General features: G+C 51.9%; 6 protein-coding genes and 2 pseudogenes across 16 annotated transcripts; 4 read left to right on the top strand and 4 right to left on the bottom strand.

The window, feature by feature from the left end:
- Positions 1-4,099: 4,099 nt before the first annotated feature.
- On the bottom strand, positions 4,100-4,809 carry LOC140711762 (large ribosomal subunit protein uL23 pseudogene; annotated as a pseudogene).
- A 1,247-nt stretch (positions 4,810-6,056) lies between these two features.
- LOC140711635 (histone-lysine N-methyltransferase PRDM9-like) lies at positions 6,057-19,882 on the top strand. Its single transcript, XM_073014946.1, is given in 10 exon segments — positions 6,057-6,144; positions 9,792-9,841; positions 12,902-13,058; positions 14,165-14,266; positions 14,472-14,743; positions 15,144-15,211; positions 16,190-16,383; positions 18,282-18,345; positions 18,347-18,672; positions 18,675-19,882. Coding segments are annotated over 10 exon segments (2,529 nt in total).
- Positions 19,883-32,678: 12,796 nt separating this feature from the next.
- LOC103233504 (uncharacterized) lies at positions 32,679-36,573 on the top strand (annotated as a pseudogene).
- On the bottom strand, positions 35,162-67,124 carry DRC4 (dynein regulatory complex subunit 4). 6 transcript variants are annotated; one of them, XM_038008072.2, is made up of 11 exons: positions 66,999-67,124; positions 56,750-56,836; positions 52,705-52,902; positions 50,889-51,095; positions 47,925-47,979; positions 47,039-47,244; positions 46,261-46,428; positions 45,830-45,916; positions 42,601-42,810; positions 37,602-37,667; positions 35,162-36,959 (listed from the first exon to the last, which is right to left on the bottom strand). In XM_038008072.2, exons 2-11 carry the CDS (start codon positions 56,762-56,764, stop codon positions 36,810-36,812), a joined length of 1,362 nt encoding a protein of 453 aa, XP_037864000.1. In that variant the 5' UTR covers positions 56,765-56,836; positions 66,999-67,124; the 3' UTR covers positions 35,162-36,809. The 6 variants fall into 6 exon arrangements, with proteins under 6 accessions (XP_037864000.1, XP_037863999.1, XP_037864003.1 ...); XM_038008071.2 differs by lacking the exon at positions 66,999-67,124 and adding an exon at positions 61,969-62,056; XM_038008075.2 differs by lacking the exon at positions 66,999-67,124 and adding an exon at positions 61,969-62,013 and having other exon boundaries at positions 52,705-53,025.
- On the top strand, positions 66,877-80,746 carry DBNDD1 (dysbindin domain containing 1). Of its 2 annotated transcripts, none has more exons than XM_038008078.2 (4): positions 66,877-67,039; positions 76,874-77,020; positions 77,380-77,520; positions 79,122-80,746. In XM_038008078.2, exons 3-4 carry the CDS (start codon positions 77,448-77,450, stop codon positions 79,277-79,279), a joined length of 231 nt encoding a protein of 76 aa, XP_037864006.1. In that variant the 5' UTR covers positions 66,877-67,039; positions 76,874-77,020; positions 77,380-77,447; the 3' UTR covers positions 79,280-80,746. The 2 variants fall into 2 exon arrangements, with proteins under 2 accessions (XP_037864006.1, XP_007992642.1); XM_007994451.3 differs by lacking the exon at positions 66,877-67,039 and adding an exon at positions 67,218-67,441.
- A 1,373-nt stretch (positions 80,747-82,119) lies between these two features.
- Positions 82,120-111,822, bottom strand: LOC103233501 (mitochondrial inner membrane m-AAA protease component AFG3L1-like). Its single transcript, XM_038008068.2, is given in 19 exon segments — positions 82,120-83,450; positions 83,452-83,584; positions 83,587-83,626; positions 83,764-83,958; positions 84,037-84,216; positions 84,729-84,844; positions 87,751-87,861; positions 90,321-90,446; positions 91,401-91,508; positions 92,904-93,057; positions 93,289-93,430; positions 98,988-99,112; positions 99,917-99,985; positions 102,673-102,701; positions 102,704-102,821; positions 104,590-104,684; positions 106,276-106,363; positions 108,243-108,336; positions 111,615-111,822. Coding segments are annotated over 19 exon segments (2,226 nt in total). The 5' UTR covers positions 111,788-111,822; the 3' UTR covers positions 82,120-83,320.
- A 640-nt stretch (positions 111,823-112,462) lies between these two features.
- On the top strand, positions 112,463-114,285 carry CENPBD1 (Putative CENPB DNA-binding domain-containing protein 1; the record flags this gene model as incomplete). Its single annotated transcript, XM_007994453.3, is given in 2 exon segments — positions 112,463-112,669; positions 112,671-114,285. Coding segments are annotated over 2 exon segments (579 nt in total), but the record flags the coding sequence as incomplete, so codon positions are not given.
- A 3,670-nt stretch (positions 114,286-117,955) lies between these two features.
- Positions 117,956-136,598, bottom strand: DEF8 (differentially expressed in FDCP 8 homolog). 5 transcript variants are annotated; one of them, XM_038008089.2, is made up of 13 exons: positions 136,134-136,590; positions 135,590-135,808; positions 130,896-131,032; positions 130,000-130,097; positions 127,611-127,760; positions 125,833-125,974; positions 123,982-124,146; positions 123,244-123,371; positions 122,982-123,095; positions 121,668-121,748; positions 120,819-120,959; positions 120,554-120,663; positions 117,956-118,952 (listed from the first exon to the last, which is right to left on the bottom strand). In XM_038008089.2, exons 1-13 carry the CDS (start codon positions 136,157-136,159, stop codon positions 118,850-118,852), a joined length of 1,614 nt encoding a protein of 537 aa, XP_037864017.1. In that variant the 5' UTR covers positions 136,160-136,590; the 3' UTR covers positions 117,956-118,849. The 5 variants fall into 5 exon arrangements, with proteins under 5 accessions (XP_037864017.1, XP_037864015.1, XP_037864013.1 ...); XM_038008087.2 differs by lacking the exon at positions 135,590-135,808 and having other exon boundaries at positions 120,819-120,908; positions 130,896-131,029; positions 136,134-136,564; XM_038008085.2 differs by lacking the exon at positions 135,590-135,808 and having other exon boundaries at positions 130,896-131,029; positions 136,134-136,563.
- Positions 136,599-140,303: the final 3,705 nt, after the last annotated feature.

Raw genomic sequence — 140,303 nt, 5'->3', positions numbered from 1 at the left:
TGTGGGACCTCCTCACTGTTAGATGAGGCACGTGTGTGGGGATCAATCCGAATCCACTCTGGCTCCGGGCTCCTTCCCACCATCCCAGGCAGACTGACAGTGGTCACATTTGGACCTACTGCGTCTATCTCTTTTCAATGTGCTTCTCTGCCCTAATCTGTACTTATGGTGCCAGGTTTCTTTTAATAATGTCCCCTTTGTCCTTATCAGCATGTAGCTACCAATATTGTGATATTATTACTGCAGACTGAATGATGACTGGGGCATCTTAAGAGGATTTCTAGGGTGTTTCTTTCTGCATAGGTACCTCTTCTCCCTCCTACCCACAATTGACAAGTGCCCATCCACTCCAGCATTACAGATGCCACTAAATGTGAATTTTTGGTGGTCCCTCTGGGTGAGCCTTCCCAGACTTTCCCTTTTTCAGGAGCTGCCCCTCCTGTTCATGTCTAGCCATCTATCTGCTGTAACAGCGCCCACTACCCTGTGTCTTTCCCAAAAATAGTGATTATTGGATTATTGGAAACCATAGGAAATGATATGCATGTAGATGAAAACTTTACAACTTACACAAATAATCACTCAAAATCATCCTTACACTAAAAATGCAAAACTGTACAATTTCTAGAAGAAACTATGAAAGAAAAGCTATGTGCCTTTGGGTTTGGTAATGAATTTTAACAAATGACACACAAGGTTGATATACACAGAAGAAATGACAATGTGGATTTCTTAATATTTACAGTTTATACTCTGGAAAAGACCTTGTTAAAGGAACAAAAAGACAAGCCACATATTGAAAAAAAAATTTGCAAAATACAGATCTGAGAATTTGTATTCAAAATATATACAAAATTCTTGAAACTAAACAATAAGTTAAACAGCTCAATTAGAAATGCACACAGTTCTCAACAGACACCTCACCAAAGACAATCTGCAGATGGCAAGTAAACATACAAAAAGATGCTCAACGTACTAGAGAACTCAAAACTACAGTGAGATACCACAGCTGGTCTATATCTATTAGAACTGCTAAACTCTAAAAAAATGACAAATTGCTGGAGGAAAAACAAGAACTCTTTTCATTGCTGGTGGAAGACAGTGTGTAAGACCAGAATATGCCACCCCAAAATATGATGCTAGAAAACCAGAATATGCCACCCCAAAATATGTCCTTTGGCATAAGAATTACTCTGAGCTGATTACTTTCAAAAAATGCTAAAAAAGGAAGTTCTCAAAACAGAGTAGAAGTTACCCTTGTGTAAGGAAAATTTACATCTATGAAAGAAATCCCCATTTAAAAGATCTCTCTCTCTCTCTCTCTCTCTCTCTCTCTCTCTCTCTCGGCACCAACCAAGAAGAGAAGGATGACTAAATCACTAAAGAGTCTTACCAACAGAGAACGCATGGAGTTAAGTGTGTATAAGAAAACTTACCCTCGTCTACTGTGCTTTTGCTTGTTACCTCCCCACTACTGAGCCTCAAATCTTTCTTTAAGTTGAAGATAGCATTTACGCTTCAATTGAGAGTCACCTGTTGGGGATTTACTCATTTTTCCCTGAGTATCTCCCATGCATCCATAAGCTATACATATTTTTAAACTTGTTTACTTTTTCCTCATTTTAATCTGTAATTTGTTACAGAGGGTCCCATCTAAGAATTCCGCAAAGGTAGAGAGAAAATTATTTTTCCTCCCCTATTACAAGTTGGGCAGTTTTTCCCAAAGTTAAACAAGTCTCACCTTACAATCCAAAAATCACATTCATAAGTATTTTGACAGCTACTTTGATATTATTTCCAAACAAAAGCTACCACGCAATTATGTACAGAAGCCCTATTCATAATGACCAAAGGAAAAAAAGGAAGGAGAAACTCTTACAACAGATGACAGTGTGGGAACCCACTCAGACATCAAGAGTTGTCATATGGACCAGGCACAGTAGCTCATGCCTGTAATCCCAGCACTTTGGGAGGCCGAGGCAGGTGGATCACGAGGTCAGGAGATCGAGACCATACTGGCTAACATGGTGAAACCTCATCTCTACTAAAAAAAAATACAAAAAAAATTAGCCGGGTACGGTGGTGAGCACCTGTAGTCCCAGCTACTCAGGAGGCTGAGGCAGGAGAATGGCATAAACCTGGGAGGTGGAGCTTGCAGTGAGCCAAGATTGTGCCACTGCACTCCAGCCTGGGCAACAGAGCAAGACTCTGTCTCAAAAAAAAAGAGTTGTTATAAAGATTATTTAAATGAAAACATTTGAGATACTGAAGATAAAGAAAGAAATCTTACCAGAACTTACTTAATCTAATTATAGCAGAGCTCCCAGAAAATACAGCTGTCATTAACCCCGTCCAAGGAGTTTCTTTCAAATTCAGCTGCCAGAAAGACAGCTTACTCATTCCCATTAGCACTGATAAATGAAAATGAAATCGTAAGCTCCCAAATGACTGAACAGACCCACTCTTGGCTGAGGGGATCCCAGAGTGACTTTCAAAACTCAGTTCTCGGATTTAAGAGGGTCCCACCTTAGAATTCCATAAAGGTACAGAGAAAATTATTTTTCCTCCCCTATTACAAGTTGGGCAGGATGGGATGACAGAGATCAGATACACCTCGTTATACCCCCTCCTTTGCTAACCATGATGAGGCTTTCTTCCCTAAGGCTTTAACAGAAACAAGCCTTTCAAAAGACTCCACCACTGATTTCAACCAACTGCCTGAAGCTGCCTCTCCTCTCTTGCCTGATAAGAGACCACCCATGATGGAGAGGTTCTGGACAGCGTACACAGGATGCACAGAGCGAATTTTCATATCCTGTGTTTCACCTTTTAATGTCAGAGGGCTGCAAACTCCACCCTGGGATCATGCTAACACTGCCATTTTTTTGTACATTGGACCCATGAAGGAGCAAGAAAATCAATTGTGCATGCATGCATTTCTCCTTTCAGAAATATGCATGACTCCTCCTAGAGCTTATTAAATATGTGTATTTGGCCACGCCACTCAGTATAAATTACTATTTCCTTTACCTCTCCCTTGAAGTGTCTGTTTCTGACTTCTGGCTGGAGGTTATGCTTCCTAGCCTGTCAGGACTATCCTGCAGACTGCAACCCTTTATAGGAAATAAATCTCTCACTGGGTGCAGTGGCTCATGCCTGTAATCAAAGCACTTTGGGAAGCCGAGGTGGGTGGATCACCTGAGACCAAGAGATCGAGACCATCCTGGCCAACATGGTGAAACCCCGTCTCTACTAAAAATACAAAAATTAGCTGGGCATGGTGGCGCATGCCTGTAGTCCCAGCTACTTGGGAGGATGAGGCAGGATAATCGCTTGAACCTAGGAGGTGCAGCCTGCAGTGAGCCAAGATCACTCCACTGCACTCCAGTTTGGCAACGAGAGTGAAACTCCAACTCAAAAAAACAAAAACATAATGAAATCTCTCCTTTCCGAATTTATGAAGCTCATCATTCTTCATTTGACAACTTTAAAAAGTTCAAAAAGACCTTCCATACTCTCCCACAGAAGCCCTAGAAATCTCCATTTTGTTAATCATTTGGGATGCCTGAGAACTTGTAATTCAATGAGTAGAAATGTAGCATTGCAAAATTCATTTATAAAATCCTCTAAAAGTGTTCTATTCTAACTTAGCTTGGAAAAAAATAATCATTTATAAATAAATATTCCCCAAACTCCTAGAAATATAGGAACTGATCCAAATGTTTTTCAAGTTAACGCAATTTGGATACAATTTAGTTACATAAGATAAATTTAATATTTTTTGTGTAATAAAACAACTATGTCTTCAGAGTTATCACTATTAAATAAAAAACAAACAAGTTTCTTTTCTTTTCTTTTTTTTTTTTTTTTTTTGAGATGTAGTCTCTCTCTGTCACCCAGGCTGGGGTGCAGTGGTGCGATCTCAGCTCACTGAAGGCTCCACCTCCTGGGTTCACGCCATTCTCCTGCCTCAGCCTCCCAAGTAACTGGGACTACAGGCGCCTGCCACCACGCCCAGTTAATTTTTTTTGTATTTTTAGTAGAGACAGGGTTCCACAGTGTTAGCCAGGATGGTCTTGATCTCCTGACCTCATGATCCGCCCACCTCGGCCTCCCAAAGTGCTGGGATTACAGGTGTGAACCACCGTGCCTGGCCAACAAACAAGTTTCTATTCTGCTTGAGTGCTTACAAGAAGCTAATATTATACTTACTAGATAATTAGAATCAAATCTATAAGCTTTAAGATTTTAAATCGTCATTTTTATGAAAAACGTATTTCCTCTTTTTTATGGTGAAAAGATATACATCTATTTAGAATCAGCCAGCAGGACTCAGTTTAGATGATCCCAAGTTTGTTGGCAACATCCAAAGCATCGTAATCAGGAGCCAGTCAAACATATGCCTTCTTCTCTCCATCAGGCTGAATCAGGATGTTGACCGTGGCCACATCCATGTCCCAGAGCTTCTTCACAGTCTGTTTGATCTGGTGCTTGTTGGCTTTAACATCAACAGTGAACACAAGCGTGTTATTGTCTTCTATCTTCTTCATGGCTGACTCAGTGGTCAGTGGAAACTTGATGATAGCATGGTGGTCAAGCTTGTTTCTCCGGGGGGCGCTCTTCCCAGGATATCTGGGCTGCCTCCGGAGTTGCAGTGTCTTGGGACGCTGGAAGGTGAGTGAGGTGCAAATCTTCTTTTTTTGGGAGTCTGTGGACACATTTCAACACTGCCTTCTTGGCCTTTAAAGCCTTTGGTTTGGCTTGGGCTTTAGGAGGGGCAGGAGCTTCCTTCTTCGCTTTTGGTGCCATGTTGTGAAAAGTGAAAACCATTATTTCAATAATAAGTTTTTTACAGTAAATCTGCCTAATAGTAGTTTCCAAAATACTTTTGGTAATTTTTAACCTTAAAGTTAAGCTAAGTAAAATATTTCCATTAAATATCTAGATCATTTATAAATAAGATACAATACTAAAACATTAATTACTGGACATAAGTAATTCAAGTTTATATACTTTTCGCTTCTTATTTTTACAGAGAAACTAGATATTTTGGCCTCTTAATAAACATGTTTTTGCCTACCACACTGTACTACGTACTATGAGAAACAACGACACTGTACTGTGTACTATGAGAAACATATGTACTATGAGAAAACACATCCTGATGTTGGGAGATGGTATACTCATACATTTTCTAATCTACTACAGAATGCTAACATATGACAGTTTAAAACGGTCTATGTCTTAGTTTTCTCTGGAAAATAAAAGTATTAAAATTATAATCAATATACGTAAATAAAACTACTAGAAACAAGCCAGGCACAGTGGTTCATGCCTACAATCCCAGCACTTTGGGAGGCCAAGATGGGTGGATCATGACTTCAGGAGATCGAGACCATCCTGGCTAACACGGTGAAACCATGTCTCCACTAAAAATACAAAAAATTAGCTGGGCACGGTGGCAGGCGAGTGTACTCCCAGCTACTCAGGAGACTTAGGCAGGAGAATGGCATGAACCCAGGAGGTAGAGCCTTCAGTGAGCTGAGATCATGCCACCACACTCCAGCCTGGGGGACAGAGCGAGACTCTGTCTCAAAAAACAAACAAAAAACACTACTAGAAATAATAGAATAACTAGAAACAACTGTATGCAAAGTATGTAAGAAAAGTAGGGCATGTTTTGCAAGAAAAATAGGATGTAATATTTTATAAGGAAAACCATACAAAATATACAAATAAAAAGAGATACCTAACCTTCCCTGTGTTATATTTGTATGGGTAAAATGTTATGTTTTCAGAAATTATATAAAATTCCTGGAAATTTGTCAATGTCCTCCTTACTCATGTTATGTTCTGGTATAGAGTTATGAGTCATAATTGCAGTTATTATTTTAAAGGTTGTATGCCACAGAAAAAAAATCAGATATCTTTGTCAGTTGTGGTATAATGAACTCTCATCAGATCTTTCATCACAGCCATTTCATACCTTTTGTCATTTAGATATTATTTCCCACTGATGCTTTCCTGAAAGCTCCTGCAATCAGCTACAGGTCAGAATGCTTGTCTCCAACACAGGACTCCCGCTGAGAGTCACCCGTCTGCTCACCGAGAGAAATGCGTATGTGAGTGCCTCATCAGGAGAGGGTAACCGGCAACTCAAAAGAATGAAAGCATTTGTCTCCGACGTACCTATGACCTGGAAGCTCCCGGTCTGGCCTTCTCTTCAAGTTGTCTCACCTTTCTGGACTGAACCAAGGTACATCTTTCACACATTGATCGATGTCTCATGTCTCCCTAAAGTGTGCTGGGCCCCGACCACCTTGGGCCCGTGTTGTCAGGACCTCCTGGGGAGGCATCATGGGCGCATCCTCAAACTTGGCAAAATAAACTTTCTAAAAAATCTGAGACCTGTCTCAGATTTTCAGGGTTCACACATGTAATGTAGGATGTCAATGTTTATAAAACAGACATTATTCTATCTACTATTTAAAATATGCTGCCAATTAACCTTTGACTTTCTCAACAAAATAAAAAACGTTGATGAGGTACAAATAATATATTGAAACTTAAATAATGTTGCAAGTTTTAATATGCCTACTTTTCAATTTTTCAATACTATTTTTACTAATTTAACACTGTAAGGAAAATGAGTAATGAAAACATGAATAAAAGTGTTTACAGGGGGTGCACATGTTTCCTCCAGCCTCTGCCCATCTCCAGCTTTCATCCCAACTGTCCTGACAGTGGCTCTAAGCATTTCTCCTTTCTCTATACCAAGATCTCCTGCTGAAGCAAACCCATATCTTACCACATGTTATGACACGCTGTGATGATGAGCAACCAAAGCCTCGAGGAAGGGATGCTTTCGTAAAACAAGACTTGCAGAATATAAAGTGTGAAGTAAAGCCCATGGTAGAGCTCCCTTTAGCACCCAGGAAGCAGACAGGAAGCTTTTGCCTCACCTTCCTCACTGGCCCGCAGCCACATCTCCCCAGGTCAGTCTTGAGGACAATGAAACTCTGGTCTTCACTGTGGACACACTGCCAGGTGCTCCAAAGCCATGGCCTCTTCTCAGGTGGGTCCTGAGGAGAACAAAGCTCTGGTTCTACTCCTAACCCCAATCCTGTCTCTAGAATTTGACCCTGACCCTAAACCCTACCCTGGTCCCTAATTCTGACCCTGACTTTGACCTTGACTCTGATCTTGACCCTGACCATGACCCCACCTCTAACCATACTTCCGGCCCTGACTCTGACGCAGACCCTAATCCTAACCCAAACCCTACTATCATCTTTACAATCTATCTCTAATCTTACCCCCTACTGCTAAATAGCCGTACCCAAAAGCACTTTTTAAATTATTTAACTTCGGCCGGGCGCGGTGGCTCAAGCCTGTAATCCCAGCACTTTGGGAGGCGGAGACGGGTGGATCACGAGGTCAGGAGATCGAGACCATCCTGGCTAACACGGTGAAACCCCGTCTCTACTAAATATTACAAAAAACTAGCCGGGCGAGGTGGCGGGTGCCTGTAGTCCCAGCTACTCGGGAGGCTGAGGCAGGAGAATGGCGTGAACCCGGGAGGCGGAGCTTGCAGTGAGCCGAGATCTGGCCACTGCACTCCAGCCTGGGCAACAGAGCAAGACTCCGTCTCAAAAAAAAAATAAATAAAATAAATAAAAAAAAAATAAATTATTTAACTTCTTTTCCTTGAATTCTCTAAGGACATCCTAAAAGAGATGTCATTATGTATTTTGCAGTCCCTCTGAGTGGTATGGCTTCAGATAGGAAGTTCTAATACTTTGCAAGACATAAAAAGTTTGGAGAGTAACAGCACGGGGTTGTTAGGGATGCATGTTGGCATTCACGATAGTCACTGGTGCTGTTCTCCAAATATTTTCAGTTCAGTTTTTATGAATGCATTCTGACTATTCCAACCCACCTGCTTAAATTTTTGTATGACCACATAGCCTTTTTTTTTTTTTTTTTTTGCCAATGGAGGTGAGAAGAAATAACATGTGACTTTTTCAGGAGAAATCTCTAAGAACAGAGTTCTATTCAGCATGCTTTTTTCTCTTTTCTATAGCAATAATTTTAGCAATATTAATGGCTTCAAAAACTAACTTAGCTATTAGGTTTTTTAAAATGTCTTTTGTCTTCCAGTTTGTAAGCCACACTGATCAGGACTACAGAGTTGAATTATTAGAAGTGATAAAGGAAAGATAATGCTTATCTTTTGAAAACATGAATTGCCTGTTTAATGGGCACAATCAAGTTTTGTTCTATTCATCAGGTGACAAACAAAACTCTACACAAAAAGTGAGGGTCAGGGAATGCAGAGAACATAAGAAAACAGAAATTACTCACTCCGTTGCATTCTAGGAAAGCAGCAGCAAACAGACTACGCTACCCGCCAACAATGAGCAAGTGTCCTAATTGTTGTCACCCAGGCTGGAGTGCAGTGGCATGATCTCGGCTCACTGCAACCTCTGCCTCCCAGATTCAAGTGATTCTCCTGCCTCAGTCTCCCGAGTAGCTGGGACTACAGGCTCCTGCCACCACGCCCAGCTAATGAATCTTTATAGTTTTCTGCATGTAAGATCATGTCATCTGCAAACAGAGATGATTTTACTTCTTCCTTTCAATTTGGATGCCTTTTATTTATTTTACTGGCCTAATTGTTCAGGCTATGACTTCCAGGACTATATTGAATAGCAGTAGCAAGACTGAAAATCCTTACCTTGTTTATGATCTTAGAAGAAAGGCTTTCAGTTTTTCATCGACTGTGAAGTTAAAAACAGGCTTTTCAGCCGGGCGCGGTGGCTCAGGCCTGTAATCCCAGCACTTTGGGAGGCCGAGGTGAGCGGATCACGAGGTCAGGAGATCAAGACCATCCTGGCTAACATGGTGAAACCCCATCTCTACTAAAAATACAAAAAATTAGCCAGGCGTGGTGGCAGGTGCCTGTAGTCCCAGCTACTCAGGAGACTGAGGCAGGAGAAGGGAGTGAACCCAGGAGGCGGAGCTTGCAGCAAGACGAGATTACGCCACCGCACTCCAGCCTGGCCGACAGAGAGAGACTCCATCTCAGGAAAAAAAAAAAAAAAAGGGCTTGTCTTATACAACCTTTTTATGTTGAGGTGATTTCCTTCTATTCCTAGTTTGTTCAGTGTGTTTGTCAGGAAAGATCAATTTACATTTAAAAACTTAATGTAATAGATACCTTATTAGGTATATCTTAATAGATATGATGAAACAAAGATGAAGTTTTATCTATTTTTTTAAATCTTAAGAAAATTAGCAATGCCCCTAATAGAAGCGTAGGCCTTAATGACACTTCAGAAAACATTTCCAAATAGCCCTTGGATAATACTTGGAATCATCACTCTCTGATCCAGAATTCTGTCTCTAATGAAAAACTCCAGAGTTAGACCGAGCGAGGTGGCTCACACCTCTAATCTCAGCACTTTGGAAGTCTGAGGCAGGTGGATCACCTGAGGTCAGGAGTTTGAGACCAGCATCGCCAACGTGGAGAAACTCTGTCTCTACTAAAAATACAAAAATTAGCCAGGTGTGGTGGTGCACACCCATAGTTCCCAACAACTCGCAAGGCTGAGCCAGGAGAATCGCTTGAGTCCAGGGGGTGGAGGTTGCAGAGAGCGGAGATTGTGCCACTGCACTCCAGCCTGGGCAACAGAGGGAGACTCCGTATCAAAAAAAAAAAAAAAAAAAGAGAATCTCTAGAGTTTGGAAATATTTACCAAGCAAACCACTGATTTCTCATCACCTTTTAGTCAAATCTCCTTGGATGGCCTTCAGAGTGGAACAGAGTAAACACCAGAAGGTAAGTATTTCCCAAATCCTATTGACAAGAAACTTTCCTCATAGATGCAAATACAGGTAAGAGAAGGAGAATGTACAGACTATCCTAGGAACTACTGCCTTCCTTTCCTGATCTCTTTAGCACAGTGTCTGATGTCATCATTATTTTAAGAGCTAATAAGAACAGCAACGACAATCGCTACCATGATGTTATTTTCTCAGTATTTTCAGACTTTATTTTCAGCATTTTACATGAATAAACTTTATGTATAGTACCTATTCAACTTTACATATAGGACCTATTAAGTAGATGCTATAACTATAGCCATTTTACAGATGAGAAAACTGAGGTATAAAAATGTTCAATTATATCCCTGGGCTCACATTAAGTGTTGGTGCAGTCTAATACAAAAATCCTTCTCCAAAGCACTTACAAGATCATTAAAAGTTTCATAGTTTTTTAAAGTTTATGCTCTCTTACCCACATGTCTTTACATCATTCGTCCAACTGATTTTTCAACCTCAGTTTGTCTCTGTTATGGTAAAGTGAGATTTGTACTAAAACACTCTGATTAAGGGAAGCTTCCAAGTAAATAGACAATTCATACTGTGGATGGTCCCAGAAGGAGATAGGGTCCCTACCCTCATAAGGGACCCATTCTGATCAGAAGAAGCAGCTTCCAGCCCTGAGGAGTTTCAGGTTTGAAGATTGAGAAACAACAAATAAGAAAATGGTTTAGGACTTCATATAGGTTATACCCTATTAAGTAAAAATATATTCTTCTGGAATCGATTTCAAATGCTCATTCCTGTAGAAGGCAGTAACAGCTCCTTCCTCTGGGCTCCAGTTAGGGAACTGCCATGTTGTTTGGAATTATTTGTTTAGCCTGCCTGCTGCTTCTTCATTGTGAGCTCTTCAGGAGTCTAGTCCATACCTGATTCTTCTCAGAACTCCCAAGCCCAGCTCAGGGCCTCTGACAGCCTCCTGAGTGTTTTCTGAATGACTGATTCCAAGTTTATGAATTAAACTATAAGTAACAGGGTCAAGAGATGCCGAAAATATCTTTGAGTTAGATTTCAACTGTAGAGATCATATCAGGACTATGAGATAATTTTCGTTTGTTATTTTTCTGTGGGAGCGGGCGATGGTTTGAGACAGGGTTTGGCTCTTTCGCCCAGGTTGGAGTGCAATGGCTCAATCTTGGCTTACTGCAGCCTCCATCTCCTAGGTTAGTGTGATCCTCCTGCCTCAGCCTCCTGAGTAGCTGGGACCACAGGCATGCACCACCATGCCCGGCTAATTTTTATGTGTTTTGTACAGACAGGGTTTTGCCATGTAGCTCAGGCTGGTCTTGAACTCCTGGGCTCAAGCCATCCTTCCACCTCGGCCTCCCAAAGTGCTGGGATTACAGATGTGAGCCACCACACCCAGTCTGTGAGAAAAATTTTTTATTTATTTTATTTTATTTTTGAGACAGAGTTTCACTCTTGTCACCCAGGCTGGAGTGCAGTGGCGCGATCTTGGCTCACTGCAGCCTCCACCTCCTGAGTTCAAGTTGTTCTCCTGCCTCAGCCCCCCAAGTAGCTGGGATTACAGGGGCCTGCCACCACACCCAGCTAGTTTTTTGTATTTTCTGTAGAGATGGGGTTGGCCAGACTGGTCTAAAACTCCTGACCTCAGGTGATCTGCCTTCCTCGGCCTCCCAAAGTGCTGGGATTACAGGTGTGAACCACTACACCCGGCTAGGAAAATTATTAATCTCACATTCATACTGTATTAAGTAGCTCAAAAAACACTTAGTGAACATTATTATCTTTCATGTTCACTACAATATTAAGAATTAGTGCCAGGGGTAGTGGCTCACACCTGTAATCCTAGCACTTTGAGAAGCGGAGGTGGGCAGATCACCTGAGGTCAGGAGTTTGAGACCACCCTGGCCAACATGGTAAAACCCCATCTCTACTAAAACTACAAAAATCAGTTGGGCATGGTAGTGGACACCTGTAATCCCAACTACTCAGGAGGCTGAAGCAGGAGAATCACCTGAACCTGGGAGATGGAGGCTGCAGTGACCTGAGATCGTGCCACTGCACTCCAGCTTAGGCAACAGTGAGACTCCCTCTCACACACAAAAAAAAAAAAATTAAAAAATTAGCATGGGCTGGGTGTGGGGGCTCTTGCCTATAATGCCAGCACTTTGGGATGCTGAGGTGGGTGGATCACTTGAGGTGAGGAGTTCGAGACCAGCCTGACCAACCTAGCGAAACCCTGTCTCTAATAAATACACAAAAATTAGCTGGGTATGGTGGTGCCTATAATCCTAGCTTCTCGGGAGGCTGAGGTAGGAGAATCTCTTGAATCTGGGAGGTGGAGGCTACAGTGAGCTGAAATCGTGCCACTGCATTCCAGCTTAGGCAACAGAGCAAGACTCCAAAAAAAAAAACAAGCATGCATGCCAATTTCTGGATCAGGAAACTAAAGAGAATTAGCTAACAATATACCCTTATTCAAGCAGACAAGCAGAATTGGTACAGGAATTAACTACTCTAATTCCAAAGCCAAATATTCTTTCCAGGATATGGCAACATGCAACTTTGACATCATTTTCTTAGTTGTCTAGATATATTTTTGCCAATCATCTCTTTGTTCTGTTCCCAACCTTACTGCCCTATTACCTCATTTTCTGGATGTGCTTTGTCCCTCTGCTTTTCTACATTTCCCTTTCCATCAAAAGTCTACTACTTTATGGAAGATTCCCTCCTTCTCTCTATAAGCCCTTATCCCCTTCTTTCACAGATCTCGTTGATTCTCCAGCTAGTCTTCCCAAGTATTCTTCCTCCTTCCCTTTAACTTATACAGAACATTTTGAGAGACAGTTGAAGGAAAGAGCCTTAAGACATGGGTTAGAGTCCCAGATTCACTACCCACTTAGACCTTTTCTTTTCCCTCTAGTATTTAGACACTCTAGGTATTTCCAAGGTTTGAACATTAACTAGAGTCATGCATATGAAAACATGTTGCAAGCCATAAAGAACTAAAGAAATGCATGTTATCTTTTAATATGTGACTCTCACATTAAAGGAAATGCCCAAGACATCATTCAATAATGAATCTAGTTGGAAAGAATTGTCAGGAACGCCAAATTTACTGAGTACAAGTGGCTCAGAGCAGGCTCAGAAACCAGCGTCCCCTCCTGGAGAAGCAAGTACCTCTGGACAGCACTCTAGACTAAAACTGGGTAAGAAAAAGCATGGGGGGACTTTAGTCCCTCTATGTCCTCTAGAAAGGTTGATGAGTATGGTCTACCTATATGGGGTGGACTTTGGATAGGCCTGGGTTTAAGCTGGACTCAACTGTGAGAGCAGAAGTTAGATGCAGTATTTTGTTAAAATTATTTATTTGTTCACTGAGACAGTCTTACTCTGTCACCCAGGCTGGAGTGCAGTGGCGTGATCTCGGTTTACTGCAACCTCTGCCTCCATGAAAATAGCGATTTTCATGCCTCAGTCACCCAAGTAGCTAGCATTATAGGCGTGCACCACCATGCCCAGCTGATTTTTGTATTTTTAATAGAGACAGGGTTTCACCATATTGACCAGGCTGGTCTCAAACTCCTGGCCTCAAGTGATCTGCTTACCTCAGCCTCCCAAAATTCTGGTATTACAGGCTTGAGCCACCATGCCCAGCCTTGGATACACTATTGAATAGCATGTAAGAACATTAACTTTGGTCACTCACTTGAGTTATAATCCACATAGAAGCACTGGGGCCCTGGGCAAATCTTATAAATTATCTGAGCTCCTGAATGTAATCTGTAAAATGAGACCAAGTATATACAGCTCATATATTGCTTGAAATCATTAAATTAAATATAAATGAATTGATACATGCAAGGCGTCCAATAAATACCTCTGATAATAGATCTTCTTTTGTGCAGTTCTACATTTCCTCTCCCATCACACGTCAACTAGTTTATAGAAGATCTCTGATAGAGATTATACTTTCTTGGTGTTATATGCCCAGGCCTTTTTTCAAGACCTAAGATGAAATGTGCCCTCAAGAAATATTTTATAAATGAATAAATGCATGAATGAACCATTTTGTAAGTAGAAAGGTTGGGAGGTTAATGGGATAATGAGAACAGCCAGAAACTAAAATTGAATAGGCATCTATAGTCAGTGTAGGTGTGGGGTCTAAGTCTCTCTGAAGCTGTAAAGAAGGGGAGACTAGAGTATGTAGAAAGGTAGATGCTAATTTGATGGTAGGAGATTTCACATTTTCTTATGAAACAAGGACGAACACTCCAGACTCCCAATTTTACCCATCTACTCTTCTCCAACCTAGAGCTCAGGAGGAAGGAGACTGAAGGAAAGATGTATAGCCTGAGAGAAAGAAAGGGTCATGCATACAAAGAGGTCAGCGAGCTGCAGGATGATGACTACCTCTGTCGGCCCTTTCGGCCACTCTCACAGCTTGCTGTTATGTCCTGGTACAATAATTTCATCATTTGGCCCACAAATCATTCCTTCACTCTAACGAATTAGAGTACAAGATTGGGGCTAAATAATGTGAGCACCGAACTCTTTCTGAAGCTCTTATATCGAGGAACATGCATTATAACTTTCCTAATCACTGCTTCCCTCACTTCCAGATTGTGAGACGTGTCAGAACTTCTTCATTGACAGCTGTGCTGCTCATGGGCCCCCTACATTTGTAAAGGACAATGCAGTGAACAAAGGGCATCCCAACCGTTCAGCCCTCAGTCTGCCCCCGGGGCTGAGAATTGGGCCATCAGGCATCCCTCAGGCTGGGCTTGGAGTATGGAACGAGGCATCTGATCTGCCGCTGGGTCTGCACTTTGGCCCCTATGAGGGCCGAATTACAGAAGACGAAGAGGCAGCCAACAATGGATACTCCTGGCTGGTAAGAAGAGCCTACTGTTTCCCTGTTCTGTCTTCCTACATCCCTTCTGTGCCTTTGGTGACACATCACCTTCTACATGTTAGGATATAGGTATGGATAACATGGTTAGCTCTGTGTACTCAAGGGTCCTTGCATGAACATGGAACTCCTATTTAGAGATCAGAGGGTACCTGGGAACAAAGTGGTACAAAGACAAAGAAGTGCATCCTCCCTTGTGGAGCTTCTGCGCTGACTAGACAAACCAACTGAGATGTGCAGATGATGACTAAGGTGCAGGCCATGTGGTCTCAGTTGGCATTTGAAGCTCTGCAGGCCCAAAGGCCATTGATGACAGTGGAGTAAAACAATTCTTCTGATTTTTACCCTCTAAAAAGCTTTACCTTATTTTTCTGAAACTCAGATCACCAAGGGGAGAAACTGCTATGAGTATGTGGATGGAAAAGATTTATTCTGGGCCAACTGGATGAGGTAAGGCCAGTAGCTCTCTGAGTTTCAGACAGAACCTTCATCTCTCACAAACCTGGATCTCCTTCTTTCTCATTATGCCTCCTTCAATGATTTTCACATCCCCTATTTCTATTTTTCTCCATACAATGCTGTTTTATGCTGTCAACATTTAGAAATAAATAACAAAAATATAGATATTATGATTTATTGATATCAAAACATAAATATGTATGTTAGACAAAATTGAGGCACCAAGATAAACCTTGAGAAGCCTAGATTCACGGGGGACACTGAATTCATGCTTTAATATATGTAATCCACATTTATTAAGCACTTAGTATATTCCAGGTTAGGAAGTGAAGTTCACTACTTGAACAGAAGCGAGCTTCAGGATGACCCAGCCCCTTTCCACAATGGGCTCTCGTTCTATCAGAGAATAGAGAAACGAATCAACTATTACTGTTCTATGTTATTGGGCCAAGAGAAGAAGACTTCTAAGTTTCCCTGGGAATCTGGCGAAGTCAGGTGAATGGCACCTGAGTGAACTGTAGGGTGATTAGAGGAACGCCTATCCAAGAAAGATGGACTTGGGCTGAGTGTAGAATGATGTGTGCTAATCTAGAAACAGAGCACATGATCCAGCACCAAGCTCTGTGTATAAAACAGAATTAATTTAGAGTTTAGAGAAGCTAGAGGTCAATGTGTTTTATGGCCAGTCAAGGTGGAGGTAGGTCTGGAGTTGGGCTTTGAAAAAATGGCTAATTAGGCACAGCAGAGAAGCATTCTAGGCAGGATGAGCAGTGTAGTCAGAAGTGCAAGTTCATATGACATTGTGGAAGAGATTTAGGAATGAGCAGAAGGTTCCCAGAGGAGTGGTGGGGGAGTGGTCAGCACTAGACCATGGAGGCCTAGACCAGCAGGTGATGGGTCAGACCTGGATCTGACAGATACTGGGAACTCACTGCCTCTTTTCTTTCCCTTTGCCTGTCTTGACCCCAGGTATGTGAACTGTGCCCGGGATGATGAAGAGCAGAACCTGGTGGCCTTCCAGTACCACAGGCAGATCTTCTATAGAACCTGCCGAGTCACTAATCCAGGCTGTGAACTGCTGGTCTGCTATGGGGATGAGTACGGCCAGGAACTGGGCATCAAGTGGGGCAGCAAGTGGAAGAAAGAGCTCATGGCCGGGAGAGGTAGGCATCACTACTACTCTTTTAAAAGAACAGGAAAGAAAGAATTATCCTAGAGAATTTTCATGGTTTAACTCTTAAGGAGAGTAAAATACCATCTAGAGTCAGTAAAATTTCACATCAGTGGCTTCCAAAATTAAATATTCATGTTATATGCCTTTGCCTCTTTGGAACAATTTTTATTGTTTTAAATCTTTGTTTTGATTTTATATTCTAAGTACTTCACGCACAAAGTATTTAACAGCATATAGTACTGAAAGACTTAAAGACAAAAATCAAGTTCTCAAACACCTACCAGCTCTCCCAATAAGGTAGTTTCTTCTGGCATTTCTGTGATGTTTATTAATGATATACATGTGCTGTTATTCATTCATTCATTATCTCAATTAGCTGTCATGTGAATTCCTACTCTCTGCCAGATGATGTTTCAGGAAGTGTAAATACAGATTGATCAAGACAATTGGAAAAACTGCTCTTGAACAGATGACATGTGAATTAGGGAACCATATGATGACATACAGACATATGTGTAATATCAGACAGTGATTACTGCTTTGAAGAAAATGAATCCAGAAAGAATAATTGGGGATCAGCATGAGACCTGGAGTCAGTGTGAGACCTGGGGCCAATGTGAGACCTGGGGTCAGTGTGAGACCTGGGGTCAGTGTGAGACCTGGGGGTCAGTGTGAGACCTGGGGTCAATGTGAGACCTGGGGTCAGTGTGAGACCTGGGGGTCAGTGTGTGACCTGGGGTCAGTGTGAGACCTGGGGGTCAGTGTGAGACCTGGGGTCAGTGTGAGGTGACAGTAGAGTGTTGCAGGGGATTGTCAGGGAAGGTTTCTCTTAGGAGACAGCATTTGAGAAGTGCAAGTGCCTGTGGGCCAAGAGTTCCAGGCACAGGGCGCAGCTAGTGCAATGGTCCTGAGGCCAGAAATAGTTCAGCTTTGGTTCATTCTTGGAAAACAGGCTGCGGTGGGTCATCCCCTCAGAGCTGCTCCAGTTTCTAGGTGAGAGAGAATGGTGGGCAGGATGAAGGTGGGGAGCACGGAGGTAAGCCTGAGCAGGGATATATTTTGAAACAAGACTTCCTATTGTTTTTGAAATGGGCTCAGACTGAATGAAATAACTCAAACATGAATACTTGATGTGCAGCCTGAGAAAGAGCATATTCTCATTTTATGATTTGTGGAATCTGAAATAGAAGCAGTTCATGCACCTAGTTGGGGCAGCAGGACCGAGTCTTTTAGTCAGTGGGACCTGGACCACTCTGTGTTGGCCAACCTGAATCCCACCTCGTGATGGACAACCAGGCACATAACAGTCCTCAATTAAATATGTCCTTTTGAATGAGGAGACTCAAATTCAGATTTGCTCACACATCTTCTCTTTAACCACATTTGTGGATCTCCAGGCTGAGTGCTCCTAATAGATCCTTTTCCCCTCTTAGGAAGTCACTAAGGACAATCTCACCTAAGTCACCAAGAGTGTTATTTCTCAGTAGAATAAAATAACTGAAGACCTCGTGTCAGCAAAAGTGCCCAGGGACCAGGGAGGGAGGATGTAGCAGAGGGTGATCAGGGAAGACTATAGGACTTGTGGGGAAGGTCACTGCAGTTCCATCTATGTAAGAAATGACGCTGCCCCTGGTGCTGCTTGAGGTTTTACCTCGTCTGGCTGATGTGTAGAAAAGGCCCAAGATGTGGGATTTCTGAATTTTTTAAGATGTAGTGAATAAAAGTAGAATGGAAAAATGGACTGTAAAGGTCCATCCAGCACTTGCTAGGAGAGAGTTTGCATTGTTAACATATGAAGAATGACTGGTTTTCATTTGATCTTCATACCTTTGTATGTGGTAAGGCCTGAACAAAACGTCTGCCCTGACCAAAAACTTCCTCTTTCAGAACCAAAGCCAGAGATCTATCCATGTCCCTCATGCTGTCTGGCCTTTTCAAGTCAGAAATTTCTGTCAACATGTGGAACGCAATCACTCCTCTCAGAACTTCCCAGGACCATCTGCAAGAAAACTCCTCCAATCAGAGAATCCCTGCCCAGGGGATCAGAATCAGGAGCAGCAATATTCTGATCCATCCAGCTGTAATGACAAAACCAAAGGTCAAGAGATCAAAGAAAGGTCCAAACTCTTGAATAAAAGGACATGGCAGAGGGAGATTCTAAGGGCTTTTACTAGCCCACCCAAAGGACAAATGGGGAGCTCTAGAGTGGGAGAAAGAATGATGGAAGAAGAGTCCAGAACAGGCCAGAAAGCGAATCCAGGGAACACAGGCAAATTATTTGTGGGGTAGAAATCTCAAGAATTGAAAAAGTCAAGTATGGGGAGTGTGGGCAAGGTTTCAGTGATAAGTCAGATGTTATTACACACCAGAGGACACACACAGAGGGGAAGCCCTACGTCTGCAGGGGGTGTGAGCGGTGCTTCAGCCGGAAGTCAAGCCTCCTCAGACACCAGAGGACACACACAGGGGAGAAGCCCTACGTCTGCCGGGGGTGTGGGCGGTGCTTTAGCCGGAAGTCAAGCCTCCTCAGACACCAGAGGACACACACAGGGGAGAAGTCCTACATCTGCCGGGGGTGTGGGCGGGGCTTTAGCCGGAAGTCAAGCCTCCTCAGACACCAGAGGACACACACAGGGGAGAAGTCCTACGTCTGCCGGGGGTGTGGGCGGGGCTTTAGCCGGAAGTCAAGCCTCCTCAGACACCAGAGGACACACACAGGGGAGAAGTCCTACGTCTGCGGGGGGTGTGGGCGGGGCTTTAGCATTAAGTCAAACCTCCTCAGACACCAGAGGACACACACAGGGGAGAAGCCCTACGTCTGCCGGGGGTGTGGGTGGTGCTTTAGCCGGAAGTCAAGCCTCCTCAGACACCAGAGGACACACACAGGGGAGAAGTCCTACATCTGCCGGGGGTGTGGGCGGGGCTTTAGCCGGAAGTCAAGCCTCCTCAGACACCAGAGGACACACACAGGGGAGAAGTCCTACGTCTGCCGGGGGTGTGGGCGGGGCTTTAGCCGGAAGTCAAGCCTCCTCAGACACCAGAGGACACACACAGGGGAGAAGTCCTACGTCTGCGGGGGGTGTGGGCGGGGCTTTAGCATTAAGTCAAACCTCCTCAGACACCAGAGGACACACACAGGGGAGAAGCCCTACGTCTGCCGGGGGTGTGGGCGGGGCTTTAGCCGGAAGTCAAGCCTCCTCAGACACCAGAGGACACACACAGGGGAGAAGTCCTACGTCTGCCGGGGGTGTGGGCGGGGCTTTAGCCGGAAGTCAAGCCTCCTCAGACACCAGAGGACACACACAGGGGAGAAGTCCTACGTCTGCAGGGGGTGTGGGCGGTGCTTTAGCTGGAAGTCAAGCCTCCTCAGACACCAGAGGACACACACAGGGGAGAAGCCCTACGTCTGCCGGGGGTGTGGGCGGGGCTTTAGCATTAAGTCAAACCTCCTCAGACACCAGAGGACACACACAGGGGAGAAGCCCTAGTCTGCAAGAAGAATGAGTAAGTCTTTAGTAATAAAACTTTATCTCAATAGCCACAAGAAGACAAATGTGGTCACCACACATTTGCACACCCCAGCTCTGAGGTGGCTTCAGCGGAAATCTGCTGACCCCTTACATTCTCCGAGAGTGTAAGGAGATCACAAATAACTAATTAAACAAACCCACCAGTTTCATGACTATAGATGAGGAAGAACAGGGGATAGTTCTGTAAGTGTTCGGGGGACGTCAACATGTATGGTTCTTTCCTGCACTGATCCCCTCCATTTTTTGTTTTTTGCCTCCCATTCTAATAAATTTCGTCTCCATACAAATCTGAACCCCGAGTGTATACCTCATTCTTCCCTTATTACTGAAGGCAAGAAGAGTCCAGAAGGGCCACAGAGAACTCATATGTTCAGCTCAAGTCTTCACAGGAATCCAACCCCCAGAAAGATCCATCTGAAACCAGAGACCATCTGGTTTCACTACTGGAGAATCGATTCCCAAGTCCAAGAAGATAAACATAGGATTTTAGAGAGTCGCAGCAGGAAAGGGAGCTCCCTGGTCTCCTGGGAAGTGTGGCCTCTTCTCCTAACGGACCCCTCTCCTCTGCTCGATACTCTCCTTTGGCTCCCCCTGTCTCCTCTCCTGATTTCCTCCAATCTCTGTAGCCCCAGAGGTGAAAGCCAGACAGGAACACACATGTGTATATATGTGTTCACATGTGCTACATGCCTGCATGCATGGGTGCCCTCCGTGTGTGTATCTGTGTGAGTGTAGGGGGTTTCAAGGGTGTGTGAGGAATAAAACTCAAAATCCTAAGGAAATTGAACACTCTGAGAGAAGAGAGACAGACCCTCTCATATTGTTTTATATTCAGAAAAGGAAAGAGAAGCAAAACTAAAGGCAGGTAGCCCGGCACCTACGAACCAGATCTGAAAGCAAGCAACCAGACCTGAAACCAGGCCTGGGCCTGCCTGACCTAAGCCTGGTAGTTAAAATTCGACCCCTGACCTAGCAACTGATGTTATCTGTAGATTATAGAAAGACATTGTGAAACTTCCCAGTCTGTTCTGTTTCATTCTGACCACCAGTCCATGCAGCCCCCAGTCACATACCCCCTGCTTGCTCAATCGATCACAACCCTCTCACATGGACCCCCTTAAAGCTGTGAGCCCTTAAAAGGGACAGGAATTGCTCACTTGGGGAGCTTGGCTCTTAAGACAGGAGTCTTGCCAATGCTGCTGGCCGAATAAACCTCTCCTTCTTTAACTCAGTGTCTGAGGAGTTTTGTCTGAGGCTTGTCTTGCTACAACTCGAACAACAGATTCTTAGCAAAGCAATTTTATTTCTGCACAGAACAGTGCCTCATTGGCCAGTCACCATGAGAGCACACCTGAACAAAGGGGCACGAGAGCCTTTATTCCTGACGCAAGTCCTGCCCCTGTACCTTTTCCCATTGGCCGGGGTCAGGTCATACAATCTAAACTAATCCCACTTGGCTAAACATTTGATTTTTTTAGATAAGGTGGGCAAGTAAAAGAAAGTGGAGGCTGGGCACGGTGGCTCACACCTGTAATCCCAGCACTTTGGGAGGCCGAGGCGGGCGGATGATGAGGTCAGGAGATCGAGACCATCCTGGCTAACACAGTGAAACCCCATCTCTACTAAAAATACGAAAAAATGGCCGGGCGTGGTGGCAGGCGCCTGTAGTCCCAGCTACTCGGGAGGCTGAGGCAGGAGAATGGCGTGAACCCGGGAGGCAGAGCTTGCAGTGAGCCGAGATTGCGCCACTGCACTCCAGCCTGGGCGACAGAGTGAGACTCTGTCTCAAAAAAAAAAAAAAAAAAAAAAAGAAAGTGGAGAGGAAGGGGAAGGGGTGTCTGTAATGAACTAGAAAGTTAGTCCTCTTTCCAAATAAGAAAAGGAATGTGAGCTGGTACTGATAACGCCTAGTACTGTGGCATGCCTGGGCATCTAACAAAGGCAAAAAGGAAAAAAGGAGAAAGGGGGTGTCAGGCCTCTGAGCCCAAGCTAAGCCATCATCTTCCCTGTGACATGCACTTACACATCCAGATGGCCTGAGGCAACTGAAGAATCACAAAAGAAGTGAAAATGGCCTGTTCCTGCCTTAACTGATGATGTTACCTTGTGAAATTCCTTTATCCTGGCTCAAAAAGTTCTCCCACTGAGCACCTTGTGACCCCCACCCCGGCCAGCCAGAGAACAATCCCCTTTCACTGTAATTTTCCACTGCCTACCCAAATCTTATAAAATGGCACCACCCCATCTCCCTTCACTGATGCTCTTTTCGGACTCAGCCCACCTGCACCCAGGTGAAATAAACAGCCTTGTTGCTCACACAAAAGCCTGTTTGGTGGTCTCTTCACACAGATGTGGGTTGGGTACTATGATTTAAAGAATAAAATATTGATCAGATTATTTGAAGAGAAACCTCATCATATCCCACAGGTGTGTGTGCATGTGTGTATCCACACACTTATGTGCATATACTCGTGTGTGCATGTGTCTGCACACATATGTGCATGTACTTGTGTGTGCATGTGTGTGTATCTGCACACATATGTGCATGTACTTGTGTGTGTGTATCTACACACATATTTGCATGTACTTTGTGTGTGTGTCTGCACATGTATGTGCATGTACTTGTGTGTATATGTGTGTGTCCACTTGAGGGCACCAATCATAGAAGGAATGCCCCTGCTTCCTCCAGGGGAATCCTAGATCCTCAGTCTCCTACAGAGAAACAAAAATTTAAAAACAAACACCTTACTCTTTTTTAAAAAAAGATTATGAAAAGGGATAGTTTTTTGTTTTTTTTTTAAATTAAGATCCACACTCTCTGTCAAGACCCAGCCAAGCTCGTGGAGGGCAGAGAGACCATCCCTGCAGGCCTAGGAAGAAGCCTTCCTGTCCTCCTGGAAGGGCTCAGAAATCAAGCCTCCTTGTACCTCCCAGCAGACACATGACTGAAATGTTCTGAAGTTTCCCCCAGAAGAAAGTTGAACAGGGGTGGTGTGGAGAAGAAGGAAGTGCCCCAGATGCATGGGCCATCAGCCTTGCTGCCACAAACAAGCTCAGTCTTTGGTTCTGAATCTGATTCTTGAAGTGAGAGAAGGGCTCTCAGACCAAAATGTCCCCAGGGCATGGAGAGTCAAGAGGGGAAATGGAGTGCTCAAAATCGAGTCAGTTCCCTGCTTTGAACAATCTAAGTCCCTTTTCTCATTCAGTTAAAGCCAGTGGAATCCCCAGTTGGGACTTGGTAGTAGAGGGTGTCTGCTAGATGGTACTAGCCATCAGGCATTTAATGAGGGGAATTTTCTATGAAAATAAACAAAAACGAAGGCTAATAGTTGGAAACTCAGTTTCTGAGTCCACAGGGCAGTTGGTGGAAAGGATTTCTAGATGCCTTTAAACGACTGCCCCCAGGCATAGGTGTAGAGAGCATGATTGAAGTCCCACACTTGTGTCACTGGGGGCCTGATAAAATTTGCACACCTCACATGGCTCAGACTGCTCTGAGCTATTTTTCTTTTATTATCTTCTTTTACAATCTAGAACATGTAAAGGATTGTCCTACATATCAGCCAGTTCAGAGACATTTCAAGTAAAGCAGCTTCAGATCTATATATAACTATCATTATAGTTAGCCTTTTCTGTTCCACTGCAGTGATCTAAGCCATGACTATGCTCCCAGACCAAAACGAGGGTCGGGCTGCTTGTTCTCATCACCTATAACAAGATGCGGACGAACTGGGAGAGGAAAGAATTTTTATTTTTGTAACCAGTTACAGGGAGAAGACCTGGAAATTATCACCAGACCAACTCAAAATTACAAGGTTTTCCAAAGCTTATATACCTTCTAAGCTCTATGTCTATGTGTAAGTGTGCATTCATGTAAAGACGTAAGTGGTTAACTTCTAATCTATTAACTAAGATCTGAGTCCTGAAAATCTTCTCTGGAGCCTCAGAAATGTATTTAAACTAAATGGGTCCAGGTGCTGGGGTGATTACCCTTATCTCCTGCTAAATCATGGAGGCTTGGGGAGTTCCTTTAGACCCTCAATAAACTTACTTGTGGTAGTGTGAGGAGTTTCTTCAGACCCCCCAAAAAACTTGTTTAATCCTAAAAGGGTCCTGTTAAGAATTCCTTCATTATCTTGTCATGTTTCAAGGCCCAGGAAAGGCCTAGGAGAAACTCTTAGTGGGCTCTTTGTTACATTCCAGGCTTTGTATGAGGGTAAGGGAGGAGACCACCCTTCATATTGCCTTATGTCCAATTTCTGCCTCCAAAGAAAGAAGAAGTAAAAACTAAAAGGCAGAAATGAAATCCACAAGCAGACAGCCCAGCGCCACACCCTGGGCCTGGTAGTTAAAGATCGACCCCTGACCTAATTGGTTCTGTTATCTATAGATTACAGACATCGTATGGAAAAGCACCGTGAAAATCCCTGTCCTGTTTTGTTCCAATCTAATCACCGGTGCGCGAAGCCCCCAGTCACGTACCTGCTGCTTGCTCAGTCAATCACGACCCTCTCATGCGCATCCCCTTAGAGTTGTGAGCCCTTAAAAGGGACAGGAATTGCTCACTCAGGGAGCTCGGCTCTTGAGACAGGATTCTTGCTGACGCTCCCGGCTGAATAAACCGCTTTCTTCTTTAACTCAGTGTCTGAGGGGTTTTGTCTGTGGCTTGTCCCACTACAAGGGCACTGGCTCAATTAGCTTTTAATATTTAACCTAACTACTCAGTCAGGGCTGAGACAGTTGTAACAGAAGCCTGTGTTAGTGAGACCTGGCCTGCCACAGCTACACTTAGCTCTTTTCTATTTTTTTTTCTTTTTCTGTGACGGGAGTCTCACTCTGTTGCCCAGGTTTGGAGTGCAGTGGTGTGATCTCAGCTCACTGCAACCTCTGTCTCCCATGCTCAAGCGATTCTCCTGCCTTAGCCTCCTGAGTAGCTGGGATTACAGGCACACGCCACCATGCCCTACTAATTTTTTGTATTTTTAGTAGAGATGGCATTTCACCATGTTGGCCAGGCTGGTCTCAAACTCCTTATCTTGTGATTCACCCATCTCAGCCTCCCAAAGTGCTGGCATTACAGGTGTGAGCCACCGCACTCGGCTCACTTAGCTCTTTTCTTCTACTAAAACATAATCTGAGAAGTAAATATAAAATCATAAGCCCTCTGTATTATTCCATTTTCACATTGTTATAGAGAAACACCTGAGACTGGGTAATTTATAAAGAAAAGAGGTTTAGTTGGCTCATGGTTTTGCAGGCTGTATAGGAAGCATAGTGGTTTCTGCCTGTAGGAAGGCCTTGGCAAGCTTCCAGTGATGGCATAAGGCAAAGGGCAGTGAGACATCTCACATGGTGGAAGCAGGAGCAAGAGAGAGGGAAGAGGGCTATGTCTCACCCTTCTGAATGACCAGGTCTCATGAAAACTCACTCACTGTCATGAAAGCACTACCAAGTGGGGATGGTGCTAAACTCTACGTAAGAAATCCACCCCCATGATCCAGTCACCTCCCACCACACCTCACCTCCAACACCAGGGATTACAATTCAACATGAGACTTGATGGGGACACAGATGTAAACTGTATCATTCCAACCCTTGCCCCCCAGATCTCATGTTCTTCTCCCATTGCAAAATACAGTCATGCCTTCCCAACAGTCCCTCAAAGTCTTAACGCATTTCAGTATTAACTCAAAAGTTGCATCTGACACAGGCAAATCCCTTCCACCTATGAGCCTGTAAAATCAAAAACAAGTTATGTACTTCCAAGACACAATGGGAGTACAAGCATTGGGTAAATATTCCCATTTCAAAATGGAGAAATCACCCAAAAGAAGGGAGCTACAGGCCTCATGCAAGCCCAAAAGCCAGCAGGGAAGTCACTAAATCTTTTTTTTTTTTTTTTTTTTTTTTTGATGGAGTCTCGCTCTGTCGCCCAGGCTGGAGTGCAGTGGCCGGATCTCAGCTCACTGCAAGCTCCGCCTCCCGGGTTTACGCCATTCTCCTGCCTCAGCCTCCCGAGTAGCTGGGACTACAGGCGCCCGCCACCTCGCCCGGCTAATTTTTTGTATTTTTTAGTAGAGACGGGGTTTCACCATGTTTGCCAGGTTGGTCTTGATCTCCTGACCTCGTGATCCGCCCGTCTTGGCCTCCCAAAGTGCTAGGATTACAGGCTTGAGCCACCGCGCCCAGCCAAACACTAAATCTTAAAGTTCCAAAATAATCTCCTTTGATTCCATGTCCCACATCCAAGCATGCTAGGGGTGGGCTCCCAAGGCCTTGGTCAGCTATGACCCTGTGGTTTTGCAGGGTTCAGCACCCCCATAGCCACTCTCATGGGCTGGCATTGAGAGCCTGAGGCTTTTCCAGGCACAGGGTGCAAGTTATTGGTGGGTCTGGAGGATGGTGGCCCCTTTCGCATAGCTCCAATAGGCAGTGTCCCAGTGGGGACTGTGTTGGGGCTCCAATCCCACATTTCCCCTCCTCTCCACTGCTGTAGTAGAGCTTCTCCATGAGGGCACTGCCCCTGCAGCAGGCTCCTTCCTGGATATCCAGGCTTTCCCATAGATCCTCTGAAATCTAGCCAGAGGTTCCCAAGACTCAACTCTTGCACTCTGCGCACCCACAGGCTTAACACCACATGGAAGCTGCCAAAGTTTATGGCTTGCACGCTCTGAAGCAGCCACCAGAGCTGTACTTGGGCCCCTTTGAGCCATGGCTGAAGCTGGAGTGGCAAGGATGCAGGGAGCAGCATCTCGAGGCTGCCAGGGGTCTGGGGCTGGCCCAAACCATTCAACCCTCCTAGGCCTCCAGGCCTGTAATGGGAAGAGCTGCCTTGAAGGTCTTTGAAATTACTTCAAGGCCTTCTCCCCATTGTTTTGGTTATTAGCACCTGACTCCTTTTAACTTATGCAAATGTATGCAGCTTGCTTGAATCCCTCCCCTAAAAATGGGCTTTTCTTATCTACCACATGGCCTAGCTGCAAACATTCTAAACTTTTACCCTCTGTGTACCCTTTAAATATACATTACAATTTTAAATCATTTATTTGCTCACACATATGGGCATAGGTTGTTAGAAGCAGCCAGGCTACATCTTGAATGCTTTGCTGCTTAGAAATTTATTCCACCAGTTACCCTAAATCATCATTCTCAAGTTCAAAATTTCACAGATCCCTAGAGCAGGAGCACAGTGCTGCCAAGTTCTTCGCTGAGGCATAACAAAAATGCCCTCTGCTCCAGTCCCAATAACTTCCTCATTTCCATCTGAGACCTTGTCAGCCTGCGTCACTACACACACCACTATCAGCATTTTGGTCACAATGATTTATCCAGTCTCTAGGAAGTTCCAAACATTCTCTCATCTTCCTGTCTTCTTCTGAGCCCTCCAAAGTCTTCCAACCTCTGCCTGTTACCCAGTTCCAAACTCACTTCCACATTTTCAGGTCTCTTTATAGCAATGCCCCACTCCTGGTACCAATTTTCTGTATTACTCTGTTCTCACATTGTTACAAAGAAATACTTGAGGCCAGGCGCAGTGGCTCATGCCTGTAGTCTCAGCACTTTGGGAGGGAGGCCGAGGTGAGTAGATCACTAGGTCAGGAGATCAAGACCATCCTGGATAACATGGTGAAACCCCATATCTAGTAAATATACAAAAAAAAAAAAAAAAATTAGCTGGGTGTGATGGTGGGCGCCTGTAGTCCCAGCTATTCGGGAGGCTGAGGCAGGAGAATGGCGTGAATCCAGGAGGCGGAGCTTGCAGTGAGCCGAGATTGCGCCACTGCCCTCTAGCCTGGGTAACAGAGCAAGACACCATCTCGAAAAAAAAAAAAGAAAAGAAAAGAAAAAATAAATACTTGAGGCTGGGTAATTTATAAAGAAAAGAAGCTTAATTGGCTCATGGTTCTGCAGGTTGTACAGAAAGCATTGCAGTCTCTGCTTGGCTTCTGCAGAGGCCTCAGAAAACTTATAATTATGGTAGAAGACAAAGAGGGAGCAGACATATCACATGGCCAGAGCAGGAGGAAGAGAGAGAGCGAGGCTGAAGGTGATACACCTTTTTTTTTTTAGATGGAGTCTCACTCTGCCACCAGGCTGGAGTGCAGTGGTGCAATCTCGGCTCCCTGCAATCTCCACCTCCTGGGTTCAAGCGATTCTCCTGCCTCAGCCTCCTGAGTAGCTGGGACTACAGGTGCATGCCACCACGCCAGCTAGTAGTGTTTCACCATGTTGGCAAGGGTGGTCTCGATCTCTTGACTTCATGATCTGCCTGCCTCGGGCTCCCAAAGTGCTGGGATTACAGGTGTGAGCCATTGCACCCAGCCAATACACACTTAAACAACCCCACAATTGATTGTGGCCAAGGGTACTCCAGAGAAAGCCTGAAAACTGAGTTCCCAGCCATGATTGGACAGGAGTTCAGACATACCTTGTTATACCCCCTTCCTCACTAACCACCATTAGGCTTTCTTCCCAAAGGGCTAAACAGCAATCGGCCCTTTGGGGAGACTCCACCACTGATATCAATCAAGTGCCAAACTATGGTCCTTCCATTTTTGCAGTTTCGACACAACTAACCAGCATTCCTCCCTGCTGAAAGACCATTGACCAGGCAGTGGTTCTGGCCGGACGACAGAGAATGACCAGGCAGTGGTTCCAGCCGGACGACAGACAATGACCAGGCAGTGGTTCCGGCCGGACGACAGAGAATGACCAGGCAGTGGTTCCGGCCGGACGACAGACAATGACCAGGCAGTGGTTCCGGCCGGACGACAGACAATGACCAGGCAGTGGTTCCGGACGGATGACAGACAATGACCAGGCAGTGGTTCCGGCCGGACGACAGACAATGACCAGGCAGTGGTTCCGGCCGGACGACAGACAATGACCAGGCAGTGGTTCCGGCCGGACGACAGACAATGACCAGGCAGTGGTTCTAGCCCGTCTACAGATAATGCATAGTGAGGGTCATTGAGTCTTCTACTTCACCTTGGAGGTCAGAGGCCCAAAAACTCCACCCTCAGGTCATGCTAACAGTGCCATTTTCTGAACACTGGACCCAGGGAGAGGCAGGAAGCTCAATCACGAATGCACACATTTCTCCTCTCATACATATTCATGACTTCTCGTATAGCTTATGGGGGTATGTATATTTGGCCAAGCCATTCAGTGAAATCCCCGTCTTAGTCTTCTGCTCCTTGAAGTGCCTATTTCTGGCTTCTGGCCGGAGGCTATGCTTTCCAGCCTGTCCAAATGACCAGGCTGCAACTCTTTACGAGAAATAAACCTTTTCTTTCCAAATTGGGAAACCTCATCATTCTTCAGTTGACAAAGCTAAAGAAGATATGTAGAAGTGCCCTTAGTGATTTTTCCTATGAGAATAAAAGGGATTACCTGAGATTGATTCAGTCAAGCTGTAACTTCCCAAAATACACGAGGCAGTAGAGAAAAATGGCTAAGCGAGGCAGTAGAGAAAAACGGCTAGAGGCAGTATGTGTGAAATGAAGCTAAAATTTAGTTTCCGCACTCAGAAACAATTATTAGGGACCAATGAAGTGGACAGGGACCCACGGAGAACTGCTGAACCCTCAGCATATGACAACTCATCCAAACCCTCACACTAGGAGACTTGACAGAAGTATCCAGCATGGCTTCCAGCAGCGTAAGACAGCACCCCCAGGATGGCCCAGCAGCACTTGCACCCTTGCTGCTTCCACTAAAACATTCGCCTGCAAAAGCTCAGTGCAGTGAGGAAATCTCACCATGCTCCAGCCCAGGTGTCCCCAAACTTTTTGGCATCAGGGACTGGATTCACAGAAGACAATTTTTCCACAGATGGGTTGAGGTGAGGGTTGGGATGATTCAAATGAACATTTACAGTGCATTTTGTTTCTGTTATTATCGCACTGCAATATATCATGAAATAATTGCACAACTCACCATAATGCAGAATCGGTGGGAGCCCTGAGCTCGTTTTCCTGCAATGAGACGGTCCCATCTGGGAGACAGTGACAGACCATCAGGCATTAGAGTCTCAAGGCGCACACAACCGCGATCCCTCACAGGCGCACTTCACAATAGGGTTCGTGCTCCTATCAGAATCGACGCTGCTGCTGATCTGACTGGAGGCTCAGGAGGCCTAATGCCACTGATGGGGAGCAGCTGGAAATAGAGATGAAGCTTCATTTGCTCGCTTGCCCATGCGCTCACCTCCTACTATGTGGCCCGTTTGGGGACCTCTGCTCTAGCCAACTTCTGATGATAGGCCCCGACCTCCCTTTCTTGGAGCGTTTACTAAAAAGCTTTCAGTTTGTAAGCATGTCTTGCGACTCAGAAGGGCCTCTCTCAAAGCCTGAGAGCCCTCCCTTTGAAAGGTGATCATCAGCAAGGGTGAGGCCTCTTGTCTCCCAGTCTCTGCAGGAGAACAGAAACCTGTCTGAAGACAAAACTACAACAAACTCAGTTTAAAGATCTCAATTGACCTCATTTGCAATTCTAGAATCAGGCAACACTTCATTCCACAAAATAAAATAAGTGTTCCAACGAGTCAGAGGGAGGAGGTTGGCTCTACAGACAGAAAAATGTGTTCAGGATGTACAGTGTGTCATTATTCCGTATCTCAGACATTATTCCATCACTGCAGACATCTTTATAATTTTGAAATGTTTTTGTATTTTATTATAACTTATTTAAAAACCAAAGATAGGCTACTTGGATATTTATTATGACAATTTTCTGGAAGATAAGAGTCTTGAAGATGACGCTTCTTTTTCAAATTTGCCTGAAGGTGCCATAAAGGCCCCAGGGTGTTCAGCCGGGCACGGTGGTTCACACCTGTAATCCCAGCACTTTGGGAGGACAAGGCAGGCAGATTACCTGAGGTCAGGAGTTCAAGACCATCCTGGCCAACATGGTGAAACTCTGTCTCTACTAAAAATACAAAAAGTAGCCGGGCGTGGTGACACACACCTGTAATCCCAGCTACTCAGGAGGCTGAGGCAGGAAAATTGCTTGAGCCCAGGAGGCAGAGGTTGCAGTGAGCTGAAATCGTGCCACTACACTCCAGCCTAGCTGACAGAGTGAGACACTGTCTCAAAAAAAAAAAAAAAAAAAAAGGCCTTGGGGTGTGGAGCCTGGTCATCTCATTAAGGAAGTTTCCAGAGCACAGCACATGACATCCCAGTGGTGACCCTGGTTTTCAGAGAGGGGCAGATGCCAGGAGGTCAGGCATAGCCGAGGGTCTCAGTTTCCCTGGGAAAGGGGACCCTGCAGTCCCTCTTGGTCTAGGTGGGTGCAAGATGGGGGATTTACCCTGGAGAGGCCAGGAGAGGAATTCTGACAACTCCTTGGTCTGCCATTCTCCCTCCTCAGGCCACTAGCTTCTCCTTCCCTGCAGGGAGAGTCTCAGGAGAGGGGGAAGGTTACATGGTAACCCCCAAAAGGACTGATCATTGTTTTGTCACTTTATTTATAACATTTGAGACTTCTGAAAAAGTGATACAAGCCCACTAGAATTTCTCAGAGTACAAAAGGTTAAACAGTAAAAATAAATATACTCCATCTGCAACTGCCTATCTCGAGAGGTGGTCACTGGGATGACTTTTGTGTCTCCTTTTATGAAATATTCCAATACATGGCCTCCCTGTGCCTCAGTTCCTGCTTTGTAAGGTAGGGACAACAATACAGCATGAGGTTGTTATGAGGATTAAATTAGCTAATCCTTGCAAGTCAGTGAAAGCGAGATACGAATTTACAAGCTTCCCCCCTTTTATACACTGTTTTGTCCTTTGTCACTAGTTGTTTTGCAGGAGAATTCTCATCTTACACACAACTGGGCCTCATGCTTTTTAAAGGGCTGCAGAGTACCCTGGTGTTTAGGTAATTTTTCCCCACTGGGGCCAGTCTGGTTGTCTCTGGTCTCTGGCACCCATGGGCATTTGCCATAACAGGTGTGAGCCTCTCTTTGGGATTATCTCCTATAAACAGAATCCACAACAAATGTCATGTGTGTTTGAATCCCAAATAAATGTTTCCTAACTAGTCCCAAAGTAGTTGTAAGCCAGAATACTCCGAACCTTTGCTGAGAGGGGTCTCCTCCCTTGACTTTGAGTGGCCTAATTTTTCATCTACAACTAACCCACGCTGACCACCCAAGAACTGGAAACGCAGTTTGACAAGAAGAAAGACGTTCCCGGCCAGGCGCGGTGGCTCACGCTTGTAATCCTCGCACTTTGGGAGGCCGAGGCAAGCCGATCACGAGGTTAGGAGTTCGAGACCAACCTGGCCAACACAGTGTAACCCCATCCCAACTAAAACCACAAAAATTATCTGGGCGTAGTGGCAGGCGCTTGTAATCCCAGCTACTCAGGAGGCTGAGGCAAGGAGGCGGAGGTTGCAGTGAGCCGAGATCGCGCCATTGTACTCCAGCCTAGACGACAGAGCAAGACTCCGTCTCAAAAAAAAAAAGTTCCCAGGTCCCAGAGCAGGACAGCACCGTCTCCCCGCCCCGCCCCCTCCCATTGCCCCGCCCCGGTCCCCGCCCCCTCTCGCCGCGGCCCCGCCCCCCGCCCCCTCTCACCGCGGCCCCGCCCCCGCCCCCTCTCACCGCGGCCCCGCCCCCCGCCCCCTCTCACCGCGGCCCCGCCCCCCGCCCCCTCTCACCGCGGCCCCGCCCCCCGCCCCCTCTCACCGCGGCCCCGCCTCCGCCCCCTCTCACCGCGGCCCCGCCCCCGCCCCCTCTCACCGCGGCCCCGCCCCCGGCCCCCATCCACCCCCGAGCAGGTCCTCGCGACCCCGCTTTCGGGCCCCAGGTCTGTTCGCTCTGATTCCCCACCAGCGCCCCCTTCCTGGGCAAAGCCCCGCCGGGGCCCTCCTGGTGGGCACAAGGTGGTCCGGGACAGGGTGACCGGCCCCGCCCTTCCCTTTGCCCGCGGGCGTCGCAGTCCGGCAGGGCAGGATGAGCTCCCGGGCCGCCCCGCGGCTGCTGAGGCTCCAGCGACACCTAGGTCCCCAGGAGGTTAGGGGGCCAGGCCTGGACCTGCAGGGCTCCTGTCCCCTCAGCTGCTTGCGGGGGGCTGAGCGTCGAGGGCCCAGGAATCGGGGCGCGGAGGAGAGCCCAGTTCCGGGAGAACCACCCCAGGGGCTGGAACTGAGGGCATGGGGGGAGATGGCCATTTCGTGGGGGCGTGGGTGGGAGAGTGGGTGTCCCCAGTGGGGCAGGGGAGCCAGAGGGATTGGTGGGGGAGGGTCGGGAGGCACAGATCGCGCTGTTTACGTTTGGTGCCTTATCAGCTGACTAGGCAGTTCCAGTCACCCTTGCCCCCTGTCCCCTGGGCAGCTGGGAGAACTTGTCCAGAGGGCTGTTTATGCCCCACAGCTGGTGTGGACGCAGGATTGGAGTGGCTGGGCGGGCACAGGGCTCCAGAGGCTCACCCTGGTCTCCTTCTCCTGGCCCAGGACAGCAGCATGGAGCCTACGGACAGCCCACTGACCACCCATGTGCTGGACACCGCCTCGGGGCTCCCAGCCAGAGGCCTCTGTCTCCGCTTGTCCTGGCTGGAGGACCACAGCCAGCAGTGGATGGAGCTGAGGACAAGGTAGGAGAGAGGCCCTGGGAGGGCGAGTCCCGCCCTGAGACAGATGACGGGGACTAAGGAGCCAGGCAGTGAGGCTGAGGGCGGAGCTCACCCGGCTGACTCTCCTCTCAGCCCGGGTTGGGGGTTAGGTTGGGAGCTCTCCCTTCTACTTCTCTCAGCCTCAGGAAATACAGGGATGAGGAGAGGAGCTGTTTCCTCCCTCCCTCCAGCCTCAGGCCCCTGTGACCCTCATGGGGCGGGAGTGAGTTTCTGCCTCGTCCTGGCAGCTGTGCCAGGGCGAGGGCGGGGGGTAGTGGTTAGGTGACGCCTGAGGTGGAATCAAAGACCTCACTGTCACTGAGATCACGGGTAACCTTGTGACAGGCGGTAGGCTGGACACTATTTCCACTCTTCATTCTCCATACACCCCGTGGGCCAGCACCATACTTACCCCTTCTTCACACATGGGAAGACTGAGGCAGCAAGCCCAGGTACATGCTGGGATTCCCAGCCAGGCTGAGGGGCAGTGTGTCCCTCAGCCTCCATGGGGTCTTGCCCACTGCCCCAGGCACAGGCTCTTCGGGGCACTTCCAGAGGCAGATGTCACCTACCCAGGCCTTATGGCCCCTGCATGAGAGGCAGGCCCCTCCCTTCCAGCCAGAAGGGCAGGGCTGGGCCCATAGGATCAGAGTGTGACCGTGCCGGTCCTCATTTGGTCCTTCACAAAAGCTGAGACATGAGGGGTCCAGGTCTCACGTGAGAAATTAGGACGGCACTGTGTGGGCTGGGTGTCCGTGGTGGGTCACAGAGACCCATTCCCCCCATGCACACACGCTATGTTTTGTTTTGTTTTTGAGACAGTTTCTCTTGTTGTCCAGGCTAGAGTGAAATGGTGTGATATCGGCTCACTGCAACCTCCACCTCCCGGGGTCAAGAGATTCTCCTGTCTCAGCCTCCCAAGTAGCTGGGATTACAGGCACCCGCCACCACCCCCGGCTAATTTTTATATTTTTAGTACAGACGGGGTTTCACCATCTTGGCCAGACTTACCTTGAACTCCTGACCTCGTGATCCACCCGCCTTGGCCTCCCAAAGTGCTGGGATTACAGGTGTGAGCCACCTTGTTTGGGCCTGCTCCTTCTAATCACAGTAGAGGCGCACACTTTAAACATCGGCTGGCAAGAACGATGTGAGGTTTTCCGGAGGTGACTATGGGCAAAGCCACAGTTGTTCAGAACCCTGATAAGGGACCAGGGCATGCAACACAAACGCTCCGTGGAGCTGGACAGGCCCATTCTGTGGGTGAGGGTTTGGCAGAAAGCCACACATTTTTCTTTTCCTTTTTTTTTCTTGAGACGGAGTCTCGCTCTGTCACCCAGGCTGGAGTGCAGTGGGGCGATCTCAGCTCACTGCAAGCTCCACCTCCCGGATTCCTGCCATTCTCCTGCCTCAGCCTCCCGAGTAGCTGGGACTACAGGAGCCCGCCGCCTCGCCCAGCTAATTTTTTGTATTTTTGGTAGAGACAGGGTTTCACGGTGTTAGCCAGGATGGTCTCGATCTCCTGACCTCGTGATCTGCCCGCCTCAGCCTCCCGAAGTGCTGGGATTACAGGCGTGAGCCACCGCGCCCAGCCACACACAATATTTTAAGTGAAAACCACAGGTTATAAAACAATACAAATAGTATAATCCACTTTGAGTTAAGTTTGTAAACAAATATACTTATGCATAGAGAAAATCTGGAAACATACGTGCCAGCTATAAAGTGGTTATTGCTCACGGGATAAACTGTGGGAGACTTTTTCCCTTTTTGCTTCTCTGTGTTGTGATTTCCTAGACACGGCAGTGGTGTCCCTGGACTGCTCTGCAACTGCAGGCCCTAACAGCCCCACTGTGTCTGCTCGCCTGAGTCTGACAGGTGGCAGGGCAGTGTCCGAGGCCCGCTGGGGTACAGATGCAGGAAAGCTGGGATGGGGGCTTCTCACCCCATCTCTGCAGCCTCATCCTCTCCCCAGCTACACAGACCCAGATGGCCGCTGCCCTGGACTCCTGATGCCGGACCAGATGAAGGCAGGCACCTACAAGCTCACCTTCGACACCGAGGGCTACTGGAGGAAGAGGGGGCAGGAAAGCTTCTACCCATACGTGGAGGTGAGAGGCCCGGTGGGCTGGAGGGCCTGAGGCCCATGACTCACTGGGATCTGCAGGCCAGGTCCTGCTGGTCGGGCATCATTTAGACAGTGGGCAGACTGGTCCTGGGCGGGGGCAGGTAGGTGAGCTCACTTGCTTTGAGCTCCCAAAAGAAAGGTGCCCAGGCAGCAATAGACTCTATGAGGACACACCCATCGCTGACCTGCTCAGGGTCAGGCTTTGTGGGGAGGCTGGGCCACTCATCCCCTCTTTGTTGACAGGTTTTCATCTGAGCCAACTCCAGCTCTCTGGGCCTAACCTCACTGCCTCACCCCACACCAGAGCCGCCACAGAAGCACCTGACTTATTAGGCTGCAGCTTCTGTGGAGTGTCCCTCTGGTGCAGAGGGTTCACCCCCTCCCAGACCCTCAGTCTGGGCTGCTGAATTCTCCCAGGTGTGTTGGGGCCAGACAGGTGGTTTGCTGCCATCCCCTTATGCTCTCTCCTGGCCCTCTCTCCGTCGCAGGTTGTGTTCACCATCACCAGCAATGCCCAGAAGTTCCACGTGCCCCTGCTGCTGAGCCCCTGGTCCTACACCACCTATCGAGGGAGCTAGAGCGAAGACTGGCAGCAGGAGGCTGCCTGCCCTTTCCCGCACGCTGGCTGCACCCACCCAGCCCTCAACAGAGTGGGCTTCGTGCTCAGCGGGGAGCACTGGTGTCACCAATTCCTGGGGAAGTCCTGGCCCCCTGGAGAATCCCACTGGGCGGCTGTGACTCAGGTGTCAATAAAGTCAGTGCCAGCACCTGCAAAGCTGTCCACTTGATGGGACGACAGTGGCATGAAGACAGGCAGCACAGTGCAGCACTGCCCCAGCCCCCAGGTGAGTGCGGGGCACTCTGAGAAGGTGCTGCTGACTGTGGTCAGAGGTGAGACCGGGGAGTAGGCCTGGACACAGCCTGGACATGCACCCAGGGAAGAAAGCGACAGGGATACCACGGGGGAGGGTCCTGCAGGTGGTTCTCCTCCACAGAGCGAGGAATGAGGATGGCAAGAACACGTGAAAAGCTTTCATTTGCTGATGATAAAATCTAAAAATCTTGCTGTCCTTGGTGTGAAAGGGGTTGTCATCCAGAGTGTTCCTAGGCTGGCTCTCTGGGCTGTGGCCCCCGAGTGGGGCGGCTACGTGGGGGTGCCAACTAGTCCCGCGGGGCCCTGGCCCAGTGTCTGCCCGATCACAGCTGTTTCCAAGGGCTTGAAGCCCACGTTGTCCAGAGGGATCCCGAAGGCCAGCAGCTTTGCCTCGTACGTGCGCAGCAGGTCGTTATGGGCCTGTGGAGACAGGGCGGTGTGAGGGAGCTGAGGATCCCCAGGCTCAGGACCACCAGAGCTGAGTGCAGCTCCGTGGAGGGGCAACGTGATCATCACGGTGTAGAAGGATAAAGCCAAAGGCTTATCAGTCATTTCCTGTGTGGGACACAGCACCAAGCACCTCCACTGCATTGGCTCAGGTAGCACGACAGGGAGAGGCTGTTCCTATTCCTGTTCCACAAATGAGGAGACAGAGGCAGAGGGCAGGGACACTCAGGGCAGAGCTGTGGTCTGGGAGGGCTCTGGGCCTTGGTTGGGTGTTTCCCACTCAGGTTCTTCACGCCCTCCCTGCCCCTGTTGAATGACGTCTGTTACCTTCCCTGGTGGGCACAGCACCTTCTGACTCCCTGCCCAGTGGAAGGGGCTGACCAGGGAAGGGTCCAGGTCCCCCCCTACACCCATCCCAGCAGAGATGTGGCCTAGACAACAGTGCTGTGCCCCACACCACACAGAATTCAGATGCTCTCAGCTGGGGACAGTGACAGCTGCCTTGTCAAACGAGGTACAATGTGGGAATGGGTGCGGTCCTCTGAGACCATCTGCATTTAGAACAGGCTGGGCACCGAGGGGGTGGCCCTGAGGGAGGGCAGGGCACATCCGTACCTTACAGACCCGGGCCAGCTCATACTGCAGGTCCTTGATGGTGCTGTTCTTCGATTCCAGAACATCCTGAGGAGAGAGAGGTGATGGAGTTTGAGACTCATCTTTTGGCCGAGGCAGTGGGGGTGGTCTGCGGGTTCCAGTGGGGGTCCTCAGAGATCCAGGGAACAGCAGCCCGGTTTGATGGATGCATCCATCCACACAAGGTCGTCAGCAGAAAAAGGTCTCCAAGGGTGGAGAGAAAACAACAAGAAACAAGAGAACTGGGAGCCTGTGCTCACACAACCTGCATCTCCATCAACAGTCCGAGCCGGGCACAGCCGCTCACGCCTGTGATCCCAGCAGTTTGGGAGGCCAAGGAAGGCAGATGACTTGAGGTCAGGAGTTTGAGACCAGCCTGGCCAACATTGCGAAACCCCATCTCTACTAAAAATACAAAAAGTAGCCGGGCACAGTGGCTTGCACCTATGTAATCCCAGCTACTCAGGAGGCTGAGGCACGAGAATCGCTTGAACCTGGGAAACAGAGGTCACAGTGAGCTGAGATTGAGCCACTGCACTCTAGTCTGGATGACAGAGCAAGACACCACCTCAAAAAAACCCCAAAAACGGTCCAGACACAAAAGAAATGCAGATGAGGCAAGGGCAGGCAGCGTGCAGCCACACCGTGGAGACGGGCCACTAAACACCACTCGCATATTGCTTACATTACATTTCTTAAGGCCTGTAAATGTACTGTCTCACTTTTTTTTTTTTGAGATGGAGTCTCGCCCTGTTGCCCAGGCTGGAGTGCAGTGGTGCAATCTAGGCTCACTGCAACCTCCGCCTCCCAGGTTCAAGGAATTCTCTGCCTCAGCCTCCCAAATAGCTGGGATTACAGGCACCTGCCACCACACCCAGCTAATTTTTGCATTTTTAGTAGAGACGGTTTCACCATCTTGGCCAGGCTGGTCTTGAACTCCTGACCTTGTGATCTGCCCGCCTTGGCCTCCCAAAGTGCTGGGATTACAGGCGTGAGCCACCGCGCCCGGCCATCCCACTTTTTTGTAACAGAAACAAATAGTCTATAGCAGCGTTGGCCCCACCCAGATGTGGGCAAGGGTTTCACCACGTGGTGAGGCAGGGGACTTCTTGGGCTCCTGCCTGTGGGGCACTGCTGGGCCCAGCCTGGCTTTTGAGCCGTCTCTGCTGCCCACTGACACAGCAGCCCCCTCACACCCCAACCTGCCCAGTCTGCAAACAGTGTCCCTGCGGGGGCCTCTGTCATTTCCCCAGAAGATTCCTCACTTAGAAGTCAAGGTAACAATGACCAGGAAAGAAGGAATTGACCCACATTTAGCTCCATCCTCACCCTGGTGCATGGGCGCAGCTGCAACAACTCTCACAGGCCACAACTGCTCTCTTCACCCTCATTGCGGTGGCTTAGCAGCAGGCCGGGTGCAGCCCTCAGCCAGGAGCTGGAAACACACCTCCCCCGCCTCCCAGCAGTGACCCCTCACCTGCCTGTGCTCACAGGGCCCAGTGCTGAGCAGACCAGCAAAGATGAGTCTTCAGTCTGGGGGCCACAGTGCCTCTGGCCCAGGTGAGGCCCCTCCTGTCCAGCCTTACTACCTCAGGCCCTGAGAGACAGGCCATCCCAGATGACCAGGGTCCCACAGGCACCACCCCCACTGGGCCAGGACCCACAGTTCCCCCATGTGCGAACACCAAGTCACCTCGGCCCCTCCCAGCCCCACCTGTGGACTCAGCCTCCTGGCAGTTCTTAAACCCTCTGCCTGTCCCCACTGTGTGCTGGCCCCACCCGGCCCCACCAGCCCTGTGCTCCCCATCAGCAGCAGAGCGGGCTCTGATCTGGTTCCCCCTGCCCAGCCCTTCCATAGTTCCCAACTGGCCCGAAACTCAAAGGCACAGCTGACGGGCCTTTCAGAACCAGCCTTTTCAGCCCAGTCCTGCATCTGTCCAACACCTGGGTGCCCCCAGGGCGGCTCAGCGAGGGGCTCACTACTATGACTGTGCCACTGCACTCCAGCCTGGGCGACACAGCGACTCGCAGAAAAAAAAAAAGATTAGGTGACTTGAATGAGGTTAACCCTTGGCCTGGTGTCAGCGATGAGCACATGGATTTGTGTTCAGCTGAACTGCATGTGGACCAATCACCTTAAAAACGCCATCTGTGGCCTTGCGGCTGGAACCACCATCTTCCAGTAATTCGCCCAAATGACAAACACAAAGGGAAAGAGGAGAGGCACCTGATACACATTCTCCGGCTTTTTAGAAAACACAGTTGTTCCTCTGGCCATGTATATGCAAATCTGTAAGAAAGCTGATACTGCAGACATCAAGGGAATGGGTACTGTTCAAAAAGGAAGCCCCACAAGTGCTGCCATGGCTGAACTGTGGAGTCTGCAGTGTTCCCCAGCACGCTGCTGGCGTTGTTGTAAACAAACAAGGGCAAGATTCTTGCTGAGAGAATTAAGGTGTGTACTGAGCACACTGAGCACTCTAAGAGCTGAGACAGCTTCCTGAAACGCGTGAAGGAAAATGATCAGAAGAAGAAAAAAGCTGAAGAGAAAGGTACGTGGGTTCAGCTGAAGCGCCAGCCTGCTCCACCCAGAGAAGCAGCTTTGTGAGAATCAACGGGAAGGAGCCCAAGCTGCTGGAACCTCTTCCCGATGAATTCATGGCATCATAGGTGTTAAAAAACACAAGACCTCTGGACTATAAAATGTTTCTCTTCATTGAGTAGAAGTGTGGCATCCTCTCCCCCAAAGAAATATTTAAAGCAAATTTTAATTGTGTCCTCATTCATTATGTAATGTCTTTACTACTCAAATGTAATGTATTTCTTGCTGAAAGACGTGAGGTAGCTTATTGTGCAACAAATTATTCAACTGGTTAGAAAATGGCCAGGTATCCAGGTGTGGTGGCTCACGCCTGTAATCCCAGCACTCTAGGAGGCCAAAGAGGGTGGATCACGAGGTGAGGAGTCCGAGATCCACCTGGCCAACATGGTGAAACCCCATCTCTACTAAAAAAAATACAAAAATTGCCAGGCGCAGTGGCTCACACCTGTAATTCTAGCACTTTGGGAGGCTGAGGTGGGCAGGTCATGAGGTCAGGAGTTTGAGACCAGCATGACCAACATGGTAAAACCCCGTCTCTACTAAAAACACAAAATTTGCCAGGCGTGGTGGTGCACGCCTGTAATCCCAGCTACTCAGGAGGCTGAGGCAGGAGAACTGCTTGAACCCAGAAGGCAGAGGTTGCAGTGAGCCAAGATCACGCCACTGCACTCCAGACTGGGTGACAGAGCAAGACTCCTGTCTCGGAAAAAAAAAAACAGAGAGAGAGAGAGATTTCGGAAGAAAATGGCCAGGTATTATGTATGAACTATTTGTACTGGTTTAAAGACAGTCCCTCTAAATCATCAAGGAAGAAATAAAATAATTTACAAAAAAAAAAAAAAAACGCCATCTGTGGCTGGGTACGGTGGCTCATGCCTGTAATCCTAGCACTTTGGGAGGCCGAGGCGGGCGAATCACTTGAGGTCAGGAGTTCAAGACCAGCTTAACCAACATGGTGAAACTCCGTCTCTACTAAAAATACAAAAATTAGCCGAGCGTGGTGGCACATGCCTGTAATCCCAGGTACTCAGGAGGCTGAGGCACAAGAACCACTGGAACCTGGGAGGGAAAGGCTGCAGTGAGCTAAGATCACGCCACTGCACTCCAGCCTGGGCAACAGAGCAACACTTAGTCTTGAAAACAAACAAACAAAAATGCCATCTGTGATAGTTCTCAGGATAAAAGATGCTTCCCCAGACAGTGAGGAAGCCTCAAGCCTATGTCCCAGGCATCTGTTTCACTGAAGGACGAGTCCAGCACAAAGACAGACGGGTACCCTGTGGCCCCGAAGGCTGCATCTCTGTGACAACCCAGCCTCCCTGTGCTGGGGCTGTTGGTAGAGGCTTCAAGACCAGCTGTTTCCAGCTCAGGGGCAGCAACTGGGCCAGGGGCACATGTCATCCAACTTGGAGGGCCCCGAGGAAGCCACAGGCCTGGCCTCACCTGGCCAGGATTCCAGGGTCAAAGACCCTTTGCCCTGTATCCTGTTCCTTCTGTGACTTCTCCCAACGAGGTCCAGGGAACAGAGGCAAGGCCCAGGTCCAGAAGCTGGACACAGGTAAGAGACCACCTGTGAGGCAGTTGCAGGCTCCAGCCTCCTCCTGATCCTCCAGCTGATGCTGTTTCTCCCTGTGGGGGGCCCAGGCCTCATCTGCTTTCTTTACTGCCCTCGCCCATGCCCGGGACACCCTAGCAGAGCAGCACCATAAATAACTGTGACACAGAATGAGGGAATGTTCTGGGCTCTGCTTAGACTTCATGTCCCCAGTACCTGCAAAGGTGGGGTCAGGCTCCCCAGGCTCCCACGGCCCTGCACTTACCGTATCCGTAACTGTCCATGTCCTAAACCAGCCCATCTCAGGGCCTCCCGGTACCATCTCTGTCCCAGGATGCGGTGCCCTGGGCTGAGAGCTCAGGAAGTACCACCATCCTCCAGGCCTGTGTCTGGGTCTGTTACCACCAACAGACGAGCTCAGGCCCACAGAGATTCCAAGAGTGGCTTTTCCACTCCCAAGGCCATCCTCAGGCTACACGCAGATGACTAGAGCCTTACGTGCTCAGATGAGCCAGACCCGAGAATTGGAGTGGGCAGAGGCTCAGAGGTTAGGAGTCACCATGAGGTCACACAGGGGCAAGGGAAGATCCAAGAGAGACTTGAGCAGAACTGTGAGAAGAGGCTGCTGGTGTAGACAGTGAGAGGCATCCATGCCTACAGCACCCCGCTCTGTTCTCAGGTCACAGGAAACCCATGAATGCCCCCTCCCCAGTGGTTAACCGAGGGGTCTCTGTGCCCATCCGAGGGGGAACAGCACAGAACTGAAGACCCTTGCCACATGGAAGAGGCTGCCCACTGGGGCCAGGAGCCTGTCTAGGGCCTACCTCAAGCTTGCGGGACACCAGCGTCAGGGCTGCGGGGTCCAGGTTAGAGGCAGCCAGGACCTCGTTGAACTGCACCTCCTTCTTCTCCACAGCAGCGCTCAGAGCCTGTAGCTTGCGCTCTAGCACCAGGTTCTTGAAGCCTGTCTTCTGCTGCACCTCCTGGATGGCTGCAGTGAACTTCCGGTAGAGCTCGTCCCGCTCCTGCTGCACCTGCAGGGACAGTGCTGGGGTGGGCGATGAGGCCCCTCACCTGGGGACATCTCGCTGGCAAGACGCTGCCTCCCACCTCTGCACCTGCCTGGAACACGCTGCTTCTATGGGAGGTAGTTTCCAATAGCGCCCACTCCCACAGCACCGGGGTGTGGTCCACACTGCCTGCGCCCTGGCCCTCTATATAGCCGCCACACAGTGGAAGGCAGGAGGAAAACGTCGGCACGAGCCCTCCTCTCAGGAAGGTGTCTCTGGAAGCTGTGAGTGTCCCGGCGAGAGCTGGAGCAGCCCCACCCTGAAAGCTGCTCCATGGGTGGCCGAGGCCAGTCCTGCCCTGCCCGAGTGAGGGCTGTGGGCTCAGGTGAGATGTGAGATCCAGGGCATCCAGCAGGCAGAGCTTGCCGGTGGAACCCCTTGGAGGATGTGCTCCCTTGGCCCACCCCAGATCCTGGCATCACAGGACAGGTGCTGTCCACCCCACAAATGGCGGATCTGGAGCACGGCCTTGGAGTCAGCTGCCTGCTGGCCAGTAAGACTCTTCTTTTTTACCTCCTAATTCTTCTACTTATTAATTGCACATTCTAAAAAAAATCTAGACCTGGTTGAAGACTATAAAAAAGTGAACACTCTGAGCAGGGTGCGGTGGCTCATGCCTGCAATCCCAGCACTTCGGGAGGGTGAGGTGGGTGGATCACCTGAGGTCAGGAGTTGGAGACCAACCTGGCCAACATAGTAAAACCCCATCTCTATCAAAAATACCAAACATTAGCTGGGCATGGTGGCAAGCGCCTGTAATACCAGCTACTCGGGAGGCTGAGGCAGGAGAATCGCTTGAATCCAGGAGGTGGAGGTTGCAGTGAGCCAAGATCACGCCATTGTACTCCAGCCTGAGCAACAAGAGCGAAACTCCATCTCAAAAAAAAAAAAAGGGAACACCCTTAACCCCAGTTCCCAGAGGCCACCCACCATTGTGAACACTTGGTGTGACCCCTTCCAGAATGTTCTCTATACACGTAAAAACATTTATGACTGTTTGGAAGAAAACAGGATGCTAAAATACTGCAGCTTTTTTCAAAGCACGACCTGTGATACCTGGAGCACCTCCAAGACAGCACCTGGCCCTGTATCCCTTCTAACTGCTGTTAGTTAGAATTCCCCAGATTTGCTTAAATCCAATTCCCTGTCCGCAGGCACGTGGATTATAAGTGCCTTTGGGCCGGGCGCAGTGGCTCACGCCTGTAATCCCAGCACTTTAGGGGGCTGAGGCGGGCGGATCGCAAGGTCAAGATATCGAGACCATCCTGGCCAAGACGGTGAAACCCCGTCTCTACTAAAAATACAAAAAATTAGCCGGGCGTGGTGGTGGACACCTGTAGTCCCAGCTACCCAGGAGGCTGAGGCAGGAGAATCACTTGAACCCGGAAGGCGGAGGTTGCAGTGAGCCGAGATCGCGCCACGGCACTCCAGCCTGGCGATAGAGTGAGACTCCATCTCAAAAAATAAAAATAAATAAGTAAGTGCCTTTGGTCTCTAAATTTTGCTGACAAATTTAAGCTCTCAGTTCTCTAGGAAGAGACACTGACTTTGACACTGTCAGGAACCACATTCAAATGGAAGAAAATATGGCAGGGAACAAGACTCCAACCCAGGCACGTCTCTGCTCTCCTCTTCCCAGTAATGTCCACCTCAAAACTCACAGGGAGGAGGAAGGGCCCCTAACACAGCAGTCCTCAGAGTCTCACTGGGGCACCCTTCCCTTAGGTGCCAAGAGTTGGCACAGTCTAGCAATGCACATCATGTAGGACCTGAGGTGTCTCTGAAGGTGGGGCTAGATCTGACAGACAGATGGGATGTTTCCAAGGGGCGAATCCTACTACAACCGTTTGTGTTCATGAATTTCAATTAGGCCAGAGAACACAAACAGCACACGTAACTGCAGCTCAAGATAAGATGATCTGGCCACGCACACCACAGACAAAGCCTTGAGGGCCCCATGGTGCAAGGATTGGTCCTTGGCCAGAACTTTGAAACTCAACAGAGGCAAGGAGTCTCTTTGAGGGACAAAGACAAGACCAAGCACCCCTACCACTCACTGGCAATCTCGGAAGGGCACACGAAATGAAATGTTTTCCCCCAGTCACTTCTGCAAAGGTTTAAACCTGTCAGATCTGGTGCAGCTGAGGATGGAGACGGCCCCTCCGCACCCTGGCAGGTGTGTGACTCAGAGCAGCCCTCTGGACAGATCAGAACCCTCAACACAGACCCCTCAGACCCAACAATCCCACTGCCAGGAACTGGCTTTCCTAAGAAGCAATCTCACACAAGTGCACAGAGACAAATTTAAAAGGATTGAGGCAGCAATGCTTATAACAGCAGAGGATTAGAAACAGAGGGGAGTCAGCTAAATGATCACACATTCATGAAATGCAGCACCACGTGGCTGTGAACAGGATGAAACGGCTTCCTGTGTGCAGCCTGATACATTGTGAGATTAAAAAGCAAGTTGTGCTTATGGCCTGATCCCGGGTTCAAAACACAGAAAGTCACATCCACACTAGAGCATGCAGGAAACCTGGAAGGGAGCTCATAAAACTCACCAGCGTGAGGAGCTGGAGGCTCATTTTCACTCACACTTAAGACCCCATGACTTCTTTACAGTGAGAAGGTTAGGGTTAGCACTTAGAAACATAAACCCATGGAAGAGAAGAGGTGCTGCAGGGGCCAGGCATCCCTCATGGGCTTTGAGAGGTGAGCGCTTAAGGGGCCGAAAGTCATGTGTGATCTGCTCCCCATGAGACCTCAGGCCTTCCGCAGGATATGCATGCGGAATAGGCCAAAGGCTTTCGCCTCTTAGAAGCTGTGGAATGAGTTACAGGGAATAGGGCCCCCAACTTCAGAACCTAAAAACCTGGCCAAGGTATCTGAAGCTGGTCCAGGGGCCAGGGCCACAAGGAGAGCCCCGTCCCTGGCTAGCAGGGGTGCCAAACCCCGCTGCAGGGCCAGCCTGGTGCCCACTCACCTTGGTGAACCGCTGCTCTAACACTTCATGCTCCCACTGCAGGTCTTTCAGCTCTTTCTCCGTGACTTTCAAACGGGCTTTTGTGCACTGGAGGAAAAACGGAGTAGGGGACAGAAAGTATTCAAGATTCACAGTCATCCAAGTAACACAGGCTCCTGGGAGATGGCAAGGCCAAAAATAATCGCCAGAAAGACATGGTTCCAGGACACAAGCAGCTGAGCCCCTTCAAGGCAGGTCAGTAGCACACGGTGGAAGATGAGGGCCTTGTCTCCAAAACACCCCCAGACTTTACTTTCCCCAGGAGAACACAAGGCAGAAAAAGGAGAAATGCAGGCCTCCCCCGTCTCCCTTCCTGCCCCTGTGATGCTCCTTCCTCCTGAGTCTAGGCTAACTCGTGCCAAGGAGGGAGAGGAATCCAGCAGGAAACTCACAAGCAGGATCTGCTTGTCCCTCTGGTAGTTGGCGAGCTGCTTCTGCATCTCGCTCATCTCCTCCCGAGCCTTCTGGAGAGGGTCTGCCAGGCGCTTGTTCTGCACAGACACCTCTGCCATCTCCCTCTCCAGGTGGTCCTCCTTCTTCCGCATGTCCTCCATCTGCTCCTGCAGGCACAAGCACAGGCCCAGCAGGGGCTCAGCAGGCAGAACCAAAGGGGCTGTGGCCTGCAGGGTGAGAGCTGGGTGCTCTCCTGCCCATCACCAGATCCTGCCAGCCTCAGGCATGCTAGCACCTAGACCTGTTCTATGTATAAACAGTATTTCTGCAGCTTCAACTTAATTCTGAGTTTTCTGGGAATGCAGCTTCCATGCACACTGAGGGACTACACTTTGTTCAAGATTCCACCAAGGGCCGTTGTCTACTGTAGAAAATCCTGTCACTGCCAGCATGTAGGGACAATGACACCTATCCACTCCAGCCACATCATGTCACTCACTGCAGTTCCACCCGAGCTTTTACAAATCAGAATACACTTGATTACTTCCCCCTCTGCACTAGGGTGAGGGCAATATCCTGACTGCTTTGAACAATAGGTAGCGATAGGTTACATTATTTAGGAATTTCAGTTAAGGATATGAGAAGGGCATTGTCAAATAATCCTATAAAAAGTATTGGGGGTGTTGGGGTGGACTGGGGTCCGGATCCCCAGGACTCTGCAGCCCACATTCTAGGACAGGCAGAGTGTGTCTCCCCAGCCCACCCCACGCACAGCACCTTGAGGGAGTTGATGAGGGCCAGGTTGTTGAGGGTGATGTCATTGTAGTAGTTCTTAATGTCGGTGAAGGCCTCCTCGTGGCGCTGCATCAGCGTGTTGATCTGGCTGTTCTTCCTCTCCTCCACTTCGTGGAGCTCAGTCTTTCTCCGCAGGTCGAGCTCGTCCCTCAGCATCTTCATCTTCTTATCATACTTGGCCTCAATTTCTGAAAGGCAGCAGGAAACAGCAGCTTGGCAGAGGAAGAAGTGGTGCCCCTATGGCTACAGAACATGCAGCCTGTAAACAGGGGCCCAAAATGCCCATTGTGGTCAGAACAGCTTTGCAAGCAAGCTCTGCAAGAGAACAGAGGGGTTTACACTGAGTGTTTTCTGCTGATGCTCGTACTCAGCACACACACCACTGTCGGCCTGCCTTTGCCAGCGACAGGCATTGCTAATCGCTCCCTGCACTGGGGGTGCCAACAGCTGCATGTCAGCTGACCCCAGTGAGCAGTAAGCAAGGCCTGTGTGGCCGTCCAGCTGGACTATCAGCCTTTGTGAGTAAAACAGCTGAAATTGGAGCCTTCTCAGACCAGGAGCCATGGAGAAGACTATTTTAAAAATGCTGCCCATGGCACTGAATAGCTACCACCTGCTGATAGCTACTGATTTTAGCTAGGAGTGGGAAAGTGTGTGGTAATCACAGCCTCCCAAACTCACATGGAAATAGGTTGTTCTGGGATTCTGAGTGGGTCTACTGGCCTTGGAAACTTCCACATTCTTTCTCTTGCATGCCTGGGCTGTTTTAATCTAGTTTTTGTTCCCTGAGTTAACAAGCTCTGGAGGTAAATCCTTTCGGATGGAGGAGGGCGGGGAGGGTGTCACAATGAGCACATGGGAAACTGACCTCGAACTTGCCTCTCAAAATCATTCCGCATCTTGGTGATCTCCTCGGTGTGTTTCTGCACAGGTGAAAAGAGGCTGTTACTGGACAGCCAGACATAGAGGCAAGCCCGCTCCCTTCAGGCTGACCCTGTTCCTCACCTCCATGAAAAACCCAGCCCAACAAACCCCATTTTGCTGCTGGCTACTGGGTTCCCCTCACCTCCAGGTTCATGAAATATGCCCAGAGTAACACGGTTTTGTTCACCTGCACATTTCCTAACTCACCTCCCTCAACGAAAGTCGCCTCTAAGTTTGAGAGAACATGAACAGACGTCATGAGCACTGAACCCAGCTTGGTTCCCTTACCAAACCATCCCACAGCCTGGAGAGCAGCAGCCACATCCACACAGAGCCGTGGGATCTCTCCAGGTGCCGTGTGTAGTTTCCAACCTGCTGCACTGCTGCCTAAAGCAGCATTTTCAAAATATTCACACCTGTCATCCCAGCACTTTGGGAGGCCGAGGTGGGCCGACCACCTGAGGTCGGGAGTTCAAGACCAGCCGGACCAACATAGAGAAACCCCATCTCTACTAAAAATACAAAATTAGCCGGGCGTGGTGGCACACGCCTGTAATCCCAGCTACTCGGGAGGCTGAGGCAGGAGAATCGCTTGAATCCAGGAGGCGGAGGTTGTGGTGAACTCAGATTACACCACTGCACTCCAGCCTGGGCAACAAGAGCAAAACTCCATCTCAAAAAAAAAAAAAGATTAGGTGGGTGTGGTGGCTCATATCTATGGTCCCAGCTACCTGGGAGGCTAAGGCAGAAGGATCACTTGAGACTAGGAGTTCGACGCTGCAGTGAGCTATGACTGTACCATTGCACTGCAGCCTGGGAGACAGAGTGAGACTTCATCTCTAAAAATAAATATATATTTTTTAAAATAAGCAATTATTATATATATTTAAATAAACATTATATATTAAAATTTTGCATAAAAAATTAAATTTTTTTTTTTTTTGAGACGGAATCTCGCTCTGTCGCCCAGGCTGGAGTGCAGTGGCGCCATCTCGGCTCACTGCAAGCTCCGCCTCCCAGGTTCACGCCATTCTCCTGCATCAGCCTCCCGATTAGCTGGAACTACAGGTGCCCGCCACCACGCCAAGCTAATTTTTTTGTATTTTTAGTAGAGACGGGGTTTCACCGTGTTAGCCAGGGTGGTCTCGATCTCCTGACCTTGTGATCTGCCCACCTCGGCCTCCCAAAGTGCTGGGATTACAGGCGTGAGCCATCGCGCCCGGCCAATTATTTTTAAAGCAGCAATCTTTCTTTTTTTTTTGAGACAGATTCTCACTCTGTTGCCCAGGCTGGAGTGCAGTGGCACGATCTCGGCTCACCACAACGTCCGTCTCCCAGGTTCAAGCGATTCTTCTGCCTCAGCGTTCCAAGTAGCTTGGATTACAGGCGCGTGCCACCATGCCTGGCCAATTTTTGTATTTTTAGTAGAGACAGGGTTTCACCAAGTTGGTCAGGCTGGTCTCAAACTCCCAACCTCGTGATCCGCCCGCCTCGGCCTCCCAAAGTGCTGGGATTACAGGCGTGAGCCACCACACCTGGCCTAAAGCCGTATTTTTACCCAACAGGAAACTCTGATTCTGTAACAATACCATATCCAGGACCTGGGTTAAGACCAGATAATTCTGGAGGGTTCAAGACTTCAGCACTCTTATGCTTTGCTGCAAAGTCAGCAATGTCACCAAGTTTCTTCCAGATTCAGTTGAGGCTGGACTGCTTCCAGGCGTGAGGCAAATGTGTTAAGAAAGTCTCCTCAACCCAGCAGCCAGGAAGAACCTTAGTCAGACACGACTCTCCTCTGCCCAGGTTCTCAGAGGGCAATCGACTCCCCCAGGGTCAAAGTCCTACTCCTCACCACAGCTTTCAAGGCGGACAAGCTCTGACCCCTCTCCCCCAGTGTTCTCCTCCTTGTTACTCTGGGCCTTCCCACTGGCCCATCCCCTCGCCCAGCTGGTCACCTACTTGTATAAAACTGCACCCCACCTCTCCCCACTTTGCTCCTTCTATAGCACTCTTCCCCACCAGATACTCTGTTGTATCTGACACATTTATTTTGTCTTCCAGCTCACCTGTTGTCTCTCCTTTCTAGACCATCAGACCCAGTCGGGCAGGCATTTTGTCCGAGATCAGATCAGGACCTAGCAGCTAATGGACACTCAGCCAGTAAGTTCTTTCCTTTTTGTTTTGTCTCACTCTGTCACCTAGGCTGGAGTGCAAAGGCGCGATCCTAGCTCACTACAGCCTTGACTTTCTGAGCTCTAGAGACCCTCCACCTCAGCCTCCCAAGTAGCTGAAACTATCAGCATGAGCCGCCACACCAGTTAATGGTTTTTTAATTTTTAGACATGGGGTTCAACTATTTCACCCAAGCTAGTCTCAAACTATTGGCCTCAACCAATTCTCCCACCTAACCCTCTCAAGTGCTGGGATTACGGGTATGAGTCACTCAACCAGGTGCACAGATGAATTTAGTGCTGCCCTGGAAACCCCCCGCCTCAAAAGTAAAAATCAGACCAGCTTGTGTGACAAACTGTCACAGCTGCCCAGGAGTCAACACACTGGATATTTTAATGGTTGGTTTGCATTCTACTAAATGCATTTGACGCTATTCCCTAGGAAAAGTCTCTGGGTGTCAGGTGTCAGCAGCACATGAAAGATCCTAAGCTGGATTTTTTTCTTCAGGGACGTCAATTTTTTGCTCAGATCTGAAACAGAATTGTGTACTTGGTCCCAAAATGGAGTTTGTTTGGATGCATGCTTTAAAAAAAAATTTCAACAAATTGCAAAAATGCAGAAGGTCTTACACAAAAACATGAATTCCCAGTTGCTGTTGAATAAACAGGAGTTCATGCAGCACTAGGCTCGCCGTCCCAACCACCTGTCAGCCTCCACGTGCCCCCGCCACACCTACCAGCCGTAGGTTCTTCACCACCACCTCGTTGGCCAGCTCCTGCTCCTTGAGCTCCACCTTCAGTGCCCGCATGTCCTTGCGCAGCACACCCTCCTGTGTGAGGTGCTCCTTCTGTGCCAGCTTCATGACTACGGTGCCCTCGGCCTTCATCTCAGTCAGGTTGTTCTGGTGCTCATACAGCAGGTGCTTCACTTTCTGCTTGTACACCTGCAGGGCAAAGGGAGTACCACCTGCTCACCTGCACCACACCTATACCACACCTCCTCACCTGTCCATACCTGTACACACCAGTCACCTGTACCACATCTGTACACCTCCTCACCTGCACATTCCTGTACACACCTGGTCACCTGAACCACATCTGTACCACACCTCCCCACCTGTACATACCTGTACACTCCCACTCACCTGCACTGCACCTGTACCACACCTCCTCACCTGTCCGTACCTGTACACACCTGGTCACCTCTACCACACCTCCTCACCTGCACATTCTTGTACACACCTGGTCACCTGTATCACACCTCACCTGTACATACCTGTACACTCCCACTCACCTGCACTGCACCGGTACCACACCTCCTCACCTGTCCATACCTGTACACACCTGTTCACCTCTACCACATCTGTACACCTCCTCACCTGTCCGTACCTGTACACACCTGGTCACCTCTACCACACCTCCTCACCTGCACATTCTTGTACACACCTGGTCACCTGCACCACACCTGTACCACACCTCCTCACCTGTACATACCTGTACACACCTGGTCACCTGCACCACACCTGTACCACACCTCCTCACCTGTCCGTACCTGTACACACCTGGTCACCTCTACCACACCTCCTCACCTGCACATTCCTGTACACACCTGGTCACCTGCACCACACCTGTACCACACCTCCTCACCTGTACATACCTGTACACACCTGGTCACCTGCACCACACCTGTACCACACCTCCTCACCTGTCCGTACCTGTACACACCTGGTCACTTCTACCACACCTCCTCACCTGCACATTCCTGTACACACCTGGTCACCTGCACCACACCTGTACCACACCTCCTCACCTGTCCGTACCTGTACACACCTGGTCACCTGCACCACACCTCTTCACCTGCACATTCTTGTACACACCTGGTCACCTGTATCACACCTCACCTGTACATACCTGTACACTCCTGCTCACCTGCACCACACCTGTACCACACCTCCTCACCTGTCCGTACCTGTACACACCTGGTCACCTGTACACCTCACCTGTACCTTCCTGTACACACCTGGTCCCCTGCACCATACCTGTACTATACCTCCTCACCTGTCATACCTGTAGACACCTGCTCACCTACACACACCTCATCTGCACATATCTGCCCCACCTCCTCATCTGCCCACGCCTCACCTGCACACACCTCATCACTTGCATCCACCTGCTCACTTGCATGCCTCCTCACCTGTACACAGCTACACATGCCTGTTCACCTATACAAACCTGTACACTTGAGGCACAGAGTAGGACACCGAGGCTGGGAGGTGAGGTGCATCCCCAGCTCATGGGGTGTTCAGTGGCAGAGCTGAGTTGCAAACAGGCCAGTCTGCCCCCAGAGCCCATACTCCTTCCAGGTTGTGGAAACTACATTTTAAACCCTCAGGACCTGCAGGTTACCTCCCTCAGCCTTTTATAAAAAACACTTTTAGGGCTGTGACTCCTAAAGCCAAGAACAGAAAATGTCCCACCTGCACCCTCACTGGGTCCAGCTCCTCTGCAGCTGTGTGGTGACCACGTGGCCACAGGCAGGCCAGCCCCACTCACCTTGATCTCCACCTGGTGCCTCTCCTCAGCTTCTTCCATCTCCCGGTCTTTGTTCCGCAGCTCAGCCTTCTTCTCCTCCAGCTGCCTCCGTGTGATCTCCCAGAAGGTGTGGATCTTGTCCCGCTCCAGCTGGAAGTAGTTTCGCTCCTCCCGCTCACGGTCCAGCTCCTCCCGGATGCGGCTGACATGCTCCTCCACCTGGCCAGGTGCAGTGGGTCAGGTGAGGCACTGAGCAGGGGCCCATGCACGGCAAAGGGGCGTGTGGCCGAAGAAAGGCAAGGAAGAAACAGGGAGGACTCAATTTCACCTAAAAATAAACAGCTGAACGTAAAAAGTTAAAATATAAGGCTAGGAAGCTCCAGAGACAGAATACATTCAGCAAATGGAAGAATTCTCTTCAATTTGACCAATAATCATAAAATAACTATATCCTTTCATCCATTCCTGAGAATTTATGCCTAAGAAATTTCTCAAAAGAAATATAAGAACATCTTGCTCCAAGATATTACCCACACCATTATTACAACAGCAAAAATATCGAAAAGGAAATAATCTAAGACCAGTTTAAACAGGGAAATGAGTGAGGCACAGTGGCTCTCGCCTGTAACCCCAGCACTCTGGGAGGCCGAGGTGGAAGGATCCCTTGAGCCCAGGAGTCTAAGACCAGCTTGGGCAACATAGCAAGTCCTCATCTCTGCAAAATTTTTTTTGAATTCACCAGGCATGATGGCACCTATAGTCTCAGCTACTGGGAAAGCTGAGGTGGGAGAGTCACTTAAACTCAGGAGGCTGAGGCTGCAGTTAATTACGATCATGCCACTACACTCAAGCCTGGGTGACAGAGTGAGATTCTGTCTCAAAAAATACACAAACAGCCAGGCATGGTGGCTCCCGCCACTCTGGGAGGCCAAAGTGGGAGGATCTTTTGAGCCCCAGAGTTGACCAGCCCAGGCAACATGGCAAAACCCCGTCACTACAAAAAAAAAAAAAAAATTAGCCAGCAGTGGTGGCATGTGCCTATAGTCCCAGCTACTCAGAAGACTGAGATAGGAGGATTGCTTGAACCTGGGAGGTCGAGGCTGCAGTGAGCCATGATCACATCACTGCACTCCACCTGGGTGACAGAGCAGGACCCTGTCTCTAAAAAAATAAATAAATAAATATGGAAATGGTTGGCAAATTAGAACATATCAACTAGGAGAAATATCACATTAACACAAAACATATACAGGCAAATGATGTAGCAGCATTTAAACAAATTCATATGATAATGCTAAATGAAAAAAATTCACCTCTAAAGATATACTGTTAAGCAAAAAACACACAAAACCAGCAGACTCCTGACCCTCAAGAGGGTTCAACTGCGAATCTGCAAATAGAAAAAAAAAAAAAGTAGGACAGGCTTCCAGCTTTCTTGGGAGCTCATTTCCCTTAAGAATCAGTTTACTGCCAGGCACCGTGGCTCACGCCTATAATCCCAGCACTTTGGGAGGCCAAGGCGGGCAGATCACGAGGTCAGGAGATCGAGACCATCCTGGCTAACACGGTGAAACCCCGTCTCTACTAAAAATATAAAAAAATTAGCCGGGCGTGGTGGCGGGTGCCTGTAGTCCCAGCTACCGGGCAGGCCGAGGCAGCAGAATGGTGTGAACCCGGAAGGCAGGTTCGCGCAGTGAGCTGAGATCACGCCACTGCACTCCAGCCTGAGCGACACAGCAAGACTCCGTCAGAATCAGTTACTTTTTGGGCACAGCCCCGGGTCACTTACTGTAAGCCTTTTTCTTTCTCAACACCACACTCCCCACAGGGAAACCACACTTCTCACCTCAAAAGAAGACAAGACAACGACCAATCAAGAAGGAGCAGCAGGAGGGGTTCTGAGCTGAGGATGCCGGGCGGGGGGCTAGGTCCACATGAGGGAGGCACAGCGCCCCCGAATCCAAGCAGCGCCTCAGCACAGTGACAAACGTCTCCACGTCACCGGCCTGTAGTGTCTCCTGTGCGGAGCCTGAGCCAGGGTTTCTGGCCGGTCTGTTTGGCTCACACGGTGTTGAGATTTTGCCATCACTCAATATTCAGATTTCTTAGAAATATCTAGATTTCCACCTTCTCTTGGAAAACCAGAAAAAAGCAGCACTGAAGTCCTAGGCCCACAGGGCAATCTGCAGTGAACTGACGAAAACTGTCGTCTGCTGCGGGGCAGGAGTCTCCAGGCCACCCCCATCCCTCCCCACCTGCCTGGACCCCTGAAGAAGCCCTCTGAGTCTGTGGCTCCATGTGCAATGTACAGTGCAAGGGCCTGCCCAGCAGACTGCATGGCCACTGCCCCACAAGGCCTGTCTCCACAGGAATGGGAAGCAAACAGGGAGACGGGCAGCAGCTCACACGATGGGACAACACAGTGTTCAATCCGTTCTCCACCCAGCAGCTCCACACATCTTTCCAGAACACAAACCTGACCCCATCACCTCTCCGCTTAGCCACTGGCTTAAACTGCCAATGGTTTCCTGCATGTCAAATAAAGCCATTCTTGCCGGGCGCGGTGGCTCAAGCCTGTAATCCCAGCACTTTGGGAGGCCGAGGTGGGTGGATCACGAGGTCAGGAGATCGAGACCATCCTGGCTAACACGGTGAAACCCCATCTCTACTAAAAATACAAAAAAATTAGCCGGGCGAGGTGGCGGGCGCCTATAGTCCCAGCTACTCGGGAGGCTGAGGCAGGAGAATGGCGTGAACCCAGGAGGCGGAGCTTGCCGTGAGCCGAGATTGCGCCACTGCACTCCAGCCTGGGCGACAGAGCAAGACTCCGCCTCAAAAAAAAAAAAAAAAAAAAAAAAAAAAAGGAAAGCCATTCTTTACCATTGTTCAAGGACCTCTACCCAGCTCCCACTTCGGGTCATGTGACTCTTTCAGTCTCCTTCGTATTGATTTTTTATCTTACAACTATCTAAAGAAGGTAAGATTAACAATAACACCGAGCTGACACAGTCTTCATGTCCCATGTCAGGTGCCCACGGGCAGTCGTCCATCAGGGCAGAGGCCGGAGGGCGCACCGTGCTTGCCAGACACTGCCGTCTTCAGGAGCCTCTTAGGTAAAATTGTAATTATATAATTATGTTCCGTAGCCCTTAACTACATCCAAATGAAGAAGGGACTTAAACTAACTCCTACAAAGAAACTATAAAAACATCACCTCCTCCCCAAAATAAGCAACAAGAAAAAGGCAGCCCTGATGCTGTGACTCCTTGTTGGGACTTTTATCAAAAACAACGAATGATTAATCAGATTCAGATGTGATTTTAAGTAAATCATCTTTCCTTTAGAAACTTCCTTTTTTGAGATAATGTTTAATGGCAAATAAAATAAAGGAGAATGCTAAGTATGTGTACTATGATAAGTCCATACACATCAGGTGCAAAAAAGGGTAAGACTGAAGGAGAATACATGAAATTAAAAATAGCTTTTAGATCAGAAAAACATGTCCTTCCACATTCCTACCGCCCTATTACAAAGGTCTTTTTTTTTTTTGAGATGGAGTCTCGCTCTGTCGCCCGGGCTGGAGTGCAGCGGTGCGATCACGGCTCACTGCAAGCTCCACCTCCCAGGTTCACACCATTCTCCTGCCTCAGCCTCCCGAGTAGCTGGGACTACAGGCACCCGCCACCGCGCCCGGCTAATTTTTTTGTATTTTTAGTAGAGACGGGGTTTCACCGTGTTAGCCAGGATGGTCTCAATCTTCTGACCCTGTGATCTGCCCGTCTCGGCCTCCCAGAGTGCTGCGATAACAGGCGTGAGCCACCGCGCCCGGCCTATTACAAAGTTCTTTAACGGCCTCATTGCCTTTTTGAAAAGACACAGTGTACCCGAAAGCTCTGCCGCTGATGGGAATCACGGGCCACAGGGGGCGGGTGTTCTGGCTTGGACAGAACGGAGGATCCACATGGCGAGATGGACAAATGGTGCAGCCACGAGAGGTTCATGCAGGTGCCCTGCGTGACGCCCACCCACGCGACCCAGGGACTGGGCCACAGCCCGCTCTGCTCACCTGCTCCTTGCTCATGTCCTCTGGAGCAAGCCCATCCACAATCAGGGTGCCTTTGGCTTTGCCTTTCTTCCCTTTCTTTTTGGGCGCCTTGGGTGGAGATCGTAGAGTCAGTAAGAGAGACCCTAACAGCTTCCCCTTCCGGGCTCTGATGTGCTCCAGGGACATGTGGTAGAAAAGGCTCTGGAACCGCTTGCCCTTCTGCTCGCCTGGAGCACATCACTGCCCTGAGTGTTCCCGCCCTTAACCACACACACATCCTGCTGTTGCATTTGGAGGAGCACAAAGGAGAAACCTTCCTTTCGAGAAGGAGAACATTCCTTCTAGAAAAGAGAGGAAACCTAGCCGGGCGTGGTGGCAGGTGCCTGTAGTCCCAGTTACTCGGGAGGCTGAGGCAGAAGACTCGCTTGAACCCGGGAGGCAGAGGTTGCAGTCAGCCAAGATCACACCATTGCACTCCAGCCTGGGCGACAAAGCGAGACTCCGTCTCAAAAAGAAAAAAAAAAGAAAGAAAGAAAGAAAAGAAAATTGTACCTTAAAAAAAAAAAGTAAAGAGAGGGAACCCACTCCAAACCCACTCATTCCTTGGTATATGGTGACCAGGCACAGTGGCTCACATGTATCATCCCAGCACTTTGGGAGGCCAAGGCAGGAGGATCACTTGAGCCTAGAAGTTTAAGGCTGCAGTGAGCTATGGTGGCGCCACTGCACTCCAGCCTGGGCAGTAGAACGAGACCCTGTCTCCAAAAACTAAGAGACGGGGAACCCATTCCAAACCCACTCACTTCTTGGTAATAGTAAAGACCTCTGCTGTGCATGTAAAACGTCCTTGGGCTCCGAGGGAAGAGCCTCAATACCACACTGCCAAACACTACCATGCTGGCAGCAATACTTGGTAACCACCATGGAAAAGACCTGCAAGACACCACTCAGTAAGCGCAGGGAGAAAAGCCTCCATAACCGCAAGTGGTTGTGACAACCAGAAGTTTCCTTCCTTCCAAAGAGAAAATTGCTTCAGAGAAGCCTGGTCAAGAAAGCCTGGGCGGACAGCACCCACCACGAGAGCTCTGTAATGGGCTGCCAGACGGAACTGCGCATGGCGTCGTGCGTGCTTTTAGCAACTTTGACAAGGTTGGGAGAGAACCTTCCAACCCCACCTCCTTGTGGAAGTTGCTGAAACCAGCGTAACACCAGGAGCAGTTCTGTCTGGCCACCCATTTACAGAGCACTCAAGCAGATACCAAATTTCCATATTCTATCCTGCTGACTTTGCTACTCCCAATAGTCTTCAGCCCATGCTTTTCTGTGTCTACATGTCTCGGTCACCCTTTTTTTGTTGTTTGTTTGAGACGGAGTCTCGCTCTGTCGCCCAGGCTGGAGTGCAGCGGCCAGATCTCAGCTCACTGCAAGATCCGCCTCCGGGGTTCATGCCATTCTCCTGCCTCAGCCTCCTGAGTAGCTGGGATTACAGGCACGCACCACCACGTCTGGCAAATTTTTTGTATTTTTAGTAGAGACGGGGTTTCACTATGTTGGCCAGACTGGTCCCACGCTCCTGACCTCGTGATCTGCCTGCCTCGGCCTCCCAAAGTGCTGGGATCACAAGTGTGAGCCACTGCAACTGGCCTACTTATTTTCATTTATGTTTCATTTAGTCTTGAGTAAAAATATTAGGTGGAGCCAGATGCCGTGGCTCACACCTGTAATCCCAGCACTTTGGGAGGCCGAGGTGGGCAGATCACTTAAGGTCAGGAGTTCAAGACCAGCCTGGCCAACATGGTGAAACCCCGTCTCTACTAAAATCACAAAAAAATTAGCCAGGCATGGTGGAGGGCACCTGCAGTCCCATCTTCTCGTGAGGCCGAGGCAGGAGAATGGCGTGAACCCAGCAGGCAGAGCTTGCAGTGAGCCAAGATTGCATCACTGCACTCCAGCCTGGGCGACAGAGCGAGACAAGAAAGAAGGAAAGAAGGAAGGAAGGAAGGAACGAAGGAAGGAAGGAAGGAAGGAAGGAACAAAGGAAGGAAGGAAGGAATGAAGGAAGGAAGGAGGGAAGGAAGGAAGGAAAGGGAAGGAAGGAAGGAAGGAAAGAAAGAGAGAGAGAGAGAAAGAAAAAGAAAATATTATGTGGAAATTTTAGAAAACACTGATGAGAAGAAAACAGAAAAAGTATCATCCATATTCCTTGGTCCAAGGATCCAACAGACCGAGGCCCATATTCCCACAACCTAATAGAAATAGAAGTAGTTTGGTAGTGGGTTTCTTTGTTTGTTTGTTTGTTTGTTTTGAGATAGAGTCTTGCTCTGTCACCCAGGTTGGAGTGCAGTGGCACAATCCTGGCTCACTGCAACTGGAACAGGAATTAAAAGAAATTAAAAAGTGTGTAAGCAGAAACTCAGTTGTATGTAAGAAAACCCAACTCCCCCTGAAAGAGAAAGAGCTGGAGTGCTTTAAAAAGTAACTGCCTGTCGGCCGGGCGCGGTGGCTCAAACCTGTAATCCCAGCACTTTGGGAGGCCGAGACGGGCAGATCACGAGGTCAGGAGATCGAGACCATCCTGGCTAACACGGTGAAACCCCATCTCTACCAAAAGATACAAAAAAATAGCCGGGCGAGGTGGCGGGCGCCTGTAGTCCCAGCTACTCAGGAGGCTGAGGCAGGAGAATGGCGTAAACCCAGGAGGCGGAGCTTGCAGTAAGCTGAGATCTGGCCACTGCACTCCAGCCCGGGCAACAGAGCGAGACCCCGTCTCAAAAAATAAATAAATTAATTAATTAAAAAAAAAAAAAAAAAAAGTAACTGCCTGTTTTTTGGTGGTAGTGAGCCTGATCTCTCCTCCCTTCCCAGGCATTGTGAAGACCCTGTTTCTCTAGCGCAGCTGCAAGGTCACTAGGCAGATAAACTCAAGCCGCAAAACATGTTTTTCCTTAAAAAGTAAGAAATGATGTAACGTACGTTTCAACTGAACAACTGTCTTTGCTTCTTGCGTCTGTAGTATGCTTCCCCCTGCACAGATCTCCCGTCTGCCACACGAAATGCTTAAAAGGTAACTTGGCCGAGTGCAGTGGCTCGTGCCTGTAATCCCAGCACTTTGGGAGGCCGAGGCAGGCGGATCACAAGGTCACGAGATCGAGACCATCCTGGCTAACATGGTGAAACCCCATCTCTACTAAAAAAATACAAAATGTTAGCCAGGCGTGGTGGTGTACGCCTGTAGTCCCAGCTACTCGGGAGGCTGAGGCAGGAGAATGGCGTGTGAACCCGGGAGGCGGAGCTTGCAGTGAGCCGAGATCGTGCCACTGCACTTCAGCCTGGGCAACAGAGCGAGACTCTGTCTCAAAAAAAAAAAAAAAAGGTAACTTGACTCTTTGTTCAGGGCTCAGTCCTTTGGATGTTAATCTGACTGGGCCAGTGCACCTAAATAATTAACAAATATCCTCCTGAACTGCATCAGTCTGATTCCTTAAAAATCCCACTACAAGGCCGGGCGCAGTGGCTCAAGCCTGTAATCCCAGCACTTTGGGAGGCCGAGACGGGTGGATCACAAGGTCAGGAGATCGAGACCATCCTGGCTAACACGGTGAAACCCTGTCTCTACTAAAAAATACAAAAACCCGGCCACTGCACTCCAGTCTGGGTGACAAAGCAAGACTCTGTCTCAAAAAAAAAAAAAAAAAAAAAAAAAATCCCACTACACAACCTCTACCTTCCAGGTTCAAGCAATTCTCCTGCCTCAGCCTCCCAAGTAGCTGGGACTACAGGTGCACACCACCACACTCAGGAAACTTTTTTTTTTTTTTTTGTATTTTTAGTAGAGACAGGGTTTCACCATGTTGGCCAGGCTAGTCTCCACCTCCTGACCTCAAGTGATCCACCCACCTTGGCCTCCCAACGTGCTGGGTTTACGGGTGTCAGCTACCATGCCCCGCCTTTGTTTTTGTTTTTGTTTTGTTAGAGACATAGTCTTGCTCTGTCGCCCAGGCTGGAGTGCACTGGTGCCATCTCAGCTCACTGCAAGCTCCGCCTCCCAGGTTCACGCCATTCTCCTGCCTCAGCCTCCCGAGTAGCTGGAACTACAGGCGCACACTACCACGCCCAGCTAATTTTTGTATTTTTACTAGATACAGAATTTCACCATGTTGGCCAGGATGGTCTCGATCTCTTGACCTCAAGATCCGCCTGCCTCGGCCTAGCAAAGAGCTGGGATTACAGCTGTGAGTCACGGCGCCCAGATTCCTGGCCTAGTTTGGTAGTTTCTTTCACAGTCTGTTTTCAGAAGACCATTCCTGGGCCAAAAAACTCATCCACTTAAATCTTAATTCGTAATGTACTGCTCTCTTTCTAATCCCTCCACTCCAAGAAGGCTACCTCATCACAAAGCCCTAAAGGCCGCAGAGGAAGGTTCAGCATCACTTAGCATTTGGGACCTTCACAGCCAGCTGCAGGGACCTGGTGGGGCTCCCAGAGCTTTCCTCCCCCACCAGCTGAAACCCACCCTGCCACACCTGCCCAGAAATTGAGTTACTGACAATTCCTGTATCACAAAGGGAGAGCCCTTTACACGAGAAAGACAGAGATGGCGCTGATGAGGCCACGAGCTCCGCCTTCCTCTTCTCGGTCTGGGCCTGACTCCTGCCAGGCTTTCCAAGGGAACAGTGGTTCCTGCATCCCAAGGTTGTGCCCTGGGCACTCCAAGGGCACTGGACCTGTCCAGGCCTCCTTGGTGTAGAGGGATCTCTAGCCACTCTGGTGTGCCCCAGGCTCTCCATTCCGGAGACCAAAGGGCTTAGGGTAATCCCTGCCCCCGGCTCTATTCAATGGGCACCCTTGTGCGCTGCAAAGCCCCTGTGAGGTGAAACCCTAGGTCCCAGGGATCCAACAGACCGAGTCTCCCATTCCAGGATGGGAGTCCCCTTGACGCATTTTCACTCTTCTGGGGACCATGCGCTGCGGACCCTGGGTCCTGGGCTTTCTATGACCACCCCAGGGAGCACAGGGCTCTGGACAGCCCAGGTCTCAGCTCCGAGTGCGGGCAGGCCCCGGGGCCAGCAGCATCCTGAGTTTGCCCCACGGAGACCCTCACAAGAGCACCGAGCTCTCAATTCCAGGAACCCAGCGCTCCAGTCCTCCCATTCCCAGGGTCTCTGTGTACCGAGGCCTCCCTGCCCCGAGGTCTCCAGGCCCCTGCTGAGGACCTCAGCCCCGCTCCAGCCCCTGCTCACCATGACGCCAGCGGACAGGCCCAGCCGCGACTCCCGGACCAACGCGCCCGCCCCCCGGAAGCCACGCCGTTTCCCGGCAACCGCTGGGCGCTACCGCGAGAAGTCGCCAGGTCCTCGCGAGACTCCGCCGGGCCCCAGCCCTGCCACCCGCGGGAGTGCGTCCCTAGAGACGGGCGTCAGGAAGGAACCCGGTAGTGAAAGTTGGGAAGATCTCGCCGGCAGCCCAGAAGCCCAGAAGCCTTTCGCTGCAGGACATGTTTTGCTTATTGCTGGAACCTAAGCTCCATGAGGAGAGACCCGTTCACTTCTATCCTTCAGCGCCTAGCACAGCACAGGGCACGTGCTCAGTAAAGATGTGCTGAGTGGCTGGATGAGTGAATGAAGGACCGTTGAATAAATGGTCATCTGCCACCCAGGGCTCTGAAACATCACCCAAATGAGACTCAAATCTGGGCAAAGACTCTACCCGCTGGGATTCACTCACCCCACCCGCCCCGCTTTGAGGGGTCCTCCCAGCTGCTGCGCTGGTGGCTTTACACACACCTCAAAAACGTACCAATAGGAAAGAAAAATAGGTTCCAGTTTAGTTCCAAATGTTTGAAATCAGGAAGTATCCCTTTCACAAAAGTAAACTGCTCTTCCTGAAAAGGCCTCCTCCCCAGTCCTCAGGGATGAAGAGAAACCAGAGACTTTCCGACAGGCCCTGAGAAAACACACAGTTGTCACTTTCCTTTTCTAACTAATCTCTTGTTCTGAAGACTGCTAGGCATTTTACAATTTCTAAAGTGAATTTGCCATCCCTGAAACCACCCTGTTACCTACATACAACTATCTATGTCACCCAGAAGGCTGAGTTTGTCATAAACAGGTGCTTCTTTCTTTTTTTCTTTTTTGGAGACAGGGTCTCCTTCTGTCGCCTAGGCTGTGATCACAACTCACTGCAGCCTCGACCTCCTGGACTTAAGCAATCCTCCCACCTCAGTCTCCTGAGAAGCTGGGACTACAGGTGTGAGACACCACACCCAGCTTTTTTAAAGAAGTTTTTTATAGAGATGGGGTCATGCTTTATGGCCCAGAATGGTCTCAAACTCCTGGTCTCAAGCGATCCTCCTGCCTCAGCCTCCCAAAGTGCTGGGAGCACAACGTGAGCCCCACACCTGGCCGTAAGCTGTCATCTTCAACATCATCTTTTTTTTTTTTTTTTTTTGAGACGGAGTCTCGCTCTGTCGCCCAGGCTGGAGTGCAGTGGTCGGATCTCAGCTCACTGCAAGCTCCGCCTCCCGGGTTCATGCCATTCTCCTGCCTCAGCCTCCCGAGTAGCTGGGACTACAGGCGCCCGCCACCTCACCCGGCTAGCTTTTTTGTAGTTTTTTTAGTAGAGACAGGGTTTCACCGTGTTAGCCAGGATGGTCTCGATCTTCTGACCTTGTGATCCGCCCGTCTCGGCCTCCCAAAGTGCTGGGATTACAGGCTTGAGCCACCGCGCCCGGCCAACATCTTCTTAAAAAGTGGTCATCGGCTGGGCACGGTGGCTCAAGCCTGTAATCCCAGCACTTTGGGAGGCCAAGACAGGCGGATCACGAGGTCAGGAGATCGAGACCATCCTGGCTAACACAGTGAAACCCCGTCTCTACTAAAAAAACAAACAAACAAACAAACAAAAACCTAGCCGGGCGAGGTGGCAGGCGCCTGTAATCCCAGCTACTCGGGAGGCTGAGGCAGGAGAATGGCGTAAACCCGAGAGGCGGAGCTTGCAGTGAGCTGAGATCCAGCCACTGCACTCCAGCCTGAGCAACAGAGCGAGACTCCATCTCAAAAAAAAAAAAAAAAAAGTGGTCATCTACTTGGGAGGTTGAGGTGGGATGATCGTTTGAGCCCTGGAGGTGGAGGTTGCAGTGAGCCAAGATCACACCACTGCACTCCAGCCTAGGTAACAGAGTGAGACCTGAGACCATGTCTCGAAAAAAAAAAAAAAAGGTCTTGCAGCAGATCTTGTTCTCCTGTGTGTCTTGGGATGAAGATTCCAGAATCTATGGTCATAGAAAGTTGTGCTGGGGGCAAAGGGTGAGAAATGAAAGGCTTGGTGGACTTAGGTCTTCCCGTCCAGCTCATGCTGCCACATGAGCTAGGCTTGCTCAGGCCTCGGGCACCCACACAGTGGTGGGAATCTGAGAACCATCATGATGAGAGACTTCCTGCTTGCCCACCCAAGTCCTGATTGTTCTTGGAGAAGAGCAGACAGTTGGAAGAACTGCACTGGCTCAGCTTGTACAAAGCCGTGATTTATTTATAGTAAGCCCTGAGGCCTTGGTGAAGTCTGGCTGGTCACTGTGCCAGACTCCCTTGGCCTGAGGGGGCCTCCTCCCCCTGGGATAAGGTGGTCAGACAGTGACACTGGAGAGCACAGTGGGGGTAATTATTATTATTATTTAACACTTACTTCACAAAACCAATATGCTAGCAGCTTCATGCTGATTGGCTTTTTGCTTCAGAAGTCTGGATGAGAGTCCTGAATTAAATAGCTGTATTAACAATAATTCCTTTCAGCAAAAAGGGCAAGAATAGGAGGGTTAGCTCAGGATAGCCTAGACAGGGTATTCATTTTTCACAAGCGAAGAGCACAGCTTGGTCTGTCGGTGTGGACTGCAGAGATGAATGAATCATTTAGGGAGTCCTGAATTGCAGCTCCCTGGGCTCCCGACAGGGCCCACTGCAACTTGTTCTTTTCATATTGAATTTGAGTTCAGATTTTTGGAAAAGAGCCTTTTCTTCACATATATGGCTTAAGATACTTTCATTCAGTGTCAAGCTGTGCAGCTCTGAGTTTCCTGAAAAATCTCAGAGCAAATGTTAATACAAACAAACCAACTGCCCTCTGTCTGATGTCTGATGCTTCCTGCCGCCCACTATCCACCAGGTAAACTGCCTCAGGCCACTGCATCAACTCAGCGAAGGCCTGGATGTTGGGATAACAAGAGTGTTTATGAAGACTAGACTTTCTCTTTTGTTTTCTTTTTGAGACATACAGTCATAGCTCACTGCAGCCTTGGACTCCTGGGCTCAAGCGATCCTCCCACCTCAGCCTCCAAGCCACTGTACCTGGCTTATGTTCTTATTTTTATTTTTTGAAGATATAGTGTCTTGCTTTGTTCCCCAGACTGGTCTCAAACTCCTGGGCTCAAGCTATCCTCCCACCTCGGCCTCCCAAAGGGCTGGGATTATAGGCATGACTCAATTCTCCAGCAAATGGACTTTCTTTGAGAGATAAATATTGAAGTATTTACAAATGCAGTGATCTAATGTGTATATAATTTGCTTCAAAATAACCCAGCAGTGGAGGGAAGTGAATGAGGACAGAGAAGCAACAGCACAGGCCAGGAGTTAGTAATCACTGAATCTGGGTGGTAGGTACATGTGGGTCAGTTGTGCCATTCTCTCTACTTTCGTGTTTGCTAATGTTATTAATAAAAAGTTAAAGACAAATAGACACTGTCCTCTGGAGTCAGACTGCCTATTGATTACCAGCAGGACAATCTTCGACAAGACCCCTCTGTATCATTTATTCCTCTCTCAAATGGGAATCATTCACACACAATGATGACTGTTACAGTTACCACAGCTGCGTAACAAGCAGCCCTAAAACACAGCAGCTTAATCCAATGACATTTGTTCTGCTCGTGAATCTGCAACTTGGCCATGACAAAGTGGGGACAGCTGGCCTCATCCCCACTCATCACCCCTCCCCAGGACAGCTCAAAGGCTCACTCGCTTCGGCAGCTGAGGCCAGCTGCTGTCGGGGAGCTCAGTGGGACCGCCAGCAGTAACACACACAGGTGTCCTCCCATGTGGCATGGGCTTCCTCACAACATGGAGGAAGTTCTAGTTCCAGGAGGAACCTTTCCACAGAGCTGAATGCTTCTCAAGACCCAGCCTTGGGAGTCACATGACATTGCTTCTGCCACCCTCTACTGGCCAGAGCAGTCCCAAGCCCCAATAATGTTGACGGAGAAGCAGCATGGGTGGGGGTGTCTTCATGGGAATGGAAGGTTCTGGAAGACACAGGGGATCAGAACTACTGCTGTGGTCATTTTGAGAAAAAACAACCTGCCACCCCAAACAACTCTGGGTGGTCTACGCCCACGCACTGTTCCCACTTCCCAGGGCAGCCACTAGCTTGCTCCACTGCCTCCCCGAGAGGCAAGGCTCTGCACCCCTCAGGGTGGCGAGGAGGCCAGTGGGTCATGAAATCATTTCAGAGGCTTTTAAACAGCAGTTTTTGTTTGTTTTGTAAACTAAAGAAACACGGAAACTAAAAGCCTGCCCCACTGACTTCCAGACTCAAAGACATGCCCCCGTAACCGGAGTTGGGGCAGGAGTCAGGCTGGGCCGGGCAGCCAGGGCCTTGAGGTCTGACTGTGGTTAGTGGAAGCTGAACGGACCACTGGCCTCTGAAACAGCCTTTCCTGCAATCTGGGCCGCCCGAGTCCATCTGTCAAGTTCATTGCCTTTTTCACTCCCAGCTGGGAACAAATTCTTCCTACCTGACACTTTGGTTTGGTTTGTTTTGTTTCAAGTGCAAAGCACGGGCCTGGAGTCAGAGCTTCTCAGCACCCGACTGCATCGCTGGACAGGTTACCTAAGGTCTCTGTGCTTCTTCACCTGAAAGGATACCTTCTTCTTAGGATCAGTGGGAGAAGCAGGGAGACACTGCACGAGAGCTCTGTGGGCTGAGAGAGTCCGCCCCACGCGGCGGGGGTTTGAGCGCCTGCTGGGAGGTGGGATTTCATCGAAACTGCCTGGGCGCTCTCTGCAGCCCGGGCCCCGCCGCCCTCTCCTTGCCTCCCATCCCCCACCCCGCCCCTTCCAGCCTCCCAGGTACACGTCCTCGCCCCCACCCACCCCCCGCGTTAATTCACACCATCCAGTGCGCTCTGCGATTCTGTCATTACCCGCCCGAGTCAGGCCCCTCCTGTGCCCCTCGCCAGCCCCGAGGGGCGCCCGCACGCAGTCGGCGCACCACACGCACGCACCTGAAAGAGAACAAGAGGACGCAAGCGGGCGCGGCTGCCGAGTGAGTGCGCAGGAGCCCCGGACGCCCGGCCGGGGTCGGGAGGTCGCAGCGGGGTCCCGGGGCGGGGCGCGGCCCACGAGGGAAGGGTCGGCGGGGGAGGCGTCCGCGGGGCCGGGGGCCGGCAGGGGGCGCGCGCGGGCCGGGGCGGGGCCGCACCTGTCCTGCGGCTGGGGGGGCGCTGGGAGGGGGCCGGGGCCCGGGAGCAGCTGCGCGCCCCGCCCCGCGGGCTCCTCCCTGCCGCCGCGGCCCCCCGGTTGCTGCCCCGATGCGCTGCGCCTGGAGCCGGGGCCGAGTAGCTGCCGCAGCTGTTGGGGCGCCCGGGCCAGGCGACACCGCCGTCGCCCGTGCCCCTCCCAGACCCCGCCGGCCGCATGGAGCCCCCGGAGGGCGCCGGCCCCGGAGGTGAGTTCAGCCCCAGCCCCCGAGACCCCCGAGCAGCGCTTTCCCGCAGCGAGCCGCAGCCCCTCCCCCCAGGGCTCACCCTTCGCGGCTCCCGGGAGACCCCTTTGGCAACTCGGGGGCGTCCGGCGGGCCAGGGGCACCTCCTGGGCGCGGTCCCCGCGCGGGGCTGGGGGCACACAGACCGAGTCTCCGCCCCCTTGTTCTCTGCGTTCCCGGCCCGGGAAGCCGTGCCAGGCATGCTCCTTGGTGGGTGGCCCGGAGTTTCGTCCTGAGCCCCCTCCCAGCAGAGTCAGCCGGTGACCCGGGGAGCGGGGGAGGGGCGTTCCGAGGCTGGAGTTTGGGGTCCCTGTCGGTGGGGCGTGGGGGCGACGCTGGTCGCTTGCAAGCGCGTCCGCTTTGTTCGCCCAGCCGCGAGTCCCCGGGGCGAGGGCCGTAGACCGTGGCAGGGATCCTGCCAGGGGCGAGGGGCTGAGATGCGTCTTGGTGGGGGCGTGGGGCATGCACGGGTGCGGCCTGCCGGGGGCTCCAGAGCTGCAAGCGTGGCTGGTCCGGGCGCGGCCCAGGCGCACGCTCACCAGGGAGGGTAGGTGCCCGTGGAGCGCTCCCTGCCCTGATGGTGGAGGCCCTACCGCAGGACCTTGGAGTTGGTAACGGGAAGAAAGCTCTCAGACTCTCCCCGCTTCCCAGAGCCTTTTCCAAAAGGGCTTTCGGGGTTCCATTGGCCTAGGTAGGAACTTGGATGCAAACTGCAGACACCTCCACCTGCCCAGCCAAGCCCACCACCTCCTGGTTTCCTAGAGGTCCCACTCCAGGGAGCCAGCAGGTACCTGAGGGCACAGGCCAGCCTGCCACTCTGTAACTACGTGGGAACCTCTCAGTCCCCCAGCCACACACAGCGGCGTCCCCAGGAGGAGCAGGTCCACCCACCCTGTGTATCTGCAGTCCAAGGTGGAGGGACGAATGCCCCAGGGCTGGTGGATTTGGGTTTTGTTTTGTCATTTGTGGGAGGGATCAGATTTCTTTCTTAACACTGATAGTCCCAGTCCCCTGGGTCTTCCCAATAGCAGCTTTGTGGACATAGGAAGCCTGGAAGTTGAGAGTGAGGGCTTGGGGGTCTCAGACCTGTTTACAGCTGTGAACTGTGGGCAGTCAAGCCCCTCTGAGCCTCAATTTCCATGTCTGTCAGTGGAGACAGCTCTGCAAGCCCAAGGCATTTGGGAGTGGAGGTTAATCTCTTTTCCCTCCTCCTTTGGGAAAAAAGGACTTCCCAGCAGCTTAAAAGGCAGAGAAAGCAGGTTCAGTTTCTGAGCCCATCACTTACTGGCTGGGAGCTTCAGATACCTGACTCAATCAGTGCACAGGTATTTACCCTCCCTGGGGTGGGGACTTAGTGGGAAGATAGGGCCCTGTCCTCTGAGGGCTCACACTCTTGACACCAATGCCTGTTTCCTTGTCTGCAAAGTGGCCAGTGATGCCTACTTTGTGGAACCTCATGAGATCACACGTTGGTGACTCTAACTGTCATTACTTATCACTTACTTTTGAAAACCTTACAAAAGTAGAGAGAACAGCAGGACAAAGGCCCATGTGTGATATCCCAGCCCCTAGGCCCACAGCCTCCTCTCCAGACTACCACCAACCTCCCTTCATTAGTGGTTTGAACCAAATCTAGACATATTATTTCACTGATAAATAATTCAGAAATATCTGTAAACTACGATTTTTATAAAGCATTATTAAAACACTATTTTTGCACCTAAAGGAATTATTTCTTAATATGAAATGCAGAACACGGAGGTGCATGTGTGCGCAGGAATGTGACGTGTGCCCTCGCTGAGGGCCCCACCTGGAAGCCAGGGCTGTAACCCGCCCCAACTCAGTCTGCCCGAGGGACCACAGGGAGAGAGAGAGGGATCCTCAGGAGGCTGAGAGTCTAGACAGGGCTACCCCAGCATCCCTGAAATGCTTTGGGGGTCCAAATCCAGAGAGGAAGGTGCTGGGGGATGGGGGGCAGATGGCCCCTGCCTCTGCGACCATCTTGCCTTCCCTGCAGCCATTTAGTTTATGACATTCATTCATTCACTTCATTAGCTCATTCATCCATACAGTGGTGTGTGCCAAGTGCCTTCTCGATGCTCTGGGCAGGGCCCTGGGCACACAACGGGGAACAGGATTTGGGCCAAGTTTTCCAGTCGAGAATGTGCTGGAAAATAGGTCAGCAGCAGAGCACAGGGCATCAGCCCTCAGGGAAGCCTGGGGGCTGGGCTGAGGTACCCCAACTCCTGGTTCCCTCACTGGGGTGCTGCTTCAGTGCCCACTCATCAGCCAGGGCACCAGCAGCCCCTGCAGGGGGGTTGGGTCCCTCTTGATAGGGGCTGTGCTGGGGTAAGGACCAGAACATTGTTGTGACCCCACACTCCGGGGTCCTTCCTGGGGCATCAGAAACACCTGCTTGCCTCTGCCCTGGCCCTGGAGACCCTGGGGGCTGCCAGCACCTGCCCCCATGCCTGCCTGGCATTGAGCCTCTGGTTCCCACCCTGGGAAAAGCAGCAGGTCTTGCCCGTGAAATTTTCTCCCCACAAGCTTGTTGAGAGGGTGTCAGACAGGCCTGGGTGATTCCGAGCACAGCTCCTTACTAACCATGGGCTAGTGGGCTCCTTGATTCACCCTCATTTGTTCACTGCGCACCTACTGTGTGCTCGGTCCTAGGAATGCAGCCAGGAACTAGATACAAGCTGCTTGGAGCTGATGCTTCTCGCTCTACCCAGTCCCAGCCTGCTCTGGGGCTGAGCCTGGGGGTCTGGTGCGTGCTGACTCACAGTGTATGCGAGTATCAACTCCAGCCAAGATCAACCTTTGTTTCCATTGAGGATTGTTTTTAAATTGAGATATTATTCACATATACAGTTCACCCTTTTGAAGTGTGCAACTCACTGTTTTAGTATATTCACAAAATTGTGAGGTCACCACCACTATCTAATTTTATAATATCTTCATTACCCCCCCCCAAAAAAACCCATACCCATTCTCCCCTTCTCCACTGCCCCCACCCCCCCCACCGCCTCTGACAATCACTGATCAGATTTCTATGCACTTGCCTATTCTGGACACTTCGTAAGAACGGTGTCATGCAGTATTAGTCCTTCTGGGCCTGGCTTTCACTCAAATGAGGTGATCAGGCTCATCCACGTGGTATCCTGTGTCGGTGCCGCGGTCCTTCTTGGGCTGAATCACATTTTGTTTATCCATTGAGCTACTGACATGCATTTGATTGCTTCCACTTTGGGCTCCTGCAAATCACGCTGTGGACATGCGTGTATAGCTGACTCATCAACAACATAAGGGTTAGGGGCGCCAACCTCCCTCAAAGTCAGAAATCCACATAGAACCTTTGACTCCCCAAAAACTTAACTGCTAATAGCCTGCTGTTGACCACAGCTTTACTGATATGGTTACAGAACACGTATTTGTATGCTGTATTACACGGTAGGTTCAGTCACTAGAGGAATCACGAGCATGCCTTACAGCAGCTGCACGCTCTTCATGCCAAGATCAATCTTGCCCCTCCTGGGTGCTCAGGTCTTGTGTGTCCCTGGCATCACATTCTTCTGGCCAAAAAATTAGTGTCCTGATGGGAAAAGCTGCATCTTCCAAATTTTCCTTCCCCAAAGCCTCAACACAGGCCAAGGCACCAGAGTTTACAGAATAAAGACCAGGCCACTGACAAAGGGAGGTGGGGAAGGATCAGACTAGATACCTGGTGGCTTCAAATGCTTACAGGACTGAATCCCATCAACGCTGACACCATTAGCTATAGATGCGTTGCTCTCAGGAATGTAGAAATATGAAAAGATGCTTTTTTTCTTTTTTTTTTTTTTTTTTTTTTTTTTTGAGACAGAGTCTCGTTCTGTCACCCAGGCTGGAGTGCAGTGGCATGATCTCTGCTCACTGCAAACTCCTCCTCCTAGGTTCAAGCGAGTCTCCTGCCTCAGCCTCCTGAGTAGCTGGGACTACAGGCACGCACCACCACACCGGCTAATTTTTGTATTTTTAGTAGAGATGGGGTTTTGCCATGTTGACCCAGACTGGTCTCGAACTCCTGGCCTCAAGTGATCCGCCTGCCTTGGCCTCCCAAAGTGCTGGGATTACAGGCGTGAGTCACCGCGCCTGGCTGAAAAGATGCTTCAATTATGATATTCACTGTCAATTATGATATTCATTCCACACAGGGCTGCTGTGTAGCTCCACTGGGCTAGAGCTTTGTCCCAGAAGCTGTCTGTGGTCCCTTGGGACCCCAGGATCTATAATGAGGACTGCTGGCGTTCCCATGCCCCTTCTCCAGTGCAAGATGGGGGAGGGGATTGCTGTTTGGTTGAGGTCCTGCTTGGGGTCCCTGTCCCAGCACAAGCAGAGGGCACCCAGCATACATGGAGGATGGTGGGAGCAGTGCCTGCAGACTTACCTCCTGCTGGACTGTGCCTTGCTGGCCTCATCGTAAAAATGCAGGTATTGGCCGGGCACGGTGGCTCACCCCTGTAATCCCAGCACTTTGGGAGGCCAAGGCAGGTAGATCACGAGATCAAGAGATCAAGACCAGCCTGGCCAACAGGGTGAAACCCCGTCTCTACTAAAAATACAAAAATTAGCCAGGCATGGTGGTGCACACCTGTAATCCCAGCTACTCGGGAGGCTGAGGCAAGAAAATCGCTTGAACCCAGGAAGTGGAGTTTGCAGCGAGCAGAGATTGCGCCATTGCCCTCCAGCCTGGCACCAGAGACTCCACCTCAAAAAAAAAAAAAAAAAAAAAAATTCAGGTAGATGCTGTCCCACTCAGCTCAAACCCTTCAGCAGCTTCTTCCAGCTCACTCGGCGTAGAAACCGAAGTCCTGACAAGGTCCACACAACCTGCAAACACCCACCCTTGCCCCGCCTCACAGCCCCTAGCTGTCCTCAGATGCGCTCTGCTCAGGGCCCTTATGCACATTCCCCCCAGTATCACACGGCTCCCTCCCACCTCCAGGCTGCTCCTCCAAGTCTTGGTAGAGCACCCTCCCCAGATCCTCCCTAAAATGGGAGCACAGCCCCACACTGGTCCCTGCACTGACTGCCCCTCAGAAGGGCAGGAATCATCTATTTTGTCTAGGCCATGTCCCCAGAACGGAGGGCGATTCAGAAGTCTTGGTTGGGTGAATGAATGAGAGCCTTCGTCTGGATGAGGGGCCCCGCCCAGCGAGAGGGGGGCTACAAGGGGAGACTCCACCTCTGTCCCACCTTCCTTCAGAGATCCACTTCCCCTGGGGTCAGGACCCAGGGAACCTAAGCCAGCAAGTGAGGGACTTTCTGCTGCCTCTGCTGGGCCCTGAACCAGGATCCTGTCTCCCATCCCCACGCCATGATCAGGAACAGGCTGACAGGTGATGGCTGAGAGCTCCAGCTGCGTCTGTGGCCAGCCCTGTGCTGCATGCTGGGGACAGATGCTGAGCTACTCTGTGCCTCAGCTTCTTCCTCTCAAGTACAAATCTCAGAGTCTTCCCCGTGTAGCTGGGAGTTAGGGTGAGGTGAGAATGGAGTTAGTCAATAAACACAGAATGCTGGGACTGTCCTAGAAAACCATAAGCCACTGCCTTTTTTTTTTTTTTTTTTTTAAGGCAGGGTTTTGCTCTGTTGCTCAGGCTGGAATGCAGTGGCACGATCATAGCTCACTGCATTCTTGACCTCCTGGGTTTCAGGCGGGTCCTCCTGCCTCAGCCTCCCGAGGAGCCGCCACACAGGTGTGCACCACCACACCCAGCTGTCATTACTAACCCAGAACCACCTGCCCCACCCTGCTTCTGAGGGTGCTGTCCCCACAGAGATTCTCTGCAGAACTGCTCTTGCCCCAGGTTTCCTTGATGTCAGGGGGCTGCCAGAGAGGAGGGGATGGGAGGCCAGGGTGGATGATCGCTTGAACCCAGGAGTTCGAGATCAGCCTGGGCAATATGGCAAGACCCTGTCTCTACCAGAAAACATTTTAATTAGCCAGGAGTGATGGTCCCAGCTACTCAGAAGGCTGAGGTGGGAGGATCGCTTGAGCCGAAGAAGTTGAGACTGCAGTGAGCTATGGTTTTACCACTGCACTCCAGCCTGGGCAACAGGGAGACCTTGTCTCTTAAAAAAGAGAGAGAGAGAGGCCAGGCGCGGTGGCTCAAGCCTATAATGCCAGCACTTTGGGAGGCTGAGGCGGGCGGATCACCTGAGGTCAGGAGTTTGAGACCAGCCTGACATTGCAGCCTGACCTCCAACATGGAGAAATCCCATCTCTACTAAAAATACAGAATTCGCTGGGCATGGTGGTGCATGCCTATAATCCCAGCTTCTCGGGAGGCTGAGGCAGGAAAATCGCTTGAACCCAGGAGGCGGAGGTTTCGGTGAGCCGAGATCGCGCCATTGCACTCCAGCCTGGACAAGAACAAAAATTCATCTCAAAAAAAAGAAAGAAAGAAAGAAAAAATAGGAGGGGGTGCACCTCAGGGCAGAAGGAGGGGCAGGGAGGGACAGAGGTGGAGCTGAGGGCTATCCCCCAGAGTCCTGCTCTGGGGTGAGGGTGCCCATGGGGGACATGCCTGGCCTATAAACCTGGGGAGGTAAGAGCCCCTGTAGCCTCCTCAGCTGGGGATCCTGAGAGCAGGGCCTCCTGGCCAGTGACTTACCCTGCACCTTGGTTCCCCACTCGTACCTGCTCTCAGGGTCTGGATCAGCTGTGCCAGAGGGACAGCCCCTGCTCTGTCCTGGACCTGGCAGGTCTGAGGCCCCTGCCACACCCTCAGGGCCAGCTGCAGCACCCTCCTGAGACTCAAGGCTGGGACAGAGCTACGCCCTCTGTAGCCATGGCCACCACTCTGAGTTGTGTGGAAGCATTTTGGAACGGTGACCACAGCACCGTCCAGCAGGACATGAGCACACTGTGGGCAGGGACCTGGGGCTGTGGGCTACACTGTCTCTCCTTGAGGAAGGGCCCAAGGGCCAGGCTGGGTCTCCTGGGAGCGTCCCCTCCCCTGGGCGCCCCCTCAGCGCTACGGACAGTGGTCAAGCAGCCTTCTTCCTGCTGATGTCCGGGAGGTCCCCCTGCTCACAGCCTTAGAACAGAGTCTACATCTCATCCCCTGTCCCCTGTGCCCTCTGGGCGGGCAGGTATCCCTGCTGGACTTGGGGGTGGGCCAAGACACCAGTAACTTGACCCTTTAGGATGCTCAGAAACCTCATTCCAGATGCCAGTGGAGAGGCAGAAACCAGATTCTGCGGGCCCCGTCCAGCCGGCCCAACCCCCAGGCCTGAAATGGGCCATGCGATGACACAGCACTCGGCTCCTCAGACAGGAGGCAGGTGGGCCACTGTCAGGCCACAGGGCTGCTGCCCAGGCAGAGCCTAACACTCGGCTCGCTGCCAGGTCACCTGCCTACAGCCACACTGCCCAGTTCTTAAGCCAATGGGGACCTCCCAGCCCTGCACTGGTGCTCCTCACTCAGGAGGCCGGGCACCTGCGGGCCTGCAGCTCCATCGGCTCCGCTGGGGAGGGGTGGGGGTGCGCTAGGACGGACGCTGCTGACCCACCAGGCTCACCTGGCAGTATCTAGGCTGCCAGCTAGTGCCATGGGGGAGGACAGGCCCACCCCTCCCAGGCAGCTGTTGGCACCGAATCCCGGCTGCTCCCCTCAGCTTCAAGCACATCCAGCTACGATCAGTGCTCACCACTGGGGGCTGCCAAAAATACCTCACAGGGTCCTCAGGGTGCTCCTGGCAGAAGCGGGAGGGCACCTGTCCATCTGACAAGCGTGTGCTGAGCACCCACTCAGGGGGGAAGTGCTGGTGTCCCCAGAAGGCCCCTGCCACGCAGGGTCCAGGAAGCAGCTGAGGGAAGGAGGGCCATCTGGAAACAGGTTCCTGCAGGGGCAATGGGTGGGGGCAAAAAGCAAGTGCTTTGTCTCTTCCCTAAGAGAGGGACCTGCAGGGCCTAGGGCCACAGGGGAGCATGCCCCCAGGGACAGGCCTGACTCTAGCTAACAGGACTCTCTGGCTGCCTGTGGCAAGTGAGGTGGCTGCTAGAATGATGTGGCCCTGGATGAGAGGGTGAGCAGCTGGGGAGGGCTGAGGGGATCTGTGGAGGGATGGACGTAAGAGTTGCCAATGTCTCTAGCTTTGGGTCAGCAGCCAAGGGGCCTCCTGCTCTCGTCTGACAAAACAATTAAGTATAAAAAAGAAACAGTTGGGCCAGGCGCGGTGGCTCACGCCTGTAATCCCAGTACTTTGGGAGGCCAAGGTGGGTGGATCACGAGTAAAAATACTAAAAAAAAAAAAAAAAAAAAATAGCTGGGTATGGTGGCGCACACCTGTAGTCTCAGCTATTCAGGAGGCTGAGGCAGGAGAACTGCTTGAACCCATGAGGTGGAGATTGCAGTGAGCCGAGATCATGCCACTGCACTCCAGCCTGGTGACAGAGCAAGACTCTGTCTTAAAAAAAAAAAAAAGGAACAGTTACGTTTGTGAAAAAATGAGGCCAGGCTCCGTGGCTCACACCTTGTAATCCTAGCACTTCGGGAGGCCGAGGCAGATGGGTCACCTGAGGTCAGAAGTCCAGCCTGGCCAATATGGTGAAACCCCGTCTCTACTAAAAATGCAAAAATTAGCCGGGCATGGTGGTGCACGCCTGTAATCCCATCTACTCAGGGGGATGAGGCAGGAGAATCGCTCAAACCCAGGGGGCAGAGGTTGCAGTGAGCTGAGACTGAGCCACTGCACTCCAGCCTGGGTGACAGAGAGAGACTCCATCTCCAAAAAAAAAAAAAAAAGGGAAAAACCTGGAAGAATATTTGCTCGACTGTGAGGCGTGGTTGGTGGCTAAGTGATCACAGAATGGCAGGCCTGCCTATTCCTCCTGGTTTCTAACTTTCATTTAATGAGAATGTGTTATTCTGAACTCAAATACAACATTGGTTTTTAAAAGGAACAGTGGAGAGGGGCTGTTCTGGTTTGAAGGGGACCAAGAGGCTGGGCATGGAAACTCACGGATGATCCTTCAGGGGACCCTGGGCTGAGCCAGAACTCAGAGGCCAGGACAGCACTGGGACGAGCCACGCGGGCCCTGGTGGAACTTCCAGGCCTGCATGGTGCTGCTTTCACGGGTGCTTGAGTACCAAGGGTGATCTGGATCTCAGAGCCCTTGTTCACTAGGGGAGGCCAGGGCCCAAGGGGAAGGGGCAGCCTCCTTGAAGCCCCCCAACCCCTTGTCTGGGGTCCAGGCATGAGGTCACAAGCCCAGCCATCCCATCACCTGCTGGTCACTGCCCAGAGTTTCAAAGGACTGGATGTGCCAAGTCCTCACACCCAGCCCCGCGTCCTGGGGGGATGTGGGAGCCCTGTGGGTCTCAAGGTAACACCCTGTGTCTTTGGATGCAGAGATCGTTAAGGAGGCTGAGGTGCTGCAGGCTGCGCTGGGCGTCCCAGCCCACGGGACAGGGGACAATGGCCACACGCCTGTGGAGGAGGAGGTGGGGGGCATCCCAGTACCAGCACCAGGGCTCCTGCAGGTCACGGAGAGGAGGCGTAAGTACTGCCCCCTGCCCAGTGCACTCTATGAGGACCCCGTGAGCTCTCCCAGGGGACAAGGCAGCAGGGTCCACCTCCTGTCCAAACACTCCTGGGGGCTCTGGGTCCAGCGCTGTGCGCTAGACTCTTGCAGCTTTGGTTCTCTGGGCCTCAGCTGCACCACCTGTCAAGTGAAAGCCTTCTAGTCATGAGTATACGCAACACCCATCAGATCCTGATGGTGCTGGGCTTTGCAGGAAGCTGTGGTTCACCCACGGCCTTGTGGGAGGACACAGCGCACACTCTCCTAGACCCCCAGGGCTCTAAGCAGCCTTGTGGGAGGGCCTGAGGGCTGACCGTACCCCCTCTGCCCTCAGAGCCTCTGAGCAGTGTCTCCTCTCTGGAGGTCCACTTCGACCTCCTGGACCTCACGGAGCTGACCGACATGTCCGACCAGGAGCTGGCCGAGGTCTTTGCTGACTCGGACGACGAGAACCTCAACACTGAGTCCCCAGCAGGTGAGGCCGGCATCGGGGCTGGGAGGTGTGCGTGGTGGGCTGAGGCCCCCTGGGAAGTCCTGGGAGGTGTGCATGTGTTTTAGCAAGAATCCGTCACCACTTCATTTCACCACGCTGCTATTTGCCCAACTTGAAGCAATTTCCCCATCACAGCTGCTTAAAACTTCACTTTTCAAGTGAACAACAGAAGGCTAAAGCCACTGTCCCCTCAAAAGCAGAATTTAATGAACGTGAATTTTCATCATAAATTGGGCCAAGAATGAAAGGTGGGGGTGATCACCAGCCCGGGCCCCTCCTCAGCTCACTTAACTTCCTCTGATTCCCATGGAGTGTTGCCATTGGCCTGAAGGCAGCTCCAGTGTCCTCGCTCTGCCTGCAAGCAGGGCCCCCGGCACGGCCACGTGCTCAGCTCCGGTGTCCTCACTCTGCCTGCGAGCAGGGCCCCCGGCACGGCCACGTGCTCAGCTCCGGTGTCCTCACTCTGCCTGCGAGCAGGGCCCCCGGCACGGCCACGTGCTCAGCTCCGGTGTCCTCACTCTGCCTGCGAGCAGGGCCCCCGGCACGGCCACGTGCTCAGCTCCGGTGTCCTCACTCTGCCTGCGAGCAGGGCCCCCGGCACGGCCACGTGCTCAGCTCCGGTGTCCTCACTCTGCCTGCGAGCAGGGCCCCCGGCACGGCCACGTGCTCAGCATGACCAGAGCACAGGACTCACCACTGAGGCTGCGACAGCGTGTCCTTAGTCTCTTCTGACAATGACCAGTGAAGGTCACTGACGTGACCTGTGTGAACTTCAGTGATAACTGTGAGAGCATCAGGGCCGAGCCTTCCCTGCGTGGGACAGTTTGGCCCGGCCTCTGCTTCCCCACCCCCCAGGCCACTCAGGACCTCATTAAAAGGACAAGGACCAGCCCCACTGTGAATCCTGCCAGCGGCCAGCTGCTCCCCTGGTTCCTGGAGGTGTCAGGAAGGGGTGTCGGCCTGTGTGTCCTGGGCTGCTGCAGCCCCAGGTGTCTGGGAGGGAATGGGGCCTGGTGAGTCAGCCCCCAGCTCACCTCCAGGACACGGCCATTGCCTGACCCTGGCCAGTTCCCACCATCTCCATGTTGGTGGCAACTCTTCCCACCCAGCCCATGAGCCCAGGCATGTGCTACTGTGGCTGGGGAGGTGGAGTGAGGGGCTCAGACTCCAGGCCGCCGGAATCCCCAGCCCCACAGAGCCTGCACCGCGGAGACACAAGGCCCCTGATGGGGCCTCCAAGAGGCCTACAGGGCTCACGGGAGTGGTTGGCTGAGCTGGGACACCTGCCAGGGGGTGGTTTGGGGAGGCCCCACCAGGGTCACTTGACCACGCAGGAGAGGCTCAGCCTGGGCTGTAGTGACTCTGGGGAGCAGTGCCCAGGCCCCACCCAGACCACAATGTCCACCACTCCGGTGGGGCCAGTGTGTGGTGGGGGCCTCCTGTTAGAGGTAGATGTGTGCATGCCAGGTGCAGGGGCCGGTGCAGAGCATTGGCAGGAGTGGCCCAGGAGGCCCGCGGGACCTGAAACCCTGCTGCATTCACCCAGGCCTCTCGGCCACGCTGAGCTGCCCGCACCCCCCTAGGTTTGCACCCGCTGCCCCGGGCTGGCTGCCTGCGCTCCCCTTCCTGGACGAGGGCAAGGGCTGAGCAGAACCGCGAGAAGCAGCCCCTAGGTGACCCTGAGCGGCAGGCCACAGTCCTGGACACATTTCTCACTGTGGAGAGGCCCCAGGAGGACTAAGCCATCTCCGCCTGCCCTCCAGCTCCTGCAGGGCTGGAGTCAGAACATCACGATGGCAGATCTGGGCGGTCCTGACCCAGCAGACACACTTCGCACCCCCACGAGGCTCCAGCCGTCACCTCCTGACACACACCCTGGGGGCAGCTCCCTGCCAGCCCGAAGGCCTGCCTTGTCTGTTGGGCACGGGTCTTAGCCTCACGTGGAGACCAGCTGGCTTTCCTGGGGGACACATGGGGCCCCTGGATGCCTCTGGGAGACCCAGCACAAGCACAGCCCAGTGGCCTTACGTCCAGCTTGTTCCTGGGCCCTGAGTCAGGAAGACAACGCCACAGAGTCACTGCCGGAAACGTGGTGAGGAGTGGAGTGGCCCATGGCGGCCCTGGGGTGAGGGGGACCCAGGCCTGTGACAGCCACTCCAGGAACTCCGGGGGCTGCTCCAACCTCCGCGCTTACCTGTGCTACCAAGCTCAGAAGCCAGAGGCAGGTTTGGTAGTGGCTAATGGGACAATGTGCTGTCCAGCAAAGCACATGGAGGAGCGGCCCCAAAATTCCCACTTTGATTTCCATCCTGCCCCTTCTACTCCACGAGGCACTGTCTCACTAGGGTCCCCTCCCCAAGGCTCAGCTCTAAGACCTGCACCTGCTTCTCTTGGTCCCTGCGTGACAGGCAAGTCCATTCCCTCCTTAGCTCAGAACACCAAATATCACCAGACTGCCTCAGAAACTTGGTGACACCTCCTGGAATGCTCTCGGGGAGGGGTTCACCGTCTCCCTGTCCTGCACCCACTATGAGGCCACATCCTCGTTTCTGCTCACATCCCATTGCCCGGTTACACGGCCTGCCCACAGCCCTTAAACTTGCTGGGCAGGTTTGGGGCCCATGGGACCCGTGGGTCTGTGTCCGGCAGCAGCAGAGGCGGCTGACAGGCCCTGCTCCCTCTGCTCTGGGGTGTCTGGGGGCCCAGCTCATGCCCTCCCGATGCTTATATGCTGAAGCTCACAGAATGGGCTTCCCGCCTGACAGCAAGTCAAAGAATGAGTTTAATACGAAAGTGTAAGCTTACTTTCCATCCGCAAGCCAACCTGCCCCAGCCCCATTTCCCATGAGCACACTTCTGGGGAAGGAAAACAGGCTCCTGGCCTTCACTGTCAGTAGAGCTTTGGAGATGCCCCAGGCATGCCTTGAGCTCCTTCTGTGTACAGGACTTTAGAGGCAGCACCTGCTCCCACTTCTGAGCCACCCGCTGCCTCTCAGCACTGCTGGTAAACCCAGTTCCTGCCTCGGCCAGGTCTCCTTGCCTGGTTTCCAGTCACACAGAGCCAGGCAGCTTTCTCTTTCAGTCCCATAAAGGCAGCCTGTGTCCCTGGCCACACCTCCACCTGCCAGGGTCTTCCTCCCCATCTTCCATCCTTCCTGCTGAGCTTCCACAGAGCTCGTTTGCAAACAGTGGGATTAAAGCATCACTGCGCATTCAAAGGCCTGGTTGCAGTCTCTTCCTTTCCAACACCAGAGTGCATGAGGTGCCTGCTGAGGGGTGCGGACTGAGCTGACCTGGGCTCCATGCCCTGATCATTCTCCAGCTGCAGCAGCCCAGGGGCTCTGCTGTGCTCACTTGGGTCCCATCTGGGGGATGAGTGTCCTGGATTTCTAGTCCCAAAGTTACACAACAGAAGGAATCATTAAGGAAGTGAAAGTCCTGCCCCACGTGTTCGTAAAGGTGGCCCAGGCCAGGGGAGGGAGTCACTCCCCAGCAAAGGAGTCGCTCTCAACACATTCCTGTCCCAGAGGCCACTGGCACTGGTCATGGGGAGGTCATGATGAGGCCTAAGCTCCTGTCCACTGTCACTACTCATGAAATAAGATGGCCACGGAGCCTGGCCAGGGCTGACCTCCCTTCTGCCAGACCCATGGGTCTCTGTGTTTCCGTGCTGGGCTCTGAGAGGAGAAGCCTGGGCTTCCCATACATAAACATTCTCAGTCAGGTGTCCTACGACCATGGACCCAAAAAACGGCCTCCGTCAGTGAGGTACCTTCTGGAAAGGATGCACAGCTACCGGCAGGTACACGCGATCCACCCCATTCCACCTTCCCTTCTGGCAGAGGGAGGGAGGCAGGCAGGCTGAGAAATACAGGGGCTGAAGGCTCGTGTCCCCACAGGGTGCACAGACCACCACAGCACAGACAGCAGCACCCGCAGGTGTCACTCCAGCCGATGGAGCTTCTCAGCAAAGGTGCAGCTGAGCCACCATCGACAGGCTGATGAGGCAAACTGCGGGTCACGCCCAGGACAGGGGGGAAAAGGCCGTGGAAAATGGTGTCTGATTCAGGGGGTGAGACGACTCCTGACTGACATAAGGAACAGCCTGTGAAGGACACACGCAGGAAGGCTGAGGGGAAGGCGCGTGACAGCCCTGAAGAGGTGAGGGTGAAGGCAGGAGCCGAGGAGACAGGTCTGGAGGGAACAGCCCAGTAGGGGAGGCACAAGGATCCCACACCCAGATCATCATAAAGGACCCCAGGCGCGTGCAGCCGGCTGGGAGGTGACGAAACGGACACCCAGGCTCTCCCGGGGGTGTTGGAGGGAACCACAGTGGGGCCGGAGCCATGAGCCCATGATCACCCTGCATCCCGGAGGCCACCAGATGCCACAATGTCACCGGGGCAGGGTGGGGCTGAGGAAGCGCCCCCACCTCCATCTGAGGGACCTGAGACCAGCCCCCAACCGGACCCCAAGTGGCTCAGTTACTCTGGGTCTGGTGGAGGCCATGACGAAGGTTGAGTGCTGGAGAGTTGTTGAGTCCGATGATATGCATTTTACAAACGGCAAAAGTTGAACGTGTTCACCCCCAGTTGGAAATTATATTTTTGAGGCTCTAAGGCCAACGTAACAAGCAATTTATAAAATGTACTACAAAGCCCCAGTGTCTGATCTGGCCTAGGTTGAGAGAGAGGCTGAGAACAAATAGTGCCCAGGGCAGCAAGCAGGGCCTCCTCCTACGGCCGCTCACCCAGGACATCTGCAAATGGGCATCCCCCAGGTCCCATCCCAGGTGACCTAGACACGCATCCCCCCACCCCAAGGCATGGTTGAGGCTGACCCTGCTGCTGACCCCAGTGAGTCCTGGAGGTAGGTCATGTGCTGGAGACAGCACAAGGGGCATCCTCACCGAGTCCCACACACCCCAGGTAAGAAAAAGCAAAGCCTCCCTAGTTCAAGGCACCAAAGGGCCTGGAGCTCAGAGCCCAGAAGGGGCCTCCCTAATAAAAATTAGGAGCTACCCAACCCCAGGAAAAGTGTTCATGAACAGGCACCAGGGTCAGAGGCAGCCGCGTGCTGAGGCTTCAGGACCACGGCCTCTCCACAAACACCCCTGAGCCGGCTGGGGCCCTGCAGAGCTTCCCTCTCTAGGACTCCAACAAAAAGGGATCACAGGAACCGAACCGATGACCCAGATACATCCTGCAGTGAGACCACCTCCACCCAAGGACAGGGGCCAGGTTTTTTAAGCCACTCAAGTCCCTCACACTCAGAGCAGTGCTGCCACGGAGCCAAGGTGCAGGCGGGGGTGGGGGGTGCCCGGATGAGGAACCCAGGTGTGAGGCCCCACAGCTCCTCCTCCCCCCTCAGCCACGCACCTGTGGGTGGTGTGGACTTTCCTTTTTAATCCTTTTTAAGGACAGAGCAACAGATCAGCTTCCACCAATCCAAACAGCTGCTTTAGAAACCTGACTCACCCTTGATACCTGGCTGGCGCCCTCCTTTTCTGAATTCTACCAAACCGTGAGGGTTTCTGTGCTGGGCCCAGGCTCCTCTGAGTGACTTTATGGCCACATCAACACGCCTCCACGGAAGGTGCCCCACACAAGTCCCTCTTGAAGTTACACTCATGCCAGCCTCAGCACCACAGGGCCAGAGCCCTGGGGCCTCTCCCATCTAACCCTGGACCCAGGGACTCAGGGTACCCCTCTGTCCACTCCCACTCCCTACATGTGGGCTCAGAGCACCCTGATCTAAAACGCCCGTTCACAGTTGTCGCGTTCTAATTTGTTTTGGGTGAGAGCCCACAGCTGCTTTGCAAAGGCCCCAGGTAAGTGGCAGTCACCTGAATTCCACCCAGCAGCAGGTGCAGGCACCGCCACAGGCTACGCAGAGCTCCCCTGCACAGGCTGCTCCACGTCCTCCTCCTCCTGTCCCCGGTTCCAACCCTTCAGCCCCTCGGGTAGGGACGTGTCCTCCTCCAGGCTGCCCATGCCTTCCACAAACTCCTCATACGTAGACTTCTCCGCAAAGGGCCGAGGGCCAGCAGCTCCACCACGTCTGCCTTCTCCAGGAGCCGCTGGCCCACCTGGAAACAACGGCCCACCTGTCAGACAGCTCTGAGGACACGCTCACAGACCAAACCTAAGCAAGCTCGAGGACGGGTGTGGCCTGACCGTGACCCAACATGGGACCCACGACCGTCTGGGCAGAAGCCACACTCACCTTCTCCACATGCTCCCGGCACTGTGTCAGCAGGTCCAGGGTGCGCTTGTAGGCGACGCTGATGAGGCACCAGACCTCCTCGTCAATGAGCTGGGCGGTTGCCTCACGGTAGGGCTTCTCCACTGGGGCCTCGCCTTGTCGGGGAAAGTCAAAGGACACCTGGCCCAGCTTCTCACTCATCCCAAACTGCACAATCTGCAAGTGCGGAACCCAGGATGAGCCTGCGCCCAACATAGCCTCCTGCAGCCCGCGCTGGGGGACGCCCACCCTTACCTGGGCATACGCACTCTGGGTGACCTTCCTCAGGTCGTCCTGAGCCCCCGTAGTGATCTGCCCGAAGCACAGCTGCTCAGCCACCCGGCCCCCAAGCATCACGCACATGCGGTCGAAGAGCTGCTCCCGGGGCAGGTACTGTGCATAGCCGAGGCCCTTGCCCCGGGGGATGATGGACACCTGAGGCCAGGACACATGCCCTTGTCACCCCAAACACTGTCCCCGCTTCCTCCAGGAGCTACCCCGGAGCGGCCAGGCCACCTGACCCTAGCTCTGACCACAGGTCCTTCTACTGGAACGTGAGAGAAGAGAGCCTGAGCCAGGCCCCCCGTACACCATGGGGATGCCCCGAGAAGTGCACCCGCCTTTGGGGGCTTCACATGGAAACCACCTCTGCTCTGCCTGCCCTGCAGAGGCTCTGGAGGGGCCAATGGTCGAACCCAGAGCTCAGGAGTGACGTGGGTTTAACACTGAGGCTGCTCCCTGGAGTCACATGGCCAAGGCCCCATTTGGAACCCAGTGCTCTTCCTTCCCACCCCAAAGGGATCTTCTGACAAATTCTAGAGCAGTATATTCCTTAAAAAGTTAAAGGGCCAACCCTTGAATGTCCCATGCCCACGTGACCACAGGTTGGCGCAGACGTTCCAGGCCCCAGCCTGCCGGGCAGACTCACTCAGGGTGGGAAGACCAACCTTCAGCAGGGGGTCCACGTGCTCCAGGAACCAGCCCACCACCGCGTGTCCGGCCTCGTGGTAGGCCACAGTCGTCTTTTCACTAGGCTGCAGGACCTGGGTCTTCTTCTCAACACCTACACATCACATTCCCAGGGGAGTGAGGCAGGGCAGGAGTAGGTGGCTGGAAATGAGGTCCCTCCCTCTGCGCCCAGCCGTGTCTGCAGCTATACCTGATCCCCAGGCTTGTCTATACCAGACAGCAGAGGCCAAGCCCCAGCTCCATGCTGCCTTCTGCTCTGCAGTGAAACCCACATCCCACACACCTCACACGAAGCCTTAAAACAGGCCCGTTTGAAGCCAATGGGAACAGCTGCATGTGAAACACAGAAAGGCACCATATCCTCTGGTTTGACTAAAAATGACAGCACAGCATGACAGGACAGAGAGGGATGATTTCAGTGCCCTAACAGCACAGTGTACGGGCAGGTAACAGGTCAAAGGAAAAGCACAGATGGCACAGGCAACCCTCCTCAGACCCCTCTCATCACACCAGGACAGCCCTCAGGAGGCTTTGGCGGCAGGACACGGTGACCACACCTGGAATCCCAGAACTTTGGAGGCCAAGGTTGGAGAAACACTTGAACTCAGGAGACCGAGACCAGCCTGGGCTACATAGCAAGACCCCATCTCTATAAAAAATTTTTTTTAATTTTTTTTTTTTTTTTTTTTTTGAGATGGAGTCTCGCTCCATCACCCAGGCTGGAGTGCAGTGGCACGATCTCGGCTCACTGCAAGCTCCGCCTCCCGGGTTCAGGCCATTCTCCTGCCTCAGCCTCCGGAGTAGCTGGGACTACAGGCGCCGCCACCACACCCGGCTAGTTTTTTTGTATTTTTTAGTAGAGATGGGGTTTCACCTTGTTAGCCAGGATGGTCTCGATCTCCTGACCTCGTGATCCGCCCGTCTGGGCCTCCCAAAGTGCTGGGATTACAGGCTTGAGCCACGGCGCCCGGCCAATTTTTTTAAGTTAAATAAAAATAAGCAGCTTTGGGCCGGGCGTGGTGGCTCACGCCTGCAATCCCAACATTTTGAGAGGCCGAGGCAGGCAGATCACAAGGTCAGGAGTTTGAGACCATCTTGTCTAACACAGTGAAACCCCATCTCTACTAAAAATACAAAAAACTAGCTGGATGTGGTGGTGCGTGCCTGTAGTCCCAGCTACTTGGGGGGCTGAGGCAAGAGAACTGCTTGAGCCCAGGAGGCGGAGCTTGCGGTGAGTCGAGATCACACCACTGCACTCCAGCCTGGGAGACAGAGCAAGATCCCAACACTCCACTCAAAAAAAAGAAAAAAAAAAAAGGGCCGGGCGCAGTGGCTCAAGCCTGTAATCCCAGCACTTTGGGAGGCCGAGACGGGCGGATCACGAGGTCAGGAGATCCAGACCATCCTGACTAACCCGGTGAAACCCCGTCTCTACTAAAAAATACAAAAAACTAGCCGGGCGAGGTGGCAGGCGCCTGTAGTCCCAGCTACTCGGGAGGCTGAGGCAGGACAATGGCGTGAACCCGGGAGGCGGAGCTTGCAGTGAGCTGAGATCCGGCCACTGCATTCCAGCCTGGGCGACAGAGCCAGACTCCGTCTCAAAAAAAAAAAAAAAAGGCAGCAGCTTTAGTGTTTGCTTTGAGACACTCAGTATCATAAGTACTTTATGTACGTTATGCTTCGATAAATGGTTACATAAAGCAGCAGCTAGAACACTCTTCCACCTGACCAACGTCAGCTCTCACAGCTTGGGGTGGACCATGAAGGATGGCTACTGGCCACTTCCCTATTCTCCACCCTCAGAACTGCACCAGGGAGAGCCAGGCCAAGCAAGGCCGTGTTGGCACTGCCTGGTCTGGCAGCCTCCGGAGACCCTTCCTCACAGCTGACTCCAGTTCCCCACGCTGGCCTCGCTGCAGGAGGCTGTGACCCGGCCCACTGTACAGTCTGCTGAGCTGGAGAGAGAGATGGATACCGCTCCCCACCAAGCTGAAGAAAATGCACCGTACGCCTGGGCACAGTGGCTCACACCTATAATTCCAGCACTTTGGGAGGTCGATGCGGGCAGATCACCTGAGGTCAGGAGTTCCAGACGAGCCTGACCAAAATGGTGAAACCCCATCTCTACTAAAACTACAAAAATTAGCTGGGTGTGGTGCTACATGACTGTAATCCCAGCTACTCAGGATGAGGCAGGAGAATCACTTGAACCCGGGAGGCAGAGGTTGCGGTGAGCCGAGATCATGCCACTGCACTCCAGCCTGGGCAACAAGAGTTAAACTCTGTCTCAAAAAAAAAAAAAAAAGGAAATTCACTTTGTTCACTCCTTTCACAACAGTACTGTCCCGAGGCAGCTCAGGAAGGTCCCTACAGCTTCCAGGAGGCTTTTCCCAGGAAATCTCATCCATTCCCCTCAGGGAAGAAAGCTTCTCTGCCCTCCACAGTAGGCATTCAAACCGGGTTCTAATATGCTTCCTTGGGCCTCTGATGGCCTGGAAGGCCAATCCCTTTCAATTTCTAAATGTTGCTCCCAGAAGGGGCATGAAAGCTATTGGTAGATCCCAAGTCCCATATGTTGGTTTTGAAAATTGGTTCCTGCCTGCAGAATTGACTTCTTTTTTTTTTTTTTGTGAGACAGAGTCTTGCTCTGTCACCCAGATTGGAGTGCAGTGGCGCAATCTCGGCTCACCACAACCTCTGCCTCCCGAGTTCATGAGGTTCTCCTGCCTCAGCCTCCTGAGTAGCTGGGACTACAGGCATGTGCCACCATGCCCGGCTAATTTTTGTATTTAAAAATCAAGATAGGGTATCGCCATGCTGGCCAGACTGGCCTCAAACTCCTGACCTCAAGTGATCTGCCTCGGCCTCCCAAAGTGCTGGGATTACAGGTGTGAGCCACTGTGTCCGGCCTGCATGCAGAATTCAAACTGGGGCCAGAGGGTGAGCCTGCCAGGCCCAGAGCTGCAAACACCCCTCCCTCCCCAAGGGCTCCCAGCTCACCTCCGAGGACCCTCTCGATGGCCTGCTGAAAGTGTTTCTCCTCAACAGAAGGACTCAGATGCCGGGCAGCAATCAGGGCTGCTTCATTGCAAACATTCGAAATATCAGCACCTGACCCAGGAAGGGAGAAACAGCCAATAGTCAGTGCTGCTCCTGGCCGCTGGAGTTTGACCCAGATCAGTTTTGTTAAGGAAAATCTCCAGCAGAGAGAACAAGACTGAAATTCAGTAGAGAACTTAAAAGTAATGGGAGCTGTCCACCAGTCACCATTATTTAGCCACATTTTTTGTCAACCTTTATTAAGGTATAATTTATAAACCATAAAATCCACCCATTTTACACGTACACGTCAATGATTTTTTAATAAACTGATCGCGTAGTGCGACGATTGCCATAATCTAGTTTTAGGACATTTCCATCATCTCTGTAAGGTACCCTGTGCTATTTACAGTTAATTCCCATTTCCACCTCTGGCGACCACTACCTCACGTCTGTCCCTACAGATTTGCTATTCTATACATGTTTATTATCATTCTGCACATTTCACATAAATGGAACCATACGCTATGCGGCCTTTTGTGTCTGGCTTCTTGCATTTAGAACAGTATTTTCTAGGTTCACCCATGTTGTGGCATGCATTGATACTTTATTCCTTTTTATAGCTGAATTTGACTACAGTATATGCCACTTCAGCCATTCACCTGCTGATGGACAGACACTAGGGATGCTTCCATTGGAGCAAAACAGCTCATCCCTGCTGAGGGGCAGTCAGAGTCATCCCTGAGTTATCTCTGCTGAATCATCCCTGCTGAGGGACAGCGCTGTCATCTCTGCTGAGTCATCCTTGTTGGGGGCAGTGCTGAGTCATCCCTGCTAAGTCATCCCTGTTGGGCAGTGCTGAGTCATCCCTGCTGAGTCATCCCTGTTGAGGGGCAGTGCTGAGCCATCCCTGCTGAGTCATCCTTGCTGAGGGGCAGTGCTGAGCCATCCCTGCTGAGTCATCCTTGCTGAGGGGCAGTGCTGAGCCATCCCTGCTGAGTCATCCCTGTTGAGGGGCAGTGCTGAGCCATCCCTGCTGAGTCATCCTTGCTGAGGGGCAGTGCTGAGTCATCCCTGCTGAGTCATCCCTGTTGAGGGGCAGTGCTGAGCCATCCCTGCTGAGTCATCCTTGCTGAGGGGCAGTGCTGAGTCATCCCTGCTGAGTCATCCCTCCAGAGGGGCAGTCAGCATCATCCCCGAGTTCTCTGCTGAATCATCCCTGCTGAGTCATCCCTGTTGAGGGGCAATGCTAAGTCATCCTTGCTGAGTCATCCCTGCTGAGGGGCAATGCTGTCATCCTTGCTGAGTCATCCCTGTTGAGGAGCAGTGTCGAGTCATCCCTGCTGAGTCATCCGTGTTGAGGGGCAGTAATGAGCCATCCCTGCTGAGTCATCTCTGCTGAGTCATCCCTGTTGAGGGGCAGTGCTGAGTCATCCCTGCTGAGTCATCCGTGTTGAGGGGCAGTAATGAGCCATCCCTGCTGAGTCATCCCTGTTGAGTCATCTCTGCTGAGTCATCCCTGTTGAGGGGCAGTGCTGAGTCATCCCTGTGGAGTCATCCCTGCTGAGTCGCCTCTGTTAAGGGGTAGTGCTTAGTAATCCCTGCTGAGGGGCAGTCAGAGTCATCAGTCATCCCTGCTGAGGGGTCGTGCTGATTCATCCCTGCTGTGTCATCCCCTCTAGGGGCAGAAGAAAGCAGTCTTGGTAACATTCCAGCATTTTATCTTTGGTATGTAAACAGACATCTGAAGTCAGCCAGAGGAGAGAACAAAAGGAAAGAAGCACATTTTGTGTCTAAGACACATGACACCCTTCAGATGCCTGCCAGGCAAGACCTCACTCACCATTCTGCAGCAGACAAACGTACAGTCCTGTGTGAATACACCTGACCTGACACTAGGCAGGACACTGGGGAGCGTAGGGGATGGGTACCACTGGGGGTGCCAAGGCAGCTGGAGGTGATGAGATGCCACAGCAGAATGTTCCAGGGGTGGCGGGAGCAGATGGGCATAGGTCAGAGGCCGTGGCCAATGGCCGCATAACCATGAGGTATGGGTAAGGAGGACAGGAATCCCCGGAAAAGTCCCCACTCATTCCTGAGGGTGATCCAGCCTAGACAGGGAAATAGGTTTCCTAGGATAGACCAGGATTTCATTAAAAAGAAGAGAGAAAATCAAATGAGCTTCCTCAGCAGGGAGGGCAAGCCCCAGGCGAAAACGTGGAGGGAAGCATCAAGTTGCCAGATCCTCCCCTACCCCCCCCGCCCGATATTAGCTTACTGTCACCTCTGCAGTAAGACTCACTAAGTCTGACTGTAATTAAAACAGAAATTCAAGTGGGTACAAATTAGTTTTGGGGCTAAGAAAACTGATCTCTGAGGCCTCTGAACACTCTCAATAGGTGAGAAGTCCTGCAGACAAGAGTGAGCACTGCCAGAACTGGATGAGAAGGGCCAGTCCCCACTCCCCATGACAAGAAGCAGAGCATACATGGCTCCCACCACAACGGGACGGCACAGCCCCCAACACCCACCAGTGAAGCCTGGGGTGAGCGCTGCCAGCTTCCTCGCCAGGGTGTCCTTATTGAGGCTCTCGTCCAGCTTCAGTGGGCGCAGGTGGACCTTAAAGATGGAGGACCTGCCTTTGATGTCAGGGGGGCCTAATGAAAGAGAGAGAGAGGCACGGGCTCTTGTGCCTTCTGGGTCTTCAGAACAGTCGCCCACAACCATATCACAGAACTGCAAGGACAGCTGGGGTCCCTGTGGAGCTCTCTGCTGTCATCCTCCAGACAGAGCTGGAAGCAATGGCAGAAACCAGCCAGGGCACAGGCACATCCAGTCCCACAGCTACGACACCCCTCAACCCAGGGCCATGCCACTTGACTACACCCCTCAACCCAGGGCCACGCCACTTGACAGCAAGCAACACAAGGGCCACACAGGATTAACGCTTCCTAACAAACACGAGAGGGGAGGTGGAAGGCGATGATGACTGACCATTGTCAGGGTGAAGAGTAAGGGGTAAATTGCTGTCTTCTAAATTATCAATTTTCAATTTTTTCATTTATTTATTGTTTCTGAGACAGAGTTTCGCTCTTGTTGCCCAGGGTGGAGTGCAGTGGTGAGATCTCCGCTCACCGCAACCTCTGCCCCCCAGGTTCAAGCGATTCTCCTGCCTCAGCCTTCCAGTAGCTGGGATTACAGGTGCACGCCACCACACCCAGCTAATTTTGTATTTTCAGTAGAGACAGGGTCTCACCATATGGGCCAGGCTGGTCTCGAACTCCTGACCTCGTGATGCGCCAGCCTCGGCCTCCAAAAGAGCTGGGATTACAGGTGTGAGCCACCACACTTGACCAATTACCAAATTTTTACAGTAGTGAAAAAAAATATATATATATCCCTGTAGGCCCGATTGCACGTATTCTTGCCAAAAAGTGGACTGCCAGGGGCAGGACTGACGGCAGCAACTGGCGGCTCTCACACATTTTCCAGATGTTACATTAACTGCTTCAGATTTACCATCAAAATCTCCTCCAAATACACTGTAAATCACCTAAACAAACTTTGCGGCCAAGGGGATAAAGGCCCAACCCTGAGAAAGGGGCACTCACCAATGTAAATCTGGCGATCAAACCGGCCAGGCCGCATCAAGGCTGGGTCCAGGATGTCAGGGCGGTTGGTGCCAGCCAACACCACGATGTTGGTGGCAGAGTTGAACCCTGGACATGGAAGAAGCAGGTGAGCCCCAGTAGCAAGCCCAATGTGGGCATGGCAGGTAACCAGCCATCCTTCCACTAACTGGGAACCTCACAGCCTGGCTCAGGGGGTAGACAAGTCCAGGGCGTGGGCCCTCCTTATCCTGACTTATTACTGGTTCCTGCAGCCTCTGACACCACGTCGTGCTGGAGTGGATGAGGGCAGGCCAGGGACTGCACAGGAAATGGGATGCCCAACAGAGGGGAAGGGAGGAGAAAGGCTGAGTGCCCCACATCCGTCCTGTCTCCAATCGGTCTCCTCCAGATGTCAAAACAGTCATAATCTAATTAGAATTACTATTGGGTACTAAAGACAGAAAAAAACTTAGGAAATGCTTTTGGTCCGCAGAGAACAGTGTTTAACACAGCAGGCCTGACTGCTGTCCTCAGAAAGGCCTGCTCGCAAGGTCAGTGTCTGGCGCTGAGTCTGGGGGCATTCCCACCATTCCCGGAGATAAACAGCTCCCTGGGCCCAAACACTTTGTGCGCCCCCAACAAAAACCCCAGGAACCGAGTCTCTCCTGAGCTTCCTGGTCAACATCCCACAGGCATGATCACAGCCTGATGCTGGGGGAAGTGAGCGCGTCCCACGTGGCTCCACTGGGGGAGGGTTCAACACTGCACCCGGTCTCCTTGCGACCCAATGCGCCTTCTCCCCTGGCTGATTTGCTGTGTCCTCCTTTAACGGCAGTAAATTACAGCCCTGAGTGCTACTATAGGCCAAGTCCTGTGACTTCTCCTAGCAAGTCACTACACCTGGGGTGGTCTTAGGGACCCAACACGGCCCTGAAGCCAAAGTGAAAATCAAATCTGCCAAAGGTCTAAATGAAAGTTTTTCCAAATCTGAAAGATGGCACAGAACCTGGACGTGCCCGACGAGGCTTTAGCAGGACTCTGACAGGCGACGGTCAGTCACATCTTAGCTAAAGTCACTCTGAGAAGAGACAGGCCTGGGGGTCTGTGAGATTCTGGGTGATGCAGGGGCACCAAGACAAGGCTCAGAGCGGAAGGAGCATGGGTTGTGGACACACCACCCTGTGGGCACCGTCAGGAGCAGCCATGCTCGTCTACCTGGTCCCCCTCCCCAGAGAAGCAGATGTCTCCACACTCCAGAGAACCCCTCTCCATCTGGCGGCAAGGGAATGAACTGCCCCCATCCTATCACGGGCACTGGAGGAGGCTTGTGAATCTAACACAGCTTTCTCCATCACGTTTGCCTGAGAGCAGCCTTCCTTAAAAACAGAATAATCAGTGATTCTCTTCTGGGGGTGACTGTACAGAAAAAGGCTGTGCAGACTGTCCCTAAGCAGCTGCAGGGGAACAGCTGCACACCACAGGCCGGCCGCAGCCTACACACACCGTCCATCTCCACGAGCATCTGGTTCAGGGTGTTCTCCTGCTCACTCTGGCCTCCAAAGTGCCCTTGGCCTCGCTTCCTGCCAATCGCATCAATCTCATCAATGAATAAGATACATGGAGCATTTTTTCGGGCCATTGCAAACATGTCACGAACCTGAAACAGAAACCCACAGAGAACCTGTTTTGCTACTGGTAGGAAGATGGGAATGCCAACTATCCTCCACCCTCTCCTCAGAAACCTCTGACCCATTTTGCCCCGGTGCACCAGCACCTACCACACGTGCCCATGCCCAGGGCCAGGGCCCCACACCAAGCTATTCAAGTTGACCAGTCCTGGTCAAGGCACGGTGCTGAGGCCACCTGCAGCAGGTTCCCGTCCACCTACCCTTGCTGGCCCAATGCCAACAAACATTTCCAGGAACTCGGACCCATTCACAGTGATGAAGGGCACACTGGCCTCCCCTGCAGTTGCTTTGGCAAGAAGGGTCTTGCCGGTACCAGGAGGACCAGTGAGCATTGCTTGCTCCCTGAAACAGAATGGTGACATTGGGCTCTTAACAGGGGAGCAGACGGTACACAGGACAGAAAGCTGCTTACACTGGTGACTTCTGAGACTGACTAAGAAGAATCCCATCAGGGATGGCTAAGGAGCTGGAGGGCAGGAGGGGGCTAGACTTGCCCCCAGCACACTCTGTCCTACCCATGTGCTCCAGGAAAGGCACCACCGTGGCCGCACACACAGCCAGCTCTTCAAGATGGATTCTCACAGGGGATGCCACAGGCAGAGGTAATTTTGGGAAATCACTGTACCTCACACCCAATAACAGGAAAGCCAGATGGGCTCTGACCCCACGAACTCTTTCCTGACATCCACAGCACAGCACCAGGCCTGTGATGTAACACAGAGGCTGACAGAGCCCCCTCTCGCAGGAGCCCCCGCCTGCTGGGAAACGGGGACCAGCACACAGGTGAGGGCCTTTCTTTTTTCTTTTTTTTTTTTTTTTTTTTGAGAGGGAGTCTCACGCTGTCACCCAGGCTGGAATGCAGTGGCCGGATCGCAGCTCACTGCAAGCTCCGCCTCCCGGGTTTGTGCCATTCTCCTGACTCAGCCTCCCTATAGCTGGGACTATAGGTGCCCGCCACCTCACCCGGCTAATTTTTTGTATTTTTTAGTAGAGACGGGGTTTCACTGTATTAGCCAGGATGGTCTCAATCTCCTGACCTCGTGATCCGCCCGTCTCGGCGTCCCAAAGTGCTGGGATTACAGGCTTGAGCCACCGCGCCCGGCCTAGGTGAGGGCCTTTCTTGGTACCTGACTGCCTCACCCACTCCCTCTCTCACACAGACTTTCCCCAACAAATACATACGAAAAAAATTGGCCGGGCGCGGTGGCTCAAGCCTGTAATCCCAGCACTTTGGGAGGCCGAGACAGGCGGATCTCGAGGTCAGGAGATCGAGACCATCCTGGCAAACACGGCGAAACCCCGTCTCTACTAAAAAATACAAAAAAAACTAGCCGGGCGAGGTGGCGGCACCTGTAGTCCCAGCTACTCGGGAGGCTGAGGCAGGAGAATGGCGTAAACCCGGGAGGCGGAGCTTGCAGTGAGCTGAGATCCGGGCCACTGCACTCCAGCCTGGGCGACAGAGCCAGACTCCATCTCAAAAAAAAAAAAAAAAAGAAAAAAACTATAATTTTTTCAGCAGCAATAGACATAAATTAAAAACAAAAACAAAAACGGATGCAGTAGCTCACACTTGTAATCCCAGCACTTTGGGAGGCTAAGGCAGGCGGATCACCTGAAGTCAGGAGTTTGAGACCAGCCTGGCCAACATGGTGAAATCCCGTCTCCACTAAAATTACAAAAATTAGCTGGGCATGGTGATATGTGACTGTAGTCCCAGCTACTTGGGAGGCTGAGGCAGGAGAATGGTGTGAACCCGGGAGGTGGAGGTTGCAGTGAGTCAAGATCGTGCCACTGCACTCCAGCCTGGGCGACAGAGCAAGACTCTGTCTCCAAAAAAAAAACATTCTGAAAGGCAAAGAGAACCACCCACTGCAACACCTGACTATGAGCAGAGGTGGAGCTCCAAAAGCAGCAGAAGGCCCCAGCTCTTCACGTCCGTCACACACACCTGTTTCCCGGCCTCATGCTCACCAAAGTGGAAAACAGGTCTGTCACCTCCTGGCTTTGCCCCAGGTTCACAGTGCTTGGCAAAATCATTAATTGTTGTTTGGAGCAAACTGTCCAGTGAATGCCCACCCCATCGCGAGGTGCTGGGGGTGGGGGTGCAATGGCACTGCAAGGATCTGGGTGTCCTCAGCTTGGTCCAAAGCCCAGAGGTGATTTAAAGGGTGTGTGAATCGAGTTTCTGTGAACGCAAATATTTCTGGGAAAAAAATCCATGGCATCTGTCAGGCCCTCAAAGAGTCATGACCCCAAAATGGCACCAAGAGATAAACTTGCTCTGTGTGCCCAGCAGCCAGATCTGGCACCCTGACCCACACCACCCACAACGCGCTGACTGGCTGGCTGCACACACCTAGCCGTGGTCCTGCTGCACACACCTAGCCGCGGTCCTGCTGCACACACCTAGCCGCGGTCCTGCTGCACACACCTAGCCGAGGTTCGGCTGCACACACCTAGCCACGGTCCGGCTGCACACACCTAGCCGGGGTCTGGCTGCATAGACCTAGCCGCGGTCTGGCTGCATAGACCTAGCCGCTGTCTGGCTGCACACACCTAGCCGTGGTCCTGCTGCACACACCTAGCCGCGGTCCTGCTGCACACAACTAGCCGCTGTCTGGGTCATGGGCTTAAAAGAGGCAGCTACATCTGATCCCAAGCCTGTTCATACAAGTTGTACCTGTTGTTCTATGTAATAAGTATTAAACAAACTAATAAAACAGGAGTAAGAACCTACGCTGACCCACAGCCATCTCTGGCTTTGACTTGGAGCTCCCAGGATTACTACATTTTCTAAAATCAGTACCTTTGGAATTTTTGCTCCCAAGTCCTGATACTGCTTGGGATTCTTCAGGAAATTCACAAATTCCATGATTTCCAATTTGGCTTCTTCGCACCCAGCAACATCTGCAAATCGCACATCGATGTTGCTCTTTAAGATCTTGGCTGTTGTCTCACCAACACTGAAGAGGCCCCCTCCTCATCTACTGCGCCTGGCTCCCATAGGGCCCCTCCTGGCAGCATAGAGGAGAATGCCAACCAGGAGAAGGTTGGGCACCAGGCTTCGCAATAAAGAGCTGGAAAATCCAAGAGAACTACTTGTCACGCTCAGGAGGTCAGAAATAACACCTTTGTGCCAGGCACGGTGGGTCACGCCTGTAATCCCAGCACTTTGGGAGGCCACCGTGGGAAGATCTCTTGAGCCTAGCAGTTCAAGACCAGCCTGGGCAACATGGCCAGACTCTGTCCCTATAAAAAATATAAAAATGGCCGGGCGTGGTGGCTCACACCTGTAATCCCAGCACTTTGGGAGGCCGAAGCAGGTGGATCACCTGAGGTAAGGAATTCGAGACCAGCCTAACCAACCTGGTGAAACCATCTCTACTAAAAATACAAAAATTAGCTGGGCATAGTGGCGTGTGCCTGTAGTTCCAGCTACTCAGGAGGCTGAGGTGAGAGGACTGCCTGTGCCTGGGAGTTCAAGGCTGCAATGAGCCATGATTGCACAACTACACTCCAGCCTGGATGACAAAGCAAAACCCTCTTAGAAGAGACCGCTCTAGGACTTTGTTTTGCTACACAAAAGGGCGCAGGTTTTTTTCCTTTTTTTGAGATCGGGTCTCACTGTCACCCAGGCTCCTGAATAGCTTGAACCACAGGCATGCGTGCCACCACACCAGATATTTGTTTAACTTTTTATAGACACGCAGTCTCGTCTCACTACATTGTCCAGCTGGTCTCGAACTGCTAGTCTCAGGTGATCCTCCCTCCTCAGCCTCCCAAAGTGCTGGGATTACCTATGTGAGCCATCACGCCCGGCCCTCGTCCTTTTTTTTTTTTTTTTTTTTTGAGACGGAATCTCGCTCTGTCACCCAGGCTGGAGTGCAGTGGTGCGATCTCGGCTCACTGCAACCTCCGTCTCCTGGGTTCACACCATTCTCCTGCCTCAGCCTCCCAAGTAGCTGAGACTACAGGTGCCCGCCACCACGCCCGGCTAATTTTTTGTATTTTTAGTAGAGACAGGGTTTCACCCTGTTAGCCAGGATGGTCTCAGATCTCCTGACCTCATGATCCACCTGCCTCGGTCTCCCAAAATGCTAGGATTACAGGAATGAGCCACCACGCCCAGCCTCTTTTTTAAAAAATGTGTCAAAGTCCGTCCAGCACTAGGCCTCTCCAGTTCTGAAGGCTCTAGTCACAGGCATTTCTATCTCCCTGATGTAACCTGTGGCTGGCTTGGTGGGGCAGGGAGGGTGACCAATTCTACCACCCACCACCTCCCCCACCCGGCCAAGCAGCCCTGCTAGAGCTTACACCACATCTCCCCCAGGAGCCAGGAGGTGCCTCCAGCAGACCCAGCAAGGCCTCCTGGCATCTAGGGCCAACCGGGCTTGTTTGATCAGAGGAAGACACCAAATGTCTTCCTGCTTTATTTTTTATCTTTGCTCTTGCTCTTCAGAGGCCATCCCTTCTCCAGTGGCTCTGCAGTCCCTTTCAGCCCCACATACAACCAGGCATTCCCGGCAACTCAACAAGCAAAGACAGAACCCAAGTCAGCAATAAATAGCACCTAGATGACATCCAGGAGCTCCAGCAGGAGACCGCAGGCCTGAGCCCTGCCACTAGAATCTGAGAGTTAATCTCCAGATTTCTACCTGCCTCACCTTCTCTCACCCCACTGCGGCCCCTACTCTGTGCTTAAACATATGTCTCAAAGAAACCACCAAAACCACTACAATTCCAATTTTTACACCCTCCTGGCTAAAGCTGGTACTGGATTTGTACTCTCTCGGTTCAGTTTTCAATTCTGGGCAGAAGGGCCGGAGAAGACAGAGCAATGACATCCCCAGGATGTAAACATGAAAACAGGATCCACACTCAGCAACACTGACTTCTGTGCTGAGTCCTAGGATGCACAGAGTATTTCATCTGGTCTTTGCCCTCATGTCCATAATTACTTTAAGAACATACAATGCAGTGGAAATCCAAGATAACATGAGAACCATGGGAAGCTTAGAATGACCAAGTGTCGGGCAGGTGCGGTGGCTCACGCCTGTAATCCCAGCACTTTGGGAGGCCGAGGCGGGCAGATCACAAAGTCAGGAGATCGAGACCATCCTGGCTAACATGGTGAAACCCCATCTCTACTAAAAATACAAAAAAGTAGCCAGGCATGGTGGCGGGCGCCTGTAGTCCCAGCTACTCGGGAGGCTGAGGCAGGAGAATGGCGTGAACCCAGGAGGCAGAGCTTGCAGTGAGCCGAGACTGCACCACTGTACTCCAAGCCTGGGCGACAGAGCGAGACTCTGTCTAAAAAAAAAAACAAAACAAAAAGAATGACCAAGTGTCAGGTACTACACAGGATGACCAGGTGTCAGGTACTACATAGGAGCTGCAGAGTTGTATGCAGGGACCCCCAGCACCTGGGAGGATGGGTCAGGACTGCCCAACAGGGAGCCTGGGGAAGTCACAGGTGCACAAGCCCCACCTCTGGACATTAATTCGACAGTTCTGCAGGAGTGGCAGGTAGAAATGACAGAAGAGCATTTTGACACGGCTCCCGTAGTCATCCTGCTGCACAGTCAATTGTGGAAGGCTTCCTACAGGACTTCAGAGAATTTCTGCTACAACGAAGACACTCAAACGACTGGTTTTCTTTTTTAAGGCTGCGTAGCCAAATAGTTCCCTGCTTCAATTCTCTTCTCATGAAAAACAGAGTAAAAAACATATATATATACACATATATACACACACACCCATATATAAATGAAAGTATATATATATTTACTACAAGCATTGATTATAGATGCTTATAAGTTCGAGAAACACATTCCAAAACAGGTTAAACACTGCATTTTTGTTTTGTGTTCAAACACAGGCCCTTCACCATCCTCCTTACCCGTCACTCTCATTGGTGTAGACCACTGCTGCCTGGTTGGGGGGCTCGATCCCCAGCTCCCACTGAGCAGACTCCAGGTTCCGCTCAAAGGTGTCAACACTGCCAATGTTAAACCACACGAACTTCTGCAGAGAGCAAGAGCAAGCTTAGGGTGCATCACTGTGTCCCACACTGAGCCCCACCCTCACACATGCACCTCCCACTGCCTCTTCTCCTAGCCTTAATCTCCACAACATGGACGGGGCCTGCGCCGAGGCTAGCTCCAAGGGAAACTATACTAACAGCAGAAGACTCTGGTTTTGGCCCCACGAAATTACAGTCTTTAAGTTCTAGACAAAAGTGTAAAACGTCCAGCGACTGCTGGGGTGTGCCCTTGTCTCTTTTTCTTTTTGAGACAGTCTCCCTCTGTCACCTGGGCTGAAGTGCAGTGGGATGATCTTGGCTTACTGTAACCTCCACCTCCCGGGTTCACGCAATTCTCATGCCTCAACCTCCCGAGTAACTGGGATTACAGGCGCAGGACACCATGCCTGGCTAATTATTGTACTTTTAGTAAAGATGGGGTTTCACTATGTTGGCAAGGCAAGTCTTGAACTCCTGGCCTCAAGTGATCCGCCCACCTCTGTCTGCCAAAGTGCTGGGATTACAGACATGAGCCACCATGCCCAGCCGTTCCTTTTTGCTTTTTACTCTTTTATTTTTGTCTCTTCTCTCCCCACAATCCTCGGTAAGTTGTTCTCAGACACTGCATGGCAAATCTGAATCCTAGTTAGTCTTATAAGGGCTCCTGTCCTACTTGGAAAGCTTTCTTATTGATACATGCCAGTGAGAAAAAAAATCACATTAAAGAGTAGTTGATGGATACTAAGGGAGTATTTTACTGAAAAAAACTTATGTCTGGAGTACTCAGCCTCAAACTCACCCCTCACCTCAGAAGAGGTCCCAGAGGCAGGAATAACACGCACAAACTGTTTGTTCACGACTTCCAGCCGGTCCACCTGGGAAAAAGAAAAAAATAATCAGCACGGCTAAAGCAGTGAATATGATATTCAACAGTAAACAGGGCCTCACCCTCAGACCAGCCCACGGCTAAAGCAGTGAGTATCATATTCGATACTAAACCTCAGGCTTATCCTCAGACTAGTCCCACAGTGCAGACCGAGACTCTGACGGTGTCTGAGAAGCTGCATCCACTCTGCTGTGCAGATCCGAGTTTTGTTTTCCCACTGATTTGGACATTTCTAGACTGGCCTGTGCATGTAATTCAGAGGATTTACAATTTGGTACATCTGAGATCTGAGCACCAAAGATTCCAGAGCACCAAAGATTCCGGAGTAACTTAAAACCTAAAAGGAAGGCTAGGCATGGTGGCTCAGACCTGGTACATCTGAGCACCAAAGATTCCAGAGTGACTTAAAAATCTAAAAGGAAGGCCGGGCGTGGTGGCTCAGACCTGGTACATCTGAGATCTGAGCACCAAAGATTCCAGAGTGACTTGAAATCTAAAAGGAAGGCTGGGCATGGTGGCTCAGACCTATAATCCCAGCACTTTGGGCGGCTGAGGAGGGTGGATCATTTGAGGCCAGGGGTTCGAGACCAGCCTGGCCAACGTGGTGAAACCCTGTCTCTACCAAAAATACAAATATTAGTCGGATGTGGTAGTGTGTGCCTGTCATCCCAGCTACTCAAGAGGCTGAGGCAGGGAGAACTGCTTGAACCTGGGAGGCGGCAGTGGCAGTGAGCCAATATTGCCCACTGCACTCCAGCCTGGGCAACAGAGTGAGGCTCCATCCAGAAAAAAATAAAAATAAAAATAAAAATCTAAAAGGTATAGAAGTCTCAGACTGACAATACAGCAAAGTCTTCCAGAACTCATCCAGAAACATTTCGCCCACACAGCTGCAGACAGCACAAGAAAATGGTGCCAAGAATGAAAACGCAACCCCAAAGGCCTCCATGCAGCCACCCAGCGGCGAACACAGCCTGAGAGCCGGTGTGCAGCAAAAGCACGTGAGGGGGCAGCCATTTCGTCAGGTATGATGACAACAGCGTTGCTCTTCCCCCTCCACAGTAACGGAAACCACAACGACACAACTTTTCTTGACTACTCAGGGTCATATGACCAACATCAACATGTTTATGACAGGTGTGTCTCAAGCCTAACACCACAACCGCGGCACGGTCAGCGTGTCAGACACCTGAAAAGGACCTCGCAGCTCTGGGATCTGTCCAGAACCCACACACCAGCAGGCATCGTGGGCCAAATTATCTCTCACCCCTCCTCACGGCAGCAGCTGTGGGTGAAGACCCACGGCAGAAAGGGCAGAGAGGGGCTACAGCAGCTCTCCCCTCCTCGCGTAAGGAGTCGTCAAGGACCTCTCTGAAGACAGCTTTGTGCCCTGTGGCCAGACAAAAAGGCCTTGGGTGGTGGTTCACAACTATAATTGCAGCACTTCAGGAGGCCGAAGTGGGAGCATCACTAGAGCCCAGGAGTCTGAGACCAGCCTGGGCAACATACGGAGACACTGTCTCTAAAAAAAGAAATTGCGGGCCGGGCACGGTAGCTCACGCCTGTAATCCTGGCACTTTGGGAGGCCAAGGTGGGAGGACTGCCTGAGCTCAGGAGTTCGAGACCAGCCTGGGCACCACAGTGAAACCCTGTCTCTACTAAAATACAAAAAATTATCAACCTCTACCTCCCGTGGAGGCGTGGTGATGTGCACCTGTAATCCCAGCTACTCATGAGGCTGAGGCAGGAGAATCACTTGAACCAGGGAGGTGGAGGTTGCAGTGAATAGAGATCACGCCACTGTACTCCAGCCAGGGCGACACAACAAGACTCCATCTCCAAAAAAAAAAAAAAAAAATTATGTTTTTTATAGTTCCAGACACTCAGAAGGCTGAGGTGGGAGGCTGGCTTGGAACCAGAAGGTCGAGACTTCACATTACTCCACTCCAGCCTGGGTGACAGAGCAAGACCCTGTCTCAAAAAGAAAAAAAAAAAAAAGGCCTTAGCCACAAACCTTGGTGGGAAAACAAGATTTTCCTACAGAAAGAAGTTCAGATCTTAACACTGCATCACTTAACAAACATCTTTCTGAGGGCAACTGAGAAGCACAGCACTTGCTCTCATGTAACTTTATACTAAAGCCTGAGCAGTGCTTCACCTGCCTTCAGCAACCTGACAGCCCCAGGCCCAGTGAAGGACAGGCGGAGGCTTGTTGGTGCCATGTGCCCCTGTGCACAGACACAAAGCCCCCAACTACTGTCCAGGGCACTCAGCAGGGGACAGGGGTGCAGGAGTAGACAGGGGTACACTAGGGGAAAGAAAAGATCTGAATTAAATAAGAAATTGACACTTGATGATAAACAGACACAGACAATCAGAACTTACTCACAGAAGCTGAAGCTACAAAAAAAAAAAAAACAAAAAACACACAGATGTTAAGAAAGCTTCCACCCAGCACGAAAATGAGCTTACTCACCTTCTGTTGGGGTCACTCCTGGGAAAAGTAAAACTGTGTCTCATCTATGACCAGAGGGTGGGACTGCCCAGCACATCTACCACACAATGCGTTCTCAACCCAGGCCTCAGAGCTCACAGCTTCTTACGGGCATCGCAGACCACGTGTACACCACTACAGTGGCCTCTTTCCCAGGTAGGTAAACTATAAATGCCTCTCACCAGACCTCTGGCCAGGTAATACTGTACAAGTGCTTCCACGTGATTTCTCTTCCAGGGTCTCGAAAATAGAGGTAGAAAAATCCCATGGCAACACCTGCCCCCAAAAGGGCCAGACTGCGGAAATTCTTCTCATCCCAGGGGAAGTCCCCCTGTGGGAAAAAGAAAACACATTTTCCAGTTAAATGAAGGTAGTTTCTTCATGAAAATGGCTATTTCCTTTTTCAGATGTTATTACAAAAGTTTTCCAACACCCCTCTCCGGACCCTACACAATGTAGCCAGTTCCTCTCATGAGGAAAGATCTTCACATGGTGTATGAAACACACTGAAAGCCGCAGCTCACCAGATGCCCCAGGAGAAGCAGAAAGTCCACAAAGAGCGCTGTGTTTGAGCCACTGTTGCTAGGGTTATCTCTCTTTTTTTTTTTTTTTTTTTTTTTTGAGACGGAGTCTTGCTTCATCGCCCAGGCTGGAGTGCAGTGGCGCCATCTTGGCTCACTGCAAGCTCCGCCTCCTGGGTTCACGCTATTCTCCTGCCTCAGCCTCCGAGTAGCTGGGACTACAGGCACGCACCACCACGCCCGGCTAATTTTTTGTATTTTTAGTAGAGACGGGGTTTCACCGTGTTAGCCAGGATGGTCTCGATCTCCTGACCTCGTGATCCGCCCATCTCGGCCTCCCAAAGTGCTGGGATTACAGGCTTGAGCCACCGCGCCCGGCCAGGGTTATCTCTTATGTGAGTCTGTTAAAATCCAGATAGAGGCCAGGCATGGTGACTCACGTCTGTAGTCCCAGCACTCAAGGAGGCCGAGGTGAGAGGATTGCTTGAGCCCAGGAGTTCGAAACCAGCCTGGGCAACATTGGGAGACCCCGTCTCTACAAAAAATTTAAAAAAAATTAGCCAGGAGTGGTAGTGGAAGCCTGTGGTCTCAGCTGCTCTAGAGGCTGAGGTGGGAGAATCATCTGAGCCTGGGAGGTCAAGGCTACAGTGAGCAGTGATCGTATCTGATCATATCCCTGCACTCTAGCCTGGATGACGAGTGAGACCTTACCTCAAAAAATAATAATAATAATAAAATCCAAATAGAAATCTCAGCACTTTTCTTTTTTTTTTTTTTTTGAGGCAGGATCTTACTTGGTCACCCAGGCTGGAGTGCAGCCACACGATCATGGTTTACTGCAGCCTCAACTTCCCGGACTCAAGCAATCCTCCTGCCTCAGCCTCCTGAGTACCTGGGACCAGAGGTGCATGCCAGCACGCCTGGCTTTTTTTTTTTTTTTTTTTTGTAGAGACGAGGTCTCGCTATGTTGCCCAGGCTGGTGTCGAACTCCTAGGCTCAAATAATCCTCCCACCTCCCAAAGTGCTGGGATTACAGGCATGACCCACGGCAGCCAGCCTCAGGACATTTTTACAAACTAACTTCTTTGAAATTTATGAACTAATTCAACAGCTCACCTTTAAACAAGCAGAAAGATTGATGTGGGTTTGAATTTATGTGTTCTCCCATAATTTCCATGTTGGACCTCAACCCCTAAGGTGAAGGTATTAAGAGATGAGGCCCCTGGGAGGGGATTAGGTCCTAACAGCTCTGCCTTCACCAATGGGATTGGTGCCCTCACAACCCGTCGCCCAGGTTGGAGTGCAGTGGTGTGATCATGGCTCACCACACCCTCAACTCCCACGTTCATGCAATCCTCCCGCCTGAGCCTCCTGAGTAGTGGGGACTACAGGCACACGCCACCACGCCTGGCTTATTCTTGTATTTTTTGTAGAGACGAGGTTTCACCATGTTGTCCATGTTGCAACCTTGTACCTCCAGCCTCCACAACCATGAGCAGTAAATGTATCCTGTTTATAAATTATCCAGTCTGATGTATTCTGTTACAGCAGCAGGCGTAGACAAAGATGCACACAAACCTTCTGCATCTGCCTCCACCAGGCAACGTCATCCCGCTTCCCTCCTCTCCTGCCTCCATCTCCCCCAGGCTCGGCATTCTTTGGCTCACCAGTCTCTGAGAGAAAACAAAGTCTGACTTCAAAAAGCAATTACATATAATTTTCCAGAGAAAGAGGACTCAGAAAACAGGAAAACACTTTCCAACACACAATTTTAATAACACCAGTGCCTTCTGGAAATAAACAGACACCAGGAAAAGGATGAGGCTGGGGAGATACTGCTGAGAAGTGGCTTCAGACACATCTAAAATCCCTAAAATTTCACCTTGTTGGCTTAATGTTGAGCTTTAATAGCAAACTTTTTTGGGGTAACAGTCCCAAAATTGGCTGTAATTAGAGGAAAGAAAGAAAGGAAGAAAATGATAATAAGGCAGACTGGTATGGGTGGTCCCCCTTCTCAAGAGAACCAGGGAACACAAACCACCTGTTCTAAGCAGAGTCTGCCTCTCCTCCAAAAAATCTGGCCTCCTACGTACACCTGTGACCCACGGACCTACCAGCCTCCTCCTGTAACGTTCCAGGACAAGTTCCAGGACAAGTAAGCTATGACACTGTCCACTTCACAAATACAGTGCTACTCCAACAACCACAAAGTAACAACATCTTGAAAGGCCAGAGAAGGCCAAGGTGACCCCAGGAATGGCAAACATATTACAAGATGGAGTAAAAATTTGCATAAATGTTAAGGACAAACATGAGTCTTCATAGACACACTGCTTGGCCGGGCGCAGTGGCTCACACCTGTAATCCCAGCACTTTGGGAGGCCAAGGCGGGCAGATCACGAGGTCAGGAGATCAAGACCATCCTGGCTAATACGGTGAAACTTCGTCTCTACTAAAACTACAAAACAATTAGCTGCGCGTGGTGGTGGCGCCTGTAGTCCCAGCTACTCGGGAGGCTGAGGCAGGAGAATGGCGTGAACCCGGGGGGCGGGGCTTACAGTGAGCCGAGATCACGCCACTGCACTCCAGCCTGGGCGACAGAGCGAGACTCCGTCTCAAAAAAAAAAAAAAAAAAAGAAAAGCAACCATACTGTCAAGTCGCTATAGAGAAAGTGAGAGACAGGACAGTTTTCCCTCCTCCTGTCTCTCTCTTCTCGCTTCATACAATCAGCAGGTGCCCTCAGGTCCTAACAATGAGGCAAGTGCAGGGAGCACCTTCTACTCTGTGGGGACACAGGGTCTCCAGGGACTTCAGTGAACGCTGTCCCTGGACACAAAGCACAAAGCCCAGGTCCATGGCCTACAGAAGGACTCCAAGTGGGCAAGTGTGCTCTGAGCTAATGACAGTCTGCACATTGTTTTTGTTCTGCTTTCCAAACACGAGGCTTAGCTGGTCCGCAGAGTAAGATATGCAGAAACCAAGGTTTGTTCCCATGCCTTCCAAAAGATTAATCTAGCACCTTCCTTTGGAAAGAGCTTTTCTCTCACCAGCTTTACTGAGATATCAACACCATAAAGACATGGAGAAGGTGTTGGACGTTGTGTGGCTCAGTATGGAAGCCAGGAAGGGGCAGAATGGGGCGGGGTGGAGTGGGGTGTGCCCTGAGTTGTCTTGATCCTCACCCCCTGGTCACTCACTGTAAAAGTCACACTCAGCTCCTATAAACCTCATGCTGCTAATGATGGTAGATGAAAGACAGGTACCTTTGGGTGGTTTTGAACACAGCCACCAGGAAAAAAACGTTGATCTCGCCTGCAGAGTCGGTTTCTGAAAGTGGATCCCCCGGAGGCACTGAAACAAGACACCAGATGAGCTTATCAGCTTCTTATTCAATACAACACTGCACATTCTCACTGGCCACAACCACAGGAGGAAGCAGGACGAGGTGTGAGCTTATTGCCTTAAATATCCCATTAGAAATACTAAACAAACAAGTTCACTGCAGAAATGCACTGCAAATTTTTATAGCTATAGCCTCCAACAGCAAGCAAAAAGCTCCCCAAAAAACAAAAAACATGGCTAGGAAACAGAGGCAACTTTATTTAGCAACTTAAAATATTGCAGCTTCAAAAATAAGACTGTAAAACTAAAACATACAAATGTGTAAAATTTAAATACTGAAATATACTATGACTCATCTTCGGTCAACCAAGAGGTTAATTTATTTTCTTTTCTTTCTTTTTTTTTTTTTTTTTTTAATGAGACCAAGTTTTGCTCTTGCCCAGGCCAGAGTGCAGTGGTGTGATCTCAGCTCACTGCAACCTCCGCCTCCAGGGTTCACGCCATTCTCCTGCCTCAGTCTCCCGAGTAGCTGGGATTACAGGCGTCCACCACCTTGCCCGGCTCATTTTTGTATTTTTAGTAGAGATGGAGTTTCACCATGTTAGTTAGGCTGGTCTCGAACTCCTCACCTCAGGTGACCTGCCCACTTTCACCTCCCAAAGTGCTGGGATCACAGGCGTGAGCCCAGCCTCTTTTTTTTTTTTTTTTTTAAGATGGGATCTCATTGGAGTGCAGTGGCTATTCACAGCAGGGACAACAGGCAGGTAATATGGCATCCAACAAGAGGTAAAAGTTTTTGTCAGGCCAAGAAAACAATTTTTCCAGCAGCTCTGTATTTTCTTCAGTCTTCAAGGAGGAAAACGTCCACCAGGTACCGTGGCTCATGTCTGTAATCTCAGCACTTTGGGAGGCTGAGGCAGGAGGATCACGTGAGGTCAGGAGTTCGAGACCAGCCTGGCCAACATGGTGAAACCCTGTCTGTACTAAAAATACAAAAATTAGCCGGGCATGGAGGTGGGCGCCTGTATTCCCAATTACTCGGGAGGCTAAGGTAGGAGAATTGCTTGAACCTGGGAGGCAGAGGTTGCAGTAAGCCGAGATTGTGCCACTGCACTCCAGCCTGGCGACAGTGAGGCTCTGTCTCAAAAACACACACGCATATATAAAAAAACAAAATCTAAGTACTCAATAACCCAGTACTAACTGTATCCAACAAAATCCCACCATAACCAGTGAATTTATATTGTCCCCAATATTTTATTTATTTATTTATTTTTGAGACAGTCTTCCTCTGTCACCCAGGCTGGACTACGGTGGCATGATCTCAGCTCACTGCAACCTCTGCCTCCTGGGTTCAAGCAATTCTCCCTATCTCCCAAGTAGCTGGGATTACAGGTGTACACCACCACGCTGGCTAATTTTTGTATTTTTATTAGAGACAGGGTTTCACCATATTGGTCAGGCTGGTCTTGAACTCCTGACCTCAGGTGATCTACCTGCCTCAGCCTCCCAAAGTGCTGGGATGATAGCCGTGAGCCTCCAATATTTTGTTATCATGAAACAAGACTCATAGTTGACAACACCTGTGTTATTTCAGCTGTGTCAACATTCAGGGTGATGCGGACTCTGTAGGCTATTACCCCAAAGTAAACTCATTCCCCCATTAGTAACTTTCTAATTAACTACATTATTCAAATATCCCTGTAAAAGACCACAGTAGACTAAAACGTAAGACATGCTATGAAAAAGATATTAAAATCAGGAAAATTAAAAAAAGCAGCTCAGAAAGAGAATGCTGACAGTAAAGGCTGTGGGGCTAGCAAAGGCTCCCACATCATGAATGAAATCCATCTGCGGCAGCCATCCCAGCACCAGCGGCGCACGGTACCTGACACAGAGCGAGCAATGACTCTCCAAGGGTCCCATGAATGTGTGTTTCCCCGATGGGGGTTTGGAACCCAAGGCGTGGATCAACAGGAAACCTACACAAAGAACAGAAGGCGGTCGTACTGCACATTGTAGGGTGCCAAGTGCCTCTTACCTCACTTGATCCCCACTGCCCATCTGAGAAAGCAGAAATTGAGAGGTAATGTGAGTGCCTGAAGACAGCTGGTCGCTGAAGGTGTGCAATGAGAATTCTGATGCCCCAATCTTCCAGGGCTTTTCCAGGACCACCCCAAAGACAGCGTGGCGCTGGTCCTGGTGGCTGGGTAGATACCAGGTAGCCTACAGCCCTGAAGGTACAAAGTATGACTCTTCAGGCTTCCAAAACTTGATAAAACATCCAATTCCTTTGCTTTAATTCACTATTTAGTCCTTTTGTGATTTGGTTAGGACACAATCTGGTTAAGTCAGATGTAGTTCTCACAGTAAACGTAAACACTGAGACAGAAGTCTACCATTCCTTCTTAGAGTTTTCCGCAAGTCAGTTCACAGCTTACAATAGATAATCTTGCTAAATTAGTTTTTGTATATGCAAAGCTAAGATGTGAAGGTGGGCAAAACACAAACTCCCTTAAACAGGGCAAAGTGCTGCTGTCCTCTTTCCAGTCAGACCATAAATGAGTTGACCCTTATTCTGGGTCCCACAGACGCACACACAGCACACAGGTGCAACCTCAGCAGGTCTATGAGGCCCTGCCCCTCCTTGGCCTCACTGTCTCTCACTAAACTCTTCCTCATGCTGATCACACAAACACAAGGCTGGACCTACCCTAGGGCAGGGCACTTTCTATTCCATTTTCCGAGCAAGCTCATCTCAATCCCTCACTTCCTGCAGGAGACACAACAAGTAACAAGGTTTATCCCTCCTCTATTCCCTTTCTTCATTTTCTATTTCCTTTATTCTGCTTCCTTTCCTTACATGCCTAATACTTGCTTATTTATTGTCTGGTTCCTCCTTGCACAGCACGTAAACTCCATGAGAACAATGGATAGAGTAGATAGCTCAATTAATGAAAGATGACTGCATGGAAGCCTACACAACATAAGCGTCCATGAAGAGAGCTGTTACGGCGTTTTTTCTGTTTTGTTTTCTTTTGAGACGGAGTCCCACTCCCAGACTGGAGTGCAACGGCGTGACCTTGGCTCACCGCAACCTCCGCCTCCCAGGTTCAAGCAATTCTCCTGCCTCAGCCTCCCAAGAAGCTGGGATTACAGGCGCATGCCACCACGCCCGGCTAATTTTATACTTTTAGTAGAGACGGGGTTTCTCCACATTGGTCAGGCTGGTCTCCAACTCCCCACCTCAGGTGATCCACCCGTCTCGGCCTCCCAAAGTGCTGTGATTACAGGCACGAGCTACCGTGCCCGGCCGTCTCTACTAAAAATACAAAATCAGGGCCGGGAGCGGTGGCTCAAGCCTGTAATCCCAGCACTTTGGGAGGCCGAGACGGGTGGATCACGAGGTCAGGAGATCGAGACCAGCCTGGCTAACACGGTGAAACCCAGTCTCTACTAAAAAAAAAAAAAAAAAAAAAAGTACAAAAAACTAGCCAGGCGAGGTGGCCGGTGCCTGGAGTCCCAGCTACTCGGGAAGCTGAGGCAGGAGAATGGCATAAACTCGGAAGGCGGAACTTGCAGTGAGCCGAGATCCGGCCACTGCACTCCAGCCTGGGCGACAGAGCGAGACTCCGTCTCAAAAAAAAACAAAAAACAAAAAAACAAAAATCAGCTGGGTGTGGTGGTGGGCGCCTCTAATCCCAGCTACTTGGGAGGCTGAGGCAGGAGAATCGCTTGAACCTGGGAGTCAGAGGTTGCGGTGAGCCGAGACTGCGCCACTGCACTCCAGCATGGGCAACAAGAGGGAAACTCCATCTCAAAAAAAAAAAAAAAAAGGCAAATTGCTGCCACCTCTCCAACTTCTGCATGTCACCCTCAGTCCACAAGTCATTAAGCTCTCAAAGGAGAGCAAGCCAGTGGGGCAGAGCCCTTGCCTGTTGTGTTCACCGAGACATTCCCTGGTAGATGATTAACAGACCTATCTCTAGTAAATGAGATACAGATGAATGACCCAGTCTGGGAAGGAACTCAAAGATCACTCAACGTCCGTCCTCCCTTCATAAAGGGGTCTATAGCAGTTCAATGATTCAAAACTCTCCTGGGCTGTATTAGGCTGTACACACTGATATTGTACATTGCTGACTTTCAACATGTGTTAACCACCAGGAGGGCCTCTGCAATGCCGATGCCACATGGCCACAGGTGAAAGACTGCTTTCGCTCATATTGCTAGAAACAAAACCATCACACAGCTTCCCAAATGAATGGAGATGAAGGGAAAGTTCATTCCTGAAGACAGGACAGAAATACTCATGGAACCCTTCTTCTTCTTTTACTACTGTCTGAAAACCATGACAGCTTTCTGGGATCAAAATTCAAAAACTCTGCATTAGAAAAAAAAATTCAACGTTACTGCTGCCCACTGGGATGTAGCAACATAAAAATAAAGCAATCTTAAAATATAGAATATTCCGGCCTTAGACCATAACCCTATAAAAAACAGGGTTATGAGCAGGGCACGGTGGCTCAAGCCTGTAGTCCCAACTACTCCAGAGGCTGAGACAGGAGAATCGCTTGTGCCCATGAGTTCGATTCCAGCCTAGACAACACAGCGAGACTCCGGCCCCGCCCCCAAATTTAAAAAATAATACAATAAATTACAAAAGGGTTACAGCCACATCTACCTACAGGGCGAGTGTAAGACAATCCGCGTAAAGCCCTTAGCTCTCAGTATTAGCTGTTAGGACAGTGACTGGTCGCTGAATGAAGAACAGTTTGCAAAACCCTTTCACGCCTCTCATGGTATCTGGTCCACTGAGTAACTGTGAGGTGGATACAGCCGAATGCCGCCGAGCCCAGGACGAAACGGGCCGGCACGCGGGGCCACAACGTTGGTTCGCGAGCAGGTGGGACTCAAGCGCAAACCGCTCAACGCCCGGCTCTCTACAGAGCCCAGCAAGGAGGCTGCAGGTCCCGGTTCCGATGTCCGAGGTGAGCGGGCATCCAGGAAACCCCGGGAATTCCGCAACAAGTGGGTGGAAGAGGCAGCGGGGAGAAGAGGGGTTTGGAGACGGAGGGGGCGCCCGGGAGGAGGCGGGCGGCGGGAAGCTGCGGCCAGGGGCTGCCGGCCTCACTGTGCGGACCGGGTCAGGGCCGCCGCGCTCCCGCGCTCCCCCGCGGCCGGCGCAGGCGAATGGCGTCACGCGTCGTGCAGCGCAGACCAGCCGCCCGGAACCGGCGGACAGCGCCTCCTTGCTCACCTGCCGGGCCGTGCCCAGGGCCCTCGCGCTGGTCTTGGCCGTCCTGCTGCCTCCTGGACCACCACATCGCCACAGCAAGGCCAGTGGCCCGGCCACCGCTCTACTGCCAGCCGCCGCCAGCGGCCGGTACCACATCCCCAGACCCAGACCCCGTGCCGCCCGAGCGCGCGCATGCGCAACGGGAGAGCGGTCCTACGGCCCCGCGAGCACAAGGCGGTCTCGCGCATGCGCAGCAGGGCCGCGGCGCCGGCTGGGGCCCCGTCTTGGGTGTCCACGCCGTCGCCTGACAGTTCGAGGCTTTGATCGCGAGCGCAGCCTCGTCTTTGATAGCGAGCGCAGCCTCGTCCTGCCCAGACAGCTGGGCGCTAAGGGGATACCCAGCGCCTTTAGGCTTATCTTAAATCGGGCATCTGCATCCACACTTATTTCTGGGATCCTCCACGGAAAGCAGCTCCCGAGACCGAACAGCCGCCCGGCCCGCCCTCCGCTGCAGTAGAACCGCCCCGGGACGTTGCTGCCGCAGGGTCCCCCTCACGGAGTTCCGTTTGTCTGCTTGGTTGGTTGCAACCTTCTCTGGAGCCCCAGAACCCAGGCCGCTTGTGTGTGCCTGCGGCCGCACGGCCCCAGCACGCGGACCTGGAGCGGCACCGGGAGACCCGCGCGGCCTCCTCGGAGTGGACAGTGAAGCAGCGGGGCTGGGCAGTGGGGCTGGGCCTGCCCATGGCGACCCGTCCACGTCTCCAGGACATCAGCCTGCGCCTCTTCGCAGCCTCGTTTTCTGTTTACCGAGTTCTGCAGGGGGACGTAGAGGAACCACAGCCTTCTTGCACTTGAGACCGCTGTGATTTTCTGACATTTTGGAGGCAGAAAGGCCTGGGAAAAGGCCCACAGATGCAACTGTCATCCCTAGTGCAAAAAGGGAACGGAAAGTGATTACCCTTGACCTCCAATTGGAAGTGTTACGACGATTTGAAGTGGGTGAGAAGCTCAGTCAGATCGCAAAGGCCTTAGGTCTTGCTGTCTTTACAGTGGCGACCATCTGAGATAGTAAAGAAAAAAATCAAATCGAGTTCTCAAATAGCTACTCCTTTGAGAGCCTCACGGTTGACTCGCCATCGAAGTGCAGTGATGGAGAGTATGGAGCGGCTGCTGAGCTTGTGGCTGGAAGACCAGAGGCAGCGAAATGCGCCCTTGAACGCCGCCATCGTTCAGAAGGCTAAGTTTGATGACTTACAGCGTGAACGTGGCGAAAGCTCTCAAGCGGAGAGGCTTCGTGTGAGTAAAGGGTGGCTTGTGAGATTCAAGGAGCGCCACTGTTTGTCCCACTTCAAGTTAAACAGCGCAGTTCCCAGCAACAAGAACATGTACACAGAAATGCTGAAAAGCATCATCGAAGGTGAGTACGCCCCCCGGGTGTCTTTAACGTAGATGCGACAGGACTTGATTGGAAGAGAATGCCCGAAGAAACGTTCACTTCCGAGGAGGAGAATGCTGAGCCAGGGTTTAAGTCATCCAAAGATCGCTTGATGCTGCTGCTTGGTGGCAGTGCCACTGGGGACTTGAAGTTGAAGCCCTTACTGGTGTACCGCTTGGAAACCCCCAGGGCTCTGAAGGGGTACTCGAAGCCCAATTTGCCCGTGATTTGGCGCTCCAACAGAAAAGCTTGGGGGACCAGGAGCATCTTTCATGAATGGTTCGCTTACTTTTTTTGCCCTGCCGTTGAAAAATACTGTGCCCAAAATAATCTCACCAACAAAGCGTTGCTCATACTAGACAATGCGTCATGCTACCCTGTAAATTTGAGCGATGTTTCTGATAACATAAGAGTATAATACATTCATGACGGTACAACTGACTCGATCCAGCCCATGTGTCAAGGTGTAGCCTCTGCCTTCAAAGCTCACTATCTGAAGACTTTTGAGCACATCCTAGAAGCAACAGATGGTGAGGATACAGCTATGATCAGGGAATTTTGGAGAAACTACAGCATCATGGATGCTGTGGACAACACTGCTGTACTTGAGAGGAGCTCAAACCAGCGATAATGAACAGCGTGTGGGAGAAGATTTGGCCTGAGTGTGTTCAGGCCCAGCATTTTTCCCAGGCAGATAACATTGCACAGCTTTAAAAAACCATTGTGACCCTTGCCAGAAATGTGGCCTTTGAAGAGGTTGCTGAGGCTGCTGTGGACCAGTTGCTGCAGTCCCATGAAGATCTCTCAAATGAGGAACTAATGCAGCTGGAACAGGAGCCGGCAGTGGGGGAGGAGGAGAGGGAAGATGGTCCCTGGGCGCTGCGGCAGTTAACCACAGGAAGACTGTCGGCAGCCCTCTCGCATTTCGAGGCTGGCTTGGAGGTCCTTGCTAGTAACAACCCTAATGATGAAAACTTAAGAGTTTCCAGAGCTATCGATGATGCAATAAACTGCTACCAGAAGCTGTACAATGAGAAAAAGCACTGTTCAAAACAACTCTCTTAGATCATTTTTCAATGTGTGTAACCAAAAGTTAATCAGAATAAAGCAGAAGCACCATGACGACCTCAACAGTGGAGACCCAGCCAGGCCTCTCTACTCTGCAGTGTTCGACATCCCTGGAAACCTTGCTGTTGGTATTTCCATTTTGATGCTTGAGAGTATCAAATTTTGTCATTAAAATGTTATTTAAATATATGCTTTGAAAAGCTCATATATGTGTAAGAATCGCCAGGAAAACTTTTTTTTTGAGACAGGGTCTCTCTCCATCATCCAGGCTAGAGTGCAGTGGCGCAATCTTGGCTCACTGTAGCCTCGACCTCCAAAGCTCAAGCAATCCTCACACCTCAGCCTCTGGAGTGCTGGGACTACAGGCACATGCCACCACCCCCAGCTAATTATTTTGGTAGAGAAGGAGTCTATATGTTGCCCAGGCTAGTCTGGAACTCCTGGACTCAAGTGATCTTCTAGCCTGGGCCTCCAAAAGTGCAGGGATTGAAAGTGTGAACCACCATGCCCAGCAGAAGACGTTTGTTAAAAAAGAAAAATTGAGGCCAGGCACGGTGGCTCACGCCTGTAATCCCAGCACTTTGGGAGGCCAAGGCGGGCGGATTGCGAGATCAGGAGATCGAGACCATCCTGGCTAACACCATGAAACCCCATCTCTACTAAAAAAAATACCAAAAAATTGGGCATGGTGGCGGGTGCCTGTAGTCCTAGCTACTCGGGAGGCTGAGGCAGTAGAATGGCATGAACCTGGGAGGTGGAGCTTGCAGTAAGCCAAGATCGCGCCACTGCATTCCAGCCAGGGTGACAGAACGAGACTCCGTCTCAAAAAAAAGAAAAGAAAAAGAAAAATTGCAGAGGGGAGACTAGCCCTTCCAGACATTAAAACTTAGATGAAATAAACATTAATCAATGTGACCATATAAAAATGTAAGCAAAATAAAACTTTGCCATAGGAAAGAAAATACCACAAAGTCAAATGGCAATTCATAAAGAAAATATTTACATCTCACAAATAACAGGCTAATATCCCCAATATGTGAGAAACTCAGAAGATTAAGAAGAAAAAATACCAAGAACCCAATCGAAAAAATGGGCACAATAATTCATAAATAAATTAGATCCTGAAACATATGAGAAGTTTGACCTCACTCATGATTAGAGAAATGCAAATTAAAATGACAAATACACATTTCTCACACTGCATGGAAAGGTATGACCACACAATCTGTTGTTGAGGCTATAGGGTAATGGGCATTGTCATACACTGTCGGTGGGAACGCCCTTCTGGAAGGACATCTGACACTTAAGAAAAACTGATGCCTGGCCGGGCGCCGTGGCTCACGCCTGTAATCCCAGCACTTTGGGAGGCCGAGGCAGGCAGATCACCTGAGGCCAGGAGTTTGAGACCAGCCTAGCCAACATGGTAACACTGTCTCTACTAAAAATACAAAAAGTTAGCTGGGCGTGGTGGCATGCACCTGTAGTCCCAGCTACTCGGGAGGCAGAGGCAGGAGAACAGCTTAAGCCCGGAGATGTTCAACAAGTCTGTGTGACACCACCACAGGTCGTTCTCCCAACCGATCAGGACGTGTTATTTCACCTCACACCATATTACACTCAACCCCACTGGATGGCAAAAGCTGTCTTTCCTAAGCCTGCAAATGACTTGTATGTCAACAAACCAATTTCTCTTACTTTGTCCCCAATTCACCACACACACACCAGGCGAAAGGACATACATTTAATGAGACAGTGACAGCAGCATTGTTACAACTGGGCATCCCTCAGGCCAGCTTGGTCCCGTGCTGTGGGACCACCCATGGTGTGGGTGCTGACGGTGCAAACTGGGTCCTTGCTGGGCTTTTCCTGCTGTGCTACAGACTCAGACAAAGACCCATACATGATTCTGTTTACAGACTGTGTCACCCAGAAGGGGCAGGTGGGGGAGATGCTGGGTGGAGGTAAAAATTAAAGGGGCCCAACCCTTTGTCCACCAAATGCCAGCATAGTTTTTCTATGGACACAGTGATTTGTAACTTGGATAATGTGAAGTTGATCACACAGATTTCGGAATGGCTAATATCTGTATGACATACACAGATTTCGGAATGGCTAATATCCGTATGACAGAAGTGTGGTGCAATCACGAGACGTGTGCAGACTTCGGGGTGTTGGGAAACAGCATTTGGCCTTTAACCCCCTCCTCAGCCCCAAAGAGGAAGGGGAAGCAGGACAAGAACCCACACTGTTGATCCAACCTCACATCACACTCTCTAAAGGACTCCAACGTGTTCCCTGCTCACCTTGCCGCCTGAGGTAGGTCAGTACCCCTGCCCCCATTTTCCAGATGGGGAAACCGAGGCAGAGCAGACAGTAAGAACCTCGCCTAAAGCCACCACAGTCGGAAGAGGACACCATCCCCTTCCTGATGGCGGAGGGCAAAGAGGAGACCCTGCCGTCTCTCCCGCTCCTGGAATGAGTCAGTGAGCTGGGTGGCCTTTCTGCTGGCTGAGGTGTCTCCTCTTGGGCTTCCTGGTCAAAGGGGACAAATATCCAAGCAGTGACATTTTCTCTGCCCTCTGCCCACCATGTGTGCCAACCATGTGCACCAACAGCCAAGTGCAGTCCGGGGTGTGGGGGAAAAGGACAGACAGGAGCACCCCTACTTCCCAAGGTAGAAGGCTGGGAAGCCATGTCCTGACATGTCCTCTCCTGAGGCCCCTCGTGGACCGCAGGATCTGTAAAGTGCAAACACCAAAGCCAAGTGTCCCCTCACCCAGAGCTGTAGGTTTCCTCTGCTGTCCAGGGGCCTCTGTCCTGTGGAGTGAGGGACCTCCCACACGCCCCTGCCCTGATCTTCCTGAATGGGCTGTCAAGCAAATACTCTCAGCTCTTGACCTCAGGCCCCCAAACAAAAGGCCACTGGCTGGTCGTTTCCGAGCTATCTAGAGACCTCCACAGGCAGCAGAACAGAGTTCCTCAGGCAAATCTGGTTCCGAGAAATGCCACCAGACCCCTGTAGGATCCCATCGCCTAACTGAGACCTCCCACAGCACACAGTCCCTGCTCCACACCTGGAGGCCAGGAACTGAGACCTCCCACAGCACACAGTCCCTGCTCCACACCTGGAGGCCAGGAACTGAGACCTCCCACAGCACACAGTCCCTGCTCCACACCTGGAGGCCAGGAACTGAGACCTCCCACAGCACACAGTCCCTGCTCCACACCTGGAGGCCAGGAACTGAGACCTCCCACAGCACACAGTCCCTGCTCCACACCTGGAGGCCAGGAACTGAGACCTCCCACAGCACACAGTCCCTGCTCCACACCTGGAGGCCAGGAACTGAGACCTCCCACAGCACACAGTCCCTGCTCCACACCTGGAGGCCAGGAACTGAGACCTCCCACAGCACACAGTCCCTGCTCCACACCTGGAGGCCAGGAACTGAGACCTCCCACAGCACACAGTCCCTGCTCCACACCTGGAGGCCAGGAACTGAGACCTCCCACAGCACACAGTCCCTGCTCCACACCTGGAGGCCAGGAACTGAGACCTCCCACAGCACACAGTCCCTGCTCCACACCTGGAGGCCAGGAACTGAGACCTCCCACAGCACACAGTCCCTGCTCCACACCTGGAGGCCAGGAACTGAGACCTCCCACAGCACACAGTCCCTGCTCCACACCTGGAGGCCAGGAACTGAGACCTCCCACAGCACACAGTCCCTGCTCCACACCTGGAGGCCAGGAACTGAGACCTCCCACAGCACACAGTCCCTGCTCCACACCTGGAGGCCAGGAACTGAGACCTCCCACAGCACACAGTCCCTGCTCCACACCTGGAGGCCAGGAACTGAGACCTCCCACAGCACACAGTCCCTGCTCCACACCTGGAGGCCAGGAACTGAGACCTCCCACAGCACACAGTCCCTGCTCCACACCTGGAGGCCAGGAACTGAGACCTCCCACAGCACACAGTCCCTGCTCCACACCTGGAGGCTAGGACACCCTCCTCAGGCTGGGGGCCATGGCCTCCTAGCTTGGAGCACCAGGAAAGGGGCTGGGCCAAGGCAGGAGCACCCAGCAGGGAAAAGCTCCACGGCCCCCTTCCCTGCTGTTCTACAGAAACAACAGGTAGCCCCACTGGACTGACCACCCAATGAGGCCTTTGAATCTCAGGCCAGGGTAGAGGCAGGTCTACAGGTGACAACTGTGAACAGCCCCAGCTGGGGACAACCAGAAGTCCCCAAGGCGACAAGTGGCTGAAAGGGATGGAGCCTCCAGGCCGAGCCGAAACCCCACTGCAGGTGAGACTCAGCCCTTGGCTGCGTGTGCGCAGCCACATCCTCAGGTGTTACTCAACACTCCTCTGAAGCTCTCCTGGATTCTTGGCCTGATGAGTTTCCAGGGTGGCCAGGACGGGAGCTGTGGAATCTCTAGGGCCCAGATGCCCTGGTCTAGGGGTGTGGCGGGTTCTGTGCCATGGGGGAGGTGAGATGTCCCCCCAACTCCCTGCCCATTGGGGGAAGGATGGGGGCCACGCAATGACCCCTCACAGCAGCACACCCAGGTGCAGCCGCCTCGAGTCCCAGCAAGCACCTGGGAGACAACGGTCCTCGACACTGCCCACCCAGCAGGGGTGGAGGGGTCCAGGGGCCACACCCCAGCGGTCTCCAGAGCAGGACGAACAACTTGACGTTGGCAGGGTGGGTCCCGGCGGGCCAGGCAGGGTGCCCAGCACTCTTCCTCAGTGCTAGGCCTCCACATCGGGACCTGGCTCCTGGAAGAGCGACTGCTTCCTCAGGCTGAGCCGGGCACACTTGGGGCACGTGGTAGAGTTGTCGTAGTAGCAGTCCCTGGGGGCAGAAACAGGTTGGGGCTCTCTGCACAGGAAACTCCAGCACTGAACCCCCCAAGCATCCTAGATCAGCTCCTGTCATCCCCTCTACAGCCACTACCAAAGGGCAGAATCGGGGTCTGCACCCAGATGCAAATGACTGTATGGCCGTGTGAAGAGCGCTTCCCGGCGTGCAGATGTGGACCTCCAGGGGGTCCTCACGTTCCCTGCTATCCCCCGACCACACAGGTCCCAGTTCACACAGCTGAGGGGCTGAGCCAGGTGACCGCGCCAGACTGAGCCCTTCCTCACGATTCCCACCTGTTCCCATCCCAGCGTGCCTGGCACCTCCCCGGCTCCCAAACTGGGCATCAGGGAACCCTGGGGCACTGCAGCCTAGTTCCAACTTTTAAACAGAACACAGCGGTAATCACCATCTGTCAGACACTGAGCAAACGACTAGCTCAAGTGAGTCAGTCTCCACCTTAGTTTCTGCCACGGTCCCGTCTGTGTGACCTTAGCTCTGTAGAACTGGGATTTCAGCAGTTGCTATGAAAAGTAGCAAATTCCAGGCTAAACTCAGGGGACAGAAACTGTGGGGGAGTGTTCCATCCGATTCCAGGTCTGGAAGATGTGTGGGGCCCAAAAGGTGCACTCGTATCATGAGTAAGTACTTACTGAAGAATGAAATTAAAATGTTTTTCTTCTAATTTCTGTATACTATTTTTCCAAAGAGCCACTAAATCTTTAGGATATAAATACTTATAAAGTTGTTTGAACATAAATATTTTTCCCTGTTGGTCTAGTGGCTAGGAAAAAAAACGAGAGAACATAAGTACGTAATAAATCAGTGTTAGGAATTTCTTTTTTTTTTTTTTTTTGAGACGCAGTCTCGCTCTGTGGCCCAGGCTGGAGTGCAGTGGCCAGATCTCAGCTCACTGCAAGCTCCGCCTCCCAGGTTCACGCCATTCTCCTGCCTCAGCCTCCCCAGTAGCTGGGACTACAGGCGCCTGCCACCTCGCCCGGCTAGTTCTTTGTATTTTTTAGTAGAGACGGGGTTTCACTGGGTTAGCCAGGATGGTCTTGATCTCCTGACCTTGTGATCCGCCCACCTCGGCCTCCCAAAGTGCTGGGATTACAGGCGTGGGCCACCGTGCCCAGCCAGGAATTTCTTTTGGCTTAGAAACACTTTGAAAAAATTACTGAGACATTAAAAGGTGACAGGAACTATAAGTTTGGGAATCTCTAGTCTATCCTAACCCTGAAAGAGTGACTTCAATCCTAGTGAAGAAAGGGAGCAGCTGGGATGCTGTGAACACATCCAAGACCAACCAAGCTGGAGTTTCAGGGGCTGGTCCGGGATGGCCCTGGGAAGGGGCAGCCCCCTCATCCCCCAGGTGCTGCTCCTAAGGGAACTTCTCATTTAGTCACAGACATCAGGGTCTGACTTCGTATCTCAGGGTCAGCAAAGGCCCTGTGAGTCAGAGTCTTTACGTCTCCCCTCTCTTGGGGTAGCAGTGCCAGCTCCCACGGCATCATCCTACCGGAGGCCAAGGGGCAGCTCCCCAGAGGACGGGGCAGAGCCCCAGCCCCTGAGTGCAGGGCACAGGCCACACCCACCTGTGGAAGACGGCAGAGCAGTCAGTGCACACAGACGTGTGGCTGTCGAACGGGAACAGCACATCGCCCTCTCTGCAGAGCTCACACACAAAGCCCTTGGCCTGGCACCGCTGGGGGGAACAGTGTGGGGTTGGGGCACGGGCATGTCAGTGCCAGCTCCTCTGGGCACTCCGAGGCCAGGGACACACTGGGCTGGGCTGCTTCTCCTGCCAATCCCCCCTCAGGGCTGGGGTTGGAGAAAAGCGGCCCTCGGGCAGAGGCCCACCTCGCAGTCCAGCTTGATGTGCTTGGCGAAGAGCGTGTGGATCTCGGTGAGCGAGCAGCCCAGACGGCCGGCATGCACGTCCAGGAGGTCCTGGACAGAGTACATCTCGTCGTTCTCCACAAAATGCTGCCGATCCTGGAGCTGCCAAGTCCCAGCAGCTCTGACCGCTGCACTGGGGAGGGCCCCTCCCACTGCCCACCCATGGTCGCTCCAGCAGTCAGGGCCCGGGTGTCCAGAGAAACGAGCTACAGAAGGGTCTGGGCCCCAGGAGTAGAATCCAGGAGCCCCAGGAAGCCAACAGGGGAAGATGGGCCTGGGCCACATTTCCTGACCCGTGTAGCCGCCGCCCTCCACTCCCCAATGCAGCCCCTCCCAGCCACACTGCACCCCCGTGTTCCCCACCCTTCCTTCTCTGTCTTGTCACACAGCTCACCCCGCCAACACACAACTTGTTTTTCTTGTCTTCCCTACTTGAAAGGCACTTTCTAAGGGCAAGCCTTCCTGCCTGTTCCGTTCACTGTTCCAGAATCTAGAACATCTGTATCTGTTGAATAAATAATTAGATGAACCTTGAAAATTGTTTTTGTGGTCAACTGGCCTGAGGAGGGCTGGGCTGGACCCACCCCTGTGGAGATTCACATAAAGGCCACAGGGTTTCCCGAACTGAACTAATGGGAGAACTCTTTTGTGGGCTGAACGCCTGTTTGCTTTGTTCCTTGGGACCATGGTGAGGAGACCCTCTGCTAAAGGCACTCCATGCACAAGCTGTCTGGAAAAGACTGGAGCCGGAGGAGCCTCACTGCCCTGGCTGCGCTTCCCATGGGGCGCCAGTCCCGCTGGCAGTCTGACCTGCAGCAACAGGCGAGCCTCCATGGCCTCCCTGCATGTGATGAAGTACGGCTTCATGAGCAGGATGTCCTGGCGCAGCTTCTGCAAACAAGGCGGGAGCAGGCAGGCCTCCTCAGCCAGGACACAGGGCTGCCCCAGTGTGGGCCACACAGGGAGCCCTGCTCACAGACGTCTCGCCTCACACCCGGGTGGGCCGAGATCTGAGTGCTTCACCAAAGCCCAAAATCACAGCTCCCGGACTGGGCAGGACCGTGAGGCTCGCTTACCGTGGCCCAGAAAACCCTCCGTTCCCTCTGCCCTCACCCGGCCCCACAGGCAGACAACTGTCTGGCAGCCAGCAGCCTCAGGACCAAGCCAAACTTCCAGAGAAATCCCAGTTGCCTCCCCAGCCCTGGCCTTGGCAACTCAACTTGCTGCCACAGTCTCCTCCTGGGTAAAACGGGACCTGACTCCTTTCACCACCTCGCGTGAGACGCCGTCACGTCCTGCCGGGACTGCAGCTCCCGTCTGCCCTCGGCTCCCGCCCTACCTCCTCCCTCACCGCTGGCTAAGAGAGTGGCCCCCAGCCACGCACAGCCATGGAGCACATAGAAGTGACTGCCCTGCAGTGAGATTCAGCAGAGGACACATGCTAGAGCCAAAGACATGGCACAAAAAGAAGAAGAATGTAACTATCTCAAAAATGTACATTGATTTCATGTTGAAATAATATTTTGGATATATTGGGCTAAATAAAATATACTATTAAAATTAACTTCACTTATTTCTTTTTACTTTTTTTTGAGACACAGTTTCACTCTTGTTGCCCAGGATGGAGTGCAGTGGCACGATCTCAGCTCACAACAACCTCCGCCTCCCGGGTGAAAGTGATTCTCCTGCATCAGCCTCACAAGTAGCTGGGATACAGGCATGCACCACCACACCTGGTTAATTTTGTATTTTTAGTAGAGATGGGGTTTCACCATGCTGGTCAGGCTGGTCTCGAACTCCTGACCGCAAGTGATCCACCCACCTCGGCCTCCCAAAGTGCTGGGATTACAGGCTTGAGCCACCGTGCCCAGCCCTTTTTACTTTTTTAATGTGGCTATTAGAAAATTTAATATTGCGTTCTTGCCTGGCATCAGATCACTACTGGACACGGTTCCAGCATCTTCAACCAAAAGGGCAGCCACGGTGCCCAGCTGACCCTAAGCAGGTGGCCTCCCTCCTCTGCTCAGAACCTCCCATGGCCCAGAGGAGAAGAGGGTACTGGCCCAGCCCTAGGGCCCATCTGACACAGCGCCCCTGCCCCCCACTCCAGGGCTCCAGCCTCACGCGAATCTCCACCAGCTCCTCCACGTAGTTGAACAGCAGAGGGTTGATCTCCCGGAGCCTGAGCACGGGCCGAGACACCATCAGCGCCAGGTAGCGCATGCTGCACCGAGATACCTGCGAGGCATGGCCGGGTGACACCTCTCACACCCACCCAGGGCCCGTGCAGCCAGCAGCACACACCCCGGGGTACACCGGCTCCACAACCCCATCCTCCTTCCTGCTCTCCCTCTCCAGCGGGATGCCCCCACCTTCCAACTCCCACCTTTCGAGGCTCAAAGTCCCAGTTGTGCACCACCCGTGCAGGGATGACAGCCAGGTCGTTCCAGTGGCAGTGGCTGCAGTAGTACTGGCCGGTGTAGTCACACTGCCTGGCCTCACTGGGCACACCCCCTGCAGGGTCAGGGGGCCATGAGTGTCCCTGCCTCACCAAAGCCCCACTCAGCTTTCCAGCCTCATGGTCTGTCCTCCCATGGACCACAACCCTCAGGGAGAGAGCCACCAGGCCAAGGGTTCCCTCCTGACTCATCCTATCCTCAGCCACAAGATCTCAGACGGTCCCAGCATCTCACTGACCTGTTTTCTTATCAGTAAAATGGGATATAAACAGGGCCTCACTGTAGGACTGCGGCAGAGACTTCATGAATTAACACCAGCAACTCTCTAGAAAGAAGAGCTGACACGCATGTGCATGACAACTGTGTGACTTCTCCCCGGTCCCCGTCTATGAGGCTTTCACACGGGAAGGCGGAGGCTGGGTCCCAGCCCTCCAGGTGCTCCTCAGTGATCTGGGCGAGTTACAGAATGCTTGGAACCTGTGTCTGCTTCAGTGAGAAATGAAAAAACGGCAGCAACAGACCCTTGTCACTTCCCAAGGGTAACAAGAGGGACTGCCCCAGGGCCTCACTCAGCTGTCTGACCTACGTGTCCTTACACACCTGTACACCCAGCTCCCCCGCCAGGAACAGCTCCCTCACCCTCTTCTCTCCCTGCCACCACTCACGCAGAGAGATGGGTGCCCGGCACTCGGCACAGCGGTAATCCTGGCTGTCCAGCCCTGTCTCAGGACAGATGTTCAGCTCGTATTCCGCTTGGTGGCTGACTTTGGAGCTCACACAGGGTTTGGAGATGAGGTTCAAGCACTTGCTGTGACAGCGGTAATAACACCCTAGGGTGGAAGGACACACGGTTCTCAAAAGTGGGAAGGGTGCACCTGCAGCCCAGGCCACCCTCAGATGGCCTTGCCCCCTCCCCATGGGTTCCATTCCAAGGCCCAGATCAATCTAAGACCTCCTGGCACCAAGGGAAGCCTTAGAACCTCAAAGATCCTCTTGTCCCTGGCCCGAGCCTTGCCCCAAAGGTGGCCCAGACCTTGTCCTCCAATTGTCTCACATGTCCAGTGCCAACCTGCCACTCCCAACACCAGACCCAACCTGTCCAAATGGACAAACGAAACCCCGCCCTCCCTCCCAAGCCCTCAGCTTCCCATCTCCGTTTCAGCAGCTCCACCCTTAAATATCATGAGTTACCCTGATGGGTTTCTATCTCTGTTGTTTGTTCGTTTTGTTTTGTTTTGTACTTTTTAAGAGACAAGGTCTTGCTCTGTTGCCCAGGCTGGAGTTCAGTGGTGCGATCAGAGCTCACTGCAGCCTCGAACTCTGGGGCTCAAGTGATCCTCCCATCTTCGCATCTGAAAGCCCTAGGATTACAGGTGAGAGCCACTGCACCCAGTCAGACAATTTTCTCATCTGTTACTTTCCGTTTCCAAACCTTCAGCTGGCACTGTACTTAGATACTCCTCACTCCCACCACCTGTCCCAACCCAATCAGAGTCATCCTCCTCTCCTCAGTCACCTCTCTCTTCAGTCCAAGCTCAATCAGCACCCAGGGTAACCTATTAAAGCCCAAGTATGTCCAGTACCCACTTGTGGCCCCCACTGCACTTAAAGAAAAGCCCTGACCACCCTGAGCTCACCTCCCCTGACACAGAGCTGCAGCCACACCTGGCTCTCTGCCTCTCCTCAAGGCACGGGACACATCAACCACGGAGTTGCCCCTCAGGCTTTGTACACACAGCTGCCCCCACCAGAACATTCCTCCCTAGATATTCTCTTGGCTTGTTCCCTGACCTTCAAGTTTTTGCTTAAAAGTCACATGATGCCGGGCGCGGTGGCTCAAGCCTGTAATCCCAGCACTTTGGGAGGCCAAGGCGGGCGGATCACGAGGTCAGGAGATTGAGACCATCCTGGCGAACATGGTGAAACCCCGTCTCTACTAAAAATACCAAAAATTAGCCAAGCGTGGTGGCAGGTGCCTGTAGTCCCAGTTACTCGGGAGGCTGAGGCAGGAGAATGGCGTGAACCCGGGAGGCGGAGCTTGCAGTGAGCTGAGATCCGGCCACTGCACTCCAGCCTGGGCGACACAGTGAGACTCCGTATAAAAAAAAAAAAAAGGTCACATGATACCTTTACATTCTGCCCTAAAGTCACATTCGCTCTACCTTAACACGTGCTAGTTCTTTTCCCTTTTTCTTCACTGTACAAACTGACACACCATGTAATTTACTAGTTTAATTTCTCATCCAGAACAGCACTGTCCGATGCAGGCAGCACAACTGAGGAAATGCATATTTAGTTAATTTAACTTTGGCCATGTTTGGCTGGTGACCACCACACTGGACAGCTCAGATCTGAACGTGAGCCCAGGGGAGTCTCTCATTCCTCACCCCTCATCTGGGTCTCGGCCCACCCGTGCAGGTGTACCAGGTCTGGAAGAGCCCCCTCATCTGGGTCTCGGCCCACCCATGCAGGTGTACCAGGTCTGGATGAGCCCCCTCATCTGGGTCTCGGCCCACCTGTGCAGGTGTACCAGGTCTGGATGAGCCCCCAGATGATGGTGTTACACTTGTCACAGGTCTGCTTGACGCTCTTGCTCTTCTCCTTGTAGAAGCGGTGCTCAAGGAGCACTCGGATGTTTGGCTCATCCTCATTGGGGTCCTGCAGAGGGTGAGTCAGGGAGGGGTCACAGGTGAGCTGGGCTGAAGTTCCTTTCCCTTCGCACAAGCCCCTCAGCTTATTTCTTCCAGGCACCATTTAGAGCAGAGATTCTGAGTTTCAGCACAACGCCACGTCCCTTTTCTCCCTTTCACAGTAAACAATGATCAGCTGGACAAGCACCACCAAGGTCACATGCTACCTTTCCCAGCATCCCTTGCTACCTTTCCTAGCATCCTTTGCTACCTTTCCCAGCATCCCTTGCAGCGACGTGCTGTGTGGGATTGCGCTGGGCCACGGGCGTGTGAGCAGGAGCGACGCGGCCTCTGCCCCTCCCGCTTTCTGCCAGTTAGGTGCAGGGCAATGGAAAAGGAGGCCCTCTCCAACACCATTAGCTGCCATAGGGGCCCCAGACCACCCGTGGGATTTTTACATGAGGAAACGAACATATCTTCTCTAAGCCACTATGTTTTGGGGTTTTTTTTTGTTACCACCAATTTACCTGTTTCCTAATGAATATTCTACTTTCTGCATTCCCAGGGACTCATGAATCAGCACAGGGGACACAGGGTAGCCAGGCGAAAGCACACACAGACCCAAGGACTGCATCAGGAACATCTGTGGCCTGGGACCCCCACCTTCTTTTGTTGTCACCTTCAAGACACCACCCGTCCTTGTCCAGGTCATGTGGCTCACTCAGGGAGGAACTCAGCTCACCCGCTTGCTTCAGTGGGTGGGCACACAGCCCAGAACTAGCCAATCAGCCACTGTCATTGGGTAAGGGGTGGGCACATGACCCAGAACTGGCCAGTCACTGTCATCAGGTCAGGGGTGGGCCCAGGACGGGCCAATGAAAGTCAGGCCTGAGGTTCCTTTTTTTTTTTTTTTTTTTTTTGGAGACGGAGTCTCGCTCTATCGCCCAGGCTGGAGTGCAGTGGCGCAATCTCGGCTCACTGCAAGCTCCGCCTCCCGGGTTCACGCCATTCTCCTGCCTCAGCCTCCCGAGGAGCTGGTACTACAGGCGCCCGCCACTGCGCCCAGCTAATTTTTTCTATTTTTAGTAGAGACGGGGTTTCGCCATGGTCTCGATCTCCTAACCTTGTGATCCGCCCGCCTCGGCCTCCCAAAGTGCTGGGATTACAGGCGTGAGCCACCGCGCCCGGCCAAGCCTGAGGTTCCTGCTATGACCACTGAGAAAAGGCAGCTGTCATCTGCACAGGAGGCTCGGCCGCTGGAAAGCAAGGTGTGGTTGCCGGGACCATCTCTGCCACCACACAGTTTTGGAAAGCCTGCCTGAGGCTGGATCAGACACAGAAAGTCGAGTTGGGAGACAACAAGATTCCTGACATTGGAGGACCTTCCAGTCACCAAGAAAATACATTTTTCTTTCTGGTTTGAGCTACTTAAGGTTGGGTTTCTGTTCCTTCCAACAGGAGGCTCTAGACTAACAGGGAAACCTCCCGCAGTGGGGGGAGGGCCCATCTTCCACCTTGCCTGTCTGGAGCCTTTCTACCCCAGCCCCTGTGGCCGAGAGGGAGACCACCACCTGAGAGGCATCCAGAGGCTGCAGGGTCCTCCTGGTTCCACAGTCCTGGCCTCGGCCCCAGGCTGCCCCACGGTGGGGCAGCCCCACACCCACCTTCAGCTCCTGGAGCTTCAGCCGGAGGTGGATGAGACGCACCACGGCATCCTTCTGCTTCTCAGACTGCTCGGGCAGCTCCAGAATCACCTGCTTGCACTCCTCGATCGCCTGCCGCAGCTGCTGGACGTCAGAGGCCAGGAACAGACCCTGCCCAGGTTGGGGGTAGGGGCAGTCAAATACCCACCCTGCAGGATCTCCCTGTTAAGGCCCATCCACCGAGACAGGCCCAGAGCAGACCCCGACATCCCTCACCCAGAGAAGGAAACTGAAGCCAGAGGGCACTGAGGACTTGCTCAAGGACAGGAAAGGTGGCAGCACGGTCAAGGTCCACCTGGTGCTGTGCAATCCCAGCCCGACCTGTCTGCCCACGGGCCTCTGAAAATCTAATGTTTGAAAGATGCTTTTCAAAAGACAACTTCCTTCTTTGAGAAATCCAGATGCTTTTTTGTGACGTCACTTCACTTACTTCTGAAGAGTTTCCTCTTGGAGGAAAGCTAGGGAAATGACATTTGCTGTCGTGAAGGAGAGTAAGTGGCCTCCAGCTTAACTGCCAAGCACAGGCAGATGCCAAGAGCCAGTCCCAGCACTTCCGGCTGCTTTCGCCACATAATGACCAGGGGGCTCAGGGCCCAGCAAGGCCCCAGACTCAGAACACTCTGGTGCTCCTGGGGAAGACGGGATCAGGTCTCAGAGCTGGGGGCCTGGATCCCGCCCTCAGGAGCCATCCTCCTCCTCCAGGCTGCTGGGCTCTGAGACCCAGGCAAAAGGGAGGTGGCACCCTCCCCTCCCCCTTGCAGCTCAGTCTGTGGCCTAAAGGAAGTGCTCAAAATGTTGTAATACACGAAACAAGCTGAGTGCAGTGGGTCACACCTATAATGCCAGCACTTTGGGAGGCGGAGGTGGGTGGATCACTTGAGCTAAGGAGCCTGAGACCAGCCTGGGCAACAAAGCGAGACCCCGTGTCTATAAACAAAAGGGAAAATTATCTGAGCATTGTAGTGCACACCTGTAGTCTCAGCTAATCAGGAAGCTGAGGTGGGAGGATCGCTCGAGCCCAGGAGGTCGAGGCTGCAGTAAGCCATGATCGCGCCACTGTAGTCCAGAGCAGGGGCAACAGAGAGAGACCTTATCTCAAGAAAAAGAAAAAAAAAAAAAGATACGAAACACACATATGAAGTCTCTCTTTTTTTTTTTTTTTGAGACGGAGTCTCGCTCTATCGCCCAGGCTGGAGTGGTGCAGCTGCGCGATCTTGGCTCACTGCAACCTCCGCCTCCTAGGTGAAACAATTCTCCTGCCTCAGCCTCCTGAGTAGCTGGGATTACAGGCGCCGCCACCACGCCTGGCTAATTTTTTGTATTTTTAGTAGAGATGGGGTTTCACCATGTTAGCCAGGATGGTCTCGAACTCCTGACCTGCTGATCCGTCTGCCTCGGCCTCCCAAAGTGCTGGGATTACAGACATGAGCCACCGTGCCTGGCCCAGATCATTTCAAAGTTACATTTCAATGTTACCGTAATGTTTCTCTCAAAAGTTGGAGATGGTTTGCGTAAAAATAAAAGGTTTTCAAACTTTTTTTTCTTGAGACAGAGTCTCGTTCTGTTGCCCAGGCTGGAGTGCAGTGGTCTGATCTTGGCTCACTACAAGCTCTGCCTCCCGGGTTCACGCCATTCTCTTGCCTCAGCCTCCCGAGTAGCTGGGACTACAGGCGCCCACCACCACACCGGGCTAATTTTTTCTATTTTTTAGTAGAGACTGGGTTTCACCGTGTTAGCCACGATGACGTCAATCTCCTGACCTCGTGATCCACCCGCCTCGGCCTCACAAAGTGCTGGGATTACAGGTGTGAGCCACCGCGCCCGGCCTCAAACTTTTTAAAAAAATCATTATAGCCTCCCCCTTTTCTTCTTCAACACAAGGCTTCCATGGAACAAAATACAGAACAAACAAGAGTGGCCCTGTAATACCGACTGGTCAGTAGGAGGAAGACAAGCGGCTTCCCCCTTACCTCCCACACCCTGACTCTCAGCAAGTCTACAGGACCTCAAGGACCCCAGAGGGAACCGACTCTCTGCACATTTGCTACATGAAGACATGGAGCTCAGGGGATAGGAGAAGCCCCAGGTTCACGAACCCCAATCCCCGGCTGTCTCAACCTGCCTTCACTCAGGCTCTGAGGGTGGGGGTCTGTGGTGTCATGCAGGCCTCAGATTCAAAGCCAGGAGCCCTGGCTGAGGTGGGGGCTGCTGAGCCTGACAATGGAGTGAGGCTAAACCCCAGCCACAGGACGCCGTCCTGCCATCTGGGAGGGAGTAACATGGAAACCCCGGCCCTTCCTGCCTTGGGGGCTCCCTCAGCCCCACTCCCTTTCCAGATCCGAAACCTTACCACAGGGCGGGAGAAGTGGTCCTCAGACAGGCCGAGATCCATCACGCGTTCAGGGCAGCGGAACTCTGGCTCCCCAGGGGGCAGCTCAGGCAGGGCCTCTGGGGGAAGACAGGGACAGGTGTGGAGGGTCAGCTGCTACCTCCTGCCTCCCACCCCCTAGGGAGGAGCTGAGATAGCCAGGAGTGGGAAAGGGATTCAGGAAGCCGCACAGAAAGGAGGCACTGTGGGAGCTGGGCACCACTCAGATCTGCACGCCGTCCAGTTTGCATTCAGAGGAGCCCATAGCCTTGTGCAGACGGGAAAGAGACATTCGAAAGGAGGAGGTGCAATGATACTCAGTGCCAAAAGGTCCTCGAGATAGCATTATAGAAACATCCCATTTCTAAGGCAGACACCTCATGGATGACCATGGGGATGACAGAAAAACCACTGGATGGCTACATGGCAAAGTGCACGAACCCCAGTGTTGAGTCCAGGCCGTCTCTGCAGCTGCCCCGCTCTGAGCACTACTCCCTGATGGCCTCATCTGCAGTTTCTGAGGCTCATGCCACCTTCAGACGAGGGAACCCAGAGCACGTTCCCTCAGCTAACCTCCCCGTCACCAGGTCTCAGCGGACCTCACTCAGCAAATGTTCCCTGGGCACCTACTGCGTGCTGCGCCCTAGGATACTGCGGGGACAGGTCAGGCACAAATCCTGCTCTCGCAGTGTGAATTCTAGTAGGGACACAGAAACAAACCACAGAACCACAGAACACACGGGTAAAAGAAAGGAGCCAGCAGGTGCCGGCTCCGTGGGAAAGTCAGGGCTACACAGGGGGCAGCAGGAAGACGGGGGGGTCCACGTACGCGGTCAGAGACCTGCCCAGCTCCCACCCTGACTCCCACCAGCACCCACCTTCAGGAGTGACGTCCGGGGCCTCCTCCCCAGGGCCCTGCTCATGCTGTCTTGGCCCAGACTGCTTGTTGAAGGGGTTGAGGTGCGCCTGCCGGAACCGGGCCAGCTTCTCATCATATTCCATAGCATCCCACCTGAGGGCCAGGCAGGGCCAGGATGAGTCCCCAGGTACCAGGCTCACCACGGACCATCCCCTTTCCCCAACCACACTGGGGTGTCTGGGGTGAGGCTGGCCTCTTTCATTTCCCTAAAGTGGGTAGTCCTCACACCACAGCCTCAATCTTCAGCCTTTTCCGGAAACACCTCAGCTGCCTCCCGCCCAGGCCCCCACTGGTGGTGTCCCCTTGGAAACAGCTCACGGTGACAATGAGGGTCCCATGAGGGCATGTGGCCCATCTTCCTTCCCAGCACAGGGTCCTCTGGCCCAACGTTGCAGAGCTCCAGCCCTAGAGCTAGCTATGGGATTCTCTCTAGGCCTCAGCCCCAGATACTCAGCCCCACTCTAGCTTGCCATATGCCTGCTCCTGTGAGACAGACCTCCCAGAAATGGGTTCCTCCTTCCTGCGCCCCCCCAACAAAACGTGCTTCCTTGTCAGAGCCTGAAACCACAGCCCCTGTCTCAGGACTCAGGGTTGGACACCTGGGGACAGTGCCAGGGCCCATCCTCTCTGCCACATGTGGGTGAGGAGGGCCCACCTTCCCCATACCAGCAGTGGGGGATCTTGGGAGGGTTCCCTGCCAGCACACGGAGAAGCCCCTACAAATGCATCCAGGCTCTCTGGCCTGGGCTCTGATCCTGGGATGAGCAACATGAGCTGAACCAGGCCCATGGCTCTGTGCCTCAGGAGCCCAGGAAACAGGCAGGAAGGGCCTAGCTCTCCGCGTGGCAGAAGCTAAGAATCAAGAACTGTCTTTTCGGCCGGGCGCGGTGGCTCAAGCCTATAATCCCAGCACTTTGGGAGGCCGAGACGGGCGGATCACGAGGTCAGGAGATCGAGACCATCCTGGCTAACACGGTGAAACCCCGTCTCTACTAAAAAATACAAAAAAACTAGCCGGGCGAGGTGGCAGGCGCCTGTAGTCCCAGCTACTCGGGAGGCTGAGGCGGGAGAATGGGTGAACCCGAGAGGCGGAGCTTGCAGTGAGCTGAGATCCGGCCACTGCACTCCAGCCTGGGCCACAGAGCTAGACTCCGTCTCAAAAAAAAAAAAAAAAAAGGAACACTCTTTTCCCGCTCTGAGGCTCAGAAAACTGCAGAACACACAGGGCTGATGGCTCCTGGCAGGGAGGAAGGGACTTTGGATGGGGTGGGAGTAGAGGCAGTTTGCATGCAGCCCTCCCACGTAACTTCCTGGGTCACATTCCTTAGCCTCCCTGCCTCCATTTCCCCATCCGTAATGGGCCATTGTGAGGGTGAAATGAGTTAACAGAGACTGAGTACAAAGTAAGCTCGCCGTAAGGTCGGTTGATGTTATAGGAAGTCGGAGGTGTCTTTTTAAAGTTGTTCAGTAACCTCGTCAGTGTTAGTTATGCTTTCACTACACCTGTTACAGCCTGAAATAATTCACTAATAGAAGAAACAATCCTATGATTTATCCTCTGCCCCTTCTCCCAAAAGAAAGAGAGCTGAGCCCAGAAGGGACGGCCCTGCTCAGAGTCACACTGTGGCCTGGGGGAACTGGGATTTGAACTCATTGCCTCACTGGCAGTGGGATAAGGAGGCCACCCCAGCCCCACATGGCTACCCTGCAACTGGGCAAGACTCCACACCACCTATGGGACCTGTCCTGCCTGTTGTGCCTGTGGGGAAGGAGTGTGGGTTGGGCACCTGCACGCCAGCCCAAAAGGATCCAGCACCCATTGACAGGCTGCCCATGGACCCAAACAGGGAGGCACCGGGAAGACACAAGGGGCGTGGGCCCCAGTCCCACCTCTTTCTCTTATTACCTGATGACTTTGGGTGGGTCACAGAGTCAGAGGCAGCTGCCCGATGCCAGCACCTCCCCAGTCTCCCAGGGAGCACCCAGGACACAGGAGAAATCAGGCCGTCCCAACATCACTCCTCCTTCTTCCTGAATGGGGAGCCTCATTTTTGTGTATCACATAACTTCCCAGCCTCCCCAGCAGATACACTTGGTAAAGTGACTGACAGTTCTGACTCCCTGGGCTTGAGAAGATCAGGCAGATCTCAGCAGCTCTGGGCTCCTGGCTTCACTGACATACACAAGTCCTTACCCCTCCATCCACCCCAGGAAGTACGTGTTCTCCCTGATTTATAGGCAAGAAAATGGAGAACCAGAGACTAAATCAGGGCTATCTGAAAATAACAGTAATGGGCCAGGCGTGGTAGCTCACACCTCTAATCCCAGCACTCTGGACGGCCAAGGCAGGAGGACGGCATTAGGCCAGACCCAATGCAGTGAGGACCAATCTCTACTAAATTTTACATAAATATGGGCCGGGCGCAGTGGCTCACACCTGTAATCCCAGCACTTTGGGAGGCCAAGGCAGGTGGATCACGAGGTCAGGAGATCAAGACCATCTTGGCCAACATGGTCTCTACTAAAATACAAAAAATTTAGCCGGGCGTGGTGGCGGGCACATGTAGTCCCAGCTACTCGGGAGGCTGAGACAGGAGAATGGCGTGAACCCGGGAGGCGGAGGCTGCAGTGAGCCGAGATTGAGCCACTGAACTCCAGCCTGGGCAACAGAGCGAGACTCCACCTCAAAAAAAAAAAAAAAAAAAAAAAAGATTCTGACTGATGATACCAATAGTCTCATGGTAACAAGACAGACACGCCCAACTTGAATCCCAGCTCTGCCAGCTCCTAGCTGCGTGACCTTGGGTAAGTGGATAAACCTTTCTCTGCCTCCATTCTCTCATGTCTCAAATGGGGATTACAATAGTACCATACAGGGTTATTATCAAGATTAAAGTAGTTACTACTAAGTTCAGAGAACACTGGCCAGTACATAGTAAGCACCCAATAAATACTGATTACGACTTATCATTATTACTCTTTTTTTTTTTTTGAGACAGGGTGTGGCTCTGTCACCCAGGCGGGAGTGCAGTGGTGCGATCATAGCTCACTGCAGCCTCAAGCTCCTGGGCTTAAGGGGTCCTCCCATATTAGCCTCCCAAGTAGCTGGAACTCCAGGTGTGTGCCACCATACTCAGCTAATGTTTTTTAACTTTTTGTAGAGACAGAGTCTCGCTCTGATGGCCAGGCTGGTCTGGAACACCTAACCTCAGGTGATCTGCCTGCCTCAGCCTCCCAAAGTGCTGGGATTATAGGTGGGAGCCACCACGCCTGGCCTAGTACCATTACTTTTAAGAATCATGGCTGGGCACGGCTGGGCGCAGTGGCTCAAGCCTGTAATCCCAGCACTTTGGGAGGCCGAGGCGGGCGGATCACAAGGTCAGGAGATTGAGACTATCCTGGCTAACATGGTGAAACCCCGTCTCTACTAAAAATACAAAAAAATTAGCCAGGCGTGGTGGTGGGCGCCTGTAGTCCCAGCTACTCGGGAGGCTGAGGTGGGAGAATGGCGTGAACCTGGGAGGCAGAGCTGGCAGTGCGCCGAGATCGCGCCGCTGCACTCCAGCCTGGGGCACAGAGCGAGAGTCTGTCTCAAAAAAAAAAAAAAAGAATCATGGCCGGGCATAGTGGCTCACTTTGGGAGGCTGAGGCGGGTGGATCATTTGAGGTCAAGAGTTCAAAACCAGTCTGACCAACATGGTGAAACCCTGTCTCTACTAAAAATACAAACAAATTAGCTGGGCATGGTGGTGCACGCCTGTAATCCAGCTAATCAGGAAAACCGAGGCAGGAGAATTGCTTGAACACGGGAGGTGGAGGTTGCTATGAGCTGAGATTGTGCCATTGCACTCCAGCCTGGGAAACACAGCAAAACTCCATCTCAAAAAAAAATAAAAATAAAAATAAATCAGCCCTGATTTAGACTCTGGTTCTCCATTTTCTTGCCTATAAATCAGAGGGAACACCTACTTTGTGGGGTGGATGGAAGGGCTAAGGACTTGTGTATGATGTCAGTGAAGCCAGGAGCCCAGAGCTGCTCAGAACAGACTGGCACTGTCATCACATATGGTGACCAGTCCAGGAAAAAGGGTGCAGGAGCTACGCCTGGGGCAGCCCCTGGAAACCTCCTGCTGTTTAAAACAGGGCCAGAGGAGCGTCAAAGCAGGCACGCTGGCATGGACACCTCTGCTCTGCCCAGCAGCTGTACTCTTGGCTACAAGCTCTCCTCTGGGCTGTGGAAAAAAGGCATCTTTTATTTGCCTATTTACTGAGAGTCAGTGCCAGCCCCAGGCCTGGCGCATGGGCAGGGGATGAATGAGGGAAGGCCTTTGGCCTCACAGCCTTAGCCTCTCCCCACACGCTGACCTGGGGATGCTGACCACAGTGGCCGACCCTGAGCAGAACGCTCTTCCCACCAGGCTCACCCACCAGTTCTGCACCCAGATGTCGGACTTGGCCTAAGAAGCAGGCAGGAAGTGGGAGAATGAAAGCAGAGGTCAGGCCACCCCCAGCCCCTCCTCTAGAGCCCATTGCTCTCATCCGGGAGGACTCCACAACTTAGCAATGAAAGGAAACAGAAGAACAGCCGGCGGGGCTCCGGGGCACAGGGGGACCCTGGGCTGAAGCTCAGGACACTCGGGATGCATGGAGCTGGCCTCCCGCGTCCTGCCCGCGGTGTGACCACCAGGAAGTGGTGTCATCACTGCAGCTGCCACCCCCAGAACCTGAGAAGTCACCGCGGTGTGCGGAGTCAACAGCGCCCTGTCTGCCCATACCTGGATCGCCTGCCAGGGCCCAGGGGCTCTCAGGGACAGGACGGTCATTCCTCTAGGGCTGCTCGCCACGGAAGCCTGGCCGTGGGTTCGCCACCTGCTGCAGGGAGAAGCCGCCCCAGGACTGTGCCTCCCCCACCTACCACGCCCGCAGGAGCTCGCTGGGGTACCCTGGTGTCCCGGGCTCCTCGCGGGGCAGGTCTGTCCCACCCCCCATTCCACAGATGGGGAAACTGAGGCTCGGAGCAGCCCAGGAAGGGGGCACAGGCACGCGGGTCCCCTGGGCCGCCCGGGTGCCCCGCACGCAGCTGGTGTGGACGCCGGAGCAGCGGCGGGGTCCCCGGGGCCGGGCGGCCGAGCTCTCGAGGCCCCGCGCCGGGCGGGCCGCCCTCCCCGCCCGTCCCCGCCAGCCCCGCGCCGCTCACCTGACCGCCGCCGCGCCGCCCCGCATCTGCCCGGCCTCCCGGCTGCGCTGGATCCGCCCGGCCGCCCCGCTGCGCTGATCCGCGGCGCCCGCTGCTGCCGCCTCCGGCGCGGAGGTTCATGGCACGCGGGGCCGAGTCTGCGCGCCCCGGAGTCCGCCCGGCCGCGCCCCTGGGCCGGGGCGCCTGTCCTGGGTTTCCCGTCACCACAAAAGGCCTGGCCGAAATCCAAGCCGCGACACGTGTAAAAACAAAACAGGTGGCTTTAGCTTTTTTTTTTTTTAACCCCAGTGGTTGAGGAGAAAAAAGGAACAGAGAACCCGCGTGCGCGGGCGGCTCGCGGGCTGCCACCTGCAGGCCCCGGCGGGGGCTTCGCGGCTGGAGAGCGAGGGGCTCCCTGCGACTCCACCCTCTAGACGGCGGACACGGCCACGCTGCGCTTCGGAGGCGGCTCCATGGAGGCGCGGGGCGGCGGGACTTCGGAGGCAGCTGGTGTCTGCGGGCCCTGGCATCCTTCCTGCCGCCCGGTTGTTTATACACAGAGCAGGCCCGCGCTCCCCGCCCCCATATCCCTACTCTTACACTTCTCGGGTGGAAGATTCTTCACCTGCCCCCGCTTGTGCCCGCAGGGAGGAGCTGAGGACAGATGAAGGCCAGCATATGGGCCTGGTGCCCTTGCCCTGAGCTCGCGGACTCAGTTTCCCTTCTGTGCAGAAAGATGTGGTTTTGGCTGCCTCTGGGCTTGGCCCACTTTGTTCGGTGGGCATCATGATGACAGTGCCAGTAACTGGGGGCCTCCCCAGTGGGAGCCACACACCATCTTGCCGAGACCAGCTGGGTTGGGGAGACCCTCACCAGGGGCGCTAGAGGAATTAAAGACACACACACAGAAATATAGAGCGTGGAGTGGGAAATCAGGGGTCTCACAGCCTTCAGAGCTGAGAGCCTTGAACAGAGATTTACCCAGGTATTTTATTAACAGCAAGCCAGTGGTAAGCATTGTTTCTATAGATTAACTAAAAGTATTCCTTATAGGAAACGAAGGGATGGGCCGAAATAAAGGGATGGGTTGGGCTAGTTATCTGCAGCAGGAGCATGTCCTTAAGGCACAGATCGCTCATGTTATTGTTTGTAGTTTAAGAACGCCTTTAGGCAGTTTTCTGCCCTGGGTGGGCCAGGTGTTCCTTGCCCTCATTCTGGTAAACCATAACCTTCCAGCGTGGGTGTTATGGCCATCATGAACATGTCACAGTGCTGCAGAGATTTTATTTATGGCCAGATTTTGGGGGCCCTGTTCCCAACACCATCTCATTTAACCCTGTCGAAGCCTGGGGGCCAGCAGTCACCTACAGGACAGGCAACTCCATCGGCCCCACCAAGGCCACATTGCTCAGAAGGGGCGGAGCGAGATTCCACCCCAGCTCAGGGTAGCTTCGGACCCTGTGCTCCTCCATGCACTCAGATCTGGAAGGAGACTGCCTTGAGCTGCCGCTCTGTCTGCTGCTTCAAGGTCCTCAGTCCTAGAGATTCCACATCCACCTGGCCTCTCTCCCAGCTCCTCCTTCTAGAAAAGCCCTTCTCCATCTCAGCTCCCACCTGGGCCCCACAGTTCATCCTCAGCCTGGCAGTCAGAGGGACCTTGGGAAGAAGTTAGCCCCCACCTTCACCTCCTGGCTCCTCCCAACAGGCCAGGCCCACCCCCACCCCCACCTTCACCTCCTGGCTCCTCCCAACAGGCCAGGCCTACCCCCACCCCCACCCCCACCTTCACCTCCTGGCTCCTCCCAACAGGCCAGGCCCACCCCCACCCCCACCCCCAGCGGGGCCCCTGCCTGGCTGAGCCTCTGTGGAGCACTCTTCCCCAGTAACCCGAACACCTCCTCCTTGCCTCTGCTCAGTGGTACTCAGTGATCTCTGGGAGGCAGGGACCTTCCCCTCACTCACTCATCATCTCCCTAATCACTCGTCACTGTTGTCTTCTGTTTTGCACATTTTTATTTATTATTTCTTACCCCACCCCTCAACCACCAGAAGCTAAGAGCTGCAGGCAACATTTTGTTGCCTTTCTTTGCTGCTTCACGGCCAGTGCCTGGACACAGACGGTGCCTCCTCACATAGACTAAGAAAGGAATGGGTCCCCGGTTGAGGCTGGCCCTGAGAGGAAGGAGGTTCCACCCAGCAGATGACCCACTGCCCAGGTGCATGTTAGAACCGGTTGTTCATCTGAACCAGTGTCTACAAAAGCAATGGGAACCCTCCTTCAAGGAGAGACAAAGATAAACCCACACTCTCCACGCAGTTTAAAGTCTACTTTCTTAATCAGAAGGTGTGGGCCGGGCGTGGTGGCTCATGCCTGTAATCCCAGCACTTTGGGAGCCCAGGAATCTGAGGCTGCAGTGGCCCACTGCACTCCAGCTTGGGTGACAGAGCAAGAACCTGTCTCTAAAATTAAATAAGTAAACAAACAACACAGTGTGTCATGACCATCTCTAGTCCTCTGTAGACATTCAACAACACTTTTAATCTTTACATTTTTATTTATTTTGGGACAGGGTCTCGCTCTGTCACCCAGGCTGGAGTGCAGTGGCTCAGTCTCACCTCACTGCAACCTCCACCTCCCAGGCTTAAGTGGTTCTCCCACGTCAGCCTCCCGAGTAGCTGGGATCGCAGGCAAGCGCCGCCACCTGGCTAATTTTATTTGTATTTTTTGTAGAGGCATTTGCCACATTGCCCAGGCTGATCTCGGAATCCTGGACCCGAGTGATCCACCCACCTCAGCCTACCAGAGTGCTGGGATTGCAGGCGTGAGCTACCATGCCTGACCCTATTTTATTCGTATTTTTGAAGAGACAAGGTCTCACTCTGCTTAAGCATAGCAGCATGAGCATAGCTCACTGCAGCCTCGAATGTCTGAGTTCAAGTGATCCTCCGGCCTTAGCATCCCAGAGTTCTGGGAGAATCTACAATTACAGAGAATTTATATACTGGTTTAGAACATTTACTATTTTGTTTGGTTTTGTTTCAGATGGGGTTGCCCAGGCTGGTCTCCAACTCCTGAGCTCAAGAGATCTGCCCACCTCAGCCTCCCAAAATTCTAGGATTTCAGGCATGAGCCACCACAAATAAATGTATTGAGCACCAACTATATGCCATGCTCTGGTCAAAGCACTAGGACACTGTGGTGAGAAAACACAAGGTCCCATCACTCAAGGAACCAGACGATAAGCAAAGATGCAAATTAATCAGAGATGTGATAAGCACCAAGAAGGAAATAAACAGTTGGACGAGACAGTGACTGAGATCAGGGAAGGAAGATGCTTGAGCCAAGACTCAGGGGTCAGAAGGAGAGAACCACTGAAGAGTGGGAGGGGCATCCAGGTAGAAACGCAAGTGCAAAGCCCTCAAGGAACCGAAAAGCCTCCTGTGAGTGAGGAACTGGAAGCAGGTCCATGTGGCTGGAGTTTAGCACAAGGTGAAGTGAGGGGAGAGGACCAGAGATGGGAGGCTATGAGCTAATAGTAAACACATCGGCTTTGATTTGTGGTGAGATAGGAGCCGTTGGAAATGTCTCTCAGCCCTTTTTTTTTTTGAAACAGGGTCTCACTCTGTCGCCCAGGCTGGAGTGCAGTGGCACAATCTCGGCTCACTGCCGCCTCAACCTCTGGGACTCAAGGGATCCTCCTGCCTCAGCCTCCCTAGTAGCCAGGGCTACACGCACACACCACCACGCCTTCCTAATTTTTTCGGGGGGAGGGGTGGGAGACAGAGTCTCGCTCTTTTACCAGGCTGGAGTGTAGTAGTGTGATCTCGACTCACTACAACCTCCACCTCCCGGGTTCAAGCAATTCTTCTGCCTCAGCCTCCTGAGTAGCTAGGATTACAGGCATGAGCCACCACGCCCAGCCCAATTTTTTTTTTTTTTTTGAGACGTAGTCTTGCTCTGTCACCCAGGCTGCAGTGCAGTGGCACGATCTCGGCTCACTGCGAGCTCCACCTACTGGGTTCCCGCCATTCTCCGGCCTCAGTCTCCTGAGTAGCTGGGACTGCAGGCACCGCCGCCACACCCAGCTAATTTTTTGTATTTTTAGTAGAGACAGGATTTCACTGTGTTAACCAGGATGGTCTCGATCTCCTGACCTTGTGATCCGCCTGCCTCAGCCTCCCAAAGTGCTG

This window comes from Chlorocebus sabaeus, chromosome 5 (assembly GCF_047675955.1).
Source record: "Chlorocebus sabaeus isolate Y175 chromosome 5, mChlSab1.0.hap1, whole genome shotgun sequence".
Lineage (NCBI taxonomy): Eukaryota > Metazoa > Chordata > Mammalia > Primates > Cercopithecidae > Chlorocebus > Chlorocebus sabaeus.
Note: the sequence above shows the minus strand (reverse complement) of the source record. Positions and strands in the feature narration are given on the sequence as shown.

What these genes read in the sequence shown, in the direction of transcription:
- DRC4 (XM_038008071.2), bottom strand. An exon ending in TTTTGAGAGGCAAGTTCGAG is followed by an intron (nt 47,245 to 47,924) that starts GTCAGTTTCCCA and finishes GCTGCCTTTCAG; the next exon opens with AAATTGAGGCCAAGTATGAT. An exon ending in CCCTCATCAACTCCCTCAAG is followed by an intron (nt 46,429 to 47,038) that starts GTGCTGTGCGTG and finishes TTGTGCCTGCAG; the next exon opens with GAGCAGATGGAGGACATGCG.
- DBNDD1 (XM_007994451.3), top strand. Translation starts at nt 67,411, where the DNA reads ATGGAGCCCCCGGAGGGCGCCGGCCCCGGAG. An exon ending in GGAGGGCGCCGGCCCCGGAG is followed by an intron (nt 67,442 to 76,873) that starts GTGAGTTCAGCC and finishes CTTTGGATGCAG; the next exon opens with AGATCGTTAAGGAGGCTGAG. An exon ending in CAACACTGAGTCCCCAGCAG is followed by an intron (nt 77,521 to 79,121) that starts GTGAGGCCGGCA and finishes GCACCCCCCTAG; the next exon opens with GTTTGCACCCGCTGCCCCGG.
- DEF8 (XM_038008089.2), bottom strand. Translation starts at nt 136,159, where the DNA reads ATGCGGGGCGGCGCGGCGGCGGTCAG. An exon ending in GGCGGCGCGGCGGCGGTCAG is followed by an intron (nt 135,809 to 136,133) that starts GTGAGCGGCGCG and finishes TTCTCCCTGCAG; the next exon opens with CAGGTGGCGAACCCACGGCC. An exon ending in ACCACTTCTCCCGCCCTGTG is followed by an intron (nt 127,761 to 129,999) that starts GTAAGGTTTCGG and finishes CAACCTGGGCAG; the next exon opens with GGTCTGTTCCTGGCCTCTGA.